The sequence below is a fragment of the Glycine soja genome, chromosome 18 (genome assembly GCF_004193775.1).
Source record: "Glycine soja cultivar W05 chromosome 18, ASM419377v2, whole genome shotgun sequence".
NCBI lineage: Eukaryota > Viridiplantae > Streptophyta > Magnoliopsida > Fabales > Fabaceae > Glycine > Glycine soja.
In genome coordinates, this window is record NC_041019.1 from 12,546,181 (window position 1) to 12,690,359 (window position 144,179).

At 33.6% G+C, this 144,179-nt stretch overlaps 4 protein-coding genes across 5 annotated transcripts; 1 reads left to right on the forward strand and 3 right to left on the reverse strand.

Annotated features, from left to right (window-relative positions):
• Positions 1-3,508: 3,508 nt before the first annotated feature.
• LOC114396942 lies at positions 3,509-3,916 on the reverse strand. The gene has a single exon (XM_028359103.1). It carries the CDS (start codon positions 3,863-3,865, stop codon positions 3,509-3,511), a length of 357 nt encoding a protein of 118 aa, XP_028214904.1. The 5' UTR covers positions 3,866-3,916.
• An 11,487-nt stretch (positions 3,917-15,403) lies between these two features.
• On the forward strand, positions 15,404-98,697 carry LOC114396601 (callose synthase 7-like). 2 transcript variants are annotated; one of them, XM_028358666.1, is made up of 44 exons: positions 15,404-15,728; positions 15,985-16,126; positions 20,947-21,078; positions 25,767-25,867; positions 26,194-26,306; positions 26,389-26,476; positions 26,572-26,682; positions 26,794-26,943; positions 38,193-38,279; positions 38,425-38,516; positions 38,820-38,943; positions 39,980-40,114; positions 40,203-40,279; positions 40,381-40,471; positions 42,580-42,708; positions 42,830-42,947; positions 45,090-45,421; positions 45,557-45,609; positions 47,633-47,693; positions 49,324-49,408; positions 49,488-49,537; positions 49,655-49,741; positions 50,383-50,487; positions 64,210-64,304; positions 64,400-64,481; positions 64,576-64,739; positions 64,834-64,957; positions 65,063-65,157; positions 65,938-66,034; positions 66,119-66,270; positions 66,980-67,089; positions 67,175-67,285; positions 67,375-67,443; positions 67,541-67,712; positions 67,810-67,921; positions 81,219-81,341; positions 81,433-81,551; positions 81,680-81,763; positions 94,712-94,824; positions 94,963-95,192; positions 96,068-96,865; positions 96,960-97,010; positions 97,601-97,795; positions 98,356-98,697. In XM_028358666.1, the coding sequence occupies exons 1-44, from the start codon at positions 15,681-15,683 to the stop codon at positions 98,593-98,595; spliced, it is 5,847 nt and encodes a 1,948-aa protein (XP_028214467.1). In that variant the 5' UTR covers positions 15,404-15,680; the 3' UTR covers positions 98,596-98,697. The 2 variants fall into 2 exon arrangements, with proteins under 2 accessions (XP_028214467.1, XP_028214468.1); XM_028358667.1 differs by lacking the exon at positions 15,404-15,728 and having other exon boundaries at positions 16,000-16,126; positions 26,187-26,306.
• A 4,405-nt stretch (positions 98,698-103,102) lies between these two features.
• LOC114396114 (disease resistance RPP13-like protein 4) lies at positions 103,103-105,147 on the reverse strand. Its single transcript, XM_028358010.1, has one exon. The coding sequence runs from the start codon at positions 104,965-104,967 to the stop codon at positions 103,243-103,245; it is 1,725 nt and encodes a 574-aa protein (XP_028213811.1). The 5' UTR covers positions 104,968-105,147; the 3' UTR covers positions 103,103-103,242.
• A 21,798-nt stretch (positions 105,148-126,945) lies between these two features.
• On the reverse strand, positions 126,946-130,531 carry LOC114395521 (cytochrome b561 domain-containing protein At2g30890-like). The gene is made up of 4 exons (XM_028357319.1): positions 129,742-130,531; positions 129,460-129,621; positions 128,219-128,367; positions 126,946-127,590 (listed from the first exon to the last, which is right to left on the reverse strand). Exons 1-4 carry the CDS (start codon positions 129,940-129,942, stop codon positions 127,284-127,286), a joined length of 819 nt encoding a protein of 272 aa, XP_028213120.1. The 5' UTR covers positions 129,943-130,531; the 3' UTR covers positions 126,946-127,283.
• Between the last annotated feature and the right edge of the window lie 13,648 nt (positions 130,532-144,179).

Genomic DNA, 144,179 nt, shown 5'->3' on the forward strand with positions numbered 1-144,179 from the left:
CAGGTCATGAAAACTAGGGGTGTCAAAATGATCAAATCAAGTAGTGAATCAAACATATAGCACAAACACTAAACAACAATAACATATTATTTTAAAATTCAAGTAGTGAATCAAGTAGAGAATTCAGGCAGACCAAACAAAGGGATAACATAATCAAATTTATAATATTATTTTAAAATTTAACAAAAAACACGATATAACAACAAATAAAAAAGTGAAAAAATTCGTAATTTTAAAATTTAAAATTTTGTAAAATACAAATACTTAAAAAAGATAAGAATGAAATTAAAAATTTTAAAATGATATATTTTTTTATTACTATTCGATTATATAGATACATAGAAAAGAAGAATATATAATAATAGTAGTAGAAATTATTGATAGAAATTAATTAAAAAATGAATTATTAATTAATAGTAATATAAAATATTTTATTTAAAATATACTAATAATTCATAAGTCCAAACTTACACTGGCATAAGGCCATTTAGAATGTGACTGCCACCAAACTTACAGGTAATTTGAAATATTGTATTAAAAACCTTAATTGCAAATTTGTCTTTTCCTTGAGAGCTTTAGGAATTGGACCCGAAAGCTTGTTCCCTATCACCACATGGATACATCCACGACTAGGATCAGAGGTAACAATCTAGCTTAATAGTACTTATTTAACACATGAAATTCTTTAAAATCTAGCTTCATTTGTTATTCAAAGTTGTATACATAATTTTTGTAAAGATTAATAATTCAAATTAAAAAAAAATGTATAAAGATTTGACAGTGAATTGAAAGATTAATAATTGATTATATTATATTTATTAAATATATTATACAATAAATGATTAACTATTTATTGTGGTTGCACCCACCTTTAAACTAACTAACTACAACAGTGGTTAAGCTAAAAAAATTAAAGATCAATACATTCTAATTAAACACTTTTTTTAAAATAATCATAGGAGTACTATATTAAATTTTTCATCTATTTTTCTTGGAAACTGATTAAAATACAAAGAAAGAAAGCATATTTTGGTCAATAAAAATAAAATAGTAGTTTCAAAATCTATGAGAACCCTAGATATCAGGTGTTGGATTGTATAGACATGCATCAAGAGTCAGGACACACCTCTTTTCCTTTCTCTGCTTTAACGTCACTTTTTAGGCCGAAAGCAGTTTGAACAACATTCACACTTCTTCTATCCATACTATCAACCTTAGGTGACCTATTTTATAAGAAAAACTTTATTAAGAAGCATAATATTAGGATTTAGGGATTAGGAGTGTTTTAGCTTGAATAAAAAAGTCTTACAAAACCATATGAAATGGATGAAAAAAAATACATGCTACAGATTCACTCACCAATCATTAGAAAAAAAAACACTAATTTTTAATCATTCAGGTGTATATTGCACTGGCCTAACTACTCAAGCATTAATATACTTAAAACAAAACTAGGCTTGATTTAATTATTCTCTAATCTTCTAAGTAAGCTTTAATTTTCATTAGTTTTATATAGCCTAACCCATGTCTACTTCTTATAACCAATCTCAAATAGAATGTCTAGTGAACGAACCAACACATGACATGCCAATAGTTCTTAAACTCTTTTCAAATTTGAGGCTCAGTTAAACATTGCTCAGTAGCTCAAATATGAGTAGTCAAGTGCTACATATTCACGAGAGCTTCATAACCAACATGATCAAAGAGTAACTACCAAGTCTCTCCAAATACTAAATTATTCTAGTACTAAATTGTGCAGGTAATTTAATTAATCACATACAATTATGCCTAAAAGCTTACTAATATATCATAATCATGTTGCTGTAGACCCTAAAGATCATAAAAAGTAGAGTTGACTTCCTTACAATTTCAGTCAGTGTTTTATATTCTTAAATATATAGGAGTGAGAGTTTTAAATAATTATGTATTAATGATGAATTTTAATTTGATAAATAATATTTTTTCAGACATATGATATTATATTTAAAATGATATTATATATAATAAAATATATTTTTATTTAAGTTTTATGTTATATATTTTTAAATTTGATTATATACAATATTATGATATATTAAAATAATTTTTTTATAGAGTTTAGTCAATAGTGTACAAATTGTCTACACTATCCATGTATTAATTTTTTACTTCTTTTATAAAAATATCATTTTACTGTAACCTTATAAGCTGCCTTGAATAATAAGCTGAATAAGTTACCTTATAAGCTGCCTTGAATAATATTGTAACATGCATTTTTATTCTCAATGCATTCATCATAATCCCACATCTTTTTCCCAATAAATTTCACTCCTCCTAGATTCATTTTTATCATTTCAAACAATGTAATCCAAAAAGCTTAAACCCTTTAACCAACCAAACTTAGAATCATCAATTTCCGAAAGATTATCACACCACATGTGAAGGTAGAACAAACAGAGTAAGTGAACAATAGACTCCAAACTTCAAAAAAACTTAATTTCAAAGAGCCGAAGAAAGGTAGGTGAAATGAAAATTAAAGCTCAAGATACAAAGCGAGATTAGGTATAGACGTACATCTCCTGCTGATTATTATACTGCAGTGGCCAATGGCCATCATGACTTCAATATGCAAACAATTATAATGGTGGTAAGTGTGCATATAGTAAAGGTGTATTCGGATAAACAATTTAATTATGTGCTTATTTAATCATCTCTTGTTACACGAGATATTTTGTCATAAATTTGACAAGTTACACCAAGAAACTTGTTGTAATAAGCTAAAAAGAACTCGTAGGAGTCAGTGTTAAAAGTCATTTTCATAAGTCCAAATAAGCTACCTAAAAACTTCCAAATGCTCCCTAAGATTAGGATTAAAGAAAATATCACTTATTCATCCCACCATTTGAGTTTCAAAAGTTGCCTTAGATACCAGATATCAAGCATGATCTGAATTCACTTCAAATTTCCTAATGATACTTAATATAGATAGATATATAAGCAGGCACAGTTGAAATGTTTAGAACAACAGTGTTCTCCATTTCAATCAAATACACCAAAGATCCAGGATGTTCGATAAGAATTATAAGGCAACATGATAAGAATATCGTCACCTTTTGGTCTTGTTTGCCGCCAGAATGCCAGGCCTATTGGTCTTGTTTGCCGCCAAAATAAGAATATCGTCACCTTTAGGCCCTGGTGCTGGAGCCATTTGTGTGAATTCACTCTTCCATGAACCCAAATTCTCCTCTTCTTCTCTTGCAAAATGGAAACAGTGCAAAAAAAAAAGTACTAATTAACCACATTTGCAAGCAAAGCAAAACAACCCAAATGAAACCAAACCCACCCACAACCCAGTATGCAAACACAAGGCATCCCAAATTTCCATTTCTACAATCTTCACAATAAAAAATTGGGGAACCCAACAAGATGAAATGAAGAAAAAGCTATGACACACAAGTTCATTTCACCCTACTAAACAATGCACTGATTAAATTCCAGTTAATTCTACCACAAACGAATTACAAATAGATCAATATTCAATCATGAGTTTTACTTTTGACAACACTAGGTATATTGGATAAAATCTGCAACAATGAACTTTAGCGAAATCCAGCCACCGAGTGCTTCCCCACACACTGCAGTGAGCCACGGCGGCCTTTGGCGGATTGCTCAACCTCATATTTGCCTTTGATCTTCTCCTTTTGCCATGCTGCACCCCTTCACCATCTTTCTCCTTCTCCTTCTCACCATTCTGAACCTCTACCACCTCACCTTTGCTCCCTAACACTCCATCAACCTTCCTCTTACTCTCACCACTCAAATCCCTCTCCTCCTTCACATAAGAGATTATCCCCTTCGACACTTCCCTGCTAATCACACACCCCATTCCTTAAGTCTAAGCTCCATCCATCCATATTGTATCGGATTCCTAATTACCTAAACAACCATTAACACGTTAATCAATCCAATAAAAAAATGATAATAAGATAAAAGCACCTAAGCTTCACTATACGACAGAGAACGATTTCAATTCGAAATTAAATCTAAAATCAAAATCAGAAGCAAACTTGGTGATGTTCATGATTTTCGAGCACGGCGAGATTCAGTGAGCTATATTATACTAAGAAGGTTCCTTTTTTTTCTCAATCTTTGCCTCAATTATTTGATTCTAAGTTCTATATTATACTTGCAAGAGGTTCAACACAACAGGGGATAATGGTTCATGGTTGATGCATCTTCAATTACTCACCTTTATAAATAAACACTACCTAGTGCAAGTTAATCAACCTTTGTCGCAAGACAAAGGAACCCACGGTTCTAGAAACCCATAGCAAAATGGATGCACAATACTCCTTCCCTAAGTGCGAAGTAGCAGATTGCAAAATCTTAGCCACCAAAGGCAACGCCTCAGCTCGTAAGTGCATAAGCCCTTTCCACACTCTCCGCCAATGCCACCAGAATGACCAAGGAATCAGTTACAAGATTAGCATTACCCAAAGAAGCTAACGTATTAACAAGAACATGAACTGCACCCGCCGATAACACAATCGCGTGGTTTTTCCGACGCAAGAGAAGTCCAAAGATTGCAACCACGGAATTGTTTCTTCCAAAAGTTGTTTCTTCTTTCACCATTTCCACCAACACCAGAATCACATCAGGGTCAACTGAGTGGAAGTATGAAAGAGTATGAGAGTGAGAGTATGAGAGCGTGAGAGTGAGAGGGTTAGCTAAGTGGAGGCCAGCAGGGAGGAAGGTTCAAGAACTAGGGTTCGCAAAAGGAGAAGGTGGGAGGACGCGTTTTGCCTTTTTTTTAATTACAACGATTTTTTATTAAAACCCATAGTAAATTTAATTACATATAACATTCCAAGGCGGTTTTCAATAACCGTCTTAGAATGTGTGTCGTAAAATACATTGCCCCATATAATAATTACAAAAATGCCACCATACCACTTTCTAAGGCGATTCCTGTATAACCGTCATAAAATAGGTGTTGTAAAAAGTTATTTTTGTAGTAGTGTGGATTTCAACATCGATTTTTATAACCGATGTTAAAAATGGTCTACTTTTAATGACAGTCATTTTAACATTGGTTCAAAACCGATGTAAATGTCTAGAAATACCAATTTTAAATACCAATTTTTATAGTAGTTAATTTACTTTTTGCAATAAGATTGAGAGAAAGAGTGGTAGGAATTTTTTGATTTTATGAAAAGCTGATGAATGAAACAATATAAGTTTCTAATAAGATTTAGAGACAAAGTGGTGGGTGATTTTGTGACCTTATGAAAAACTGATGAAGGAAACAATGTTTATATAGCTTTTAAATTATGAAGAAATATGACATTAAATTAAATAATCATTGCATGGAACAAAATGGGAAAAGCTTAACGTCATTCTTTTCTTAACATGGAGTATAATGTAACTTCGTGTTCACTCAATAGATGTTTATAATTAAAGTTGAAAATTTTCAATATGCGGGTATGTGAGAAAATTTCAATTACAAACTTAGAACTCTAATTATATTTAAAAATTATCATTTGCTTACAAACTTAAATCTATAAATTAAAATTAAATATATGTCTATGTAAAAATAATATAAATTTACAAAACTCGTACTTAATTAGCAAGACAATTGTGCATTAGGTGATGTTTTAGTGTGTAGGGCTGTGAAAATAAAAAAAGGTTTGTGATTAAAAACGTATATGCTATATTTAAAATTGAAAATTATTTTTACTTTATGTCTGAAGCTCAATGTTAATTAATGAACTAAAAATTGATGTTTTTCATATAAAGTAAAGAATTTATTAAATTGGAATCACTAAAATCAAGAAGGAAGATACTGATAAGAATATTTTTTGCTTCAGCAAATGATGAATAAAAGGTATCCTATGTTTGTTAACCTTGGAAAGGAATTATTCCAAAACTCAATAACAAGTTTGGCTTCATTCTTTTCTTCCATGAAAAATTGGCAGTGTAGTCTATCCTTAATTTCTTTATCGTATGATTGGAATATTCTAGTAGTAATTTCAGCACTTAATGTTGTAATTTTCAAAGAACCTCCTTAATGGCAAGCAAAGAACCTGATCTAATAAGTTTGACATCATTCTTTTTCACGTGAAAAATTGTCACAGTGATTTCAGCACTTAATGTTGTAATTTTCAATTAATATCAATTTTTTAAAAGTGAATACTCTTGCAACATTCCCTTTTCTTCAATATTTTCAGCACCAATTCCTTAAACTCAATCTTTCCAGGTTTCTGGCCCTAAACCAACGCATGATCTTAATGGGTTAGCCTGGTGTACTTGGTTGGGTGGAGTTGATCCCTTTTTCTTCAACAACACACTTCTTTCCTCATCATAAGCATAATCACTAGAAGTTACTGCTCTGTTAGTAGTTTCAACTAACAAATGGAAAAGTTATGTTTATAATTGAACTCTGCTAATCTTAGTTGTCAGGTTGCATGTCACAATGATATTCTCATTTTAATTCCCAGTATTGTTAAAAGGACTTATTAGGTGATGCCAGTGTTATAATTCTAATTCCCAAATTCATCAAAAACAAGATTTTTTATCCTTTTTTTTTTATCTTTTATGTCCTTTAAAACAACACAAATTAAGAACATCTAGATTAGTACTATTACAGACTTTTAGGTTAAAGACTCAACAAAATTCTTTGTTATCCTGAAAACATTTAAGTCCTTATAGGTTATGTCCAAGCTTTCAGATCATATTGCTTCACTCCACTTCCTTGAAACCAATGTCTTCAAATCATCCAAGAGAGAAATATTATAGTCCTGTTGGCAAACAAATCTTGAAACTCACCAGAAGCTATTTTGTCTATTAAGATTTCCACAGAAGAAGAGATAAGTGCATCTCTCCCACCATACTAAGGCCACTCCTTCTCTAGTTTTCCAAATTGTATCAGAACTCCGACGTTCATCCTAAATGCAACATTAGTACATGAAACAGAGGGAGCACTGTGGTTGTGACTTGTGAGAAATTGAAATATTATAGTTCTTAATTCAGGTCATTCTTGTAATTTCAATTTGTTATAAACATGTGAACCTCTTTTGTTTTGTTCACAAATATTTACTCGCCAAAAATATGGTGATGGTTGTATTAGCCAAAAGAAAGAGAATTATTTTGCATGATATTATAGAAGTTTAACAATCTTGGTCAAGTTGAGAACGTAAAAAAGAGAATTATATTGCAAGATATTATGGAAGTTTCATGTCCATCAATTGTGCAGTCAAGTGAAGAATCTGCTTGTCATCTTATAGGTTTTCTTGTTTCTTTTCTTCCTCTATATGGAAATATTATTACTACTGGTTGGGAGCTCAAGTAGTCATGCATCAACACTACAAAAATTCACCAAGGTCTGGTAGGTTGTGTGGTTTGCATTAATTTCGTATATATGACTTCAAAAAAGCAATGTTGCCTTCACTACTGAGTTTGCAAATGCTGAAAACATGTTGAATATAAGTCATGATCATGGTTAGATGCCAAGGTAAAAGGATTTTCACTTTCATATTATGAATGGTCAATCAATCCAATATACTCTTAATTAAAAGCTATGCAGGAATTATGCAGTTGTATATAAGTTTGGGTATCCCTTGTATCTCTAATTAATATTTTGCTGATGAAAACATCTCTAATATATTTTGTCTTTATTGATTTTTTTTAAAAAAAATTAACGTTCAGAATCGTTACCTAAAAGTTTCCGGAGAGAAGAATCCAACACTATCTTTAATTTACATGCAAAAATGGAAGCTCCTACCAATAGTTATTAGAAAAAGAAGAAGCTCTCAGTTTTTCTTGAGAAAGAGAGAAGAAAAGATTAAAAAAAAAAGGAGCTTATGCATGGAATCAAAATGGAAACTAAAATAAAGTGGATTCAATATGGAAACCGCGCCTATGGAAAGCAAACGGAAAAGAGATGGCTTTACTTTTGCATGTGGTGTTTGAGCTGTGTGGTGGACCAAAAAGACTTGCCCAAATAAGTAAGTGAATTGAGCTAAGGACTAAGGAGGAATTTCTCATTGAAAGGAAAAGAAGGACTTGCCTTGGGACACGCTGTTTGCTGAAGATTTTAATTTGTCTTGTTCCATTTGTGGTGGAACCAGTAGCAACGGTTCTGCTTTATATATATATATATATAAAGTAAAAATAAATTTAGAGAAATTTTTATTTTTAGGTTTATTTTTTAAAATATTTATACACAAGTTATATATGCAAAAATTTAAAGGATTTTTAAAAATAGTTAATGAGTACTCCTACTACTTATTAAGAGAAATCTACAATTTTATTCTTATAATTTCGAAATATTTGGAACGTTGTATTTCATTTTTAAAATAAACAGAATAATTCTTTCATAATTTATTCATCATATATCGTTCATAGCTAATCCATGACAGATTAGGCATTAGCTAATGATTAGGTATGGGAAAATTACTTTATGCAATTTTAGAGTATTGAAATTTAAATACACATTTTTTAATCTTAAAGCTATTTACCATGCCTATCAAATTATTTTATTATGTTTGCAATTAAAAATTAAAACCATTTACATTTTATCAAGAAGTTTATAATTAACTTAGTTATTTTATATATTGTATTTTAACTAATTAATTCAGAACGATCGTTCTATGAAGAAACATAAAGACTTGCCGGACCTTCTCATATATTTTTTTGGTAAAGAGACCTTCGCATATTTTAACCGATTGACATCGTTTTCTTAATTAAAATCACTGAAAAAATATGCCTTATATTTCTTCTGCGTGTGTTTGCAAAGAAAGTTTAGCAGAGTTGAGTGCACCGCAACATTAATTTTTAAGAAAAATGATGTTGTTTTTTATAATTTTTTTAAAATATTTTGTCTGTTTTTTGTAATATTACCAAAATCTACAAATTAAAAAACATACCAATTCAGACATTTTTACAGTACAAATTAAATTTGTATATCACTATTGAATAATTATTATCAATTATAAGAAATAGTTAAAGAAAATAATAATATCAATACTTAAAATCATCTATATCTGAATGTAATTAAACATAATTCTACAATTGTTAAATTCTTTGAACATCTAGTGTTTCATTTTTAACTCTGAGATAACATCTTGCCCAATGTGAATTTCGTTTATCCTCTGTAGTTCCAATGGTCTTGAATTAGTCAAATATTGCATGATATAATAAAAACATAACTTAATTAGTATAAATAATAACAAGAATAACAAATGAATTAGTTTTGAAGTAAACAATTATTATTTCTCAATTATCCTTGAAACCTCTTGGGACTATCATTGACATCCAATGGATCACATAATAGCTGCATTCAATGCTTCCCCTTTGCTTATTACACTAAATTCTATGAGATATTCAAAGTTAACCAAAAAATTAGTGTACACAATAATAAAATGTAATTTTAAGACATCAAGCATTGTTTAAATTACTTACTTTAATCCGAATCCATTTAACAGTAGTCTTGGATTTACTATCTTGACTATCGTTGGATCCTATCAAAGCACTAGTTAAGAGAAACATGCATGCATAATGTACCATTAAAATATTGATGTCAAATACTAATGATAAAATAAATGTATTACAAAATATAACTGACCTGTTAATAATTCTCTTCAAGTAGTTTCGAGTTTATTATGCAAGAAAGAGAATCATTGATCCTCTTAGCACCCATAATCTACTTTGGATAAACAAATAAAATGCAAGCATAGTTCAAGGAGAGGAAGAAACCTACATTGACAAGTGACAACTTTAACACTCCCAATTGTACAGTGTACACATGATCAGCATATATGTAAAATAGTAACTTGGTGCCTTAATGGGGCCACTTGAATTTAGATGAAGCTAGTTGTACATTTGAGCATAATGGTGAATGCAATTGTTGTGTGAATAGTATTATTCCTTTTAGAATAACCACTAACAAATGGAAAATTTCTTTAGGAAAAGGATAATGTATAGTAGCTTGTGCATTTGACCAATTGAAAATGATCATTTGTCTGATGTTTTCAAAGTTGGATTCCACGAAGTAAATTTTGTCAAGCCAACTAAATCTACTAACTGATACATTCACAAACTGACAAAAATCGTTTTCAAAGTTATGCACCATGCTTATCTCACTACAAAAAAAAAAGTATTTCCGATAATCAAAATCCGTCGGTAATTCAAAATTTCAGACGAATAATGGTTATAGAAAATTTTAACTAATGAATTTTTTGCTATCGTTTGGAAATTTCTGACTGATATTTCTGTCAGAAATAATCTTCCAAAAATCCTATTTTATAAAGAATTTATTATTTCAATTGTTTTTCTTTTATATCATTTATCATTGATAATTTAGCAATTATTTTTTGTATTTATATTATTTACCATAAAATATACTAGCATGGTTGAACAATGGCAACAAATCCTCATGGAACTTTAACCTTAAAGCATGTAGCAACTGTAAATATTAGAAAATGATATTTGGCTCTTGGTTATTATGCAAAATCAATATGAGGCTGAGGTTGAAATAGAAGCTGTGAATGTGCATTCATTGAACGGGAATATTTTTGAATTAGATGTTGAAGTTACGATGCATTTGATATCTGATTCAAAAATCACAATAGCAGCCCCTTATTAAGTTGTAAGATGAATAAATGAGTAGATAATGATGGAATGTGATGTTATGTAGATAAATAAGATGCATCTGTTTTTAAAATTATGCAGAAAAAAGTTTGAGAAAATATAATGTTTTAGTTGATTGTAGTCATATTTAGTTGGAAGGAACTTGCATATAATTGAAGAGGTCAAAAAGTAAATGAAAGAGAAAGAGCATTTAACCGTATAACATGTTAGCTCAAAAATCAAATTAATTCTAGTGAATATATATTCCACTATTGTTAATGTGATGGATGAGTACAGTCTAGTGGATTTCAAACTAAAGCCAATATTTTACCGTCCAATCCATTAATCCTATCAAACATAGAAAACCATTTGATGCATCAGAAAATTAACTTAATAAAATCAATATATACATATATATATATATATATATGTACAAATCAATATACTTGAATGCAGTACTATACTCCATTAAAATTAACAATGTAATTTAAATAAATATATAACAAATTATAATAAATTAAGGTATATAAATACACATTTTATAACATGAGAACTCAATTTTCATAAATACAAATCTTTTTTGCGACTACAAACTCAAGAAATAAAATTATAATACGCATCGAAAAAACTGAACCAAAAATGAGAATCAAAAGTATTGCACAACATGAGTAACAAAATGAGTGACAACATAGTCAGAAAGAGTTTTAAGCCTATAAAATGAAACATTTCTGAATCTAACTTTGCAACAAAAGCATAAAAAAAAAACAAAAGCAAGAAGAAAAAAGAAATAAACTTACCAAAGGGGGATTTCAAACCCTAACAATAGATAGAATGGGGATTTCATCTAATAAAAAGCTCTTACCTGTTCTAAGATCAGAAAAAACAACCCTAAAACCCAACTTTTTTAAAAAAAAAAATTCAAAACTGAAAAGAAGTTGCCATAGTATTTAACCAAAATTGCACTCAATGGGTAATGTCGAACCTTAATCTTAGTTGTTGTAGGAATGAAACAAAAATTCTTTGGTCTGTGCTTTCTCCTCAAACAGTAGCACCATTTTTTAGTGTTCTTCAATCTATGCTTTAGGGAAAGGAATAAAAAAGGAAGAAAAAAAACAGGAAGGAAAGAAGAGATGGAGGGAGTGAGAGATGGAAGGAGAACAGAGATGGAGTGAGCGAGAGATGGAAGGAGAAGTGTATAGGGATTTCTGAATTTTGAATTTTGAGTCTTTTCTTCACTAAAAGTCTTTTTCTCCAACCCCAAAACAACCCAAAGTAACAAGGTTTACCTCACTTCTAAATTGCAATGACAATTGAAATGATGTCGGTGGTGTCGGCACGATGGCATGGGCTCAGAGCGAAGGCACGACAATGTCGCTCATAGGACAGCACAACAGAGGCGTGAGAGGTGCACTGATATCAAGTTGAAAACATGAGTGAGAGAGGGCTAGGGTTGGGGCCTTGTTGTTTGGGTATAATTTAAAATTCCGACAGATCTGATTCCTTTGGTAAAATTTGTCAAAAAGATATTAAATATATACTTTGCGAAGGAAAATTTGTAATTGGTAAATACTGTCGAAATTTTTTTAATTTTCGACGGAATCTAATCCTTCGAAAAATTTCGTGGGAAATTCAAATATTTCTGACAGAATCAATTCCATGGGAAATATTCTGTAGGAAATATCTTTTATTTGTAGTATCTAGGAGCTTCTTCCATGCAACTAATATAATATTTATATCAATGATATCTGTCCAAGTAAAATGAAGGGGTAGAAACTAAAAACCTATTAGGTAACATTTATAGTTTGTGAAGCAGTCCAATACCTTCCAAACTAAATTCTTATATGCCTCAAATGGCAAAGTTCCTTGGATACTTCAAGATAGACTTGCCATAACAATATGATACCAATACATTTTTATTGTACAACTGGAACACAGTGGACAATGATATTTGAAAAAGACTTGATGAGCATTCTATCTCTTGAACTTATATCATGAAATTTTTCAATAGATTCATGTATTTGTATTGGACACTGGCTCTACGCACAAGATTTTTTTTTTCTTGGGTGGTCCTTTAAAAACATTGGCATATATTGTTGTAAAAAAATTTACACCCTAACATTCATTAATCAATCTCTTTTCCTCCCAAATCTTCATTCACCAGACAAAATGGGTTGTCACGATAGCAAGGAGAAAAAATCAAAGACAAAATTTACTACTTCCTATGGATTAGCAGCCATTGGTAGTGGTAGTGGCAGTTGCAGTGTTTGTGGTGGTTACAACCAATCTTATCAAACTCGAGAGTTTACGTAAACTCATGAGAGTTCCAAAGACTCGACTTGTAGATTCAACTCGTAGACTCGTAAGTGTCCACTTCATATAAAAATAATTACAAAATATCTATAAATAACATACCAATTAAACATTTCAACAATATAATAAAGCAAAATAGTAAACATAAATTTCACAATACTTAAATAACCAAGTCTAGTAATGCATCATTACTAGATAATAACTTGCAAATGTTATAGTAGTGATAGATCATTCTCATCGAAGGTTTGATGTTATTAGAAAACATGGGTTTGATGTTATTAAAGGTGAGAATTTTTTATTCGAGAACAACACACTAAATGAAGGTATGTTGAACACTAAACAAACATAAAACAACCTAAAATGACTTACATTTTGGTCTAATTTTTTTAACTTGTTGACTCGTTAACTTGTGGTAAACTCGAGAGTCCACCAAGTTTACTTAGAGTTTATAGAGTCTACTAAAAAAAGAAAGTTTACACACGAGTCAACTTGCAAAGGGCAAATGGACTCATAAACTCAAAAGAGTTAGCGAGTTAACTTGAGAGTTTGATAACCATGGTTACAATACTATTCAGCCATCATCACCTACTACTAATCGGGTTTAACAATCAGCACAACCACAATCACAGACTAAAGAAAACCGAAAAACTTCTCTTATAGTGCATAAAGTAGCAACAAAAACTCAACCGTAGAAAGTAGAATAAACAAGAGTAGGTACCTGACAGGAGACGTGATAGAGAGTGAGAGTGAGATTGGGGACTTGAAGTGTTGCCACGTAGAGAGCGAGAGTTAGACTGAGGAGTCGTTGTGCCTTCGTCGAGAGTCATAGTGAGAGCAAGAACGAGAACGAGAGCGAGAGTGAGAGTGAGAGATGAGGGTTGGAATGGTTCAAAGTGAGCACGAAAAGAAGGGGAGACAGATTCAATAAAAGAAAAAACACAATGTTGGTTAACCGACGTTAACATCAGTTCGTTAATATCGATTTTTTCAAAAGTCTATGTTAACGAACTCATGTTATTTACGAATATGCCATCGCATTTTTGTTGACATCGATTTTAACAAATCGATGTTAATGTAGCAATATTAAAACCATTCTTTCTAGTAGTGAACCTTACAACATTGCACCAATTCTATTGGATGTCGGTATTCAAATTAGAGATTTGAATTTTTACCCTTTGAAAATATAAAAGTGGTCCATTATTAAAGTAAGAAAAAATAATTTCTAAAATAAGATAATTCATTTCTTTTACCATTCAATACATGTTTGATTAATATAATTTTTCATTTTTAATAAAATACAAAATAAAACAGTCCAATCAAGCATATTAATTTTGTGGAAACTTAGTACAATCGCAAATGCAGTTATTCTAGGATTATTAGGGAAATAGAGCACATCACCACCGGATGCACACTATTAGCTATGGGGATAATTATCTCCACAAGAATTTTATTTTCTTTTTTAAATATATTTAAGAATTTGTCTGCATAAAAAAAAAAGCCGTGTCCCCATAATATATATATATATATATATATATATATATATATATATATATATATATATATATATATATTATATTTCAATAATGAATAAAGAAAATTATAAGATAAAAAAGAGAATATGTTGATATTAATTTTACCATTTTATTATTTTAAGTTTTGCTATTACCACACCTCTAGTACTAAATACGTAGTAAGTCATTGACTTAAAAATATATCTTGACACGACTCCAAATAGATAAAGAAAAAAAAAATTATCACCACTTGTTGCTATTCCTTGGATCAATTAGGGTCTCTCGTTTTTTAAAAATGGTTGAATATAATTCTTTACTTTTAAAAGGTTTATTTAGATCTTTTATTTTATAAAATGGATTCAATTTAGTCTTATTATTCTTTCATTTGCTCTAAAAGTTTTAATAAGTATAACCTAAATTAGTTTTAAATAAAACCAAATTAAACCCATTTTAAAAAATAAACTACCTAATTGAACATTTTAAAAGTAAAATATGTAATTGAATTGTTAAAAAAAAAATTATCTAATTGAACATGCAAATAATAAAAGTAACAAATTAAACTAGCAAAATAAATTAGAGGAAGAAAATAATTGCCATTTTATTATAAATTATTTTGTTGCCCCCATAAGTAAAATTTCTGGATCCGCCAATGCTCTCCACTAACTTTGATAAACCCATTTTCCATTTGTTATATGTTTTCTGTAGACTCTTTTGAAAACACAATGAATGATAGCAACTCTAAACTCCTAAATCCTTAGTTTCCTTGGCGTGTAAGAATTAACATTTCTTCACATCACAGTTTGAAAGACTCTGTTCGCACAAAAAAAACAAAGAGAAATGCAATCCGATGTGTGAACTTTCATCTCAAGTTTGATCTTTTAGTTTATCACCAAAAGAAAAAGGAACTCAGTAAAAAAAGTAGCAGCACTATATATAAAATAACAAAAGAAGTAGCGGCACTACATCACACTCCGTTCCCTTCTTTTTCTTTATTGCTTGCATTCTCCTTTACCTCTGCTACCAGAGGAATTCCGAAAACCTCTCTGTCAATTAAGGTATCAATCTTTTTGACTCCTTCTTCTATCCCAGTACAAAAAGATGGTAACTTTAGCTTCCTTCACTCTTCACTCAAACCCCAGTGCCTGTGGTGCTTTCTGAGTGGTGAAGGAGAAAAAGAAGAAAATTGAGGAAGAAACCTTAACAAACCTTGTTGCATTGGTTGTGTTTGTGGTGATAGGACCCTGGCCAGCACCAATGGCACAAAGGGTCCTCTTTGAGATTGATAAGCAGCCATCAAAGAGGGTGAGGGCCCCTGCTAGCTAGCAATGTGTTTATGTGTTACATTATTTATCTAATGTTAGTTTATTGCGTGGATTAGCACTAATCAATGATCAGTAATTATTCTTTTAGTTATAAAAAATATTATTTATGGTCAATAGTTATTATTATGACAATTGATGAATATTGTATTGGCCTTGTGTTTTGAATATCTCGTTATGGGTTGGGTAATTTAATTGATGTCCAGCGAGAGGTTGCCGCTGACGAATATTATTTACAGTTAGTGAATGGTGACAAATCACCCGTGAATCAAGGTACACAATCTCTCTCTCATATTCCCGCTGTAATACGACGGTTACTTGATCGTAACCCGAATAGACGGTTAATGAATGCTGACAAATCACCCATACCCGTGGATCAAGGTACACAATCTCTCTCTCTCTCATATTGAGATTTATAAGTTGTGATTTGTATGTACATAATATGTTTTTCGACATTCTAAAATTGCTTTAAATTCTTCAATGTGGACTTGGGAAAGGGGAATTTATTGATAGAGAGCTTTGTGCAGCAAGGAAATCTGTAAAATATTATTGATGATTATTGAATATAAGGTTGCATACACACTATTTTATATCCAGCTTAACAAACTTAGTAACTAACTTCATTCTAACTAATTACCAACTAGTCTAACTACCCTCTAACTGAAGTAACTAACTCCATTTCTTCATACAACTTTAATACCCCCTCAAGTTGGAGAGTAAATGTTAATGAGTCCCAACTTGTGGATAAAGGAAGAGAAAGTTAGAAGCATTAAGGGCTTTGTGAAGACATCAACAACTTAGTGTTGAGATTTCACATGAACAAGCTTAAGGATGTTGGACTGCACTAACTCACGAATGAAGTGATAATCAATATCAATGTGTTTAGATTGCTCATGATTAGCTGGATTGGATGCTAGATCAATTGCAAATTTGCTATCACAGAAAAGCATGGCATATGGGATGGTAATCTCAATGTGTAGTAGCAATCGTCTTAGCCAAATTACTTCACTAGAGACTGAGGAGAGAGCCCGATATTCTGCCTCTGCTGAAGATTTAGACACAGTGGATTGCTTTTTTTATTTCCATGATATTAAAGCATCTCCTAGAAACACACAGGAACCAGATTTCGATCTGCGTGTGTCCAAACATCCTCCCCAATCAGCATCAGCATAGGCAGATAAGTTAAAGGAGTTACTTGCTGGAAAATGGAGACCTTGACCTGGAGTGCCCTTGATATATTGTAGGAGATGATGCACAACATCTAGATGAGGTGTCCTTGGATGCTGAATGTACTGGCTTAGCTTGTTAACAACAAATGTAATATCCGACCTTGAAATAGTTAGGTACATGAGGCGACCAAGTAAATGCCTATACATTGAGGGATCGGGCAGTTAATCACCACTGAGCATGTTGAGCTTTAAATTTGGATCCATTGGAAGGGAGGATGGTTTGCAGCAAAGAAAACCAGTATCCTCTAACAGAGAAAGGGCATATTTTCACTGAGTCAAGACAACGCCCTTTCTAGACTTTGCAACTTCTAGGCCTAGAAAATATTGTAAGGAACCAAGGATCTTTAGTATGAACAAAGCTTGAAGCTTGGCCTGAATAGAATGAACACATGTAGCACTTGGGCCAGCAAGCAAAATGTCATCTACATAGACCAACAGAACAACCAGGGAAGCACCTTTGTCAATGGTAAAAAGAGAATAGTCATTCTTTGATTGAGAGAAACCATTAGCAATTAATGTTGTTGAGAGTTTACAAAACCATTGTCTAGAAGCTTTTCTAAGGCCATAAATGGATTTGTTGAGCCTGCAAACAAGATTTTTATCAACTGAAGTGTACCCTTTTGGAAGTTCCATATAAACTTCCTCAAATAGACCACCATTCAAGAAGGCATTATCCATATCAAGTTGTAAGATTGGCCAGTTTTTAGCAGTTGCAACAGCCAAAAGGACTCTAACTGATGTAAGTTTAGCAACTGGAGAGAAAGTATAAAAAAAATCAATACCAACTTGTTGTGTGTAACCCTTAGCTACCAATCTAGCTTTGTGGCGATCCATAGTGCCATCAGGTTTGAATTTCACTTTGTACACCCACCTGTAGCTAATGCATTGTTTACCAATTGGAAGAGGAACCAAAGTCCATGTGTTATTGGATTCCAAAGCTTTGATCTCAGCTGTCATGGCTTGGCGCCACTCTGGAAAAGGAGCAGCTTGATAATAAAATTATGGCTCATAGATGGTGGAAACCTGAGGAAGTCCTTATAAGGAGAGTTGAGATGAACCAAAGAGCAATGATCTTGTATAGGGTGAGATTTCTGTCAAGGTTGAGGTCTAATGTAATCAAGAAGATAAGGTGGAGGGTTTGATGTTCTAATGGATCTTCTCAAAGAAGGAGAAGGCAAAGCAGATGAGGCATTAATGCTAGTATCGACTGCAGAATCAGATAATTGAATAGACAGGTTATTTGTGGCATGAGAAATATTGGGTTCAATGATTCTAGGTTGAATGGTTGAGGACATAGATTCAAGAATAGGTAGGGAAACAACTAGGTCACTAAGGAAATTATGTTCTTGAGATGTATTTGGTAAAGTTTGAAAAGGGAAAATGTTCTCATGAAAAACTAGATCCCTTGAAACATAAAATTTTCTAGTCTGCAGGTTATACAGCTGTACCCCTTGATTCCTTGTGGATAACCAACAAACACAAAAGGGACTGCTCTTGGGGAGAATTTATTCCTCTCAGAATTCAAAGTAGCTGCAAAGGCAAGGCAACCAAAAGATCTCAAAATTGAATAATCAGGTGCAGAACAATAAAGAACTTGGTATGGAGTATTTTGTTTCAGCAATGGTGAAGGCAATTTGTTGATAAGGAAAGCAACAGTAACCACACACTCTCCCCAAAAGGTTATAGGCACCTTGGACTGAAAAAATAATGCTCTAGCAACATTAAGTAAATGTTGATGCTTCCATTCAACAACAAAATTTTGTTGAGGTCTTTCAACACAAGAAAACTGATGTAAGGTGCCTTGAGATGCTAGGAAATCTGTAAGAGCTAACTCCTGAGCATTATCTGATCTTAGACATTTGATTGAAGCTGCAAATTGAGTCTTGACCATTGCAAAAAACTTCATGATTACAGTTGATGCTTCAGATATATGTTTGAGCAGAAAAATCCATGTAAATCGTGAACAGTCATCCACAATTGTTAAGAAGTATTGATAGTTAGCATAAGTTGAATGCTTATAAGGTCCCCAAATGTCACAATGAATCAAGTCAAAGGGCTGAGCAGAAACATGATTAACAGAAGGTAAAGATAGTCTATGAAACTTAGCAATAGGACACACATAACAACTTTTGGTGGAGAACTCATTAGGTAAGGCAAAAGGAATTTTATTACTCAATATTTTTAAAACATTGTCTGATACATGGCCAAATCGGTTATGCCAATTAATGGCTTGAATACAAGTGCTGGAAACAACATTTATACAGGAATTATGATAAAAAAACATTGCAAGTGGAATGAGTATCCTTGAGGTTCAAGACATAAAGTCCATGAAGGAGATCCCCTCTACCAATCTTCTTGCAATGAGGCATTTCCTGTATGACAAATTGGTTGGAAGAAAAACAAACAGAATAAGATGAATTGGTAAGGAGGGCACTGACTGAAAGGACATTAAATGTAAAGTTGGGAATGAAAGACACATTATGGAGAGTTAGAGAAGGAGATAAATGCACAGTGCCAACTGCAATGACTGGGACAACTGCATTATTAGGTAATTTAACAATTTGATTTGAGACATAGTGATAGGAATCAAAGAGATCAATGGCACAAACAATGTGAGTGCTTGCACCCGAATCAACAATCCAAGAATTTTGAGGAAACTTAGTTAAAGAAGCAGACAAGACCATACTAGTGTTAGAAGATCCAATATCGGGAGTAACAACATTTGAAGTGTGTGCTTGAAGCAAACTCATGAGTTGGCTATATTGCTGAGCAGTGAGATGAAAGTCAGGAACAAAAGTGGATGTTGAGACTTGATTCACTGTTTTGCTTTTAGTATTAGAAGAAGAAGGTTTATTCTTCTTGTAATTGGGAGGAAAACCATGTAACTTGAAACACTTATCTTGAGTATGGCCAAGTCGAACACAATGTGCACAGAGAGGTCGATTTCTGGAAGTAGCACTAACCTTGTGATCAAACTGATATCTAGAATCCTTAACAGCAAAAGCATGAGATCGTGAAGCATCATTTGTGGAGTGGAGAGCAGAAACAGAAGTACCAATCTCTCTCTGTTTTTCTTCTTGAACCACTAGAGAAAAATTTTGATTAATGGAAGGGAAAGGATCCATAGAAAGAATCTGACCCCGAATTGAACTATAGGATTCATTGAGTCCCATAAAGAAATGTATGGCATACTCCATCTGTGCATAGTCATGCCAAGGACGAATGCCATTGCAGGTGCATAAATGTGCAGGCTTTAATTCAGAAATTGATTCCCAAATGGATCGTAGCTTGGAATAATAGGATGAGACAAACATAGAACCGTACTGTAGATTTGCTAGTTCATGTTTCAACTGGAAAATCAAGGGACCATTCCTCTATTCAAATCTCTCCTTAAGATCATTCCAAATAGCTTGACCAGTGGAACAATGAAGGATGCTTACTTGTATCTCCTTTGTAAGAGAGTTGAGAAGCCAAGAAGCAATGATGCTTTCATTTTGCTGCCATAAAGCATTACTGGAGTGCTCTAATGGAGGTTTGAGAATGGAACCATCCACAAAACCGAATTTATTTTTGCCAAGAAGTGCCATCTTGATGGCTTTCTTCCAAGAATTATAATTCTCTCCAGATAAAGGATGAGTGACGAGGCTCAAACCAGGATTATCACTGGTTTGTATGAGGAAGGGATTAGAATCATCCATGGCACCCATGAAACCAAAGAGAAAAAGGAGAAGAAAAGCTAGAAGGAAATCAGAGAAAGTGGAAGAAGTGTATTTCTTCTGATACCATATTGATAGAGAGCTTTGTGCAGCAAGGAAATCTGCAAAATATTATTGATGATTATTGGATACAAGGTTGCATACACAGTGCTTTATATCCAGCTTAACAAACTTAGTAACTAACTCCATTCTAACTAATTGCCAACTAGTCTAACTACCCTCTAACTGAAGTAACTAACTCCATTTCTTCATACAGCTTCAATAGAACTTGGGGTAGAGCCAGGCATGGTAGACTCAGAGGTGGTGCCTTCTTCAATTGCTGTGCTTGTGCCTATTCTCAGAGCAGCAAATGAGATTGAGGAGGAGAATCCTAGAGTTGCGTATCTTTGTGAGTATTTTTAATTTCATCAGGTTTTGATTATTTTTTTTGTTTGCTTGATCATTGTTAGAAATTATGGTTCAAAAGAGAGATTTGAGAAATAAAAAAAGTATAGAACTGCAAAGAAGAATGTGTTGAAAATGATTAACGGAATTTTACAAGGAGTACAATGGGGCTTATATAATAAATAAGAACTAATTTTCTAATTGACCTTACTAATTTGTAAATTACATTTTACATCTCTAATAGCCCCTTGTAAGCTGAAAGTTGAAGTGGATCAGAGAGTCACTAGAATGGAGGTTGACTACTAAGACATTTTCTGCACAAAATAAAAACAGCTTATGATTTTTATGCTCTAGGTGTTTCACACTTTCTCACGTAAGAAGTTGTGAGGAACAAGGAAATGCTTTCTCACGCTTGAATACTGAATAGATAGTACAGTCATAGTTTATTTATGTATTGGGAAGCTAGTTTTCCACAACTGTTTACAACATACTATTTCTAATAATTATTAGAAGCAACTTTTCTGATACAAATTACTAGTACGCTGCTTTTGAAGTCTAAAACTGATTTATATTGATTTGAAAGTTTGACATTCAATTATATAACTTAAATAAAATGTATTTCTAAAACGAAAACTCAATAAATCAGAATATGAGTAGCAAACAATAACAGAGAATATTCCATGTAGGGATTTTTATACTGATTTACCCTCAACCTTGAGATACATCTAGTCCTTGTCTCCTGTAGGATTTTCACTGCAATTTCACAAAAATACATGAGTATTCTTTTCCTATTCATTGAACAAACTCATTTTCTCTCTCTTAAATCACTCATTGTGTGGATCCATAGTGATGTACAGATCTATGCAAACACTCTTTCAGATATTCCAAATGATGGAGACAGACTCTGGAGTGTTTGCAAAAGGAATCTCTGTCCAAAGTAGAATTTTCTAGAAACACAAATTTCTGAAATCATATATGTTATCTTCCTTCCTTACATTAAGCTTTACGAATGAAGGATGCATTTTTAAGTTTTTAGGCAATTATCTATTCATGGCTCTTAAGAGACATTCAAACTCAATCAAATTAAATGGTCATAAGAAGTTGTATGTATATTGTCTTTTCAATTCAATTGTGCATTGAATGATCTATTTATCTCTTTTGCTACTTATGGTGTCCTTTTTCAGTTTTCGAAATCCCAACTGCTATTTGAATTTAAATTCTTGATAACTATTGTGAGTTGGATTTCCATAGGCATATTCTCTAATAGGTTTAGCAATCTGTAAGAATGATGCTTCCGAATATTGTTTCCTACAAGATGCTTCTTTTAGGTGATTCTGAATATTGAAGTGCTTGTGCATCAGTCTTCTAGTTTTCTTTTTGCTTTGTTTGCATTTATATGTAGGTTCTTGCTTCTAAACACATATTAGTTTAGTTCTAAACAAGCTGCTTCTAATATTGCACTTTTATAGCTTCTGAATAATGCTGGTATGCTTGTCTCATTCCTTGTTCAGTTTCCATATTCTAATGGATCTTTTGATCATATGTAGCTTCTGATCTTTCTACCTTTGACAAATTCATCTTTTGAGCATGCTTCTAATCATATGCAACTTCTGATCTTGCTGTACTTTAATATTCTGAAAGTATGTTCAGCCTAGTATGCTTTTGATAAACTTTTCTTGTGATTAAGTTGCTTTTGAAGAGTAGACTTTGTTTCTGGAGGCTATGATCTTTGTGACAGATACGTCTTAAGCTTCATCTATGCTCTTTGTGATGTTATCATCAAGTTCTGTTTTTATAATCACATTTCAAAGCAATCTATTTGTAACTTATGTTCAAACTTCAAAAGGGTTAGAATTTGCTTCTTTTCAGTTTGTTATCATTTAAACTTCATGACATGAGGGGCTTAACCCAGCAGAAGGTGTTCACAACACTTTGGAAAGGACAATTCAAGTGCATATCAAATCAAAGGAAATTCCTTATGACTGCAGAATTGTCAAGCACAAACTCATATTTCTCCTTTTTACAATTTGACCACATTAATTACTTAGAATTTTGTTTAAGGGCTTTCACTCCTTCTAATACATATAGAATTATGTAAAACAACATTAATGTGAGAGTAGTGATAGTTGCTCGGAGCTTTCTTTCAAACTTCTCGGTGGTGTGCAAGTCAGCTTACCTTATTGGGGTATTCTGTTTTTATGTTAATAAGGATTCTTTATTCTCCAAACTCAGTAATTTATATATGAACAACTCCTATTAGGACACTTAATGTGTTAATGCTTTTATTTCCAGCATTCTTACTAAGACAGTTTGTGCATTTCTTGGATGTTGATATTTTATGTATCCTCTGTATAAGACATTATCCAATCTTGTATTGTTTCTTGACTATTATTGGCGGGAATAACATACCTGATATGGCATAGGGGTGTTGATGATCGAATAGCAGTAATTTAAACTTTAGCTGAGATAAAGGAGTAGATAAGAACTGACCTACAAAATATATTGTCCATAAAGGGTGGGACACAGGAGAAAAATACCCTAATGCATGTTTGTTCAACTTATTTTAAAGAAATAGTGACTTATTTTTATCAGATTTCTGAGATAGCTTTTTAAAAATAAGTGATTATTTCCCCACAACAATCTATACCAAATATGCAGAGCAATTTTTGTAAACACCAAAGCCTCCTGTAATTCTTTTGTTTGCCATCTTTCTTGACACGGAGTATTTAGTGAAGACAAAAACTAAAGTTGTCTTTATATGATTCATGTTACTATCATCTATCACCATTTCTAATTCTTTTTACCATTGATTAGAGAAATATTTTCTGTAAATGTACAGATAGATTTTCTGTGACTGAAATATGTTTGTGCTGTCTGATATATACTCAAGTTTTGCATTTGCTCCCTCATAAATTTTTCCTTCATTTTTACTCCCTGATATTTGAAAATTTTTGTTATAGGTTCCTGCCGTTAGCTTCCATCAATATGGTGCTGACGTGTGTTAAGCTGACATGTCACCATGCCACATATGTTGTCACATGTGCTCAAAGGATGAAATTATAGGCAGCAAATGCAGAAACCCCAGAAATTATAGGGAGCTGATGCAAAAACCTTGAAATTCTAGAGAGCAAATGCAAAACACTAACTCCTTCGAGCACATATCGCAGAATACGTGGCATGCTGACATATCAACTTAATGGACACGTCAGCGCCAAATTGACAAAAGCTAACAGTAGGGTCCTATAACAAAAAATTTCAAATATCAAGGAGCAAAACCAAAGGAAAAATTTATCACGGAGTAAATGCAAAACTCGAGTATATATCAAGGAGCATGAACATATTTTAGCCATTTTCTGCTAGAAATTGTTCTCATATGCTTTACTTCAAACTGCATCTGCCTTTTATATGCTATAAAAGTTTATTTATGAAAAATGGTGACTTTAGTTGTCACTTGTCTCAGTTGTCTGAACTTGTTTCACTACTGATTCTACTCCAGTGGGTTCCTATATATTCCTCAAAAAACCAACATGTGGTTTCTCATACATAGACTTCAAATTCTCTGATTTTGCAGAAACTAACCCTTTTCTATCTAGTCCGCATGAGGGAGATGAACCTCCAACTATACTCACTAAATATTATTTTTTCTCAGGGCAGTTTTATTGAACTTAAATTTGGTCTGTTTAACAGAACTCAGAAGAAAAAGCATATAACAAAATAAATATTAGTAAAAATATACCCAAAACAGCCTGTATTGTAAAGTATCACATTGAAGCTAGATTCTGTTTGCAGAATTGTTACTCTGACAGTGAACACAAATTTAAAGTCAACATCTAAAAAATGAAATGAAACAACTAAATATAATTGAAACATTCTTTCAGCTTGTCAAAGATGTTTTTAAGTTATATTTGCAGAAGAGTATATGGTACTGAGGTTTTCTTGTTTAATTAGGTCACTTCCATGCATTTGAGAGTCCCTCTACACTTCATACAATACAGTGGCAAACACCACGCCCCCTTAATTTAAACTTTTCTGTCCCTCTAGACTACATTCTTCTCTCAACTCTATCATAAAGGTTTTGCAAGAGTGGTGGTGGAGAGTCCACATGTTTTAAAAATGAAACGATGTGTAGCCTGAATTTATTGTGCATGGCTAACCCCAAAAGAATATGGTAGTAATCATCATGGGATGTTATAAAGTCTCTTACAGGAGATCTGTAAAAGAATCCCCTCAAGTTACAGGGAAAAAGAAATGAAGAAACAATCAAAATGGACAAATAATCATTCAATAAAAAGCATGTAGTAGGCAAAAAAAACCAAGTTGTTGGTGCTTCATATATTCATGTATTCCTCAAAAGTCAAAAGACCAACACATGGTTTCTCATAGATAGACTTCAAAGTCTGGCAGAAACTAACCCATTTCTATCTGGTCTCCGTGAGGGAGATGAACCTCCAACTATACTCACTTGACAATCCTTTTTTCTAAGGGCAGTTTCAGTAAAACTAAGTTTGCTTTGTTTAACATAATCCAAACAGTACAGAGAAGAAAAAGGATATAACAAAATGAATATTAGTAAAAGGGAAATGAAACAACAAAATGGAACGGAAGCATTCCTTCAGCATCTCAAAGGTGTTTTTACCTTGTATATTTGCGGAAGAGTATATAATATTGATGTTTCTTTGTTTTTCTAATTAGGCCGCTTCCATGCATTTAAGAAGGCCCATTCAATGGATCCAACATCAAGTGGGCCTGGTGTTCGTCAGTTCAAATGTTACCTATTGCACAAACTGGAAAAGGTACACTGGCTTTTATTTTCTTACAGTTCTTATAGTTTTTGAATGTTCTGTTTTGTTATCTTTGGTGTCTATGTGCTAGTAATGATGGGTGTCCTGTTGATTCATCAGTTCTTAAAAATTAATCTCAGCCATATAGGTATTCTCTTTTTCTTTTTAATAAAAATCTTCTTTTTATCAGGAAAATATTAACATTAGACAATGATTATGTTATGGCTATATAGGTTGATCATTTATGAATAGGAACAGCAGTCATTTCTTAATTCCTACCCAAAAATTGAGAAACAAGTAGTTGATTATTAAACATTTTTTAAATTTCAAGATTGCAGGAAGAGGAGCTTACAGCAAGACATGCTCTAAGAACTGATGCTAGGGAGCTGCAGACCTACTACCAACATTTCTATGAAAAGAAAATCCGGGATGGAGAATTTAATCAAAGACCGTGAGGCTTAATCTTAAACTTGTGCTTTCAAGTTTTATGAATTGTGTTATGATGTCTGATTCTTCTGATATTGCTCTTGAAGGGAGGAGATGGCTAAGAATGTTCAGATTGCCACTGTATTGTATGAAGTGCTAAAGACTATGGTATCTCCACAAAATATTGAGGAAAAGGTTTGTTTTGCTTGATTAGGCTACCATGACTAAAATTTGTATAATACTTGTAAACATAGTTCGGACATGGACTAAGGATGTTGTTTTATTGCCAGACAAGAAGGTACGCTGAGGATGTTGAGCATAAGAGGGGACGATATGAACACTATAATATCCTTCCATTATATGCTGTTGGTGTTAAACCAGCAATCATGGAACTTCCCGAGGTTTGTATGTCTGGGACATATACATTGTATGTTTTGCTTCTGCCAATAATATAATTGCTCAGAAATTTTAAATTTTTAATCTGCTTGTTTTCTTTTTCTTGAACATTATAGATCAAAGCAGCAATTGCTGCTTTATGTAACGTGGATAATCTTCCAATGCCCATAATTCATGCAAGACCTGACGATTCTACAGTGCCTATGGAGAGGCTTAAAGAAGTGAATGATATACTTGATTGGATTGCCTTTGTTTTTGGGTTTCAGGTAATGAATATTTTCCCCCTCCCCCTTCTATTTCCTAATCTCACTTTAATATGAAATTATCCTGGTTACAAATGTAGGTGAGAATTAGGTGCCACACCTAGACGGAATCTAACGTGCCACGGTCTAGCATTGCACCGTGCCACACTTTTGTGAGCCGTTAGATATAACAGTTAATAATTGAAGGGTTGTTTTTTTTTAGTTATTTGATTTTGTTAAAGCAAGACAGCATATACCATGAAAACATAAAACAAAACCATAAAACCGTAGAACAAAAAGAGAGGAAGGGAAGAATAGAGTTATTTTTGCTTTTCTTTGCTACATAACCATGTTGTTCTGCATGTTTTCATTCCCTCTATGCCTTTCATGGCCTCCGAAACTCCTTCCACTGAAAATTCTTTGGACCCCACTTCAGCCATGACGTTTACTAACGTCCCATTCATTCCATGTGAAAAATTGACTGGATCCGCCAATTATACTACCTGGGCAGCCATTGTCAAACTTTGGTTTCATGGTCAAGGACATGCTGACCACTTGACAGCTAAGGTTACGGACATTCCCAATAAGGATCTAGCCCTTTGGCGCCAAATAGACACCTCTTTGTGCAACGTCCTTTGGTACTCTATTGCTCTTAATCTTCAAATTTCATACCAGGCATTTGACACAGGTTATGAGGTTTGGAGCAAAGCCAAGAAAGTTGACTCCAACGATGTTCATTGTCTCTACAGTGTGATAACCACTATGTTGTCCACAAAACTTGAGAATATGCATATGTAGACGTATCTTGGTAAGCTCGATCGTTTGATTGCTAATGATTATAACAATTTGATGTCTTTCACTTCTAATTCAGAGACTTTTTATCGGCAACGTAACCAGTACTTCATGCTTCTAACTCTTCCTAGTCTCCCACATGACATTGATTCGGTGCATAACCAGATTTTGTTGGCCCCTACTGTTCCTACTCATGACATAGTTAGTGAACAGTTATTGTGTCTCTCCACTCCTCATGTTTTTGGTCATTCCTTTGCCTTTTCCTCTTTTGTTGATTCCTCCACCGTTGTCTCACACTTATATCATGGAGGAGGTTGTGCTGGCAAGAATCATCGTTCGAATTATTGTAAAAATTATGGCCACATTGAATCGAAGTGCCACACCAAAGTTCAAAACTAGTTGAAATCAACAAATGTTGCCTAGGTCACTAATATCCAGCCCCCACTGAGGATGTCACTTTCTCTGCCAGCGAGTATCATGATTCCTTTAGTTTTGAGCAGTCCAGCAATCTACCTTGTCTGTTACTGTCTTAGCTCGATCTGGTAATCCTGTAGCCTTTGTCTCTTAGTCATCATCTCTTGGACCTTGGATACTTGACTCAAGGTCCTCTGATCATATGATCGGTAACCAATTTTTTTCTCTCAATAGTCATTATTGGACCCTTTGTCTTCTGTTACTCTCGCAGATGATTGTTAGATTAAAGTTGGTGGCATTGGTAAAACCCACCCACTTCCCAACCTCCCTTTGAATTTTGTCTTGTTTGTTCCTTGTTGTCCTTTCAATTTGATTTCCATTAGCAAACTCACTTGCTCCCTTAATTTCTTTATCTTGTTTGTTAATAATTTTGTTCTGGTTCAGGATCGATGAACTAAACAGATGATTGGAGCAGAACATGCATCTAGGGATTGTATCACCTTTTACCATCGATTGCCTGTGAATCCACTGCTTCTGCCGATCTTACCCGTCTCTGCCTTTATCATCCCAGCTTAGAGAAGTTGCGTCTTTTAGTTCTTAGTCCCTCTACACTTACGCTGTTACAGTGTGACTCATGTCAGTTAGAAAAACATGTTTGTAATTCTTATAGTCCTCGAGTAAAAAAAATGTGCTAAATCACCATATTGGATAAAACTAAGTGATAAAGTGTTTGAGAAGCTGAGAAAGTGTTTGAAAAGATGAGAAAATTGAGAGAAAAGACTGATTATTACTAGACTGAAAAGTTAATCTGAGTTGGTTACAAAGAGAGGTATATATAGACCTCTGAACCTTTACACTAGCACTAACAGAATCTAACCAACTAACAGTAAAGGTTAACTGAATTAACTAACAAACTAACTATACTAACTAACAGACTAACTGAATTAACTAGCAAACTAATTGTACTAACTAACTGAACTAACTAATTTTGTTATTAGATATCTAATGCTAGATAAATGTTGTTAGCAAAGGCTAACAGTCCTTACAAGTACACACAATTACAAACTATTTATACAGTTTTACAACACATGCTCTAATATTCTAATATCCTCCCTCAAACTCAAGGGGAAGAGTTTTCAGAAGAAATACTATTCATATTGAGTTTGTCTCTGAGTATCTCAAATCTTGCTGAACAAAGAGGCTTCATCAGCACATCAGCCTGATCTAAGGCTGGAATATGTACAATTGAAAATTGTTTGGCCAGAACTTTTTCTCTAAGAAGAAGACATCAACTTCCATGTGCTTTGTATAACTATGGAACACAAGGTTGTGAGCAATGGACACAACACTTTGGTTGTCACAGAAAAGGACAGGAGTAGTGAATGGCACTTGTAATTTTGTTAAAAGAGCATGAATCCAAGTTAACTCAATGGAAGTTTGAGCTAAACTGCGATATTCAGCTTCAGTGCTAGATCTGGCTGTGAATTTTTGTTCGCGGGACCACCAAGATATTAGGTTTAGACCAAGAAATATTGCAGCCCCTAAGGTGGAACACCTGTCATCCACATTTGATGCCCAATCAGCATCACAGAATGCATGGATAACCAAGGGCCTTGTAGCAAGAGCAGGCTAAAGAAGTAATCCATGAGATAAAGTTCCCTTGAGATACCTTAGTATTCTTTTCACTATTGGCCAATGAGAGTCTAGAGGTGCAGCCATAAATTGACAAACCTTATTGATAGCAAAACTGATTTCAGGCCTTGTGAGAGTAGCATATTGTAAGGCACCAACCACTGATCTATATAAAGTTGGGTCATGAAAAATATCAGCACCATGTCAAGATAGTTTGCAATTAGATACCACTAGAGAAGAAATAGAATGGGCTTCAGCCATGTGAGTTTTGTGAAGTCAGTCTCGAATGTATTTACTCTGAGTCATCAATACAGAATTATTAGGGAGATATTTGATCTCTAGACCCAATAAATAATCCAAATGACCAAGTTGTTTGAGAGAGAATGCAGTGTGAAGTTTGGTTGTGAGCTGTTGACTTAGAGAGGTAGAACTACCTGTGATGATTATATCATCCACATAGACCAAAACATAAACAGTATGAACCTGCTGCTTGTAGACGAAAAGAGAAGTGTCACATTTGCTCCTTTCGAATCCAAACTGAAGTAGAGTGGATTTCAGCCTATCAAACCACTGCCTTGGAGCTTGTTTCAAGCCATAAAGAGCTTTATTTAGCTTGCAAACCGGGGATTTATCTGCAACTTCAAAACATGAAGATTGTGTCATAAATATAGATTCTTTAAGAACCCCATTTAAGAAAGCATTATTTACATCAAGCTGAAATAACTCCCACCCATGTGACAGAGCAAGGGTAAAAACAATACGAATAGTAACAGGTTTGATTAAAGGAGAAAAGGTCTCATGAAAGTCAAAGCCATGAACTTGATGAAACCCTTTTGCTACCAGTCTTACTTTAAACTTGTTGATGGAACCATCAGAATTTTCCTTTACTCTAAAAACTCACTTGCACCCAATAGCCTATCTATTGGAAGGTAAAGAAACTAAGTCCCAAGTTTTATTTTTCAACAAAGCATCATATTCTTGTTGCATGGCAACACGCCAATCTGCATTTTCTAGAGCTTGCTTCATAGTTTTAGGTTTAGAATGAGTAAGAAATAACGAAGGATGTAGTCTAGGATTTTGAATTCCAAATTTGAATCTTGTTTGCATGGGATGTGTGTTAGTTGGTATAGAGCTTGGTGCTGAAGGAGACTTAGAGGAGGATTTATTGATGGTTGTGGACTCTAAAGTTTGAGGATGAACAGATGTGCATTCAGAGGGGGTGAGTGAATGAGATTCAGGAAGAGGAATTGTAGGTGAATGAATGGGATTATTGGAAAAACCAGGAAGAACAAGAGGTGTAGAAGTAGAATGAGAGGGAGATGGTTGAGACAATTTAGGTGTAGTGACTATTGAAGGTGGAGATAGATTAGGATTAATAGTGAAATAAGAGTCAAGATTTTTGACTGAGTTGGAAAAGGAGGGAAAAAGATCAAAATAAGGAAATCTCAATTCATTAAAGAACACATCTTTAGAGATATATATTTTTCCAGGAGATAGGCATCTGTAACCTTTATGAGATGAAGAATACCCTAAAAATAAACATTCTTGAGATCTAAAATCAAGTTTATGTGCATGATAAGGTCTTAACAAGGGAAAACAAACACAACCAAATGTTTTAAGGAATTGAAAATCAGGATCCTTGTTAAAGAGAGTGACAAAGGGTATGGCAAAATTTAGGGAAGCAATCAGAAGTCTGTTGATTAGATAGACAGTAGTGGTAAAAGCATAATCCCAAAACTGCAAGGGTAATGATGCATGATGTAACAATGTAAGGCGCAAATCAACTATGTGCCTATGTTTCCGTTCAACCACACCATTTTGATGATGAGTGTGAGGACAAATAAGTCTATGAGAGATGCCATAAGAATTTAGAAAAGTAGTAAAAGGTCTATATTCACCATCCCAATAAGACTGAACACTTTTGATTTTAGTATTAAGTTGAAGTTCAACCATTGACTTAAAAGCTTGAAAGACATAGAGAGTTTCACCCTTAGATTTGATGAGAAATATCCAAGTGTACCTAGAAAAGGACACATGGTATTTATAACCAGCATATGAAGTTAAATGTGAAGGTCCCTACAAGTCTGTGAAGATAAGTTCCAAAGGAGAATAAACATAAATAAAAGTGTGAGATGGTAATATGTGAGACTTTCCCATACAACATGAAGAACAAAAATATGAGAGGTTTTTATTTGATGGAGAAATATTACAATGTTTGAAAACTAGTTGCATTACATGTCTATTAGGATTACCTAATCTAGTATGCCAAAGACTAGCAGTATTAGCAAAAGAAACAACAGAATTAGGAACCAATATGACCACTACCATGGCCAAAAGATCCTTTAAAACCACCAAAAACACCATATTTATAGGAATTCGGGTGTGAATAACCTAGAGTGTAGTTCTGTGATGGAGAGCTTAACATTTGAGCTTCTTTATTGTAACGAACCAAATGTGTTTCATGGCCATAAAGCAAGGCCTCAATTTCAGCTATTGATGGAGTGTGTTTCTTGCCTTCAATTATAGAGATTATCGGTGCATAATTTGACGAGAGCCCTTCAAGCAGTGCATCAACATATTCCTCATGTTGCACCGAAACAACAACTCCAACAAGTTCATCAACATAACTTTTGATTTTATGCATATATTCATCGATAGATTTGCCTTCAAGTGAAACTGCACGCATCGCGGTTCTCAATTGTCTAGCACGACATTTAGTGTGCAAGCTGAAATACTCATGAATATTGTCCAAAACCTGATACGAATGATTCGAGCCCAGCATGTGTGACGCCCTCTACCTCTCACATATATGTACTAATAATAAAAGAAATAAGAAATCAGAATTAATTAAAAGTTTTTAAAACACATTTAAATACAAGCCTTTCAAAAGGGTAAAAGGCTCACATTCACTTTTCTAACCTCATAATAAAACTTGTCCAAATAAATAATAAATCATCTCGGCTCAAAACAAGGTTGTCCAAAACTTCATGCAGTTAATATAGAAACCTATACCCCAATGTCACATCCTATCAGAGAATTGTGTTCTCGTGTCCTCTAGCATGAGGTTCTTCATAGTCATCCATCTAACCATCTGCTCCCATGAACACAAAGTTCGAGATCATCACAGGATCCAAACACAAATAGCACACGGGGAGTGAGTTATCACATTTCTAATTAATAGAGAGAAACAAGACAACATGTAGGTATAAATATCATATAAACAAAATACAATTTACTTAAGTATAACTCACATTATTTCACCACTTTGTTGCACAACATCACATCACAACACCACACGTCTCATTCATTTTCACAACATTCACGTACTCAATGATCAAAACACAATATCACTAAATCAATCAATATCGATCAATACACAAGCGTTATGCAACAGATACACTAAGACTCAATCCTATATGCAATGTGGTACCATGTCAGTGAAAAACCTTGTCGGGCACCTAGGAGTACATGACAAGACAAACCACACACTAGCAAGTCAGGCCCCTCTCACTAGGTAAAATCATAGGGAGACCAGTCAGGGTCACGCTATTTTGCGAGAATGCTTCAGCCATGTGGGATCGGCACAGACTTAAAGGAGTATTCAAACCGGGTGTATTTACCCCCAAGGCCTACACTCTGAATAGTCCGTCAGGGTCTTTCCCTCCTGATTCAGGTCCAACCTAGAAAATATTTTAGCACATAGACTCTATCTATGAACTGTACAAAACACACGACTCCTCAATTTTTCCCAAAATAGTTTTATCTCATCGCGCTTGTGATTAAATTCGTTGGGTCCCCACAGTGGTTTCCATCACAATACTTATCGTGCATGAACTCGTCGCCCTTAAAGGGTCTTAACATTTACTCGTTCATAACTCAATGTACACAACATCTCAATGCACATATATATTACAAGTAAATACATACTCAATTTATCACATACACTCAGGCTCAATCACAATGGTATAATCTCAATTTAACATGTTATCACATCTCATGAATCATATATACTTTACCTATAAACTATGCAATACACACGACTACTCAATTGTTCTCAAAATAATTTTATCTTGTCGCACTTGTGATTAAACTTGTCGGATCCTCACAGTGGATCTCATCACAATACTCGTCGCACAAAAACTCGTCGCCCTTAAAAGATCCTACAATTGTGACTACACAATTCATAGCTCACAACTCAATACACACATCTCAATACACATCTATTTTGCCATTCATCACAGGTTCAATTTGTCACTCACTCATAATTTGAATCACAATTTCATAATCTCAATATAAAAATTTATACAAAAGGTTTATCACAACATGGGGGGTAAATCCCCTCAAATAATTTCACATAATTATATCAAAATTGTAAGTATAAAAAAACGAAAACACCAAGAGCACTCAATTTTATCAACCAATTTGCATCAGGAAATCAATATTGTATTTATAATCATAAAGGAAAAATTATAATTCAATAAACATCCCAAAATAAACCCCAATTTAAATCTCCACGTGTGTTACGACAGTGATAGTGGCATCTCTAGCAATTTCCTGAGATTCCTTGAGCTATTCCTCTGATTTGCTCACATAGGATTTTCAAGCGTTAGAGTGAAGAAGAAGAGATTAAATCCTTCATTTTATACTGTATTTGTGCGATTCATTTTTCTCTCTCCACGAATATTATGATGAAAATCCCAACGGTGAAAATATCCAGAATTGAATTGCGAACCAGATGTCCAAATTTCACGATGATCCAACGGTTAACGAGTCCAAGATCATAGTTTTATTGGACAAGTTTTGAGTATTTGCGGAAAAAGAGAAAGCTACGATTCAAATGACATTTCTCTTAACTCTAACATTGTTATACAATTTCCAATGGTGAAAACTCTCGGAAATGAGTTGCAAACCTGGTACTTAAATTTCTTGACGATTCAACGGTAAAAGAGTTTGGGATCGTCATTTTACCGAGACAAGTTTGAGTGTATGTGGAAAAAAAAGAGGGTTTTGGGAGTGAGAGAAGGGAAAACGAATTTGAGAGGAAGAAAAAGCGCAGAGATGTATCGTCAGTCTGAAAACTGACCTAAGATGTCTCTATTTATAGCTAAGGTACTCTCACTCTATTTATTTTTTAGTTTGTTTTATATAAAGAACTCTATTTTATTTTCTATCAAATGTATAAATAAAATACCTTTTTTATTTTCTCTCAAACCATTATTTTAATTAATAAAGTTATTTCTCCTTATTTATTTAATTATAAAAATCTCATCATTTTTCTAAAACTCTATTTATTTATAAATAACAATCATTTTTAAATTAGTTTACGAAAAATGGGATGTTACAGCACGCGTGACAAGATTGATTTTGAGAGTGTGGATTGCAGCCAAACAAGAAGTGTTTGGTCCTGAACTTCCTAAGCTTCATACTCAGGATTCACATGATCTGCAACACGATCATCCTCCACGAGATAGCGAGGCGGAATGACAAGATTGACAATGAAATGCTGTAATTTATGCGCTTGATCACTGGTTCTACATGATGTCGCCAGTGAAGTAGTTTGAATCATCGAGCTTCTCGGCAACAGAAATGACTGACTGAGTTACATGATTAGAAGGTGCGGAATACATGGATATACAGATCATGAATGATAACTACAAAGGATAGGCTCTCGATACCATATTGGAAAAAATTGAGTGATAAAGTGTTGAGAAGATAAAAAAAATTGAGAGAAAAGACTGATATTATTACTAGACTGAAAAGTTAATCTAAGATGGTTACAAAGAGAGGTATATATAGACCTTTGAACCTTTACACTAGCAGTAACAGAATCTAACCAACTAACAGTAAAGGCTAACTAAACTAACTGTACTAACTAACAGACTACTTGAATTAACTAACAAACTAACTATACTAACTAATTATGTTATTAGATATCTAATGCTAGAGAAGTGTTGTCAGCAAAGGCTAACAACCCTTACAAGTACACACAATTACAAACTGTTTATACAATCTTACAACACATGCTCTAATATTCTAATACACCATTTGCTTTAGTTCACTCCGTTATATGGAGGCCTAATCAAGTATGTTCAACTTTACATTATTACTATTTTGTTACATTTATTGATGACTTTTCTCATGGTTCTGGGGTCTTCTTAATGAAATTAAAACCGTTCTGATGTCTTTTCTATCTTTTAAAGTTTTTTTGCATGAAATTACTAATCAATTTGGGACACCTATTTAAAATTTACGCACTAATAATGTCAGAGAATATTTGTCTTCCCAATTTTAGTCTTTTGTAGCATCACAGGAAATTCTCCATCAAACTTCTTGTGTTCTCACACCATAACAAAATGGTGTCACTGAACAAAAAAATCGTCACCTGGTTGAAACCACTCCTACCCTTCTCCCTTACTGCATGTTCCATGATCAATTGCATGCCTTCACCTGTCCCCAACAATAAGACCCTATCTCTATCTTGTAACTGCAATAGGAACTCTGCCTTGTTCCTTTCTGTGTCTTTGGCTGTACATGTTTTGTCGATCTTACTCAAAGTAAAGATAAACTCTTTGCCAAGTTTCTTAAGTGTGTTTTTCTCGGTTACTCTTGCCTCCAGAAAGGATATTGTTGCTTTTGTTTGCAACTTTAATGGTATCTTATTCATGCTAATGTCATTTTCTTTGAGTCTACTACATTCTTCTTTGAGACTGTTTTCAATAATGAACCTCTAGCTAATCAACCTATTGTTTCAACTTTGGTGTGTTGTTCCACAACCACTAATGTTTCATTTGCGAAGTTTGTGACATCCACTAGTGGTTCTAGCTAATGATCCCCCAGCATCATCTCCTTTTCCAAATGAACCTCCAACAACGTCTCTTACACCTGATTTTCCCATTGTCCTGCACAAAGGTATTTAGTCCACCTGCAATACTAACCCTTTATATCCTCGTACTCTTCATTGTGACCAATTATCTCCTCTATGGATTCTCTGTCTATTCCTAAGTCTACTGGTCAAGCTATGGCTATTCCTTGTTGGTGACAGGCAATGTTGGATGAATTTGCTACTTTACAGGTTAGAGCCACATGGTAACTAGTACTTTTGACTCTAGAGAAGACTACTATTTATTGTAGCTTGTGTACAGAATGAAGGTTGGACCGAATGGTAGTATTGATCGATTCAAAGCTTGTTTGGTGGCTAAAAGGGGTATATTCAGATCTTTCGCCTCGACCATAAGGATACCTTTTCCCCCTTGGTTAAGATTAATTTTGTTCATTTGTTTCTTTCTATGGTTGTTATTTGTCTTGGCCACTTCACCAATAGGATATCAAAGTGTCTTCTTACATGGTGAGTTGCAAAATGAGGTTTACATGGATCAACCACTAAGTTTTAGCTTCTGGTGGATCTCATCTTGTTTGTCCTTTTCAATAATGCTCCCTCTATGGTTAGAAGTAGTCTCCTTGTGCCTAGTTTGGCCATTTCAGCTCGCCCTCAATTCAATTTGGTATGACTCATTGTAAAGCTAACCATTTTGTTATCTTCATTCACTCTTCATCTAGCCTTTGCATTTATTTGGTGGTCTATGTTGATGACATAGTCACTATTGGTGATGGCTCTAATGGTACTTGCTGATGTGTAAAATATGTAGGGCTCGCACTAGAGCAAGTGTACATCCTATGCAATAGTAACATGTGGACTCAAAAGTTCAGATGTTGAATCCAAATGACCAATTGTATTTTCAATTAGTCAAGTTTATTAAACTAACCATTGAAGTGATTAAAAAGAGAATTTAAATATTTTTATATGGTTTAATTTTTAGAAGAAAAAAAATAAATAAATACAAAGAGAGGTTTTGAGTGATGGTAAGAACGACTAGGAATTATGACTCACTAGATAAAAGACCAAAAATATAATTTGAACTTTTTATTTAGTACGATCATTTATTTTGAGGATGCTCTATGAGGGTTTCTTACTCTTCTTTTAGCAAATTCTCTTTCTATTATTTAATTAATTCCTATTTAAAAATAGTAAAACCTGTCAAAATACATGGTATGGGATACTTGAAATAACAAAAATTTTGCTTAAATTCCTACTGCTCGTAACATTAATGGTATCTAGATAACAGTAGTATGGCATACTTACAGAATTGTGTTGAGAACATAAAAAAATTATTCTAGCATTATTTTATTTTATTTTACATTTGATAAGCATGTATTGTCGGTGTAAAAGTTTTTTTTAGTGTCAATCAATCAGATAATATCCTTGGTAATAATTTTTAAGGTAATTATTATAAATGAAACTCAACAAACTTGTAATGCACATAGTGATTGGCAATGTAAAATGCCTTTACATCTACACTGTCAATCCATATATTATGTCATACTCACTTCTGGTGAATAATCTGATTTAATGTTTCCTTCTACTTCGGGATACAAAGAAAGGAAATGTGGCAAATCAAAGGGAGCACCTTATACTATTACTTGCCAACATGAATATAGGGGACAGGGCTGAATCATCTCATCAGGTGGCTATTATTTCCTGCAAATCTGCAAAAAGCTTTTGTGTTTCTGGATTTTTTTCATATTTCATGGACAGGATAATGCTAAATTTGAACGTTGTAATTACATTTCCACTTATCGTATTAAATGCTAACAAGAATCTTGTTGCAGCTCCACTCAGAAACTGTAGAAAAGTTGAAGGCTACAATTTTAAAAAATTATGAGTCATGGTGTCATTATGTGCATTGTGAAGACAATCTTAGGTAATTGAATGTTTTATTATGAGATAATAAAACCAAAAGTTTTCAATTTGAAATAACATTTTATTTTTAAACATTTTTTAAATTAAAAAGCAAAAAAAATATTACCATGTAACGCTTCAATCATCCCTTACTATTTTCTATAAATGTTTTTACTCAATTTAAAACCGTAAAATTAACCCTCCCTCCCCTTTATCTCCAAACCCGTGCCTCCAAGCACACTCTAAATTGTGCCTCATATAATGTTTATATACCAACAACAGCTCTTTGGTTCATTGTGGTGTATGAATTTTTTTAACATTATAGGTTTCTAGAAGATTACGACATGCAACAGATAGAGCTGATTTATATTGCACTTTATCTTCTAATATGGGGAGAAGCTTCAAATATTCGCTTTATGCCTGAATGTCTTTGCTATATTTTTCATCATGTAAGTTTTCTATTACTGTCTGTCAAACATTAATTATAAATGACATAGCATTCATTCTTCAGCTGTGCCTGCGCTGTGGGTCCATCATCTTAGTCTTATGCTGATCTATTACTTATAACAAACTTATGCTTCATTATGCCAAACAAAATGTTTCTTTGTGATACCTCTTTTAAACTATCATTGTCACCTCTATCAGTGACACTACATTTGTTATAGCTTCCATCTTTAACTATATTTTCTCATTTATATCTTTAATCGCCGGTTTCATTCTTCTGTGATTGAATGAAATCATTGAAATTAAGTGGAAGATATTTCATAAATAGAACAGATTGAGTAGATACTATTTTCAGATTAAACAAATAACATCATTTCTAATTATTTACCAAATTTCATTCTAATTAGGCAAAACCTTCTTCTATACACCCAGAACATTCACTTTTCCTCTTTATATATTAATGTTTTGGTTGAATTATTTTTAAAGGAAAAATATTTCAGTCAATACTTTTTCTCTTTATACAAGCAACAATACTTTTTTTAGTCCCTAATAAATTAACAAATTTTATATTTGTTCTCTAATGAAAAAATTCCTTTGTTATTAGTTCCTTTGAGAAAGACTAATAACAAATGAAAAAATATTTGTCACGAAACAAACACAAAATTTTCTAATTTACTAAGGATAAAAAAAATACCAAAGACCAAAAATAAAATTATTTTTTTATTAAGAACTCAATGTAAAAGAAAATTTATCAAGAAACAAATATAAAATTCAAATATTTATTACAGATCGAAAACACATTTAAGTCTTAATAGTCAACATTCAAACAAAAGGAAAATCAATATCCGACCTATTCTGACCATGTCTCATATTTAGTAGGAACTCTATTGCCTTGTAGCTCTGATTTGGACCTTGTAGTTATTCACATTTTCCATTTCAATTTCATGTTTTAGCATAGTAACATTGCAAGCATGGGCTAGATAGTTAGATACCTTGTTAATAACTCTGCCTCTCTCTCTCTCTTCTTCTTTTATACCAAAGATGTGTCATGAAGTCTATAAGATTTTATGTAAGAATCCCTCTCATGTGACTGGGAGCACAGAGCTAGAAGAAGGACGTGATGATGAATATTTTCTAAGGGAAGTTATAACACCTATATATCAAGTTTTAATGAAGGTCAGTATGATGCAGCAATAATTGGATTAATATTGCTGCTTTTTTTCAAATGTTTGCCTGAAACTTGTTTCTGTATTTGGTTAAAAAGGAAGCAGAGAGAAACAACAGAGGCAGGGCAAGTCATTCCAATTGGAGAAATTATGATGATCTTAACGAATACTTTTGGTAAATGTTTCATTAAACTTTTACTTATCAAATAACAAGAAGCCAAAAGTTATTTTTGTATACATTTGGATAACAAGAAGCTCAAGTCTGTCCTTTTCCAGGTCTAAGAAATGTTTTGATGATCTAAAATGGCCATTGAATCCCAAAGCAGATTTTTTTAGGCATTTAGATGAGACACAGAGATCAATTCGGGTCTGTATCTATTTTCTCTTTTGCTTTAGATTCTGTCTGTGTTATTTTCGACTGTTGAATTCTCTCACAATACATATGTATCCGATATAGTTAGGATAAATGAATATTTGGTTTGTTTTTTCGTGAGCATATCATTTACTTTATATTCTTTTTGTTTAAATAATTTCTCTATTGATCACATGTTAAATGACATATTTTTATTCTTCATGTCATTTATTATTCTATTTTATGCCTTAATTTTATTAGATATTTCAAGGACAGTCTCTCCTAAAATAAAAGTTGCTTGGTGGAGGCATTTTCAATGCTTCTATATTTCCAAATTTAAATCCAAGTAGAATGGTGGTATCATTGAGAAGCTATGTGCATATATTTTTAAAAAATGATTAATATAAGTATCAATTATCACTCAAAACTGACCAAAACAAGATTTTAATGCAAATCAATTCATGGACTATTTTTATCAAAATAAAAAAAATCATGAAAATAAACGTAAGGGTATTTCCTTACGTCTGAATTTGTTAAGGGACAGAATGATTTATGTGTTTTCACTTTAGTTAAGGGACACGAACTTTTTAAGGATATTGTGTTTGATATCAAACGATGACTAGGATTCCCAAGTGAAACAAGTGGGGCACCATGCCAAAATCCATTATAACCATTCATTTTATTCAAAAGGCTCAGATTTTTTTTTCTTCCTTTTTTCCCAATTTGGCCTTGATTATCCCTTCTATGTCAGCAAAAGTACCAGTTTAGGCCACTTTTGCAAACTATTTATCAATAGGGGTCTGTTTTTAAACATTTTTCTGGAGGGGTATGCTTTTATTTGGATTGCGGTATAATATCACAAGATGCAAAATACAAGTCTTCAAGAAACAGATCTGAATAAAAGAAACAAAACTTGAACCACCGTGAAATTCACAATGCAAATCCCATGCTCGTGGAACCACCACAACATGGTCAAAGCCGTTCATCTCCCAACCACAGCCTGTGAAATCCACGGCACAAACATGGTCTGTTCCATTATTCAGATCCACAGAGGTTTATCTTCTAACTCTGTGGACACCTTCAACAACGTCATCGAAGCTGTTATGACGAAGATGGAGGCACAACTCGATCCCCTCCTCGACCGCTTTCATGCGCCGCCGACGTTCATCATCTACATGTTTCTCTTCTGGGCCGTTGCCATACGCAAACAGAGGGGTATTCCGATGAGCGCACTCTGGATGTGGATGACAAACACATCAGAAAAAGATCTTAGGTGAGAGAGAAGATGAGGGTGGGGTTGGGGGTTTGAACTGCGAGAGAGAAGAGAGAATCAGGCTGCAGGGAAATTGGGAAGGAATAAATAAAAAGAGGGAAAAAAGAAGAAGAAAGAATCACCCTAGAAATACTTTGGCATGGTGCCCAAGTTGTTTTGCTTGTGCACCCTAGCTATCGTCTTGATATCAAAGAGACTGGACTTCTCTATTACACTGATTAGTTGAGAGTTTCCTGGTTTTTTTTTTTGTCTGTGTTTTCTCCTTTTGCATTGTCTTTGATGAGGATCCCTTATCCTCCAAACTTTTTCACTTTTACCTCGCTTTCTCTTGTAAATTGTCTTCTTGTATCCAAAACAAAAAAAGAAAGAAGAATAAAAATTGCCAGGAACTGTGGGATCTCACTTCCAATTCCAGTATTAATATTGGTAAAAGTACGAGAATAATGGAGTCTGTATTGTAGAACGACTCCATACGTTAGTACAGTTTATTTTTTTTTGGATAGGATGTGGATGGCCTTTATTGAATTAGATATATATATATATATATATATATATATATATATATATATATATATATATATATATTTATTTATATATACATATATATATGTATATGAAGGAACTTCAGTTCTACTGCTCAGGCTGCAATTGTCTCTAATGTAGAGATGTTTATTTTGTGTTTTCATTTATGTTGTTCTTGTTGTTCTTCTTCTTCCAATTGTATTTTCCTTTCCCACTAATAAAATTGTTGCATTGATTAAGCAGTATTGTATGTAAATGCTCACATGTGTTAGATGAACTTGCATTACTTTGATAGAGACCTTTATTGAAGTACAAATGCCTATGACAGGGCCATAGGCAAACCAGCACTGGAGTTGGTAAGAGGAAGCCCAAAACAAATTTTGTTGAAGTTCGTACGTTTTTGCATCTGTATAGAAGTTTTGATCGAATGTGGATATTCTTTATATTGGCTTTACAGGTAATTTTAGTAGTTGGACCTGTGGAGTTCTTTATGCTGACTTTAATTGAATGTCTAGAACTATGATTAAGTCTTGAAACTTCATGCAAATTTTGTTTCAAATATGGAAGTATTTTTTCAGGCAATGATTATCATAGCATGGAGTTCCTTGAGACCTGTTAGAGTGTTTTTTGATGCAGATGTCTTCAGAAATGTTATGACTATATTCATTACATATGCTTTTCTCAATTTTCTTCAAGGTATTTGATTCCTATATGTCTGAGCTTTTTGTTGTACCTACTTTTATCAAAATATTTTCTTCAAAGAGAGAAAAGAAGGAAGGAGGATAAAATATCCACCATCTCACTACAGAAAAAATTTCACTGATACTTTCTGACCTCTCGAAGAGCAGCAATAAAATTAATGTCAGGATATATTGCTGAATTTTGGCTATGAACTAAAAGATTATTTCCTAAACCTTCCAAAAGGTTTCTGTGGAAAACAAGTCCTGACTATGAGGAGTTTTGTATCAAATAATGATAGAAATGTAATGATGGAGAAATTTCAAAATGGTAGACAAACGTTCTCACCTTGGCCTGTACAGAGAATGTTGAGCAGAAAAGAAAATGAAATAGAAAAAATGGAAACTTGAAAGATTCCGAATAACATTTGGTTGATTAAATTGCTTTATACAAGGCAAGCACTGATATAGGTGCTGCTATTCAATCAATAGTGACAGTTGGTGACAATCAGTTACAAAAAACTCAAACAAACTCTTATAACAAACTGAATAACTAAACTAATTGTGTAATTTCTTAACTAGCTAAACTAGAAAGCATCTCTATAGACTCTAAAGGCCTGCAACTTGCAGAGCATATGCAAGATTATCAAACTCGACTTGTAAACTCAACACACAGACTTGTGAGAGTTTCGTAAACTTGATTTGTAAAACTCGTAAACTTGTAAGAATCTACTTCATATAAAAATAATAATAAAATACCTATAAATAACATATCAATTCAACATTTCAACACCATAATAAATCAAATAGTAAATCATAAATTTTATAATACTAAAGTAACTAAGTCTAGTAGTACAATATTTCTAGATTAGTTCAAACTACACCAAATAATTGGGAAAGAAAAAACATAACAATCATCAGCAACTAATAAAAAAACAAAGCTTCCCTCCAACTGAATGGGAAGGTTCGAAATGTGGAGGATGACGTATGTGAAAGGTGAGAAACTTGAAACCCTAAACTCATAATCATGTGCGTGAAAGAATGGAGATGGAGACTTCAATGATCAACCCCCACCCAGCAGCAATTGATGAGCAGATGAGAAGGAAAGACAGGAAGAATCACATAGAAAGAAGGAAACAAAGGCAAGAAATGAGAAAAGAAAACCCTAATCATCATTTTTCTCGAAAATGAGTGGTTTTCAAAAACAAACTACACAAAAGGACCTTCTTTGTAAACAATTTTACATTTCAGGGGTTGTTTTTGTAACCTTGGATTTATATTTTGTCCTGTAGCGAGAGGCACCACTTGGAATGGTGTCTCTTGTTTTTTGTTGTCATACTTTTTACATCGGTTATACTACAATAGATGTAAAAAAAAGTACTTCTTACATCAATTTTAGTCAAAAAAATATAAGCACCACTCAAAGTGTTAGCTCCTATGTTCCTACAATAAATGTAAACAAAAATACTTTTTACACTGTATTTGTATATTGTTTTTCTAAGTCACTCATTTTAGTCAAAATTCCCCATATCGAGTCTTCTAAAACAGGCAACGCAAGAATGACCTACCCTAGTGTTGTTCATTAAATTATTGGGGCTTCAACTGGACTCGCTGACTCGGCAGTGGACTCACGAGTTTGACTGATAAACTCATTCGAGTTTACCAGTTAACTCGTGAGTTTAATACCTATGGGTATATGGCTTGGAAAGCACAGAAACCCACCCCAACTGGGCCTATATAGTAGGATTTATTTGGGAAGAATAGGTGATATCAAGGCTATCAAATATCTATAGGAAATGAGCTTAATAGTTTCTTGCTGCCCAAGAAGCTGTAGACACCCTAAATCTGCATATTTGGTCCATGCTAACTGTAATAAATAGGTCTGCTCGCTCCCTTATCAGCCTTAGTTCTTTCCGTCTCCATTGCTGTATTTGTAAACCTCTATTGACTTCCATATTTTTTGTTACATACAAATTCAAAATCCATAATTGAAAGATTTGCCAAAATAACCACTCGGTTCTGTTGGAAGTTGTTCAGTTCTTTGGTAGTCATTAAAGAATATTTTCTTAAAAAAAAATGAATGTAGCTTTATTACTTAATTAGTTTCAATAGCAATTACTATTGCCATTTATTAACTTTTTTTTATATCTTCTATTTGCAGCAACTCTTGATATTATTCTCACTTGGAATGCATTGAAGAATATGAAATTTACTCAGTGGCTTCGATATTTTCTGAAATTTTTTGTAGCAGCTGTTTGGATTATTGTTTTGCCAGTCTCTTATTCCAGTTCTTCACAGAATCCATCGGGACTTGTAAAATTTGGCACCAGTTGGGCTGGGCATTGGAGGAACGAGTCACTTTACACCTATGTTGTTGTATTATATATGTTGCCAAACATAGTGGCTGCAATTCTATTTTTCCTTCCTCCTCTGCGGAAAAAATTGGAGCAGTCAAATATGCGAATCATTACCGTTTTGATATGGTGGGCTCAGGTGAGCAACACATGCATTAATTGTTTATTTTTGTGGAAATATCTGTAGAGATGCTTTGTATATTAATCTTTGCTTATCATTCTAATTGAAATAAGTTTTTTCGGTGTACTCTACCTAACATTCACAATTCTGCAGCCAAAATTGTTTGTCGGCAGAGGAATGGATGAGGACATGTTATCAGTGATGAAGTAAGTGAGAATTTTATCAATTTTCTTTTTGCATCGCAGATCTTTTTGTGGTCTGGGAGGTGGGGAAGGGGGATTTGGAAGAGAATTTCAAGGTGGAAACCTAAAACGATTCAAGAAGAAGAAATGAAGAATTCTTTATTGACTAGGGCTGAGTAAATTGAAAAGAGTTGCTTTATATACTGAGCTATAACAGGTTATACCAAACTAACAAGCCTGTAAACGCATAACTAACTAATATTCGTCCTGTGGGCTAACTGGTAAATATCGACCAATCTCAGCTTGGAAACAAACTTCTGAGAATGTTTGGGATGTAAACTATTGGTGAAGAGGTCTGCATTTTGGTCAGTGGTGTGTAAGGGTAGATAGAAGTCGTATCAATCCAGCCATGCGCTTCTCGCGGACAATATTGTCAAGCTGTAATATTATGAACGTTGAAGATGGTTGGTCAATGGGAAAATTAGTGGGTGATGTGGTGTTAAGTTGGGAAGGTTGTTGCTTAATGGAAATAGCACCATTGACATCTAAGTAATGCCAACGTGGTTTAATTGAGAGCTGGACTGGGACACAGGCAAGGCAATATATAATATTCATAAAATTGAGTACATCCCTAGAGATCAAAATTTCTCTACTCTAAATTTCATATGCTAAATTTCCTTTAACTCTTGCCTTGTACCCCCAAAAAGGCACACTTTCGGGCTCTACTATAAAATTTTCCTCTGTGGGAAGTAAGTGTAGAGACATAACAAAGTGAGCCAAAAAACCATTAATGATGAGTCTGGCAGCTTGCCAAACAAAACGTCATATGGTGATTTATTTTCCAGCACTTTACAAGGTAATCTATTCATATAAAAACTACATGACTTATAACATATTTCGGCACTAACTTAGGAATTGAGGACTGAATCATAAGAGCTCAAGAAATGTGAAAAATGGACTGGTGTCTTCTTTCATAACTACCATTTTTGTTGTGGTGTTTTACTATTAATTAATACCTATATCATCATAACAGTCAGATAAAATAAATTTTTGACCATTATATGTCCTAATATATTTTACAGCTCCATTAAATTGCCTTTTGACCTTTGAAACAAAATTTTATTCAATAGTTATTAAGCCTCAAATTTACCCTATAACATCATTATCCAAGTGAATCTACTATAATCATCAAAGCATGGGCAAAATTGACATCTTACTCAAAATTGGGAAGACAAGTTTGGATCCTAAATTGGGGATCGTAAGATCCTACAAAAATTTAGGAGAAGGGATCAAGTTATTTTAGAAGAAAAACAACTTTAAAAGAGTTAACTCTTTATTTTAATTATTGATTTTCTTGAAATCTAATGGTTAAAATTAATTTTACTATAACTATTTGATTTCAAGATAATTTATGATGAGGATGAAAAGTTATTCTTGAAATAAGTTGATTCCTCCTCTTTATATATATAATCATATATGTGTGCATATATAAAGTAACATGCATAAATCTTTATATCATACTTCAAACACTTAATTGAACTTCAATTGAACATGATATGGTCAAATAAATCCCATCCTAGTTACAAAACCGGAAAAAAAAGCATAAGATACTTAATTTAATTATGGGGATCCATCAATTACCTTTTAATGATATCGTTATATTAATTGTGAAACTATTTTGACCCTTAACCATACATTTTAGGAAGCAACATGCCAATTTTAGAATTATTTTTTAATTGAATCAGACTAATTAATAATGTGGTATTGTATTGAATCAAGGCGCCTATATGCCACTTCTATTATTAATTTTATTTATATTTTTTTTTTAATTTAAAATATGATAAATGCTAACTAGTGTCTTAAAGGTATTAGTTAAGAAACTTAAACTTGAAATATTTTTATTGAAAGATAAAAAATTAAGTTGTTCATGGTCTTTTTTATGCTTTCTTATAGTTTAATTAATAAATATTTTAATTTTACTTTTAGTTGTCAATCAATACTCTAACAACGCTGGTTACCAAGATCCTTAAAAGATACTTTATGGCAGGTATACCCTCTTCTGGATCATGCTGCTAATTAGCAAGCTAGCATTCAGCTACTACGTGGAGGTACTATTTATGTAAATGGTTTTGATTTGATTTTTATTTTGAGTTGAGTAACTTGTGGACACTAAAACACATGTGAGTGATAAAGTGGCTATATGTCCATATATACATTCATGAAATTAATGAATGAGTTCATGATATTCTGTAATTCATGTGTGACAAGAAGTTCTGTTACTCTTTGTTTTTGGGAAAAAAGGTTGGAAGGAAATAAAAGGAGACATGAAGGATAAAAATTACATTTTTCCTTTATTTGAGAGAAATATGAAGAGGGATTTTTTTTTTTTTTTTGGAGTCCAGAATGAGAATATCACACCCAAATTTGCAGGGATATGGGGATGAAGAACTCTAGTTTTGGTGTTTTAGTTTCTTAAATATTAAATAATATTTTTTAAATATAATAAATAATTGACTTAAATATATTTTTAATTCATCAAATTTAATACACTTTTCATTTTAGTTTCTCAATTAAAATTTTTTTTTTAGTCTCTCAAATTTACCGTGACAGACTAAAAACAACATTATACAAATTTAAGAGACTAAAACCTTAAAATTTTAATTGGAGGATAAAAAAAATGTATCAAATTTGAGAAACTAAAAATATATTTAAACTTAAATAATTTTAAATTAAGAAAAATCTAATGGAGCAAGAAGTTTGTTTTTTTAATTAGTATAAAAGTATCTTTCGTATAGTTTATTTATTTCTATTCATTATTTTCACATATCCAAACAAGTATAGATTTTTTTTCTAACTTCTTTCTTTCATATATATCTTTATCTATCTGTCCGGACAATGTATTTTTTCTACTTTATTTCTCTTTCTTACTGTTATCCAAGCTATTCAAGGCATGGATGACAAATGAGAGAGATGAAATTATTGAATGAGAAAGACACTTTCTGTGTCAAATATCCATTCATATTATTTAGTGTGTTAGAGTATCCGCAAATATTGAGAAGAATTATGCATATATTAGGATAAATAAGGTTAGGTATTTGGTACTTAATTCCTAGAATAAGTTGGAACGATAGTGCTCTGTATTTTGTATCACATCAAAATATTCAATACTTCAGTTTAATATTCTCTCTCTTTCTCCTTCCTTGCCTAAACCATATAAAATTTTAACTGTATTTATTAAACTCAAATATTTATTAGAGATAAAAAAATATATTTAAATTTATAAAATTCTACATGGATACTACACAATTACTTCAACTATTCAAGCTTAATGCTATCAATACATCGAAGTAGATGAATCAATTCAATTCGTGGTTTAACTAAGTCACGCAAATATGGTAATTAGTAAACTGCCTCACTGCATTAATCGAACCTAGGACCCTCATGCATCTACCCCTATCGCCCCCCCAGCCTCCATCCATCGTGTCTTTGAAGCACATTGTTTCAGCAACTCAATGCCTCTCCTTTTTTTTTTATTTTCTCTCTCATTTGTAAGTTTGTGCAAAAAATAAAAAGATCATGGAATCAATTCCCAATAAATGAACTATTGAATTCATGCAATCATGTTTCATGTATTTTCTTTTTTCCTCCGTGTTATGATTGTATGAAACTGACAAAATATTTTTGAAATTGTACTTCATTGATTTTGATTCTCTTTTCACTAAATTAACCTTTCAATAGATATTGCCCCTTGTTGGTCCCACAAAACTAATCATGGGGATGTCTATAGATAACTACCGGTGGCATGAGTTCTTTCCAGAAAATGGTAACATCCTATGTTTTTTCCACTATCTTTACTATGTGTTCTGTCTGTATATTCAACTCACGTTCCGTAAGTGTTACAGAGACTCACAATATCTGTGTTGTCATTGCAATATGGGCTCCAATTATCCTGGTCAGTTTAGAAGGAAAGGAATTTTGTAGTTACAAACTCTATCTTGTTCCGTTACTTTGGCTTTCACATGTTTGGGGATTATTTCATTCCACTCTTGCGTGTTTTATTAATATATAGGTTTATTTTATGGATACTCAAATTTGGTATGCCATTTACGCCACTCTATTGGGTGTCATTGTTGGAGCCGTCGGCCATCTGGGAGAGGTTAGTGGTATATGTTTATTGCAATATTTTATATTAAACCTTTTTAATCCTCCCCCCGCACCCCAACCCTTTGTAATGTGATTTATTCACAAAAATTAAGTTGCATTATATGATAAGCTATCTCATAAAACCTATCTTTACATGATTTCCCCCCCGAAAGATTTGAATTTTTGCTTGGGATAATGAAAGTACTTAATTTCTATTCGAGGTAAAATACTTTTCTGGCAATGGTGCATGGATAATTCAAAATTGGGGATGTATACATGTCAGATACCGATATGCATGTTATCCAGCTGCCTCGCGGTATCAAAGCACGACTGTTTTGCCTTGTCTTCGTCAAACAATTTAATTTTTCTTTGGATAATGAAGAGATCATTATCATAACTTGAATATAATTTTTTTAAATAAATTTTATTACAGATATGCTTTTCAAGATATTAATGACCAACAATAATACGATGATGATAGCAAACCAATATTAATATCATCTATATCATGAAAAATAACGAAATCAAGAAAAAATAAGAGCATATATACAAATTTTAAATATAATTATATTTAACTACATCCATACATACGCAATTACTCATGCAACATAGTTTTTTTTTGGTGATTTTCTCCTAACATTTTGCATCTCTTAGATAAGGACACTTGAAATGCTCCGCTCTAGATTTCAATCTGTACCGGGAGCTTTCAGTCTGCGCTTTTGGACTGGAAGAGACACAAAAACTAAACAGGTGGAATTGGTATGTATGCAATGAAATTTGTTAAAGATATCATTTGTTCACATGTAAATAGTGACATATTTATCGTTTGAAATTAGGGATCATAGTCATTATTGTTCATTATTATGTTTCCATAATGATTATAATTAAAAGAATCACATGTGTATTATACATATTTTCCAACGATTTCCTCATGCCCGACACTTTTGGAATAGGTGTGTGGATAATATGATGAGTGACTTGTTTAATGAATCTATGATAAACTCTATTATCTTAGTACACTACTAGAAAAAGCGATTTCAACATCGATGGAAAAGCACATTTTACATCGGTGGTCAACCGATGTTGAATAGGATGTTGTTGAAAGTTAAAAGTTTCAACAGCGGTCCTCCAACCACCGTTGTAGAAAGACAACATTTTTCCACATCGGTGCTTACTTAGGAAACGATGTAGAAGTTAAACCTTCTACATCGGTTCTATAATAGAAAACGATGTAAAATAGTATTTTTTTTTCACATCGGTGTTGAGTTAAGAAACGATGTAGAAGTTAGACCTTCTACATCGGAGTTATCATAGAAAACGATGTAAAATAATGCTTTTCCACATCGGTGCTCAGTTAAGAAACGATGTAGAAGTTAGACCTTCTACATCGGTGGTCAGTTAAGAAATGATGTAGAAGTTAGACCTTCTACATCGGTGTAGAAGTTAAACCTTCTATTTCCATCATATCTTTGCAGAAACTAATTAAACACAAAGGCATTGTCGAAGAAGTCCAACAAAAGGAGAGGAGAATGCATAATCACATAAGAAGAAAGTTTTCAAATATAAAACAAAAAAAAAAAACTCCATAATCAATACCCACTTCCCTTTCTCGGTTGCGAATGTTTCCCGATAGAACACAACAAACCGCCATCTCAAATACAAAAGAAGGGAAGTAGCTATTGATATATTAACTTGGGTTTTAAAATTTGAAAAAGAAAATGTTGTGCACTGTCGCACGCATAGTTATAATGATCAATCAACATTCAATGCAATTCCTAAGTCCCATCTCTTCATAGTCAATACAAATGTACAATATAAATATATATAATATTAATACTTAAATATAATAATAATAATTATACAAGGAAATGCACATAAAATATTAATAGAATAAATTACACTCGCACTCCCTATTCTTTGAACTTATTACACTTGCATTCAATTCGTTCATGAACCTATCTAAACCCCCCCTAAGTTTTGCAATTTGCTACACTTGCACCCTTCTACACTAACGGTGTTAGTTCTGTTAAGCCAAACCTATCACATGTGAGGCATGTGCTAATTAAATGGAATTTTTAGGACATAAATACCCTCAATCTTTCTAATTGAATTCAACCTTCACCCCAACAACATTCTCCATTCATCTCTCCTCTGAATTGTTGACAACAACAAAACTCCCAAGTCCCAAGTCTTAACATCAACATTCTCACAGATAATTCATCAAGCGCCTTTGACAATTAGCCTTTGGGTTCAAACTTGTCAAAACATCAGTAATAAGAGCATAGTATATTTATAGAAAAATCAAGTATAAGAAAACATAAAGGTAAGCAACAACATCATTCATTTTTGTTAATCAGTAAAAACATGTATATTGATGAGAGCGGTATAAGAGGTACCATATGAATGTTACAAAACCAAAGCCAAAACATAGTAGCTGGTTACCAAATATTCTGCTACATAGTGATGCGTGAATAATGGATAACCAGAACCCAAAGATTAATGGAAAGATTGAAAAGATCCCCCTGATCCTTCGTTAGCTTTCTTAATTAGGAAAAATCCCCGCTCCTGACACATCCATAATAATACATTACAAAATATCCATTGACCCTTGTAAAATTGCTTCTCGACTGAATTTTCCTAAAACAAAATTTCAACATCCCTTTGCAGTTCCACATGAGAAAATGCTCTTTCAAATTAAGGACCCCCACATATGCTTGCCGTAGCGCTACACACCCACTACAAAAAGGGTGGCTAAAACCAGGGCTGCTATTATACAGCCATGACCAAGAGTAAAATATGATGCCATCTATTATGAAGTTTGGATCAGCTACAACACTCTTCATACTTTCATCATTCATAATATATGACAATAACATCAGCGAAATCAGCAGAACGGAACGACACCGTATCCAGTGAAAGGGTTGGCATTAGTGCGTTTTGCAAACCTACCTTTGATCCTTGGCCTTGTTTCTGCATAAAGAAACACCACGAGATCATTCTTATACTTACACTCTGGCTCATCTGAGACTGACTGTGATAAATTGGAGTTGTACTTGAAACCATAGGCGAACGACTCAAAGTTGCTCTATGACGGAACAACACCATCGGCAGTGGAGGAACTTTTCTAGTCCGCTTTCAAATCCATGGCGGCATATAATCATGCTTTCAGCAGTTATACTTCATTTTTGTCTTTGCTATATGCGCTGGTACCTCAAACGCACTTGCCCAGCCAGATCTGGTGCCGCCATAAGTGTCGTTGCACTCAGCTTGTCTTCTACAATGATGCCATCATCCCCACCGTAGCGTCACACGGCCTTAACGCTATTGTCCTTGCCACAATCCCCATGTTCGCCTACGCTTCTAGTGCCTCGAGGTCCTCGACCTCTATAACAACATTACCAACATGCTCCACCTCGCCATCAAACCCTAGTAGAGCACGTTTGCTCTTTTCTAATTTTAGAAACAATAAAAGAAAGTGTGGGTTATTGGAAGGGTAATTTTGACCTTTCACTTAAAATTAAACAGCATCAGTTAACGGAGACACAAAGGGTTTGCAAAAAAAATACAATTTTACGAAGGGGGTATTGATGTGATAAGTTGATATCTGGGGGTGCCAGTGTAATATGTGCATATTAATAATACTTATACTAACATAATAATAGCATCATTTGCGATATGGTAAAACACTCTATGTTTTAAATATGTTTTTATGACAATTGTATTATATTATATATGAAAAATATGTTAATTACATTTTTTTAAAATTATATATAATATTAGATCGATTCATGCGGGTCAACTCACCACTCATTACATGGACCTACCTCGACTGAATCGATAATCGGGCCTAATTTAATAACATTACTCCAAATACAGAGTGAAATTAATTAAGTAAAAGGTGATGTAACGTGTTTATTGACCCAAGCATTGTTTGTTGGAAGAAGAAGAAGATTTTATTTCATTTGCCACACAAAATACAAGAGTATGATCCCCTGTTTATACTAGAATAGAGTGACCACTCACATAATTTGCTTATTCAAGAATACTGAATGCTCACATAATTGTTTATTCAAGACTTTGTAACTTACAACTTTACAACTTTCATCTTCCACAATTTAAGGCTCATAAAACTTGTTATTATTATTTTTCTAATTAATATCTAACATCCTCCCTTAATTGGAAAATTCTTCTGCACACCAAGTCATGCTCGCAATCTTCGAAAATCTTTAAATTTGAGAGGCTTGGTGAAAATATCCGCAACTTGATCTTGATTTTTCACATGAGTCAATTCTACTTCTTTCTTGATAATGCACTCTCTAATGAAATGATACCTTGTATCTATATGCTTACTTCGTTCATGGAACACCGGATTCTTGGCAAGCTCTTGTGCATATCTATTATCAACATAGATCTTTGTGCTTTCCTTTTGCAACAACTAAAGCTCCTCCAACAATCTTCTTAGCCAAATGGCATGACATGTGCAAGAAGTTGCAACTACATACTCGGCTTCACAAGTAGAAAGTGTCACAATGCCTTGCTTCTTAGAACTCCATGTAAAAACACAATCACCCATAAAAAATACAAATCCGGTAGTACTTTTTCTATCATCAGCATCTCCGGCAAAATCACTATCACAAAATCCCACAAGCTTATAGTTATTGGAAGGAGAATAAAACAATCCAAAATCAATTGTACCCTTCAAGTAACGAAGAATTCTTTTTGCAGCCTTTAGATGAGGAGAGGTAGGAGCCTCTGTAAAGTGACACACAACTCCCACCGCATATAGAATATCGGGCCTTGTATTGGTTAGATACCTTAAACTCCCCATAAGACTCTTGAAGACCGTGGATTCTACCTTCTCTCCTTCATCAAACTTTGATAACTTCAAGCCACCTTCCATAGGTGTGTTCAAGGGATTGCAATCAAGCATATTAAATTTCTTCAACACTTCTTTTGTGTAGCTTCCTTGTGAGACAAAGATACCATTCTCCGTTTGCTTCACTTCCATTCCCAAGTAATATGACATGAGTCCCATATCTGTCATATCAAATTCACGAGACATGGACTCCTTGAAGTCTTCAAACAAATTTGGGTTATTGCCAGTAAAGATAAGGTCATCCACATAAAGACAAATAAATAAGACATCACCATTATTAAAATTTTTAACATAAAGAGCATACTCATTTTGACAATGAACAAACCCATTGTCTTGGAAGTACTTGTCAATGCGAGTATTCCATGCCCTCGGTGCTTGCTTTAGACCATACAACGCCTTGTTCAATTTCAAGACTTTTCCTTCTTGACCTTCGATGACAAAACCCATTGGTTGTTCAACATAGACATCTTCTTCAAGATAGCCATTTAGAAATGCCGATTTTACATCAAGCTGAAAAATTCTCCACTTCATTTGAGCTGCCAAGGAAATAAGAAGACGAATGGTCTCCATGCGGGCAACCGGTGCAAACACTTCATCATAATCAACTCCATATTGTTGCTTGTAGCCTTTAACTACAAGTCTTTCTTTGTGTCTCTCAACCTCTCCTTTTGCATTCTTCTTGATTTTGAACACCCATTTGACTCCAATTGCTTCATGACCTTTAGGAAGGCTTGATAACTCCCAAGTGTTGTTCTTCTCAATGGCTTTGATTTCTTCTTCCATGGCTTGTCTCCAACTTTTGTCTTTCATTGCTTCATCAAAGTTTAAGGGTTCATTGTCTACAAAAAGACAAAACAAATCATTTATAACTTCAGTTTCATCATTAATTCTTGAATATTTCTCATTCTTCTTCGCCATTCACTTGAACTCCCTTCGAAAAATGATGAGGCTTCAGTGGTTGAAGGAGTTGGTGAAAGAGCTGGAGTTGAATCATTTGGAGTCAAGGCTTCTTCATCTATTTCTTCAAAGTACGGGAGAAAATCATAAGTGTCTTCTTTCTCCTCCCAATTCCATGTGCCTTCTTCATAGAACTCGACATCTCGGCTCACAATTGTCTTTCCATTGTTTGGATTGTAGAATTTGTAGCCTTTTGAGCTTGCATCATAGCCAATGAACACATGTTTCTCACTCCGATCATCAAGCTTGAATCTTCCTTGGTCGGGTACATGAGCATATGCAATGGTCCCAAATACTCTCAAGTGATCAACTTTTGGCTTCACTCCACTCTATGCTTCTTGTGGTGTTTGATCTTTGACATTCTTTGTTGGGGAGCGATTGGACAAATAAACGGCACATGCAACAGCTTCGGCCCAAAATTCCTTTGGCATATTTTTAGCCTTCAACATACATCTAGTCATATTAAGAATAGTTCTATTTTTTCTCTGCGCTACCCCATTTTGTTGTGGAGATCTAGGAACCGTTAGAGGGCGACGAATCCCATATTTTTCACAAAATTCATTAAATTCTTTTTATGTGAATTTGCCACCTTTATCGGATCTTAGAGCTTTGATTACATAACCACTCTCCTTTTCCACAAGAGCTTTAAAATTTTTAAAAACTACAAATGCCTCAGATTTTTGCTTTAGAAAATAAACCCAAGTCTCTCTACTATAATCATCAATAAAAAGTAAGAAATATTTATTGTTACCACATGAAGGAGGATTGATTGGGCCACACACATCGGTGTAAACAAGTTGGAGAGGCTCATTTGCTTTTGAATTAAATTCTTTTGGAAAACTCCTTGCATGCTTTCCAAGGAGACATGCTTCACACAATTGATTAGGATGGTTGATGTGAGGCATCCCTTTCACCATCTTCTCCTCTCCTAAGGATTTTAGTGCTCCAAAATTCAAGTGCCCAAATCTCATATGCCAACACCATGATTCATCTTTCATGCTAGCCTTCAAACATTTTGCTTCATTGGTTTTAATGTTCAAAGTGAACATTCTATTTCTTGACATAAACACCTTGGCAATCAAATTAGAATTTTGATCTCGAAGCCATAAACAACAATCTTTCATATGAATTTCATACCCCTTTTTCAACAAGTTGTCCCAAACTCAAAATATTGCTTTTTAGTTTAGGAACATAGTAAACATCCGCGATTAATTTGTGAGCACCATCTTTTAAAGAAATTAAAATGGTACCTTTTCCTTGAATTTTCACCTTGGAAGAATCTCCAAAAGAAACATTTCCTTTAACCTTCTCATCAAGTTCCACAAATTTCTCTTTGCATCCACACATGTGATTGCTTGCTCCATTGTCAAGATACCATAAGCATTTGTCTTCCTTCTCACCATTATTAAGTGATAGTAGTAGTATTGGCTCTTCAACTTCTTTATCTTCTTTATTATCAACAAGATTGACCTTCTCTTCAACATTTGTTCTACACTCCCAAGAGTAATGGCCATATTTATGACAATTAAAACATTCAACATTAGATTTATCATACCTCCTTTCATATGCTTTTTCATAATTGTTTCTACCTCTTCCTCTTCCTCTTCCACGACTTCTAGTGGATTGATGACTCCTCTATTCATTATTGTCAAAATTATCATGATCTCCACTTCCTCCTCTTCCTTGGCCATGACCACGTCCACGACCACGTCCTCTTCCACGTCCACGTGCTTTTTGACTACTTTCTCCTCCATTTTCTTTCAAAGAAGCTTTGGCTTTGAGGACTTGCTCCAATGGCTCATCATGTCTTCTATTGAACCTTTCTTCATAGGCTTGAAGAGAACCCATCAATTGGTCTACGGTCATTGAGTCTAAATCCTTAGAATCTTCAATAGCACAAACCACATAATCAAATTTAGCGATTAAGGAGCGAAAGATCTTTTCCACCACACGAACATCTTCCATATTTTCTCCATAACGCTTCATTTGGTTCACAATAGCCAATACCTTGTTGCCAAAATCTGAGATAGATTCGGATTCCTTCATATGCAATGATTCAAACTCTCTATGTAGAGTTTGTAGGCACACCTTTTTTTACCTTATCAACACCTTCAAGGGAGGTTTTCAAAATCTCCCATGCTTCTTTGGATGTGGTTGCATTTGACACCAACTCGAACATAGCTTCATCCAAACCTTGATGAATGAAAGTAAGTGCTTGTTGATCCTTCTTCTTCGACTTCAACAAAGTCTCCTTCTCATTGGGTGACAAAATAGCCTCATTTTGAGGTTGGGTATAACCTTTCTCTACAATCTCCCATGTATCCTGAGAACCTAACAAGACTTTCATGCGACGACACCAATTATCATAATTCTCTTTGGTAAGACGAGGGAATTGAAACATACTCAAGCCATTGCTTGCCATCTCTCAACTCACAAAGTGTTTCTCTCTCGACACTCTAGAACTCAAGCTCTGATGCCACTTTGTTGGAAGAAGAAGAAGGTTTTATTTCATTTGCCACACAAAATATAAGAGTATGATCCCCTATTTATACTAGAATAGAGTGACCACTCACATAATTTGCTTATTCAAGAATACTGAATGCTCATATAATTGCTTATTCAAGACTTTGTAACTTACAACTTTACAACTTTCATCTTCCACAATTTAAGGCTCATAAAACTTGTTATTATTATTTTTCTAATTAATATCTAACATTGTCAATATAGTGAATATCTTTGCCTAACTGAAACGATTCACTGAAGACACATAATTGTAGAAAGACTAGGAACCAAATTGTGTATTTGTCAGACTAAGGTGGTCTAGGCGCTAATAAGCATGATTTGGGGAGAAATTTGAGGCATAAGTAATCGGTGGTGATATTTGGTACAATCCTTCAAACTCATGTTCTGCTCTAGCCATCCATTCAGTACACAAATATATATAATAAGAACATAATTATAAACAAACAAAATTAAATAGTCAAGTGTGTGGGTGAGTTTCCAAATCAAAATTAAATTAAAATGACAACTAGAGGCAAATAAGATAGAATTTGGGACATGTTAGGAATGACTGTGTTTGTCCGATGCAATGAATTGGGATCCGAGAACCATCAGCAAGAGTATCAAAGAACATAGAGTTCAAAAAAGACAGACAATAGAAATGAGTTTGGTTTCCACTCATATCATCAGTGGTACCAGAATCAAGGATCCAAGGTCAAAGAAAAAGAGAGAGGTCGGTGGGTACACTGTTTGATGTTGAAGAAGATCAGCTTACTCAACAATAATAACATCCCGAATCTGGGTAAAGGGAGGCAGCTTGGTGCCACATTGATTGGCTTTGACTGTTCACTTTTCTTGAAGTGACATTCGACTTCAACATGACTATAGCAGTTGCGATAATTGCAACGAGAATAATATTATAGCCCGTACAACCTCCATTTCATACACCAAGATGAGAAGAGTGGGAGACAAGATTGGAGGAATTGTGAGAGGCCACAAAAAAGTGAGCCAAACAAGCTGGGTAAGGTCGTTGGAGGGAGAGGAACATAACTATTGGAAAAAATCCAAGACCTACATATAAGGCTAGGATAGATTATATAAGCGAAAGATAATCCTCACCCTATGAATTAGTTTTTAAGATTGAGTTAGACCAAAATTCACAAAGCTTTGTGTTTAATTATTTTCTGCAAAGATATGATGGAAATAGGTTTTCGGTTGCTAGAGTTTGGAATGCACTAGAGTTACGTGAGCTGTGTGTAGTCCACCCGATTTTTTGTGAGTCATTGGGTTACCGATTTTAATTAATAACCAATCGAGTCAGCCAAGCCATATTGGGATTCTTACATATCAGATCAAAGTACCCACTTGGATCGACCATATAACTTGTGCTTGGGTTAAGCGGTTTGACCGATCAGTCTGAATCAGGTTTGGTAACACTGATTTGGGATCCTAGTTAAGTCCGTTCAACCTTAGGTTATTTTTATTGTCACTCTTATTAATGATTTTTCCCATTGTACCTGGGTATTTTTAATGATAGATTGTTGTAATGTTTCTCCAAATTTCAAGGTTTCTTAAACGACATTCACAATCATTTTGGTTCTTTAATTAAAATTTTATGTGTTAATCATGCTTGCAAGTATGTCTTTTTGAGATTCAGTGTTTTCTAACCTCACGAGGAATTCTTCATGAAATGTCATGCATCAACACATGACAACAAAATGATGTTGTCGAATAGGAAAACTGTCACTTGGTTGAAATGACTTATACCCTCTTTCTTCACTACAATGTTTCTCTTTGCTACTTGGTGTGCATTTCTTACAAGATGCTATCTGATAAACCACCGCATGCCTTCATCTATTTTGAAAATTAGGTTCCTTACTCCATTTTGTATCCACAAGAGGCTTTATACGTTGTCTTTCTCCATGTCTTTGGTTTCACTTGTTTTGTCCATCATCTCACTCTCGACAAAGACAAACTTTCTACCAAGTTTGTCATGTGTCTCTTCCTTGGCTACTCTTGCCTTAGAAAAGGTTATCATTGTTTCTGTCCTTAACATCAATAGTATATTGTCTCTATTGATGTTACCTGCTTCTTTGAGACCACTCCTTTCTTTACTTGTTCCATCGATGGAGACAAACCTCTAGTTGTTCTTCTCATTGTTCTGCCCATTATTTATGCCTCAACCGTTGTGTTTGCTTCACCCCTTATACCTACCTACCACAAACGAACAAAACTTCAAATAGAGATCCCATCTATTGATCTTACAACATCATCCCCTTCTCCAATGTTGTCTATCCTTAACCTTCCCATTTCCTTTCAAAAAGGTATTTAGTCTCTCACAATCTTTTGGAGTACAAGTGTGAGGTGAAGTCCCACATTGTGTAAAAATGAGAAGATTGAGCACCATATAAATGAAGGCACGACCTATAAACCTGAGTCTTAAGGTTTTAGGTTAAAGTGTAGAACTTATCAGATTCGATCACTTATATTGTTGCTTATGTCCCATTGGTGTCAATCTTCCCGGTGCTTAGCTCCCTCAATTTCCCAACAATTGGTATCAAATCCGATAGTTCAATTTGGTGACCAGCTTGAACAAGTATGATGGGACTTAGGAGTGGATCTATGACATGGGAATCTCTTGTATTGAAAGTCTTCTAGGTGGGTGAGTTCATGCACACATGATAGGTCCAGGTGACGTGTCATGTGGGTGGAGTGGTGGTGCAAGTATCTAGAGCATGTGGACATTAATGGTCATCGTGAAATAGTTATGAATGATAATGGCTTCCACTCGATAGGAAGACTACCATGTCGAAGAGACTCACATTTGAGGGTCATATTGTTGGAGTACAAGTGTGAGACTTCATTTTACATCGTGTAGGAATGGTAAGATTGAGCACCATATAAGTGGAGGCAAGACCCATAAACCTAAGCGTTAAGGTTTTGGGTTAAAGTGTGACGTTAGGTTCACTTATATATATGATTATTCATGACTCATTGGTATAAATCTCCCCGATATTTACCTCCCTGATTTCACAACACAGTTCTAGCCCATTATATGATTTTCCTCTTAATTATGCTTATTTATTTTCCTCTTATTTATCCTTCATCTCTTCTTTCGATCTTGTATCTATTCCTTAGTGTATAGGTGAAGCTATGGCTGATCTGAACTAGCAGTTGACAATGTTGGAGTAAATAGTTGCATTACATGTCAATGATGTACACTTGCAAACTTGTCCCCTGACCTCCCTACAAGGCTATCATGGGTTGTCATTGAGATTATATGATGAAGATCAACTTAGAAGACAACATTGATCGTGTTAAGACTTGATAGCTAAAGGCTACACTTAGATTTTTTTGTCTCAACTATGAAGATACCTTTGCCCTATGGCCAAAATCACCTTTGCTCATCTTTTTCTTGCATAGTGAGTTACAAGTAGAGGTTTATATGTATAAGCCACTAAGTTTTAAAATTTTAAGTGACTTTCGCCTGGTTTTCCAATTTTGTCATTCTCTATATAGATTGAAGTAGTCCCCTAGTGCATTGTTATGGCGTTTTTGCTCTGCCTTGCTTCAGTTTGGCATGACTTGGTGTGTGGATGATCACTTAGTGTTTTCCCTTCACTCTCTGCCTGAACTTTGCATTTACCTAGCTTTCTATGTTGATGACATTATCCTTATTAGTGATGACTCAAATGGTATTCGCCACTTCAAATCTCATGTCAAGAGTCAGTTTTAGACAACAAAAACTTTGGTCCGCTCAAATAATTCTTCGACGTTACAACAACACCAAGAACAATAAAGTTTCTCACTAGGTGAGGTCAGCTACATGGATCACACAAGACCATTTTGCACAGTTAAAAATCAAAGTTTCTAAAATATTTTAAATAATGTCATTTCTTGTCTCCCTCTTCTTCTTTTCGTCGGGCTAAACATCATACAATCTAAGTCTTCTAACTGGTGCCTCTTGTGGCCTTCATTTTATATGCCCAAACCATCTAAATCAATTTTTTCTCACATTTTTCTCAATGGGTGCTACACCAATCTTCTCACACATAAAGCCATTTTGTATTCTACCCTTCCATTTTTCCCTTATCCTATTCTTTTAAAGCCCAACATTCTCTATCATATAGTATAGTTGGATGTATAGTTGTATGATAAAACTTGCCTTTGAGTTTGGTAGGTACTTTGTGATCACATACTCCATTTAATCCATCCCACACTTTTTTCTCCAAAGTCTTTCATAACACTTTTCTAGGTACATGGTCAAAAGCTTTTTTCGAGTCAACAAAAATCATGAGTCTTTTTCGCTAACTACTTATATACTTTTCCATCAACTTTCCTAAAAGATATATGGCTTATATTGCAGACCTCCTTGGCATAAAACCGATTCTCTACAATCCTTGCTCCTACTCTTAATCTATTCTCAATCACCTTTATATATAGCTTCATAGTGTGACTTATAAGTTTTATACATGTGTAGCTGACACAATTTGGGATATCTCCTTTGTTCTTAAAAATTAGGACCAAAGTACCTTTCCTTGACTCATCTGGCATCTTCTTAGATCTTAGAATCTCATTGAAAAACTTAGTGAGCCAAATGAAACCTTGTTCTCCCATGCACTTCCAAACTTCAATAGGGATATCATTTGAATCAACAATTGTACCCTTTTCCATCCTTTTAAGGGTTTGTTTAATCTCTAATTTGAATTCTACGATAATAATCCAAATTCTCATCTGCATTGCCACTTCCCAATGAAAATATGCTTTGGGTATTTTGACTGAGGCTGATAGGCTTAATTGTCGCCCTGGTCAACACTCTATGGATCCCAATGTGACTAGGTTAAGGAAAGCCACTAAAAGACAAGGGAAGATATCATCATTTGTTTGGTAGACTTAATTGCCTCAGTATCACTAGACCTATAATCACATTTGTGATTAGTGTGATAAGTCAGTTTCGAAATGCCCCTTGCGATAGTCATTGGGATGCTGTGATTAATATGTGTTCTTCGAAGCATCAAGAATGCACCAAGTCACAGATTACCATATGAAGACAAAGACAATGCTAAAGTTGTATGTTGATTTTGATGCTAATTAGGCAAAATCACCAGTATATGGGAGGTTCACTTTTGGATATTGTGTTCATATTGAAGGAAATCTGATCTCATGGAGGAGCCAAAAGCAGAACATAGTTGTTGGATCTAGTGCCAAAGATGAGTATGTGCTACAGCAGCAGCTGCATTGAAGATTACATGGTTTAGGCAACTCCTCCAACAACTAAAATTCGAAGACACACAAAATATTGGACAAATATGTGACATTCAAGTTGCTCTCCCCATTTAATTAATTCCAGTTTTTCATGAGTGGACTAAACACCTAAAGATTTTCTGTCACTTTTTGAGAGACAAAGTGACACACATGTTCACTAAATCTCTTAGAGTGTGTTTGGATGGAGAAATTTAAAATTCTGAGAAATTTAAAATTCTAAGAATTTCAAATACTTCAACTGAAATTCTTTTATTTTCAAAATTTTGTGTTTGGATAAAAAAAATTAAAATTATGAGGATGAAAAAAATGAATGAAAAAAAAAGAAAAGATATGGTTGATGTGCTAGTTATACGTGTTCCTCTATGTTCACACCCGATCGATATTTTAAGAGCTTAGACGGTGTTTCTTGAAGAAGACTATAAGAAGAGAATTTCAATTTCTTACTTTTTAGAAGGAAATTGAAATTCCAGATTTTTAGTTGTTTAAAAATCTGTTTTAAAATTCCAAAATTTTAAATTCTTCATAAAAAGCATCCAAACAATGAATTCTAAATTACAGAAATTCAAATTATCTGATAAATTACTTTCCTCAGTTAAAATTTTCTATCCAAACACACTCTTAAGAACTTTCATTATGTTGACAACATTAGTAACAATATATGGCATATGCTCCAGCATGAGGGGGTGCAAAAGATTATTTGATCTTAGGTAAATAGGGAATTATGGGTATATTTATAATGTTTCTTTTTATTGTATTCTTATTGATTATAAATAAAAGGATCACATGTGTGGTCTTACACATTCAGTAATCATTCTTACAAATTAATAGAACTGCATAGAAGCTAAATATCTATCTGGAGTCTTACAATGAAGTTTATGTGGCAGGATGAGACATATGAAAGGAATAATATTTCATACTTTTCTCAGTTTTGGAATGAATTTATAAATTCTATGAGAGAGGAAGACCTCATCAGTGACAGGTCTAAACTGCTGCATTCCTGCCTGACACTTCTTGCATTATTAGATGCCTGGATTTCAAGCTTCTGATTATATCTCTTCACTACTGATTTTCCAGGGATAGAGATTTTCTTTTAATTCCATACAGTTCCACTCATGTTTCTGTCATTCAGTGGCCTCCATTCTTGCTTGCAAGTAAGGTGTGTTATATGACTGGTTCCCAATGGCAAAATGTTTATCATAATTGAATGGACGATTCTTTTTCTTCCTTTCTAAATCGCTTCAATGTGATAGATTCCTATAGCTGTCGACATGGCAAAAGATTATACGAAGAAGACCGATGATGATTTATATAAAAAGATTAGGAGTGATGGATATATGTTTTCAGCAGTTATTGAATGCTATGAGACTCTCAAGGACATCATACTGAAGCTTCTGCTAGATGAAGATGATAGGCTGTAAGAGAGAAAAACTTGTATAGCCTCTGTTTACCCGTTTAATTTTCTTATTGGAATCCTCATGAGTATTGGGTTTCTTCCATGTACGAGATAGGGCTGTAAGTAGCATATGTGCTAAAGTAGAACGGTCCATACGAGAAGAAACATTTGTCAAGGAATTCAAGATGAGTGGCTTGCCTTCACTCATTGACAAGTTTGGGGAATTCGTAACCGAACTGGTAGGTTTTTTCCATCATGCTTCCTATTTTATCAGAGTATATTTCAGTTACTTCTTGTATGACTTATTGTCTTACAAATATCATATCATTTTCCCCCACTGACAGCAATCTGAAGATGGCAAACGACAATCCAAGATAGTCAATGTCCTGCAAGATATTGTAGAAATTATCACACAGGATGTTATGGTCGATGGCCATTTGTATGTTTGAAACACTGAATGGAACTTTGGTTTATGATTTTTTTTAAGATTTAAATACAATTTTGTTTCTCTTATTTTGCAGAATTATATTCGTGATTTTGATATCTCTATTTTAAAATAGAAACATTTGGTCTCCTATTTTATAAATTTCACAATTTAGTCTAATCCTTAATTTTACCTATATTTTATTTTTATCTAATTAAATCTTAGACCTAACAGTCTTTTCAGGTGTCATATGTAAGGAGACGTTGCAGATTTTATTCCAGTCTTTTCTAAAACAGGGACATTTGGTGTCCTATTCTAGAAAATCTTTAATTTTGGTCCAATTCTCATTTTTTTAGGTTTTATTTTTTTTATTATGATGCCATTAAACCCTAGCCTTAACATATTCATTTAATGTAATACACAAATATAGAAAAAATTGAAATTTTGATCAAAATTATTAATTTTTTAAAATAAGAATCAAATGTCTTTATTTTCAAGTAGGGAAACCAAAAAGGTGGATTTTGAAAAATAAGATTAAAATTGTACTTTACATGGGGGAGGGTAGCATATTCATTTAATGTATTAAATAAAAGAAATAAGTATAGGAAAAATTAATGATTTGACCAAAATTAGGAATTTTGTAAAGTAGAGAGACCAAATGTCTTTATTTTTATATTTGGGGCTACAATTGAGGATCCAAAATTGAGAAATAGGAGACCAAAATTATATTTAAATCTTTTTAAAATCTATAATAAGTACTACTTTACAATATTGGCTTGGTTCTTCGTTCTCCAGGTTTCCGCAAACACTTCAAGAATATCATGTAGACAGAAGGCAGAGGTTTGTCAACATTGACACCTCTTTTACAGGCAATGAATCGGTGATGGGGAAGGTTGCCCTGAGAATTATACTCGAGTGAACACATTAGTCATTTTGAATGTGCTGTGGGTAACGAGTTTCTGTTTCTTCTGTGTAGGTTATTAGGCTTCATTTGCTTTTAACAGTTAAGGATTCAGCCATAAATGTACCCCAAAATCTAGAAGCCCGTCGTCGTATTACATTCTTTGCAAACTCCTTATTTATGAACATGCCAAAGGCTCCCAAAGTTCGGAACATGTTGTCCGTCAGGTTAGTCATTGCGATAGACTAATATATTGAAAGGAAGGAAAAACTAGAATGAGTATTTAATAATGTAAAGGACAACTCATATGACTCATGACCTCAAGCAAGAGTCATTTGAGCTTGACAAACACATTGGTCTACTCTATCTTATGTTGAAACTTGAAATTGGAAGAATGAGGGCAACAAGAATCAAACTCATGACCACGGTAAAAAAAAAAACTCTTATACCATGTCAAGGGACAACTTCCATAAACAAGGTCTCCTAGACCATTTTTCTAATCAGTTCAGAAGAAAAGAATGATTAAGATACTAAGCAGATTTGTTTCTTCATTATTATTTCTGTTTGTTGTTGGTAATTAATTAACAATTGCCACCTCATTTACTGTGTGGTTGCATTCACGTATCTATTAATTGTTGACTTTTCCAAATATATGGATAATTGCTTACTTTTGTTGAGAGAGGGTTATAGGGAAAAGTTAGCGTGTAAAGCTAAACACATGTTCTGTTATATTTTGATTGATTTGGCATGAAATAAGGCATAATAATTAGTATCTACCCTAAATATCAGTATTTGATCATTCTAATGTAAGCAACATTAATACTACTTCACTATACATTCTAATTATTAATGCTAATTTTCTCACATAAATGTTAATATCCTAACAATTTGCCGTCATGCTACCATGATATGTAACTTACCTAAGTTTTGCTTCAGTATTCTGACACCTTATTACAAACAAGATGTTCTATATTCTGATGCGGATCTCAATAGTGAAAATGAAGATGGAATATCACTTTTATTCTACCTAACCAAGATGTATCCTGGTGAGTATTTTATATGCTTATAACTGACATTTCTCCCCCTCTTTACATGTGGACTCATGTACTGTTAGGCATTATTTTACTGTAGATGAATGGGCCAATTTCCATGAACGACTAAAAAGTGAAGGTCTTGAAAAAGATACGGACGAGTTAATTTGTCAGTGGGCATCTTACAGAGGACAGACACTCTATCGAACAGGTCTTGATTTTTTTGAACAGTATTTTTTTGCTAGATTTGAATACCTGTTCCAATTTAAATGTTATTTTTCAACCTTTTGTTCTTGCTAGTGAGAGGAATGATGTACTATTGGCAAGCTTTGATCCTTCAGTGCTTCATCGAATCTGCGGGGGACATTGGTTATTTCTCTATTTACATACTATGTTCAAGTTCAAATTCTAAGATATGGCATAAGCCTTTCGTATGTGAATGAACTATACATCGTTTTTCTTGCAGCTCTCACTGAAGGCTATTCCGACAAAAATAAGAACCTTTACGAAGATGCACAAGCTATGGCCGATTTAAAGTTCACCTATGTTATATCTTCTCAATTGTATGGTTCTCTGAAATCGTCGAAATATGCTAGAGACAGAAACTGCTATCATAACATTCTGAGTCTGATGTTAAAGTGGGTCAATATATCCATTTTCTGAACTTTATAAGTTCCTTGTATTTTGTAAAATAACAATGGAATTGACAATGGAAAAATGGAACATTCCATGCAGGCATTCATCCCTTCGTGTTGCTTACATAGATGAAACAGAAGAGACAAAGGATGGAAAATCTCATAAAGTTTATTCCTCTGTTCTTGTCAAGGGAGGGATCAGATTCGATGAGGTATGGATAGAAGCTCGTTTGATATTTTATAGTGACACCTCTTGTGGTTTCATCAAAATTCTTTCTGTATCCCACTTTTGTTATCCCAAAACTAATTCTCTAATTGTTTGAAAAACATTATACCGACATCCCATAAATATTACACTAATCCCTTAATTGCTTGACAAACATTACACGTGTACCATAGTAAGGAAGATGCCCACTAGTTAGAACCCCAGCAAGACACTTTGAGCTTCAGTGGACCCAAAAAAAAGACCATGATAAAAAATTTAATAATAACAATAGAAAGAAATGCTAGCAACACTTTCTCCCACACACTTTGAAACACATCCTTTTTTATTTGTTGAAATTTCTTGAAAATTATAAAAAATTGAGTCTCACAATGACACTTTATATATCATGATTTTATAATTTTCTATACATTTCAATCATAATAATATCTTTGTTAGGATGAGTGTATTGCTAGTACTCCGAACATTAATCAGTAATTAAAATATCATTTAAAATTATTAATTGAAAGTTATGGATTCTATTAATTTCTACGTAGTTGTGGAATACAAGGTGGGTTTTTGTATTAAGAGTGACCTTGTTAGGTTGGGCTACTTATTGTTAGGTTTAGTCCCTACCTACGGCTAATAGTTATAAATTTATCACCTCATTAAGCAATTTTATGATGAACCAAAACTCTTTAGAAGGTAACCATAATCACTCTCAACTCACACTCTTGTTTTTTTCCTCAATAGAGGGGCTAAAATACAATTGAATTCATGCAAAAAATTATCTCTCTCAGTTATATATTATTAACTTAACATGCTATAATCTGTATTTATACATATAAGATGAGTTTGTGTTAAAATTATAATAGTGAACATGACAAGAACAAGACAAAGATACAAGTTACAGAACAATTTTTTATCTTGCATATTCTTTGACAAGTAGTAATGGACAACTCAAGTAAAATAGTATAAAATTTATTAAAATACTTAATATTAATTATCTTAATATAATTTGTCAAATTTAATGTGTTTACTGAAATAAAAGTGAGACAGATTAGAATTAAAAAAAATATGGTGCTTCCTTTTCAAAATGATTATGTTGTTTAGTTATTGTTGTTTTTGTTACTAAGAGATAGAAATACGGGTATATGTATCTTTTTAATATTTTGTACCCGAGACAAAAAGTTGTCATCATTTTTCAAGTAACAAAAATTTGAGAATTTTTCATCTCTTCATCTACTTGATTTATGTTGTCTCTTGATTCTTTTTCAAATCAAACATGAAACAAAAATATTTATCTTGTCCAATATTATAACATTTTACAAATCAAACGGACCGATAATATTTTATTATAATTTTTATTTTTTCATTAGACTCGGCCTCAATGGCTAAAAAAATTAGCAGTTATTACTTGGATTCCTTTTATTACCACTAGCTAGTTCAAATAGCAGGAATTAATATTATTGATATATATTCTGTAAAGGGATTCCTCTCTATATAGAAAACTACACTAAGTGATTGACCAAAAATAAGGAAATTGGTCATCCCAAAAAAGGGAAATTAAGATTATACAAGCATAATTCAAAATTTATGGAAGATTATATGATAATAAGAAACTATCTAAAATAGACTAATCTAAAAACCAACGCCAATAACTATACAATCAGACTTATTTACAAAAAATATCTTAAGTATAAAATAGAGATTGAATACTCTTTTGACACTATCAACACTAGTGGCGTGTGAGTAGACTAGACTGGATACATGTGCACTATGATTATTGATTTTGGATGGAGGACATAATTATGTGGTCCCTGTTACCTAGCCAAAAAGATCATTAGCTTCAAGGAGATGAGTCATTTGCTGGTACCACGTATGATAATTGACTGATGCTTAAAAAAAAAATGAATAGATTGAAAGTGATAGTGAGTGCCCATGAGAAAAAAAAAAAGAGAAAAAAAAATTGATTTGCTTGTTAAGCTCCTAATTCTATGATACCATATTAAAAGATAAAATAACATATTTATTCACATTTAATTATGAAAGTACTATATATAGAGAGAGAGAGAATACATACTAATAACAAACTGAAAATTATCTACTAAATGATTCATAACTTGTAACTAACTGCTCTATCATATGAATAGTCTAACATGTTTCGGATTCTAGCCAAAAAGAACAAAGAAAAATATTTCCAACACCAATGACTTCTCTTTTTTTTTTTTTTTTTTTAAACTGTCTTCCACGTGAAACAGGGCATAACAGGGAATTTCGGGGTCTTCAACAAAAGTCTCTAAACACTACAGTTCGAATTAAATTCAAACATTCAGCTACTTGCCTCGTTACTCTTTGAAGATTTAGGAGGAAAAATATTTAACCACTTTAATTCTATAGAGACATAGAAAGGGTGTGATAATTAATGAGAGAAAGGCCTATGATCGTAAATTGTAATTGGATGCTCTAAAATGTGTAGCTACCTTCATATTTATAATACTAGGTTAAGTATATATAACTCTAACACTCCCCGTCAAGCTAGAGAATAACTGTTAATCATGCTCAATTTGTCACAAATACAAACACTATGCCCCCGATTCAAAGTTTTGGTAAACACATCTGCTAGTTTTTTGTTTGTCTTGACATAAGAAGTAAATATATGGTTTTGTTTCACCTTCATGGATGAAGGGACAATCTGTCTCAATGTGTTTCGTTCTTCCATAAAAAACTAGATTGATGTTATTTTATGGCAGCTTGATTGTAGCACCATATATAATTTCACAGGGCAGGTATTAGAAAATCCTATCTCTTTCAAAATCTGCCCACCCATATCAACTCACAAGTTGTTTGAGTTATATCCTTGTATTTTGTCTCTACACTGGATCTAGCCACCACATTATACTTCTTACTTTTCCAAGAAATCAGATTACCTATCCCAGACCATTCTTCCATTGTGATAGGAAGATCCCCTTCTTCAAGAACATAACCTCAATACCCAATAAATAATTCAAAACACCCAAATCTTTCGTTTGAAGAAAACTCTCCAAGTCATCAATGCCTTTGCTATCACTTTTTTGTAATCACAATATCATCAACATACACCACAAGTGAAATGTTGCCAATGTTAGTTTTTTTTATAAAAAACTATATGATCACTCTGTCTCTGTTTCATTCCAAATGCAAGGACCATATCACTAAATCTCCTAAACCAAGTTCTAGGCAATTGCTTCTAGCCATATAACAACTTCCTTAAGTGGCAAACCCTGCCAAACTCTACCTGAGAAACAAAGTAGGTGGTTGCTCCATTATCACCTCCTCTTTTGTAAGTCACTTTGCAAGAAATAATTATTTAATTACATCCAATTAAAACAACGGCCAATGATGTATAGAAGCAAGAGAAATAAGAATGAGTAGAGGAAAGCTTTGCAGCAGGCAAAAAAGCATCAACATAATCAATTTCATAAGTTTGATCATACCCGTTGGCAATGAGGCAAGCCTTTAAATGAGTCCTAGACTCAACAAGACTCATATTGGTTGTATAAACCCACTTGTATTGAATAGCCCTTCTTCCTTGCAGGGAGAGAAATAAAATCCCAAGTTTCCTTATTCTTTCCTTCTCCATCGCTTGTCACCAGCAACCATGACTAAGGAGATCTGAAAGAGACTTAGGGATAAAACAAAATCTAGGCCAACAACAAAGGAATTAGAAGTGGATGACAAATGAGCAAAAGGCGTGTAAGGAAATATAATTATGAGGGTAGCTACACATTATTGTATGTACATATGTGAGCAAAAGACTTTTTCTCTTTATCACTCTCTCCCTATCTTTTTGTATATGGTATCTGTTATGACTAAGGGGCAGTACAGAAAAGAAAAGAATATTCCTGAGTTAATTAGCCAAAAGGGACACGTGCCTTCCAATCCTACAATTCAGGAAGTCAGGCGTAGCAACAGGGCAAAAAGGGATAACAAGAAATATGATAACTACATGATATAAGTAGTAAGGGAATTACGGGAAAAGGGGGAGGGGGATGTATGCACCTTCGATCTCTCTCTCTTGGCCCTTCCGTGGGATTTTTTCTCAATTCTAATGATGATAGTATTCAATAGATGGTCTTCTTAATTGTACTAGCTCAATAGATAGATACTTGCATAGTCTACTATTGTATTGCTATTGCTGATATAAATAACAGAAGGCTTAAATTTCTAGTATTGTTCATATTTTAAGCTGTCGAAATGCAGTTTTGGGCTCACCAAGGTGGACTATTTGGGTCACACAGTCTCTAACCGACGGGTAGAGATGGATGAACCAAAGGTTCTGTCTGTTTTGGCTTGGCCAGTTCCTGAATCCATTAATCAGCTCCGTGAATTTCTTGGTCTGACAGGTTACTATAGGTGTTTTATAAAGGGGTATGCAACTCTTGCATTCCCTTTAACTTCATTACTTAAAAAAGATGCTTTTAAGTGGACCCCTGAAGTTATTGATGCTTTTGTTAAGTTAAAGCATGCTATTACTACGGCGCCAATTCTGGCCCTTCCAAATTTTTCATGACCTTTTGTTCTTGAGACTGATGCATCAGGTACTGGGATTGGGGTTGTACTAACTCAAGGCCATCACCTGATTGCTTATTTCTCAAAGCAATTATTGCCTAGAATGCAGAAGCAGTCTGCTTATAGCCGTGAACTATATGCAATCACGGAGGCTCTAGCAAAGTTTTGCCATTATCTGTTGGGGCACAGGTTTATCATTAGGATCGATCAACAAAGTCTTAAGTCTCAATGTGATCAGACCATTCAAACCCCAGAGCAACAGGTATGGCTTCACAAATTTTTGAGGTATGACTTTACCATTGAGTGCAATCCCGGCAAGGAAAATGTTGTAGCGGATGCCCTTTCCAGGCCCATTTTCATGGCCTTATCCGAGCCACAGGCCTCCTTATTGTTTCAGATTGTGCAAGCCATGCATATCGACCCTTCCTTGTTTGTTATTCACATCAAGTGTGTGCAAGGGAATGCCCTTGGCCCTCACTTTCATGTTGCAAATAATTTTTTGTACTGGAAACAGAAGATAGCGATTCCAAACCAACTCGAAATGGTTGCATCAATTCTCAAAGAATTCCATTCATCACAAATTGGAGGGCATTTTGGGGTAACCCACACCAAGGCTCGGATTGTGAGCCTCTTTTATTAGCCTAATATGGCGAAAGACATTAAGTTGTTTGTGTCCCAATGCTTGGTGTTCCAACAAGCTAAATCTTCCGATGCCTTACCTGCTGGCCTCTTGCAACCATTGTCGATACCGACATAAATTTGGGAAGATGTGGCCATGGATTTTATCGTTGGCCTGCCAGCAGTGCATGGGTTCACTGTTATTATGGTCGTGGTGGACCGTCTCTCAAAACATGGTCATTTTGCCCCTCTAAGAACTGATTACAGTAGCCTCACGGTCACAGAAACCTTTATTCAGATTGTGGTCAAACTGCATGGTTTTCTGAAAACTATAGTATCTGATAGGGACAAGGTTTTTACAAGCAAATTTTGGCGACATTTGTTTCGACTAAGCGGTACAACCCTTGCCATGAGCTCAGCCTACCATTCCAATCCAATAGGAAATCAGAGGCCTTAAATAAATGCTTGGAGTTGCTGCCTTGGGCGCTGAGTTTTGGTACAAAACTTCTCATGACAGCAGCATTGGCATGATACCTGTCATGGTTGTTTATGGTCGTGATCCTCCAGCTTTGATCCACTATCAGGTGACTACAACAGACCCACCAAACTTGCAAGAAATGCTACAGTTGTGGGTCACAGTGCTGGTCCAGCTCAAGGCCAATTTGAACAGGACCCAACAGTTTATGAAAAAGTATTCAGGCCAGAATAGGCGACAACTGGAATTTCAAATTGGAGACATGGTATTAGTGAAATTTCAACCTTACCGCCAACATTCGGTGGCTTTGCGTAAAAACCAGAAACCTGGTCTCCGTTACTTTGGCCCTTTTCCGGTGTTAGAAAGAATTGGTACAGTAGCGTATAAACTCTCGTTACCTCCTGCTGCGAAAATACATCCGGTGTTTCACATTTCATTACTGAAACCTTGCAAGGGCGATCATACAACCCAGTTTGTTCCATTACCACTGCTGTCAGCTGAACAGGGTCCTATTCCTATAACTCTCTCAGTTTTAGACTCTCGCATGATCCTCAAAAGTGATATTCCTGTTAAGCAAGCCTTGGTACAGTGGGAAGGTTTTCCACAAATGGCTCACATTTTTTTGGGGAGCGGGGCTAGGGGGAAAGTAGGGCATTTTAGAGGTGTGCATAAAGCCCAATGAGTTCAGTGGTTGTTTGTCGTGTTTTGGGGGTGTTATGAGGTGTTGCAGTGTGACACAATGTGTTTTTGGGCCAAAATAGTGTGTGTCATTGTGTAAGGATGTCTAACAGTGAAGGAAGTGCTAAGGGACTTGTTACGGTGTTGGTAGTTGTTTAGATGATAGTTTTAGAGAATTGTTTTAGAAAGAAGGCTATGTCATTGATTTCTTGGATTATCAATTACAATATACCAATTGCCTATTTATAGGCTCAAGTCACCAACCTCTCAATGGTGGTGAATGTTTCTACATTACTTTAGGTCTTTCTAGAGTTTTCATGATAGATTAGTATCATGATAGCTCTAGATTCTTCTATCTTATACATACACTTATAGTTCTAGATTGTTCTACCATATTCATACACATTATAGTTCTAGATTGTTTTACCATATTCATACACACTATAGTTCTAGGATATTCTACTATTTTCATACATATTATATTTAAGAATATTCTAGAAATTTGTAGCAATTTTAACACTCCTCCTTGATGCAAATTTCTGTGACTCTGAGCATATCTCGTAATTCTTCAAATCTTGGTCTCGGCAGAGCCTTCGTGAATATGTCTGCAATTTGATCTTCTATTTTGCAGTAGTCGAGTTTGATCTCTTTAGTTGCTTCAGCTTCTCTGATAAAGTGATACTTGATTGCTATGTGTTTTGTTCTGCTGTGATGAACTGGATTCTTCGCCATTGCGATTGCTAATTTGTTGTCACAGTTGATTTTAGTAGGCTCATCTTGTTTTTCTCCCATGTCTTCAAGTATCCTACGAAACCATATAGCTTGACTCGTTGCTTCAGCAGCTGCCACGTACTCTGCTTCTGCTGTTGATTGTGCTACTGTATCTTGCTTCTTCGACGCCCAAGAGAACATTCCTGATCCTAGTGAGAAAGCATAGCCAGAGGTACTCTTCATGTCATATGCCGAAGCTGCCCAATCACTGTCGGTGTAGCCAAGTAATTCTGAGTTGGTTTCGGTAGTATACCATATACCGAACTCTTTTGTTCCTTGTAGATACCTCAAAATTCTTTTTCCTGCTCCAAAGTGTATTTGACTTGGGCTTTGCATGAATCTTGATAGAAGACTTGTAGCATACATTATGTCAGGCCGTGTAGCTATCAAATATAGGAGGCTTCCAATTAGACTTCGGTATTTGGATGCATCAGCATCTGGTGCTCCATCATTCTTCTGTAGTTTCTCATTTGTTATGAGTGGAGTAGCAATAGGTTTGCAACCATACATCTTGAATTTCTTAAGTAAGCCTTTTGTGTATTTCTTTTGCGAGATGAATATCCCTTCATTTCTCTGACTTACCTCTATGCCGAGGAAGTAACTCATCAAACCAAGGTCGGTCATCTCAAAGGTCTTCATCATGTCTTCTTTAAACTCCATCATCATCTTAGTATTGTTTCTCGTGTAGATAAGATCATCTACATATTGAGAGAGTAAGAGAGTGTACTGCCCTTGAGACTTGATGTAATGTGTAGGCTCACTCTTGCTCCTCCTGAATCCTCGATCCATGAAATACTGATCGATTCTGCTATACCATGCTCGAGATGCTTGCTTTAAACCGTAGAGTGTTTTTCTTAGTCTTAACACTTTGTTTTCTTTGCCTTCAGACACGAATCCTTGTGGCTACTCCACATAGATCTCTTCTTCAAGTATGTTGTTAAGGAAGGCGGATTTGACATCTAGTTGATGGATACTCTATCCTTTTTGTGTCTCATTGTAGTCAATTCCGGGTTGCTGTGAGTAACCCTTAGCTACTAGCCTTGCCTTGTGTTTCTGTATGGTTCCATCAGGGTTGAGCTTTGTCTTATAGACCCACTTAACCCCAATGATATCTTTTCCATGGGGACGATTTACTAACTCCCATGTGTTGTTTTTCTCGATCATCTGTATCTCTTCTTCCATTGCCTTGACCCATACTTCCTGCTTTGACGCTTCTTCAAAGCTTCCAGGTTCAAGTATGGCCAAGTTACAGGTTTCATATATGTCCACCAAAGATCTTACTCGTCTTGGAGTAGACTCTGGTGATGATAGTTTTTGATCTTGTTGTTGTGGTGGAGGTGAAGGTGGTTCACCTGGGTCTTCTTCCTCAACTTCTTCTTGAGGTAGTTGAGCGGGTATAAGAACATTCTTTTCCACTTTTTCTTCATCCCAATTCCAAGAAGTGTACTCATCAACTTCAACATCTCGACTAATGACGAGTTTCTTAGTTTGCAAGTTGTAGACACGGTAGCCCTTAGAGATATTGCTATACCCAAGGAAGATACCTCGTATAGTCTTGTCTTCAAGCTTGTGCCTCTTCACGTTTGGAATATGAATGTAGCATATAGATCCAAAGACCCTTAGGTGCTTTGCTGATGGCTTCTTCCCGTTCCAAGCTTCAATTGGAGTCTTGTCTTTTACAGACTTAGTTGGACATCTGTTGAGTATGTAAACAACAGTGTAGACTGCCTCAGCCCAGAATGTGTTAGATAGTCCCTTCTCCTTGAGCATCGATCTAACCATCTCCATAACTGTGCGATTCTTTCTCTCGGACACTCCATTTTGTTGAGGAGAATATGCGACTGTAAGTTGTCGCTCAATGCCTTCATCCTCACAAAATCTTTCAAACTCGCAAGAGGTGTACTCTTTGCCGCGATCACTTCTTAGTACTTTTATTCGTTTTCCACTTTGATTTTCAGCAAGGGCCTTGAACTTTTTGAATACTCCAAAGACTTCTGATTTTTCTTTTAGAAAATATACCTATGTAATTCTAGAGAAGTCATCAATGAAGAGTATGAAGTACCTGCTGTTCCCATGTGATGGCGTCCTCATTGGTCCACAAACGTCCGTATGTATCAGCTCCAATAGATCTTTCGCTCTCCATGCTCCGCTTGTTGAGAAAGGAAATCGGTGTTGCTTACCAAGGAGACATCCTTCACGCACTTCATTGTTCTCCTTTATGCTTGGAAGATCTCTCATCATGTTCTTCTCATGTAACAACTTCAAGGCATGTGTGTTGAAGTGACCAAATCTTTGATGCCATATCCATGAATCATCAACTTGTACCTTCATGGCAATGTTTGTTGCATATTTTAATTTTAGAGGAAAGCTTCTATTGCTCTTATTCATCTTTACTTGGGCTATCTCAGACCTTTTATTTTTGTTGTCTAAGATTTTGCATACACCTCCTTCAAAGTGAAGTGTGTAGCCTCTCTCCATCATTTGGCCAATGCTTAGAAGATTTTCTTGTAGGCTGGGAACTAGTAAGACATCATGGATGAGTCGCGTACCTTTATCTGTCTCCACCATGACAGTGCCTTTGCCTTTTGATTCAACCACACTTCCATTTCCCAGTCGAACTTTGACTTTGACAGAATCATCAATACTTTTGAAAATAGTCTCATCCTTGGCCATGTGATTACTACATCCACTATCCAAGTACCAGTTTCCTCCCTTTTCTTTTATTGAGTCTTGAGTGGCGTAGAACGTACATTGTTCTTGATCATGCTCCTCTGCGATATTGGCTTGATGCCTATTTTTGTTGCGACAATTTTTCTCTACGTGCCCGAACTTCTTGCAATGGTTGCATTGTGGCATATTACGGAACCAACAATTTTTCTCTGCGTGGCCTTGCCTTTTGCATATATTGCATGGAGGATTTTTATCTATTTTGTTCTTAAGGAAATTCCTAAAACCTTCTATTCTTTTGGAAGTTTCTTCGTAATTTTTCTTTCCTCCATTTTCTTTGTTTTGGGGCTGAAATTTAAACTTTGACTGGAAGGCATTTTCAATTGTATCTTCTTTATGCCTATACAGTCTTTGCTTATATGCTTCAAGAGAGCCCACAAGTTCTGTCTCTGATAGAGTGGACAGATCTTTGGTTTCCTCAATCATTGTCACGAATGGGTCAAACTTTTGGGGCATAGTAATTAGAATTTTCTCAACAATTTTCTTGTCAAGAATATTTTCCCCAAAAGCTCTCATTTGATTAACTATTCCTTTAACTTTAGAATAGTAATCTTTAACTGTCTCAGACTCCTTCATCTTCAATAGTTCAAAATCTCTTCTTAGAGATTGAAGTTTAACAGCACGTACCTTAACACTTCCTTGAAACTCCTCCTGCAATGTGTTCCACGCTTCTTTGGCAGTCTTAGCTCCCATAATTCTTGGGAAAATTGGATCAGTCACCGCTTGTTGCAAGGTGAATAACGCCTTTGAATTTTTCTGTTTATTTTTCTTCAACTCTTTTTCTTGAGATGCATTAAGAGCTGAAGTATCCGCGGGAATGGTGAAGCCTTCTTCTACTATGTCCCATAAATCTTGAGATAAAAAATATGTTTCCATTTTAACACGCCAAAAATCATAATTTTCACCATTAAAGATAGGGACAGAAATAGTTGACGATTGAGTAGTGTTATCCATAGCTTAGAAAAAATATTATTAGAGTGGGTTAATAGTACAAAGGAAATTTTTGAAGTAGTTGGGAGGATTTTGGAATGGTAGGTAGGTAATATAACTACGCTCAATGTATGACCGAACGTAGCTCTGATGCCACTGTTGGTAGTTGTTTAGATGATAGTTGATAGTTGATAGTTTTAGAGAATTGTTTTAGAAAGAAGGCTATGTCATTAATTTCTTGGATTATCAATTACAATATACCAATTGCCTATTTATAGGCTCAAGTCACCAACCTCTCAATGGTGGTGAATGTTTTTACATTACTTTAGGTCTTTCTAGAGTTTTCATGATAGATTAGTATCATGATAATTCTAGATTCTTCTATCTTATACATACACTTATAGTTCTAGATTGTTCTACTATATTCATACACATTATAGTTCTAGATTGTTCTACCATATTCATACACACTATAATTCTAGGATATTCTACTATTTTCATACATATTATATTTAAGAATATTCTAGAAATTTGTAGCAATTTTAACATACGGAGATCATTACCACTTCCTCCAAATTCACTATTATTAAGTTTGATGGGGATGGTGAGAACTATGTGGAATGGGAGTATTTGGCTGGAGTTAGTCTCGACAAGATAGGTAATAAAGATCATCTAACAGAAACATGTATGGATGAGTTGAAGGTAGCAATGTGGAATACGGAAGACATACAGATCATATCCTTGCTTATCAATTATGTTGATGGATGGACTCAGTCTATTATTACCCACTATAAAATGGTGAAGGAATTGTGGGATATTCTGAAATTCATCTATAGGAAATGTCATAATTTGAATCAGATTTATGCTCATTTGCAAGAATTTTTATGTCCCAAGCAGAATAAGAAGTGGTTGCTTGATTTTTTCAAAGAGTTCATGAAGTACACTAAAGAATTGACTTCATTCCTCACTTGCAAATTTGTAGAGGACATGGTGACCCAACAGAATAAGCTTATAGCCTTGAGTTGGCTTTCTGGTCTTCATTCGGAGTTTTAGTTGGTTTGATCTCGAATATTATCTATTCAACATGTGGATAATCTTACTAATGTCTTTTTTCGAGTTATGCAACCATCTTTTGAGAGCTCCTGCTCTGAAAACGGTGTCCTCATTCCTCACAAAACTAGTAGTACTCTCAATCACAGGCTCATGCAGTGTCCTAGCCTGACACTGTCAATCAGAGAAGGGTGTAAGGTGGTTATGACTGATGACAGGTTTTAGAGGTACACCCAATTTCAGATTACGCAACAGTCATTTATACCTTCTTTTTTATCCAATTTTCTCCAAACTGGTAATCCTATTACGTGTCCCTCCTCTACTTCTTGGCATTGGGTCATTGATTCTGACACCACAGATCATATGCCAGGGGATTCAGTTATATTTTCTTATTTCAGACCTTCTAGTATCCATTCTTCTATTACCCTTGCTGATGGGTCTAGCCTTCATGTTAAGGGGGAGATGCAGTCCTTATTGCTTCATATTTAATTAACCACATTCAATTTTTTATATTAAATTAAATGGTGCAATTCCTCCCTCTAAAACCATGTAGAGAAAGATAGAGCAAGAGTGATAAAGAGAGATAGGCATTTGTGTAAATTGTAATTGAGTGCTCGACAATGTGTAACTAGCCTCGTATTTATATTATTAGGTTAAGTATATACGTACAAGCATGTCACTCTACAATGGGCATAGTTGGTGTAACTCTCTAGGATTGTCTCTTCCAACAATTGAAGTATATTAACAAAGACAAAGAGATATGGTAGAATTATATGAAAATATCCAAAAATATCTTAGATAATAGTTTTAAAACTTTGGTTTTTAGCTATGTCGAATGACGAACAATGTCGTGTGATTCATGTAACCAACCTCACCCAGTGGGATAGGGATTTGTTATTGTTGTATTCTTTTTTATCTATCTTCATCTCTCTATACTTAAAACTACATAATTTCATACACTTTCTCAATCACTGCCAATTTTTTCATATCTACTTCTATTATTGAAAAGAAAAGATTAATGGTAAACAAAAATCTAACTAAAAAGAGCAAGTTACAACTTATTAATCCAACAATAAATAACCACTTCTTTTAACAGTCTTACCAATAGGGACCAGATGAAGTTGGCTAACTAATTCAAGGTAAAAATGGTGTTAAACAACCTAATCGTAGATGATTGGTGCAATTTTCTTACGTACTTAAAAATGATTGATTGCAGGTATTAATTGCACTAATCATTTATGATGGGGTTGTTTAACCCCATTTTTACATGGATTAAGTTAGACAATCCCAAGTAAAAAATTATCGGGGTGACAAACTAAAGGATGCTCTATGCAGCTATTTGTATGATATAAACTCAAGCAGTTTTCTATTCTGAATTACTGGTGGGCCTAACTATATAATGAAATAGTTTGATATCATGCAAGGCTTGCTGAATTCAAGTTGCGTTGGTTTGGGTTTTTAAACAGCCTTAAATTTTAATTCAAATGATTCTATATTGGAATACTAGGAAATATATCGCATCAAGCTACCTGGTCCTCCAACACTAATCGGTGAGGGGATACCTGAAAATCAAAATCATGCCATTATATTTACTCGTGGAGAAGCCTTACAGACTAGAGACATGAATCAGGTAACTTTTCCTTGAACTTCAGTTTAATATGACTTAAGTAGTACTTTCTATATAAATCAGTGCTCCTAACTTTTTTTTTTTTTTTGTTAAGGATAACTATTATGAAGAATCTTTCAAAATGAGAAATGTATTGGAAGAATTTCGAAAAGAACACAATGGGCAAAGAAAACCCACCATTTTGGGTATAAGGGAGCATATATTTACTGGAAGGTCTGCCTTTCGAGAATATCTAGCATTAAATTTTGTTTGAATAAATTATTTGACAACCAAGAAAATAAATACTTCTATCATCAAACTTGAATTGGCACAAGCTTGCTTATGTGTTTCTTAGTTTGCAGTGTTTCTTCACTTGCTTGTTTTATGTCAAACGAGAAGACCAGCTTGGTGACCATCGGCCACCGAATTTTGGCAAATCCTTTAAGGTTAGTCCCAATTTGCTTGTCATGTGATACTACATTTAAAATAATGTTATAATTCCCTTGGAATTTTCATCCCTTAGAATATACACCAAGCTTGTTACAAAGACAGCTAATCCATGGACCCCTCAATGATTTGTTGAAATCAGTCGATTGGTCACAAGAGTTAACGAATCTAGTGCAATGTCTCAGGACTCAATCTTCTCCTTGATGAAGTGTGACAATCCACTTCATTGTATTTGGTTTTCTCATAAAAAACAGGATTAGAAGCAATATGCAAATCTGCTTGATTACCATAAATCAGGCTCGTTGTGTAGCCTCTTTAGACTAAAGCTCCCTAGTATGCTACTTCAACCAAATAAGTTCACATGTAACCAAAGCCAGGGTCCTATATTTAGCTTCAGCAAAGGATCTTGTCACTACATTTTTCTTTTTACTCTTTCAAGATGAGGTTTCTTCCAAACATTAGCCAATACTCAGAGGTGGGTTGCCTATATATCACTAGGTGAACCAGCCCAATCAAAATCTGAATACCTAACAACTTGAGCATGTCCTCTATCCGCATTGATAAGTTCTTTTCTAGGAGCACCTTTGATATACTTCAAGATTTGTATCACTACATCCAGGGATGCAGCTATGCTTCAGTTTTAGGGGGCGCCAACTAAAAAAAATCATATAATCATCAAATTTATACTATAAAATATTCATATGTTCCTAAAAATATATAATTATATTAGTAATTTATCGAAATATTAAAACAGAAGACGAATTAAGCATTTTTTAAGAGCCAACATTAATTTTCCATTCCAGTCATCAGTTTTACATGTCAGAGAAATTCCATGATCAATATATATTAAAAATGGTCAAATGACCTATTTGATTTTTTATCTTATTTTTTTTGTTCATTTTGATCTTTTATCTTTTAAAAAAGTTTATTTTGATCATTTATCTTTTTAAAAAGATTCAAAATGGCCCTTCTATTAGTTTGAGGTTAACGTTGTTAACGATAATCAAATACTAGCGGCTAAAACTACCACAAAATGAAAAATAAGGAAGAAACAACAGTGAATCAACAATTTCATCATTCACAAACCATAATTCTCTTTTTCCCAAATCAAAAATCACAAACCTAACACAATTTAATTAACGATTCAATTTCAATATAACATCATTCACATATAATTTGATGTGCAACCTACCTTTCCTATAATCACTTGCACAACATCCTCTTTGTTTTCTCATCTCAACTCACAACGTTGTTGATCGGCCCACAACCTTTTTTGCACCCAAATCTAAGGAGATCACTAAATTCAACCAGAACCTCGATTCTCCAATGAGATCATCCACAAGACACCCTAATGCGATTCTCCCTCATCCTTTCAAAAAGAACATGGACACCCACCCAAATAAATCTTTTTATTCCTCTCTTCGCTTTGAATCTAGAATGTCTAGTGATTTTTCAAGTTGAATTGGTTGTGTGATTTTGAAGATTTCAATTTGGTGAGGTTTGTGATTTTCAATTTGAGAAAAAGGGGACTAGGGTTTGTGAAGGATGAAACTATTGGTATTCTGCTAATTCTTTCTCATTTTTCATTTTGTAACTCCTTTTAGCTACCAATATTTGATTATCGTTAATGGCGTTAACTTCATACTAAGGAAAATATCATTTTGAACCTTTTTAAAAAGATAAAGGACCAAAACAAACTTTTTAAAAGATAAAGACCCAAAATGAATCCTAGAAAATAAGATAAACTGCAAAATAGATTATTTGGCCAATAAAAATCAGTACTCTCCCTAGAGTCTCACAAATAACAAGAGGGAAACAAATAATACATGATGAAATGATTGGAAAGAGAAAATATTTGTTAATATATCTCAATCTCAAACCTCAAATTATCAATCCCTTATATAGTGTTCGTAGTTAAACTTATTCCATTGAGAAATGTCAATAAAGATTTTTAATTTTTAAATTTTAAATTATTTATAATCAATTCAAAGTATTAGTGGATGGTTAAGAAAGACTTGCAAATCTAATTATTTATAGCCTTTGAAATAGGTAGTGAAAGAAGCACACCGTTGAAAATTAAATAATATTTAAATATTTTATTTAAAAAGAGAAATAAATATATTATCTCTACAATAAATACAATAAGAAAATAACATATTTATCTGAAAATATATATATAATTATCTTAATACAAAAAATTATAAAAGGAGAATAAAATATTTATAAAAGAATACACCTAATTATTATTTTTTGGCACTAAAGTACAAATAATTAGTTATATATATATATATATATATATATATATATATATATATATATATATATAATTATCATATGTACAAAAAAATAAAAGTCAGGGGGCCTTAGCCCACATCACCTAATGTTCCTTCATCCTTACTACATCTTTCATATACCTATGTCAGCTAGATCTTGACGGATATTCAGACCAGTACGGAAGATCAAAGAAAATGGACCTCTTCTTCCATATGCAAGTCTTATATTTTTCCTTCTTTTGGGTCTTTTCAAAAACAGTGTTCAGGTGTTGAATCCACTGGAATACCTGCTCACCAGTCAACGATACCAGTGCAGTTTCGTGCTCTCGACCTTCATTAAATGTTATTTTCAATCCCTGTGGGGGTGATGAGGTTTTAGAAAATGGTGATGCCTAGTGTACACTATTTTTCTATCATGTTTCAGTTGTATGTAGCTTATGTTTTCTTCACAGATGTGGCATGCATGATGATCCTTAACACTGTAACCGCTCAGATTCCCATATGCTGGAAAGTCATTAATGGTACAAAAAAGCATTGCACGCATTTAAAAAGTCTCCTTGCGAAACCCATCAGACACTAAAACTCCCTCGTCCCATAACTTTGTCAGGTCTTCAATCAACGGACTTAGATAAACATCAATGTCATTTCCTGGCTGTCTTGGGCTCGCTATCATCATAGACAACATCATGTATTTTTGCTTCATGCACAACCAAGGGGGCAAGTTGTAAATTACAAGTATAACTGGCCATGAACTGTGTTGAGTGCTTAAATTGCCATATGGATTCATTCCATCAATGGCTAGTTCAAGCCTAAGATTTTTTGCCTCTTTGGTGAAATCTAGATACAAACCATCAATCTTCTTCCACTAGGAGCAATCAGCCGGATGACGGACCATTCCATCAGAGTTTCTCCCATTTGCATGCTAGGTAAGGTCTTTTGCGTCGTCTCTATTAGCAAAAAGATGCTTAAACCTTGGAATAATGGGAAGATACCACAACATTCTTTGAGTTTTCATTAGAATTGCAGTCCTCATCATCCTTCACTTTGTAACGTAATGCCCCACACCTAGGGCATTTGGACATTTCTTCGAATTCACGCTTGTACACTATACAATCATTGAGGCAAGCATGAATCTTCTGATACTCCATACCCATCGAACACAGTATCTTCTTGGCCTGATAGTAACTTTCAGGCAACGTGTTTTCCTATGGAAGCAGATCATGCACTACTTGAAGCAGTGAATTAAAGCTTTTGTCATTCCACCCATATCTGGCCTTGACATTAACCAAACTTAACACCGCCAACAACAACGTCAAGGAATTCTTGCACCCCGTATATAAAGGCTTCTTTGAATCACTTTGCAATCCTTCATACATAGGGGCATGTGCTTGCTGAAAAGACTCTTGTCCAAGGTCACGAATCATATCCTCCAAGCGATCTCCCATTTCTACATCAAACGGTTCAGATTGGGACCCACTCTGCATGTCTGTCAATTCACCATGGCATATCCACATCGTGTGATTCTTCTTTATCCCATTACACAATAGATGCTCCTGTATGTCGTCTAGTATTTGTCATCTTCCGTTCAAACAATTAATGCAAGGACAATAATATTTTCCATCTTCATTCGATCGACTTCTTTATGAAGCAAATTACAAGAACTGCTCGACGTCGTCCTCATATTCTGGGCTCATGCGACTTTCATTCAGCCAACTTCGATCCATCTAAGTAATAACTCCGTGATAGTCACAAAGTTATTCGATGCTTGAAAATTTCACTTTTTTATTATAGGTGTGGCCTTATCCCATTTAGGAAAACCATTTTTTATAGTAGCTTCGTACGTCAGGGTTAATTCTATTTTGTTAAATTTGACAAAATTTCGGCAGCATTTCGCATTGGTCTCCAAGTATACGACATGAAATTGGTGAAATTAATTTCCTGATAATCAAGTATGCACTTAGAGAACAACTAGAAATGCAGTGTACCAAAATTTCATCAAATTCAACAAAATAATGTTAACCTTAACGCATGAATCTACCATAAAAATATCAGTCTCCCCAAACTATCCAAACCGACAATTCAAGATTGAATATAATGATTAATGCAAACTGTCCAAAAGAATCATTGCATTCAGTCTCAAACGGGAATCTAAGGTTCGCTCATTATGAAAAAAAGTTGTATATATCTAAAGCAAAGTACATTAATGACATACAACAACATACAAAAACAACCATAACAAAATTAAGCATCAAAATTGATTGCAAACTTTCGTACGTGTGATGATGATCAATATAGTGTCCAGGAACGAATGTGGTGATCGCGATGCAAAGAACTAGGTAAATAGTGCCTATAATTTAAATATTTAATTGGTAAGTAGGTATATCATGAAGTAACACCAATGGACTTGCTGCAAGCTACTCAAAGTTATGTAGTTTCTGAGCAACTTGCTTAAGGTAATGTATTTGTCATGATTTTCAGTCCTTAAAGTTTTAGGGTGAGGATACGCTAATGCCTTTGTGCATATTAAGATATAGATAATAATGCATATATATATATATAGGGGGGTAGTTGTTCATGGCTATTACTTTTGGTTTAACAAAGCTTGTACATCATTATAGATAGCTATCCTGCATTATATATATGTTGATATCACTATCCTAGATTATAGACAACTACGCTGGACTTGGAGTAGCTACATTTGGTTGGACTTGGACTTCCTTTTTTTGGTTACCTAATTATAGCTACTCAGATTCAAACAAATTGAAGCTGGAGTTGTGTGCCAGTGTTTGATTTTATCATGGGATCAACAACATTGTTGGTGTATGCTGCAGAAAATCTTAAATCAAGGGTAGCAGTCTAGAAGCAACTATCTAGATGGATTTTATCAGTATTTGAGGTAGCTGTCTTGCAGGGGATAATATTGACTGCAATCTTAGGTGTGCATCTTAATTGTCATTTGGCTCTTACACTGATACCATCAACTTCTTTTGCCAAATGGTTTGGAAGGACGTTTTGGCTGATAACTATGCAGTCACTGCGGTGTTGAAAGCATGCATGCTTCAACTTGCTTTGGGAAGTGGAAAATAGGTTCATGGGCTTTTTTGAAATCTGGGTTGGTTTTTGGATAGGTGCATTGTGTTCAAGTTGGTTGACTTGTATGGGAAGTGTTTAATGAGATGGGAACTCGGGATACAGTGTGTTGGACAATGGTCAATATGTATTCAAGGTGTGGTGACATTGATGAGGCACAAGCATTGTTTGATGGGGTGAGGGTCAAAGATGTGTCTACTTATAATTCCATGATTGGAGGATTGGCTTTGCATAGGAAGAGCATTGAAGCAGTTGAGTTGTTTAGTGAAATGCTTAAGGAGAGGGTTAGGCCAAATGGTATAACATTTGTTGGGGTTTTGAATGGTTGCAGATGGAGGGTTGGTGGATCTGGGTGGTGAAATATTTGAATCAATGGAAATGATTCATGGGATTGAACCAGAGGTAGAACACTATGGCTGCATTGTTGACATTCTCAGTAGGGTAGGTAGGCTTGTGTGGTGTTGAGGTTAACCTACAGCTAAAGCTACACCCTACAACTTCCCCTCTATGTGCATCAAAACCTAGGGCTAAATAAATAAAATAAAAAGGAAGCATCAAAACCACAAACTACATTTTTCATGTTAACTACAAATAATGTTCTGTGAGTATCAATAGTCTAGTATCTTAAGGTTCATTTGGATTGGACAGTAAAAAAATAAATTTTGAATTTGCCTACATATTATATAGTAGAACTACTTTTTTAATTATAATTGTTGGGATACATTTGCAAAACTACAGGGTCCAACTTGGCAATTTATTTTTGAGTATTGCTGACCTTGTTTGAAAAACCAGTAGGTCCTATAGTTCTTACTCAAAATCAATACGTAGTGGTTTCTTCATTCAAGTTCATAAGACTATAAGTCATATCTAAATTGGACTCCTGCATGATTAGATAGTAGCTCATTTAAGAATAAAATACTAACCCTCTCCACATATCAATACCCAAGATTACATTCTACAAACAAATTTCACTAATGAGCATGTTGTCATGTCCAATCATGATTAACAAGCCTTAAAAGGTGATATTGGCATAAATAGGAGATAAAAGAAATTTGAGTATTTCCAAATTCTATAGAACAACATTAATTAAACATGATTGTTGAGGTGGATAAATTACCTGAGGAACCTCCACGGAACCTGAACTTCCTGAGTTTGAGGAACCTCCACGGAGCTTTGGGGGATTGGATGATATAGTCAACTGGGCAAAGCAGCATAAAAATAATTAGATGTAGATATAGTATATGTTAATACTGTGCTTTTTTTTTCAATAACCATGCAAGTGAAGGGTGGCTATAGAAGGCAATCGTTTACTATTTTTCTTTTCAACAGCCATGTTTTTACTTTTTGAACAAATATAATACAGCCTTGCTCGTGCTATTTTGTATCAGGATTTAACTGTATAAAATACATCTTATGTATGATTTCAAACCACCATATCATTTGATGCAATTGTTGATTAGGGAGAACCAAGATGTGAGAAGCCACTACATGTGAAAAAAGGGTCTATACTCTATACCAAGTTTGAATTCCATGTAAAAGGGTGCTTCCAAGTGGTTGGGATCAATGCACCAGAAAACTAATTCATGATTGGATAAGCAAAGGTTGAGGTTGCTGTTAAACAATTGGAGCATCTAGAAAACCAATATACTTGATACATGTCTGGACCATCACACACTTTCTGTTCTTATTGCACTTTGTAATCTTGAGTCAATCCCCAAGCACTTGCTTGCTGCCGTTGTCAAGGAACTAAGAAAAGAGAGGCCCTCATGTATAAGAATTGAGTAGTTTTCGTATTTCACTTTTATGGGCATTTAACAATTACATTACCATTGTACATCGCATGATGCTAGAAAAGCATTATAAGGATGTGGAAATATACATTCAGAAATCTGATTCAGCAAAGCCTAAGCTAAATCTAGTTGTAGTGATTTGCTGTCACTGATTATAGGTGTTGCTAGAGCTGAATCATATGGTATCAAATTCTTCTGCTGCATTTCTTTACCAAAATTGACAATGTTAAGTGCTAGACTATAATTTCAATAATGCAAAAGAGACAATTATTCTCACCTTCCAATAAAGACAATAATCCTTTGTTGCTGCTTCTAATTCTGCCGATGCTTAAGCGCCAATGTGCTACCTGAATACCAACAACTACTTCTTCTCACCACCTATTTTTAATCCTAACATAGGAAAAATAAATCAACTAATACATCAACAAAAGAATCCAACTATCAAATAACATGCCAGAATAATATCTTGCATGCCTGTTGCGTTTATGGCTCAACATTTACATAAATAAGTCTCATGAAACACCAGTTGCAAATATAGGCACCCCTATTGCACAGAAATTACACACAGCATCCTATAACAAATTCAATTTTATCCGATTTGTGCATGTAAACTTGAAATTTGAAAACTTGATCTGCCTTTGCTTTGTTATTTCATTAACAACATCCCTTTGGGCCATATATTGGTTACCTCTACTGATTTTTTGTTCATCTTTTCAGAATTATTGTAAAGTTCCCGTTTTTGTGCTATCTTTTCATTCTTTTATCAAAGTGAATTCTTGGGATTTTTTTGTTTTCAATTGAGGGCACTAAAAATGATGCACTGACTGGAATTTCCATTTGTCTTGCTGGGTGGTCCCTGAGATTCGAAGTGTGTTGTTTTCCTTTTGGTGGGTGGATCCTAAGTTCATGAATTCCCTCTCTTCTCCAACCAATTTGTTTTGTTGCTGAATAAATTAGTGTTCATTTCTTCTTTTAATTAGTTTTGATATTCAAAAAAGGGATAATTATCAAAACCTCTATTTTTTCTGTTAGTGTTCATCTTTCTTTTACTATATGTATGACCTAGCTCAGAATGCACAACAATAAAAGCAAAAGCAGAATATTGTTACATTTGTAATGGTGCTATACGCATTACAACACACACCTAGCTACCTAGTCATTAAGCATTCAAAGGACACAAAACATTTTGAATTACCTCACTCAAAATGACACCTTGCCAGCACGAGTGACCACCCCGAATGGTTTGCAAAGTCAGCACCCCAAACAGCCCTAGCAATCACCACGAGTTCCACACACCAAATCCTTGCAGCGAGCACGAGTTCCACAAACCAACTCCTTGCAACACAAACAAACAAACATTGTTGCAATGAGCACGACTTCCCCAAACAAACAAAAAATACAAAGACCATTGTAGTTAAAAACAACAAAGAGTCGTGAAACCTGTACCTAGGTAAGGTGGCAAGGTATCACTGTCGCGAAGAAGAAGAAGACCAAGATCATTGTAGTTACAAAGAAGAAGAACAAGCTTAATGGACAAGAACAGAGTGCGAGCAAAGTAGGACTCGCGTTCTGATATTTTAAAATATAAGTTTAACATCGGTTTTTAATATAAAACCGATGTTAACACAACAATGTTAAAGTTAACATTGGTTTTCTAAGAGAAACCGATGTTAACATATCATAGGTTAACATTGATTTTATAAAGAACTGATGTTCATTAAAAGACTTTAATATCGGTTCTTCAAAAACCGATGTTAACTAATGTATGTTAACATCGGTTGTTAAATAACCAATGTTGATGTCAGTAAATTAACATCGGTTTTTCAGGAAATCGATGTTAAGGAATACACATTATTTACAATTATACCACCGCGTTTAGCTTAACATCAGTTTTGTTAAAAACCGATGTTAATTTGACGATGTTAAATCTACATTTTGTAGTAGTGCAACCCCTCTATGGATCAAGTTTCAACATCTCACACATGATTTTTTTAGCTATTTTTCAAGAAAATAAGTATGGAAATTAAATGGGAAAAATATGGATTGAGGTAACAAATGATAGAACAATGCCGTCATCCTAAAATTGATAAGGAGAGGAAGGCTCGTTGCTTTGAATTAAGAAATTCAAATATAAGAACCAAGAGTGTTCCTAAGAACCAAGACAGAGTCTCTCTCACAAAGCTAAAGCTTCATTAAAAAATAAGTCAAAGCTAATTACAAGGTCAACAATTTTCCTATTATGCTATACACCTAAAGGCTACCAAGGCCCATTACTAATGGCTCAAACATAACCTAAAAATGACAAGGCCCAACAAAATTTCAAATACAAAATATGTCTAATATATTCTCTTCCAAGTGAAACTCCTTAGTTAGGTCTCCATTAGGAGAGTTCAAGAATTGGCTCACCACACTGATTGCAAAAGAAATGTTTGGATGAGTGATAGTGAGGTAATTTACTTTCCCAACCAACCTCTAATATCTCCCTGCATTTGATAACGGATCCCCCTGATTGGGTAGTAGTTTGACTTTAGGGTCTAAAGGAGTGTCCTCAGGCTTACAATTCAATAGGCAAGTCTGCTCCTCAAAATTGTGAAAATCATTTTACCTTTGAGAAGTCACCAGGCTATCCTTGAAATGATTTACCTCAATCACTAAGAAATATCAAACTAGTGTAAAAGGTATGGCTTTAGTTGGACTATCCAAATATGATTGCTTCATGTGATAACTTTTTCATTTACATACACAATGAGGTATTTACATCCTTGTTGCAAATGGCTATATAAAATTGAATGGTCGACTTCATTGTGAATATATAATGCCAAATTGTTGCATAACAGTACTGGCAAACTAGCCCGAGGAGTAATTCCAACAACACCCCACAATGGATTTCTTGGGAGCATGAGGATCCAGATCCTAAGTACCACTGCTTTGGAGAGCACACATTCCATCAATCATTCCTTGTCATTCTGGGTGAAATAATTAATGCTTGACTTGGAGAGTGAGGAATAAACACGGAGGACAACTATGAAAGACAAGAAGAAAGGGGAAAGACAATGATAACTTAATGTAACATAACGAGGAAATGAGTTATGCGTGGAGTGATTACCTTTCCATAGCGCAACAGGTAGGTTGAGGTCAAATGATAAGCCTAGTTCCGGTAAAGGAGTTGACACTTGGGAAAAGTCAACCATGGCCTTGTCTTAAGTAAGAAGAGTCACAGGTACCACCTTAGGGCATTGGAGGTCTCGACATGTTTGAAAAGGTTGCATTGCCAGAGAATGCTCAGATGGATCTTCCTATGAGATAGAGGGAAAAGGTATAAGGGAAGGTGTCCTAAGTGTGATAGTAGACTCAATGTCAAGGAAAGAAGAAGCAGACTTAAAGTAAGGGATAGACTCAAAGAAAGAAACATCTGTAGAGATGAGATAACAACTAAGAGGAAGGGAGAAACACTTATACGTTTTATGTGACTGATGGTATCCCAAGAAGGCGAACTTGATGGAGTGTGAAAACAACTTATCAAGTTCAGGTGAGAAGTTGTGAAAGTAGGTGCAACCCAAGACATTGGTAGGAATTAGATGCAATGGTTCATAAAGAAAAAGTACAAAGTGAGAAACTTGATCATTAAGGACAAATGTTCGCATGTGATTGATAAGATAACAAGCAATTAAAAAGGATCACCCCTGAAGCATGAGGATACATTGTCGTGGAGAAGAAGCATTTGGGTAGTGTCAAGAAGGTGCCAATTTTTGTGTTTAGCAATTGCATTTTACTACGGGGTGTGAGCACCGTAAGTTTTTATTTCATTATAAAATTTGTTAAAGAGAGAAAATAATTCAAACCTGTGTTTCATTAGGCATAACCAAGTACAATGAGTAAAATAATCAATAATGTAACAAAATACCTAAAACCAGATGGAGTTACAACCTTAGAGGGACCTCAGACATCATAAAGTACTAAAGTGGAATGAAATGTAGCTCGTTTATTGACACGACCTGGAAACGAGTGACATGTGTGTTTCCCTACTTACATTGTAAAGTGGATAACTTGGATAGACTGGGCATAAACTTCTGAAATTTTGAAAGACCAAGATGTCCCAACTAAACATGTGTGGTAACTGAAGATGCAGTGATAGAACAAGATTCAGATGGGGCAGACAGATAATAGAGACCATGAGAATCACGTCCAATGCTAATCGTCTATTGCAAACACCGGTTATTGGAAGGTAACAATATCTCTAGTGAATGTTATTAAAAAATCATGGGATTGGGTGAGGATATGGACAAAAAGTAAATTAAAGGGACAAACAATTACAATAGAACATACTCAACTATTAGTAAGAAAGGGGATGTGTAGTGCCTATCCCTTAAGATTGGGTTTGGGAATCGTTGGCAGACGTAATACTTGGTAAATAGCAAGAGGTAGATAGTGAAGAGAAAAGGGAACGGTTACCATATTCGTGGTCAAGTGCACAAGAGTCAAGTATCCAGGTGCCTAGAGATGGAGACTATGAGACAAGCAAAACAATTACCAATATGTGCAACCAAATCAATGGTGTCAGAGGTCTAATGACTCTTATAAAGATGGAGGAAATCCTCATAAGTAGCAAGTGTGGCCCAAGGTTGATCAGTAGTTGGGTTGGATCATTTAGAGATCATTGGGCCAAATTAGTAGGGCGGGGAGACTTGCCATGCAGTCTTCAACCAACAATCAATTGTATGTCTGATATGGCAATCTTCACCCTTAAGGTGGTTCTTCAAGTGGGATATTTCACCTGAAGAGCATGTTGAGTTTCTTTACAGGACTTTGTGGTATTTAAAAGGTGCTCTAGATAGAGGATTGCTTTTTAAAAAACTAGATAGCAAGGCATTGTGGTATTTATTGTCTGGGTTAGATCCACTATAGACTGCAAGTCAACATCTGCCTATTGTACTTTTGTTTGAGCATATTTGGTTACCTAGAGAAGCAAAAAAAAATGTTGTGGGTAGAAGTAGTGTAGAGGCTGAATATAAGGCAATTGCACAAGTAGTTTGTGAAATTTTATGGCTTTAAAGAATTCTTGGAGTTACAAGTTCCTGACTCACCCATGAAGTTGAATTTTGATAGCAATTTTGCATTTAGCATTTCCAATAAACCTGTTCAACATGACCAGACAAGCACGTAGAAATTGACAGACTTATAGAGGTGCACTACAATTTGCATACCATTTGTTCTTACTTCACAACTAGTTAATTTGCTAAAGGAGTATTCATACCTAATTTTGAATTCCTAATTATAAGCAAGTTGAACATGTTAGACATCTATGCACCAACTTAAAGGGTAGTTAAGACCAAGTTCAGATTATTCAAATCTGATTTGATTTTATTACCCTTTAGTTTCTCCTTATCTTTACATTTATTTTGTATCATGGTGGTTGGGATCTCTACTAGCCATCTCTGCATACATGTGGCTGGATAACAAATAAATATAAAGATAAGGAAAAAATAAAAAAAGAATAAGATCAAATTAGTTTTAAAATAATTTGATCCTGATCTTAGCACGAAGTTTTTTTGTTTTTTCTTTTCATAAACTAAATCTTCTTGAATAAAGGAGAATAAAATCAAATCAAATTAGAATAATATGGTCCTAATCTTGGCTATCTAAATTTGAAATAAAAATACATACAACTGTTCGTCAACAATTCTCTATGCACTAAACATTTTTCTTTACTTCAGTTAAGTAATCCATTTCTGAACAAAAAAAAAAAAATAACCAAAAATAAAAAGTTAAGTCATCCATTTTCCTGAATTTGCAGGGTTCGGTTTCATTATGGTCATTCTGATATATTTGACAGAATCTTCCACATAACAAGAGGTGGCATAAGCAAAGCATCAAAAGTTATAAACTTAAATCAGGATATATTTGCAGGTACTATATTGTTGGACAGAAAATGTATTCGACGGATTTTAATTTTCTACCATTTGTGCTTAACATGCATAGAGTTCAATTCAAATCTATATTGCTGATTATGTGTGAGGGAATTTTTTACTCTATATATGTACATAGGGTTCAACTCAACTCTGCGTCAAGGATTTATCACACATCATGAATATATACAAGTAGGTAAGGGACATGATACGGGCATGAATCAGATATCACTCTATGAGGCTAAGGATGCCATTGGAAATGGAGAACAAACACTTAGCCGTGATGTTTATCGACTTGGACAACGATTTGACTTCTACAGAATGTTGTCATTCTACTTCACAACAGTTGGTTTCTACTTCAGTAGCATGGTAATTAATCAAATCTCATTTTGGGGACCTTATCTTGATAGTTTTAAGCCTATTAAGAATAGCACATTATTAGAATGTACTTTGTCTAATTAAAGTAAAGTATAAAATAAAAATGAACAGAAATCAATTTAACATATGCCTGTAAATGGATTCTATTGTGATCTGAGCTTTGATAATCTTAAATTACTGTTGAAGATAGATCTACTACACAATTTATTTTTAAATGAAACAGGATATGGGAAAGATATGTGGATAGAAATCTATCTGCAATTTTGAATGAAATGGCTGTTTTCGTAAGACTGGATTTAAGCACTTCTCTATGTTGTCTAGACACTTCACTTCACTACGCCAGAATTGCACATATATATAGCGCTTATTTAAAGAAGTGCTGTATTTTCTGATGCAGCACATTAATATAGCGCTTGTTTAAATAAAGAATACAGTGCTCTTCCTAATTTCACAGGTTTTATCTTTATTTTTAAAAAATAATATACAGCACTCTTCCTAATAAGAGCTCTAAATTTAGATAAAAGCACTATATATCATGTACAAAACGCTATCTTAACGGGGAAGCGCTATCTATTTGCAATTCTGGTGCAGTGCTTCAACTGCACAGTGTACATAAAATTAGGAGGGTAGACAATGCTTAATAAATATGTATGATTCGTTTAGTTTTGAGAAAACCCTCGATTTGGTCCTTCAAAGTTATATGCACCACATTAATTAGTCCTTTAATTAAAAAAATTGTTATTGTCAAATAGTGACATTTTAGATCTTCAAGGAACTAATTTAATTGGTGGCATAATCTTTGAAGGACAAATATGGTGGGTATATAAGTCTTTGAAACATTAATTTGGACGTTATGAATTTTTCAGATAACTGTGTTGACCGTGTATGTGTTCTTATATGGACGTATATATGTGGTTTTGAGTGGAGTTGAGAGAGAAATTCTTCAAAATCGAAACATACATCAGAGCAAAACCCTTGAAGAGGCCTTGGCTACTCAGTCTATTGTTCAGTTGGGCTTACTGCTTGTGCTGCCCATGGTTATGGAAATCGGCTTGGAGAAGGGATTTCGCACTGCCTTGGGTGATTTTATCATCATGCAACTTCAGCTAGCCTCTGTGTTCTTTACTTTCCAGCTTGGAACAAAAGCTCATTATTATGGAAGAACACTCTTACATGGGGGATCTAAATATAGACCAACTGGTCGTGGATTTGTTGTCTTCCATGCGACGTTTGCTGATAACTACAGAAGATACTCACGAAGTCATTTTGTGAAGGGCCTAGAGATACTCATACTATTGATTGTTTATGAAGTCTATGGGAGCTCATATCGCAGCTCACATCTTTATTTATTCATCACAATCTCAATGTGGTTTTTGGCCACTTCCTGGCTGTTTGCTCCTTTCTTGTTTAATCCTTATGGCTTTGATTGGCAAAAAACAGTGGATGATTGGACAGATTGGAAGCGGTGGATGGGAAATCGTGGTGGTATTGGTATTTCACCTCATAAAAGCTGGGAATTTTGGTGGGATGAAGAAAATGATCACCTGAAATACTCAAATCTCAGGGGGAAAATACTTGAGATAATTCTTGCATTTCGCTTCTTTGTGTACCAATATGGAATTGTCTACCACATGGATATTACTCATCATAACAAAGATTTGCTGGTAGAGTAACTCATCTTCTGTATTCTCCAATCCTATTAATGGTTGCAAGTTTTATTGGCAGCATCTAACTACCACCTTTGATTTTTCCATGTAGGTATTTGGACTTTCTTGGGCAGCTTTAATAATAATCTTTATTTTATTGAAGGTATGTAAACTATTATCGCTTCAGGGGTGACTTAGTATAAACTATTATCGCTTCAATTTAAGCATAATCTATTACATGATACAAAACTATTGTAAACTGAAGACGAACTCGAATTTTGCTTCTAGATTAAATTTTTTTACTAAAATATATTTTTGATCTTTAAATAATATTTAGATTTTGTGTTTGTTTTCTGATAAAAAAAATTTGCATTGAATCTCCAATGTAATAATAATTTTATTTTTAATCCTCCATATTTTTTTTAATTCCTGATAAATTAGAGAATTTTATATTTGTTTCGTGAATAATTTTTTTTATTTGTCATTAGTCTTTTACACAGAAACAAATCACGAATGAAAAAAATTATCAACGAATAAACAAAACAATCAAAAACAAAACTTTTGTTTTATTAAAGAATAAAAACAAAAATAATTTATTAGGAAAGAAACAGAAAAAAAAAATTCTTTTCATTCAAGCATATTTTAAACAAAGGAAACTTTTAGACCATTATAGCCATTGTACAGTTAAAATTAGTTCACATTTCTGCAATATTAATGCATTTGTCTTCTGCTGATTGTAAGAATTTCTTATAGGCAAGTCAGATGGTATCCTTGAAAAGACAAAGAATTGGGACCGACTTTAACCTCATGTTTCGTATTCTCAAGGCACTTCGCTTTCTTGGCTTCTTGGCCGTCATGACTGTATTATTTGTGGTATATGGACTTACCATATCAGATTTGCTTGCTGCCATTATCTCCTTCATGCCCTCCGGATGGGCCATTATACTGGTAAGTTAGAACTTCTGCATCCTAGAAAAACACAAGTTAAGAACAATTTTTACTCTTTCTGTCAAACTTTCTATTGTACGTCATGTCTTGGCAGATTGAATAAATATTGTTATACATTCTTGTTCCGACCTCATGTCTTGTCTGCTTTGATGTTCATGGTCTATCATGATTTTGTTCTTAAAACATGCCTCAGTGGGTTAAGGGAGAAGATTATTTATAAACTCTTCTTGATCTCGACTCCTATGCAATAGGGGACATTTTGGTATACCAGAAAAAAAAAAACCCCAAGAGATCAGAGTGGTGGCCTTGGGGCCCAGTCGAACTCAATATTTTAACCTTAATCCTCAAACATCGTTAAAGTCACATCATCTAATATTTTATCTGCTTTAGTGCACAATAGTCTGTTACAATTTTGTCCTTAAAATGTACCTCGCTGGGTTAAGATGCATGAAGATTTGAGATTGGAACAATTCTAATTGCACACCAATCTAGACAATTTTCTATTTAAGTGCTTCATTCATCCAAAAATACTAATGTTCCTTCTTTCGTTCTCATTCAAGATTGCACAAACATTCAAGGTGTGCTTGAAAGGATCTCAACTATGGGACTCGGTGAAAGAGCTATCCAGAGCTTATGAATATGTAATGGGATTAATAATCTTCTTGCCAATAGTCATTTTGTCATGGGTCCCACATGCGTCAGAGTGCCAAACCCGCTTGCTATTCAATGAAGCATTTAGTAGAGGGCTCCAAATTTCAATGATTCTTGCTGGAAAGTGGGCCGCTTATAAATCTGATTGAAATATTATTGAATTGATAAGGTAATATTTGGCATGTATCATACATCGAATTTATTTTTGTACCATACATTAAAGAAATTGATGCTTTTTTATTTTGCTCGCTGATTTCATATCTTTCTGAATATTCAAAAGAATTTGAAGTTTTCGGTATAAAGTGAATTTGATCTCCGACATACCTGAATATTTTGGGAGCTCATATATTCCAATTTCCTTTTCATACTAAATTTTACTGTGAATAGGAATGAAAAAAATATTCAAAATGAAGGCAATGACAAGTAATGCAGGACTCTCAAAGTTTTGAAATTTCATAACTGTAATAGCAATGTACATGTATGAGCTAACAAGAGTGCTTTATTTAGTTTTATGATACCACGTTCAATTCGAACCCATGCCCTTACGGTTTCAGATGATATCTGCAAACCACAAAGCCATGACGGGAAAGTGAGTGAACTTTATTTATTTGTTTCAATATAAAGGGAATTCAGAAGTCGAAATCATCATTACTCATTATAATTAAATTATGTATGAATATTTTTAAATATTTATATGTTAAGTTTGAAGTTAGTTTACATTTAGTTTAGGATATGAATGCCGTATCTTAAATAAAGTTAATTTTTTTCTTCTGGTGTGTATCTTCGAGGACCCTGAACTAAAAGAAACATTCATGCATTGCATCAAGATAACTGTAACACTTAATTTTTTAAAAAAAAAAAAAAAAAAATTATTTAAAAATAAATAGAGTTTTAGAAAAAAATAATAGTATTTTTGTAATTAAACAAATGATGGGAAAATAATTTTATTAATTAAAATAATAAGTTTTAAAATAAATAAAATAAATATATGTTTTAGAAAATAAAGAGGTTTTAATGGATTATTTATCTATTTAAAATGAGTTAAATAGAGTTCAATTTTTATAAAATAAGAAAATAAAGAAAAATAGAGTAAATAACAGACTCAAAATATCTTAGCTATAAATAGAGACATATTGGTTCAATTTTTACAATTATAATACGCATTTGTGCTCTTTCTTCCTTCCAAATTCGTTATCTCTTTTTCCTTTCCCAAAACCTTCTCTTTTATTCACATACATCCAAACTTGTCATAGCAAAACTACGCTCCCGGGCTCTTTAAGCGTTTGATATCTTGAAATTTGGACACCATCGAAACTCATGTTCACACATTGCCACAGTTGAGATTTTCGAACTAATGTCTATAGAGAGAGAAATTTCCCTCATACAGAGATAGTAAAATTAAGGTTTCAATCCCTTCTCCTTCTCTCTAACGTACGCTTGAAAACCCTAGCAGAGAAATCAGAGGGAAAACTTGAGAAATTTTAGGGAACCCCTAGAAATGCCGCTATCATTACTGGACTACACACGTGAACCCACTTAGAAGTAAGGGATAAATTTATTGCAATTGAGATTAGAATGAACACATATAGGAATCCTTAGAGGATCAAATTGGGATTTATTTTGGGATGTTTACTATATTATAATTCTTCATTTATGATTATAATCACGAGATTCTCATGTTTGACGAGCCAATTCATGCTCTGATGTGAATTGGTTGATAAAATTAAGTGCTCTTGTTTTTTTCGTATTTTTTAACCTATGATTTTGATTCTTTTGATTTTGATATGATTATGTGAAATTGTTTGAGAAATTTAATTGTATGAACATAACATATTAATATTACTACTGTGTGTAACATGTATATGATGCATGAGGCATGATAACATGTTGTCTTGGGATTATGGAAGTGTGATGAACTTTATATAACTGACAAGTTGAATATGTGTTAAATTATAAGATCACACGTGTATTGAGATGTTTTGTGCATTGAGTTATGATCTATGAACTATACAATCACACAACTATAAGACCTTTTAAGAGCGATGAGTTAATGCACGGCAAGTATGGTGAGGGGATTCATTGTGGCAACCCGGCAAGTTTAATCGCTTTGAGGCGCAACAGTTAAAATTATTTTGAGAATAATTGAGGAGTTGTGTGTTTTGTATATTTCATAGATAGAGTCTACGTGTTAAAATATCTTTTAGGTTGGACCTGAATCAGAAGGGAGAGGCCTTGATAGACTCTTCGGAGTCTAGGCCTTGGAGGTAAATACACTCGGTTAGAATATTCCTTCAAGCCTATCCTGATCCCATATGGTTGGAGTGCTTTGGCAAAATAGAGTGACCCTGACTGGTCTCCCTATGATTTCACCTAGTGAGAGTGACATGACTTCCAGTGTATGGTCCGTCTTATCATGTAGTCTTAGATACCCGAATAGGTTTTTCACTGACATAATACGACATTTCATATAGAATCGAGTTTTAGTGTATCTGTTGCATAATGTTTGTGTAATGATCATTGTGACTTGTTATGTGATGGCGTGTAAAGAATTGTGTGAGTGTGAGATGTTGTGTTATACTTGAGATGTATTGTGTGTGTGTGTGTGTGTTTTCATTTATCTCTACCTATTTAGGACTGTGATAACTCACTCTCTGTGTTATTTGTGTTTGAATCATGTGATGATCTCAAACCTTGTGTTCGTGAAAACAAATGGTTAGATGGATGACTTTAAAGAACCTTGTGTTAGGGAATGTTAAAACATAACTAATAGGATGTGGCATTGGAGCATAAGTTTATATATTATTTGCATAATATTTTGAACATGTTATTTTACATTGTTCTGTTGCTTGGAACAAAGATGTTTTCATACCCTTATTTGATAAGTTTTTAATTTGATGATTAACATGGATGTGAACCTTTTACCCAGATAAATTCTTTTATACTTAGAAAATAAAATCTCTTTATGTAATTTAATATTTTCATGTATTTTATTATATAAATATATATATGTTGGGGTAGATCACAATAACAAAATTTAACAAGTAAAAGGAAAATTTTAAAACTATTGAGCTAACCAAATTATTTTAAATACAGTCACAGATGTATAAAATCTTGTCACTTATTTAAAAAAAAAAAAAAACAAATATATCTAGAAGATATGCTTGTGAATGTTAGATAGCTATAGTTAATCTCACACACTACTACAAAATACACAATTATCGATGTTGTTTTTACATCAGTCGAAGAAGAACCAATTTAAAAAACTATGGTGGCACTTTTGTATCTTCCAACTTTTTTCCATAAAAATCCTAATCCCTTGTCACACAGTGCCTAAATCTTGTGCTGCCCCTCTTCTCTCTCAAATTGTCTCACACACAAGAAGGCCTTTATTTTCTCTTTTTAGATTTTCTCACACACATTATACCAAAACGGCCATGAAGAAGGTTTTGTGGATTTCAGTGTAGGGGTGTGGAGAAAAATAGGGGTGTTAAAAAGTCTCATATCATCTATTCCAATTCTTGGGGTGTAACTTATATATTTGTTGGACAACTTTACTTAATATCAATTAGTTTGAATATGAAATCTAAATAAGAGATGTTATCCATCATTAAATCTGGGATTTTCTTGGTTGTGTTGAGGGTGTACGTGGCGATGCCCACATCAAAGGAGTGTGTGCACTAGCCCTCATCGGCAAAGATGCTGCCCTACTCGTGGTGTGGGGGCTGTGATTTCAAAGAGAGAGGCTTGAGTGAGAAACCTAATTTGATGCTCAAGGGGCCGCCATCCTTTGCCCCAAAGGCTTCAGCAGCTTTGGTTTGGTATCTCATTATCAGAAATTGAATTGAGTTTTTCCAACAGTGATGGAGCTTTCAAAATTTACACATGATATGAGCCCTGCTCATTTCTTCTTAATTCCACTATCTTCATCAACGTAACCCTCTATTTTCTTTAATTTAATTAACTTTATCAAGTTTTGTTCAATCTTGTAGTTTTTATTTATATATTTGTAGTTTTCTGCACTGACTGTGTTTCTATGAGGAAACACTTGGGTTTTGTTTTCCCTTTACAATCAAGCTTGTGGTTGGCGGGCAGAGCTTCATCGTAATGGTGGAACTAACCTGGTTCCTGATCCAAAATGAAATACATTGAAGCCCAAAACGATATCAGAGTTCCATTGTTCATTTTCGAATTTCAAATCTGAGATTTCTCTTTCCTTTTGTTTTTAGATCTGAGAGTACATTAGGACCACAACCTATTGTTGTTGACAAATAAGGAATGCTCCAGATCTGAGGGTTCATTTCTTGGTGTTTGATTCAGTCGCAAAACTAACATGGAAGCCTCATTTTAACCAATAAAACGTACACCTTCCTTATAGTAGTGTCACAAACTAGTTGTGTTTCTTAGACACATGGAAGCATAGGTTGATCAATTTGTTTTTTTTAGCCAAAATTGATTACTTAGTTACTCAATGGAACACTATCATAATCTAAAAGTAACCGATTTTGCAAACACTAAAATCACAAAGAAGTATTTGCTGGTATTTAAAACATACTGAAGCATAAATTTTATAATATAGAAACTAAAAACTTATTAAATTTTTTAAAGAGACAAACAAAAATTTTGAGAGGACAAATAAAAACATATTTTACTCATTAAGATATCGTACAAGGATGGAAAATACAAATTCAATTCACATAAGTTGACAGAAACTGTGCCATAACTTGAGATTGTTTGCTGGATTGCACCACATGCATTTGGATAGCTCTATGACATGTATGTACTTTCACCTCTCTTCATCATTTAATCCATTCAAGGTGTTGAAGGTTTTGTACATCTTTTACTTCTACGTACCTCAATGAAGGAAACAATGCCTGCAATTTTTCTGGGTCAACATTCAAATCTTTTAGGTACTTGAGACGAACAATCTCCAACTTGCAGGAGTCCGAGTGATCTAATTTTCCATGATCCATACTTTCTAGTTTCCCTCCGGTTAAATTTAGCTCTTTCAAACTCTTCGGTAGGTTGCTAGGCTCCAACCAACTTGGAATACTTTCTCCAGGAAAGCCTTCAAGATGCAACTTTTTCAAATTTGAAAGCAAACTGATCTGGATACCATCAGTGTACCTTTTGCCAGACACACCCCATGATATTTTGAGATGCTCAAGTTTTGACAACTCTTCCAAGCTTTCAAACTCCTTTTCATCGATCACAGCCCCACTTTCTATATGTATGCTGAGTCGCTCCAGATTTTTCAAATCTGCAAGATCTGATATCTGGTAGCTACTCTTGCTAGAACTACCAATTACAAATCCCTTGAGTACTTCAAGATTGATCAGCTTCTCAATCCCTTTTGGCATTCTCTCCAACAAGTAGCATTGAGACAAATCCAACTGTCTGAGATTTTTCAATGATGAAATATCATTTGGTAGGGTTTCTAGATTGTGACAGGCCTTGAGATCTAGAATTGCTAGTCTCTCAAGTTGAAAAATGGAGGGTGGCAGCTCAAATATTCTTGATATCCCTCGAAGGCTAAGATACTTCAAATGCTTTTGATCCCTTAACTCCTTCAAGAATTCCTCACTGTCCACTTCAATATGATGCTTTGGTGAATCATGCAGCCAACGACCAAGTTGAAGGACCTCCAACTGCTTCATTTTGGCCATCCATTGGGGCCCGAAATTTAGATAACTAGCACCAACATTAAAAACAGCTCTCCAATGGGTAGATTTCAAACCCAACCTATCACTTAGTTTAACTTTGTGTTGGTCAAGCACCAAACTACGATGCGAAGTATTCGGGTTATGAGATGATGCTACTAGTTCTGAATAAATTCCACAAAGTTGTTCTTTATCATTTTGTAACGATGGCAACACCGACTTATGACGGACGCAAGGATTAATTTTAAATTTATTCACAACAACAAGAGACTTGTCATTACCATGCGGTACAAGAAGTTTACGACTATAAAGATAATCAAACACAAATTCAAATTGCCCTATCATGATGTAACCCACTACAGACGACCACCAGAAATGTATAGTACTTTTCTTTATAACAGCATTTTCAGGGAAAAGTAGGAGAGACAAGAAGAAACGTTTATGAACACGATCAAGTTCATTATAATGTACCTTAAACTTTTCTGGAGAGAGTGCTTCCTGCACTTCTTCTCTCTTCTTATCCTTTTCATCCTGAAATGTTTTTCCTAGTGACTGAGTAGCTTCTATATTACTACCTTGATCCGTAGAACCATCTGGCAGCAGCTTCTGAGTTGAATTCCTTATTCTCTTGCAAATATCTTCCTTCACTTCCATCAACTTAGGTATGTTTTTGTTGCGAAGATAGCCATCCACGACTGCTAACGTGTCAAGGAGTTCTTCTTCATTTTTCTTCACTATTTTAAACAGGTCCTTTATCTTATTCAACTCAGACTTCAAATCCTTCAAATCTTCTCGTTTTTCTACAATCACCAGGCGCTTCAACAATGTAGGCACTGCTTTCATGGGATTTGTTCGAATAGACATTATTTTTTTTTTTTTTGCAATAAGATTGAGGGACACAGTAGTGGGAGATTTTGTGACTTAATGAAAAATTGATGAAAGAAACAATATATTTTTTCTAGTAAGAAGGAACTAAGCAGCGGCAGATTGTGTGATTTTATGAAATGCTAATGAAAGAAACAATGTATACATAACTTTAATTGACTATTTATTAATCGTAGCATGGAATAAAAGGGCAAAAGTTTGACGTGATTCTTTTCTTAACATGGAGTTAAATGTAACTCCATATTCACTCAATAGATGTTTCAAAATAAAATTGAAATTTCTTCAATATGCTGATTGATATATATATATATATATATATATGATAAAATTTCAATCACAACTTATAATTTCAATTATATTTCAAAATTTGTGTAGAAAATAGAAACTTAAATTTATTAATAAAAATTAAATATGAGTTTGTCAGTGTCAACAATATACAAATTTAAAAAATTCGTACATAGCAGGAAAATTACTTCAGGTGATTCTTTATGATTAAAAAATATATATACTATTATTTAAAATTATAAAATACTTTTTGTCATATGTCCGAATTTCATAATTTAATGATCTAATTTTCTTTTCGTAGAAAATAAAGAATTTATTAAATTAGAATCACAAAAATCATGATAGATAATTATGATAAGAATATTTTTTGTTTCAGAAAATGATGAAAGAAAGGTATCTTTGGTTTGGTTTAACTTTGCAAAGAATTATTCTAGAACCCAATAACAAATTCTACATCTTTCTCCCATATGAAAAATTTCCTCATGTCTATCCTTGCTTTCAGAAATGGAATTATTCCCCGCCTAGTAAAAAAAGAAATAAGAAATGGAATTATTCCAGCAGATAATGACAAGCAAAGAATCTGATAGACTAATTAAACCTAGTTCACAAATGGAATTATTCCATGTTGGATTTCTAAAACCAGATGCAAATGGGTACCTGCTGCTAGATTAAGCCTAGTACCACAGCATCAGAACAAACATTTAACTTAATTTAATACATTGGTCAAGAAGAAAACACGTCATTAACCAGCAAACGAGAGGTGAAAATATTTAATGATATGTTGAGATAGAAAGTATGTAAAAACAATTCAATGTGTTAGAAACAAGAGAAGAAGAAAGAAATCGCTGCAACATCAAGCTCTTCTTTAAAAATTCCGTGCACAATGTAGCTCATACCAATCATTATATAGGTTAACTTCCAAAAGGCATGACTATCAGTTAAATCGACTACTCTCTGTTCAGGAGCTTCACTATCCAGTAGAATACTAAGGGTTGCAGAAGTGTTAGATGTACAATATAAATTGTATGAATACGAATACAATATCAATCATAGATATGGGTTCCGGATATGAGATTTTTAAAAAAATTTAAGGAGCTAAGTTAATATACTTTTTAAGAAAATATACAAATATAATTTATATGAACATTACTAAATTATACATAAATGATAAAAACAAACGTAAATAGATAGTAGTACAATTTATAGCATAAAAGGAGATTAAATTCTTCAGCTTGACCAAAAATTAAAATATCTCATAATAAAAAACTATAATACATAAGTATTCAACAAGCAATTTGTTACTATTAATGTGAAAGGGAACACTGCGGCGGAAGGGAAAAAAAGAAAAAAGAATCCTAAAAGAAAATCTAATACCATATAAAATGGGTTTCTATAATTGTGTGTTGTATCCCACAAATGATCCTTTACTTATAGTGAAATTGATTACAATATATGAAAACATAATATTCACTGATAATGATTATAATCCTTAGTAATCGATATAAGATATGATTTGTAAATAGGAAATATCTTATATCGATTACTAAGGATTATAATCATTATCAGTGAATATTATGTTTTCATATATTGTAATCAATTTCACTATAAATAAAGGATCATTTGTGGGATACAACACACAATTATAGAAACCCATTTTATATGGTATTAGATTTTCTTTTAGGATTTTTTTTCTTTTTTTCCCTTCCGCCGCAGTGTTCCCTTTCGCATTAATTGTAACAAGCACATGCTGGGACTGACCTTACACTGCCACTGTGCTGCCATCACACCAGTGTGACCCTCCCAAGAGCATCTTTCTCTAGCAAATCCAATGCCGCTGATCGCGACCCAGTCCACCACCACACACGCCGTCATGCGCCACCCCTCACTACTAGAAAGAATGCTTTCAACATTGCTACTTTAACATCAATTTTTGATAAAATTGATGTTAACATTGCGATGTTAACATCGATTATTTAAAAGTCGATGTTAGCCACCACGTTAACATTGGTTTTTTAATAACCGATGCTAAGAAATATACATAACATCGGCTATTAAAAAATTGATGTTATCACTTTTTCTAAAACAGTCTCTTACCCACTTGTGTGTTGCCTTATTCTTTTATAAAATCCTATCTCCCAAAGGCTCTCAAGCTCCCCTCCCAATGTCTCCCCTTTCCCTTCCCACCACTTTCTTCATCTCACACGTCTCCACTGCCCCTCTCTCCTCCTACGGACCCTCTCTCCTCTCCCATGGGCAATTGTTGCAAATCCCCAGCCATCGTGGCTCGCAAGGACGTGAAATCGAGCTTCTCCAATGCCGATCATGTTGTAATGCAGCTTACAACATCAATTTTGATCAAAACCAATATTGTAAGATGCAATACAACATCGGTTTCTCCCAACACCGATGTTGGTTTTGAAGTTTTTGCTTTTTTGGTATGTTTCTTACTATATGACATCGGTTTTCGTAAAAATTGATGTTGTGTAGTGTATGTTAACATCGGTTTTCAAACCAATGTTAACATTGATAATGTTAACGTCGCTAGTTTCAACGTCAATCAAAAATCGATGTTGAAAGTAAAAAATTGATGTTAAAAACCTATTTTCTAGTAGTGCCTCTTTGGCACATGAAGCTCAGACGTCAGCAACTTCTCACGCGTGACACGCCTTTTCTAGCGTGCCTTCTTCCAGCGACCCTCCTATACCATGACCCTCCACTTTTGATGACCTCGTTTGAGCATTGTTTGGCTCCATTTGGCTACTGTTTGGCCACATTTGGTTGTTTTGACTGTGGTTTGGAACTTTTCTCATGGCTACCGCATTCGCCTTGAGTTTCATTGTGACTTTTACCATTATTCAATTGATCCTGTGCAAAAAACTCACTGGGACAGCCAACTATAGCACTTGGGCCATCGTCGTTCAGTTCCAATTTCAAGGCCAAGGCCGTGTCGATCCCTTGAGAACAAAATTAACAGATGTTCCAACCAACAACAAAGCTTGTTTGAAGCAAATTGACACCTCTTTATGCAATGTCCTATGGTTCTCTCTTGGCCCTAACCTTCAAACATGATATCAAGCTTTTACAATATGTTATGATGTATGGACCAAGGCCAAGAAAGTTTATTCCAACAATGTCTGCCGCTTCTATAGTGTACTCACCAACAAAATGAACATTAAGATAGAGAACATGGACATCCAGGCATACCTCTTGGTAAGCTAGATCATTTAATTGCATAATATTCCACTCTTATGCCCTTTACTATTGATGCAAAAAAATTTTACTAACAACATGGGCAGTTCTTCATAGTGGTTGCTCTTGTCAGACTCACACCAGACCTTGAGGCAATTCGTAATCCAATTTTATTGAGTCCCATGGTTCCTACATATGACTTAGTTCAGGAGTAGTTGTTGTGTTTCTCCATTCCATATACCTTTGGACCCTTTTCCACATCTACCAAGGATTCCTCTACTCTTGTCTCTCACTCCTCTCATCATGGAGGATGTGGTGGTGGTGGTGGACGTGGTATAAATTGTAACTACCACAAGAACTAAGGTCATGTTGAAGTAGACTATCACATCAAAGCTAGAGAGTTGTCCAAGTCAGTTAATGTGGTCCAAGTCACCACCTCAACTTCAAATGTTACTAATTTTGCTACTGAATGTAATGAGCTTCTCCTGCTTTTAGCAACCAACGAACCTGCATCACCAATTACTGTTGTGACTCAACCTGGTAATCCTGTAGCCTTTGTTTCTCAATCCTCCTCCCTTAGACCTTGGATTTTAGATTATAGTGTCTCTGATCATATGACTAGTAACCAATCTCTTTTCCCTTCCTTGACTTTTTGGACACCTTGCCTTCTGTTACTCTCGCAAATGGCTCTCAGATTAAAGTCTGGGGCATCAAACAAACCCATCCTCTTCTTCAACTCTCATTAAATTTTGTCTTATATGTTCCTGGTTATCCTTTTAATATAATCTTTATTAGCAAACTCACCCGCACTTTTTATTTTTCTGTCATATATGTTAATAATTTTGTTCTTATACTGGATCAATGCACTAGACAAACAATTGGAGCAGGACATGAGTTTGGAGGATTATATCAACTTACACCTCCAATTGCCTATGTCTCATATGCATCTCCAACTTTCACACATGAACGCCTTGGGCACCCAAGTCTAGAGAAATTACATCTATCAGTTCCCATTTTTTCTAATGTTAAGTCCTTTCAGTGCAAGTTGTGTCAGCTAGATAAACACACTTGTACCAATTATGGTCCTCGTGTCAATAAGCGTGTTGCCTTAGAGTTCATTAGGATATTTTTATTTTGTCACTTTTATTGATGACTTTTTTTCGTTGTACTTAGGCCTTTTAATGAATAATTGTTCTAATGTTTTTCTAATTTTCCAAGTTTTTCAGCTAAAATTCAAAATCAGTTTGGCTTCTCAATAAAAAATTTACAAACTGATAATGCAAAACAATATTTGTCGTCCCAGTTTCAGTCCTTTCTAAACTCACAGAGGAATCTTCATCAAACATCATGTACCCACACACTACAACAAAATAGTGTTGCTAAATGAAAAAACTACTACTTGGTAGAAATAGCACACTCTCTTCTTCACTATAATGTCCCAATTCATTTTTGGGGGCATGCCCTTCTTAATGCCTCTCATCTGATTAACTGCATGCCTTCATTGGTTCTCAACAATCAAATTCCTTATTCTATATTGAATCCTCAACAACACCTCCATCATGTTCCTCTTCATGTCTTTGAGAGTACATGCTTTGTCCATGATCTCACTCCAGCTAAAAATAAAATCTTTATACCAAGTCCCTAAAATGTATTTTTCTTGGTTACTCTCACCTTCAAAAAGGTTATTGATGTTTCTTTCCTTAACTTCAACAATATTTTGTCTCTGCTAATGTTACATTGTTTAAGACTACTCATTTCTTTTCTTCCACCATTGACGATGTCCCTCTGGAGGTTCCACCTATTGTTCCAGCGCCATTGGTTGCTCCTGCTCCACCCCCACTTCTTATGTACCACCAACGGACACAAGCACAACCGACCATGCTGCTAATTAATCCTCCAGCATCATCTCTTGCTCTAAATGCTCTTCCACCACCATCACCTGCACTTGAATTTCCCATTGTGTTAGGCAAAGATATTCAGTCCACTCATAATCTCGATTCTAAATATGTTTTTGCTCTTAATTGTGACTATTTATCTCCCTCCTAAAACTCTTTTATCTCTTCTTTGGATTTTGTGCCTATCCCTAAGTCTATAGGTGAAGTCATGATTGATCACAATTTGCAACACATGGGAGCTTTTTCTGTTGCCTCCCAACAAATCCACTGTTAGGTATCATTGGGTATATACGGTGAATATCACACCCAATGGCATAATTGATCGCTACAAAGATCGCTTGGTGGCTAAGGGCTATACTTAGCTTTTTGTCTTGATTATGGCGACACATTTTCTCCTGTGGCCAAAATCAACTTTGTTTGTCTTTTTCTTGCTATGGCTCAATCTGACATTGGCCCCTTCACCAGTTGGACATCAAAAATGCCTTCCTACATAGTTACTTGAAATAAGAGGTTCAAATGGATCATCCCCCTGGTTTTACAGTATCAGGCGACTGACATCTTGTCTATAGACTTCGACATTCTCTTTATGGCTTGAAGCAATCTTCTTGTTCCTGGTTTAGTCATTTCATCTGCACTCTGATTGAGTTTGGTATGACTCATTGTGAAGCTGATCACTCAGTATTTTCCCTCCATTCATCGTTTGGCTTGTGCATCAGTCTAGTTGTACATGTTGATGACATCGTCATCACTAGTGATCACTTTAATGGCATTCTCTGTCTCAAGTCCCACCTCCACAATCATTTTTAGACTAAGAACTTGGGTCTACTCAAGTACTTCCTTGGCATCAAAGTTGCCCAATCCTTATTTGGCATAGTCATTTCCCAATGGAAGTATGCTCTAGATATTCTGATCGAGACTGGTATGCTTGATTGTCACCTAGGTGACACTCCTATGGATCCTAATGTGAAGCTTCTTCCGGATCAAGGGGAGCCATTGAAAGACCCCAAAAGATATCTTCATTTAGTCGGCAAACTTAATTACCTCATTGTCACTATACCATATATCACATTTGCCATCAATGTGGTTACCCAATTCTTCAAAGAACCATGTGATATTCATTGGAATGTTGTCATATGTATCCTTCAATATCTCAAGAATGCACCAAGTCAGATTAATATATGATGATAAAGGCAATGCCAAAATTGTTTGTTATTTTGATGTTGATTAAGCATGATCACCATCAGATAGGAGGTCCACTTCTAGATAGTGTTCTCATTGGAGGAAACTTGATCTCCTGGAGGAGCAAGAAGTAAAAAACAATTACTAGATCTAGTGTTGAAGTTGAGTACCATGTTATGGCAGTAGTTACATGGCTTAGGCAACTTCTCCAACAACTACAATTTGGAAACATTCAAGATACTAAAATGATATGTGCAATCAAGTTGTTATTCACATTGCGCCAAATCCGATCTTCCATGAACAGACTAAACACATAGATATATTGACTGTGACTTTGTGAGAGAGAAGGTGCTTTCAAGAGAAATCATCACCGACTTTGTCAGCTTTAGTGACCAACTTACAAACATGTTCACTAAATTCCTCAAGGGCTCTCGTGTTGATAACATTTGTAACAAGCTTGGATCATATGACACATATGCCCTAGATTGAGGGAGAGTATCACTACTAGAATTAATAGATTTAACATCATACAGTTAACATCGGTTATTGGAACAACTGATGTTAACAAACACAAGGTGGCATTTTCATAAATAAGTTTGGGTAACTAACAGCGGTTTTTAAAAAAAGACCGATGTTAACCGTACGCTTTCTTTATAAAACCCAAAGGCCAAAAACCCTTTTTCCCCCGCGCGCTCTGTTGACTGACAAACAAAAGCTTTCTCTTCTCCCTCTGCGTCTGTGAGCATCAACCCAAGGTACGTGTTAACTGCGTGTTTTCCACGACCATGCTTGCGATGACAATGTTGTTCTTGTTGAAGTTTCAGGCTAAGTTCGTGTTTTCCATGCACCACGCACTAGATCTCTAATTGTGAAACACCCGACAGTACGTCGCACGAGTAACTCACACAGGTTCTTTTGTCAATGCCTTTTTTTGGGAATAATAGTAAAGCACTTGCATTCAGTTTGTGTATATTGACGATTTAACTGTGTTAATAGTGCCACGACTTGAATGAGATAGTTAGATAACCTAGTTTCTGCAAGCTCTAGAACCACGCCTCTTGCTTTCTCTTTATTAATGTTGAGATCCAACGAGATTCTTTCATATACTTCCTCCTCATAGTATTTAGAAACAAGTCAAAATGAGTGCAATATCGCTAGCTATTTGTGGTTGTTGATCCTTAGTGACTTCCCCATTAGCTTCTTTTCCAGAAACATTTGAATTCTTTTCAACCAATTCTGTAAATAACAAATAGTGCAGGTTTTGTGTCCAAAAGTTTCATGCTTTACAGGTGAATCCAGAGAATCTGGACTAATAAAACTGTTGTGAAGAACCAAAGACTTAGACTCTTCTATTAGAACATAGTTAGATGGGGATGCCAACTTTTGATGCTCTAGTACTGCATGTGATTCAAGATTTGGTTCTGGGGTGCTCTAGTACAACATGAATATAGTGAATTAGCTTCTACCTTCATCCAAGCTTCTACCTTCATCCAAGGTTACGAGGATACCACTTCAAATGTTTTGGTTCTTCTAGGATAGCAATGTCAGCATCCAAGCTTACTAGGATAGCAATGTCAGCATCCAAGCTTACTAGGATACCACTTCTTGAGTCATGTGGATTAAATAAAATGATTAAGTTTTGTAAAAAACTATTAACTATATATGTTGGTTCTCTCCCCTGGTCGTGGCAATAGGGGTACACTATTAGAGTTATAGATAGTATTACTGAGAGTGAAATATCACGTTTTCAGTGGGATATACTCATTTTATGTAGAGATGTAAGCAATGGTACCACATGGACAGTGTCATAAATATGCATCAATTGCAGACCTTAGCAGCAGTATAATAAATTTGTCTCCATCTCCATGCATGCCATTACCAAGCTTTCTTTTCCGACACTCCTTAGGAACTAGTAGACAATTTCACTTACTACTATTTTATGTTGCACACTCATCCTATGCACGCATCTCTTTGAAGTTCTCACCTTGTCAACTAAATAAACAACACAGCTCCTAAGACCCTCCTGTTATGTCAGAGAAAAGAGGGTCACAAAACTCAAGCCAATTGCCTTAGAGATTTTGGGTTTTGCTAGGAAGGCACCATGCATTTTGATGATTAAATTAGATATTATGTAAGTCAACCATGGAATCTAGCTTGTTCATTTGCAAGGAAGGAGTAGTGTTTAAAGAAGTGAAACAAATATTAATGAGGCGCCATTATGAATATAATTTTGTTTTTTTAATTTTGTCACTGAATGAATTTTAATGATTTAGTAGATCTTATATATCTTAATCTTATCAATTAGGATTTGAAGCTGTAATTATAAAATTATCATCCTCATGGTTTTCTTATATAAGCTCTAACAATGCATGATTTTTAACTCTTTTCCACCAGTCAAGTTTGTCTTTGACAAACTTAGACCAAACCAAGAGTTTTACTGATGAAAAATGTCAAATATGCATTAAATTGAAATGAAAACTCACTCAAAAGTCAAAAATACTATTAAATCTTGGTTTATCAACCACATGGAAGTGGAAGAGGTAACCTGGTACACAGGATCAGCTACAACGGTAATATAAATTTAAAAAAATTAAAGGCTCTTGCACAAGCATAACAATTGCATCTGGTTCCCAAGTGATAAATTTGTTATAGGGTATAGCAGGATTTTCATATTTACATTCAAGGTGGACAAACAATTAAATGCTAATCAAACGTTAGAATATGTTGGACAAACAATTAAATGTTAATTTCAAATTTCTTCTCTTGTTGCTTTGTGGGTAGGATACCCCTTTAATGAGTATTTTAACCTAATATTACTTGTGTACAGAAATCACTGCTTTCAGCAACTTTTATGCAGAGTTTAAGGGACTAAATACAGAGATATTGGGTGTTGCAGTGGACAGTGTGGTGAGTTTGTTTCAATCCTTTTTAAAAGCACAAAGCAAGTCTCTAGAATGAGCAGTCACTTAATTGTACTTGTGTGTGTTGGCAAATGGGTTATGATGAATACTCAGTGCGATGGAGCATAATAATTTCATTTCTAGTGTGCTCAATATTGAACTGTATTTCATTTGTAGTGTGCTAAATATTGAACTGTATTTCTAGGGTGAAAAGTTTGACTGTATGCTTTGTTAAACTCTAATATATTCCTTTGTTAAGCATTGATGAAGGAGTTGCTATTGTCATCAATGTCAAGGTCAAGATAGTAGGTTATGTGGTGATCATGATAGTTGGCTATTGTGTTTTCTGCCACCAATGTTCCAAACACCCTTTCTTTTATCTCACTTTTCTCTGTATAGGGTACTGCTTCTATATAGGGTTCTAAACCTTAGTGGTCATCTGCAAAAAGCATACTTATCTAGAATTACTTTTTTTTGGGTGGTTGAGATTTTGTGTGTTTGCTAGGTAGGAGAGGGAGATAGGTATGCCAGTGGATGTGATTATTTGGCTTGAGGGTAGTAGGCTTTTGAGTTGAGATTGGTTTGTAGAAGCTGGTAACCAATGCGGTTAATGTGGTCAAGTTGGATAGGGATTCAGTTCCAAATGTTGGAAACACCTTATTGTTAGAATTGAGAAGAGTTCAGTTTTTTAGATCCTAGTATTTGAAAGCTACTTCAGGTTGGATTGGGTAGATTCGGTTGTGGAGGGAAAAGCTCTTGTTGGTTGATTTTTATTTTTTTTTCTATTTATAAGACTTGAACTTGATACATTGCTTGAGGGGACAAAACACTTTGAACCAGCAAACATTCAAAAATAAGTATTAGTAGCACATCTTGGTTTTTTGGAACTATTTGTGCATGGACAATATACTTGTTGTTAGTGTATTACTGTACAACACTGTGAGATGTTCAACAGAAAACCCTTGTCTCTATTTTATGTTTCATTTAATGATATATTCTTCCTTCATTGACTTTCTATATACCTGCGATTCAGTGAATTTTGAGATTTTTTGCTGTTTGTTTATTTTTATAGCAGTTGTACCTAACATTAGTTCACTTTATCAAGGGTATTCATGTAGAATACTAATGGTGGTTGCATCGCTAATTTACTTTGAAAGACTGATAAAATCGAAAAAGAGAAGGAAAGATTAGTTTAAATTAGTAAAGAGACAAAGGAATTTAAATTAAGAGATAAAAGAGAGAGAAGAGAGTTTATGAGAGAAATGTTTTAATAAAATGAATATTTGTATAGAAGAATTGTAGTTCATCTTTGTTTAATAAAAGAGAATTTAAATAAAATCAAATATAAAAAAAAGTGAAACATCACAATTAATCAACTAGATAACTATTAACTATTCTAATTTAACACAAAGCACAACTATTACCGGAATACATCCAATTTGATCAGAAAGTAATAGATGCTGAACATCAAACTTTATATGTATATTTTCTATAAGAAAATAAAAAAATATAATAAGAACAAAAGAAAAGAAAAGTGCATGATACGTCCATCCTTCAAACAGAGAAATTGTATTGAAATGATAAGTGGTGTGAGCTATGCAAGTAGAAGGTAGCTTCCAAGTAGCTTCCTTTCTCTTGTCTCTGGCAAAAATGTTCACTTCAACTTTACTCCACTGTCCCATTGGACCCCCTACACTGGCCAACCAAACATGGGCTTCAATCAACCCAACCTCTACGTCACGGTTTGCTCTCGTTTCACGTTTGACACTGTACCCATTAGATTAAGATTTTCATTAATTTTGACACATCTTTAGTTTTTTTATATTATTAATTAATTAAAAATTTTAAGTGATAATTGTATGATTTAAATTTTTGTATATTATTTGCACATATATTTTTATACTATTTTTCAATTTAAAATAAAAATACACAAGATAAAAAATGTTTCTTTTTATAGAAGAAAAGTCATTTCATTTCACTATTAATGGAAAATTGAATACAAGTTGAAGGATTATAATATATTGCGAAACTAGTTAGAGAAGTAGTCACTCTTGCAAGTATGTATATGGGCAATTATATATGTTTGTGTCCTAACAAACCCCACAACAAAATTTATATTTTCGTGTAATAGATGTCTACAACCTCAAATTATAGTCAAACTCAGAAGTGTCTTTTTCAGGTTGTTATTGCTGTGAATTACTGTTTGAAACTTAGCTCATATACTACCTCTGAAAATTGTAGATATCTCTCCACCTTAAGGCTTCCCACAAAATATAATAAGAAATGTTTTATTCTTTTTTATATTATAAATTTAAATATTAATTTTGAACATAGTATTTTTAAGAAGTATTTTCATTATAATTAATTCACATTATATTTTGAGCATCGAGAATTTGATTTTTTATTTTGATTTTTACAGCCACTGTAATTAAGCCCTCTAGAATATTTCTGCAAATTAACTTCAATCTTTTAGGTCCATTATATGTAATGATTAGTCTCAACTTTATTTTATCGAAATTTAATTTAGATATCAAATAAGATGTCTTTTATTTTCAGATAAAGTGGCTTTTATCTTGCTATCTTAATATATCATGTTTTGAATTGTTTTAAAAAATTTCAAATTTTAACCTCAGAGGACAGGCAGTATTTTAATTTTAATAATTCATCATTGTCACTATCATTAATATTATTATTATTATTATTGTCACAACTAATATTACTAATTTTGTTATCATTATCTTCATTGTCATTATTATCAATATCATTTTTATTATTGTTAAAATTATCATTATCATCATCATCAATAACCATATTTTAGTCATACTTGATGTGTAATAAACATTTGATAAGATTAAACTTATTCTATTGTCATCATATCATTTTTTTATCTCACTTTTATATCTTATCTCGTGCTATCATATGTTAACTATCAAATGAATCCTTAATGTTTTATTATAAAAGTCAATAAATTTATCTTATATAACAATTCATAATTATATAATAGTATAAAAATCTCTTAACATTATTATAAGTACATTCTAAAATTCTAATTATATATAAAGGCACATCAAGTATTAGCAAATAAGTGGATATAGAGTTTAAGTTTTAGGTAGGATTTTGGGTTAAATAAATATTATCATGTGAAGTATATTTCTAATAAAAAAAGACACACCAAGTAAAAACTCTCAATATTTATTACAGTAAAAAATAAAAATTATAGTAATTTTTTTTAACCAAGAGAGTGGAAACATTTAAGATTTTTTGTTTGACACCTAATTAATCATCCTCTCACCCGATCCATTTCATGTGTAATTTTACATTAAAGTCGAAAATCAAATCCTAAATATTAGTTGAAGGAGTTAATTGTGAAATCATTTGTGACAACTTTGGTAAATTAGAAGCATTGTCCTCATTTTGGGTTTGCAACGTGTTAAATGCATCTCCCATACCAAATTTCTTTTCGTACGACATCTTTGATGATATGATTCCCAAAACTACCATAGTAGGAAAATAATTTAAAAAGAACAGGACTAATTTGCATCGTTTGTGTTTGTATGTGTGTGGGTGGGTGGTACTTAGCCAATTGTTATTGTGATTTGTGAGCAAATAACGAACGAGTGGCTTTCCCTTGTTATTGTGATTTGTCTGCCCTTCATGAAACCCTCTTGTAGCATACTGCAAAATCAATTAGGAGACATTAGTCCTATCCATTTCTTAATTATTGGATTACATAATATGCTTCAATGCCAGTGAGGTTATGTCCACAACAATAATTGTTTGTGCAATTATTAATTTTGTTCATTAAATTTCTATTCAAGTTTTTCCCTATTTTGTTCAGTACATAATATGCTGAATACTGTTTCATTTCATTGATTCAGTGTTGCTTGAAGAAACAAAAGGATAGCTTAGCACCTGAACGAGAAGAAAATATCCCTCCGGTTTAAGTGATTGGTTGGAGTTTTGGTGTTATCTTTCGGAAAGGAGAGGTAAGATAGAAGTTTGGTTTTTCTGAGCATTGTTTATGTATTTATTAAAATCTAAATTGTGATCAATGTTGCTTGATTCTAAGTTGTGATATGTACAATATGTATGTAACTGAAACAAAGTTGTCAAATGAACTTGTTGGAAAGCAATTGGATGAAGATAGTGGTTGCCGGCTGAGGTGCAAATGGCCAACATGCCCTTACTGCCAAAGCACGCATGATTTTTTATAGAAGATGGTTAAGAAATCAAACTTAGACAAATATGATACTTAAGAAACATAACTAAAAATAAACAACACACCAAAAGGGATATGGCCATCCACCCTTACATTAGAAGAGTCACCGTAGTGAAAGAAAAAGCCAGTTTTTGTTAGAAGAGTGTAGAAGTAACCCACCCTTAAATGATTATGGCAGAACCAAGATCTGAAAACAACAAAGGAAAGAGGAGGGTGCTCAGCAAATTTAACCAAATTCCTTTTCTGATCTCTAAGCTATAGGAGACAAAATAACAACTATAACCACAAGAGGTCAAATTCCACATCCCCACCTAAAAAAAAACCATGGGAGTACATATCCCATAGGACTGAGGATGAAATAACTAGTTCCTCGAAAATAGAAATAGAGAAAACATGACACATTAAGTTGCTTGAAATTGTTTGACTTATTCACATTGTATGACTGTTTGACTACTGTGTATGACTTATTCACATTATTAATTTATCTTATATTTGATCATGCAATATTTTCATGATGTTAAACCATTGGAAGCAGAGAGATTGAAGGCGTTTCACATCCAGTGGGCACAGTATTATCTAAAAGTTAGAAATCAAACATTGGATATTAGGGAACTATGTAACTTTAGGTTACTTAATTAGTTTACCATAGCTTGCGTTACATTTTTAAATATTGTTGTTTAATTTTAACATTGAATAATCTTTATTAATAGTTATTCATAGTTATCAATTGATTTTTTACAATTAATAGTTTAGTAGCTAGCTTTCTGGTAAACCTATTTGAAAGCAAATGATATATGTGTTGTGTGGTCTGATTTTAAATTTACAGGTTAAATTTTGGTTTTTTTGTAAAACAAAGAGAGTATTTTAAAAAAATTCATAAAACCAACATCGGTTTTTCGTAAAAAACCGATGTTAAATCCATAACGTTAATATCGGTTTTTTGTGACGTTAACATCGGTTTTTAACAGAAACTGATGTTAATATATGTTAGGATCGATTTTTTTGTAAATAACCGATGTTAACATCGATTTTTTTATAACATCGATTTTTTTACAGAAAATCGATGTTAACTGTTAACATTAATACATTTTTTGGTGTAATTCTTATTATATAATATCGGTTATTTAAATAACTGATGTTGTAAATTTTACGTTAACATCGGTTTTTTGTAAATAACCAATGTTAACTATTAACATTAATACATTTTTTTGGTGTAATTCTTATTATATAACATCGGTTATTTAAATAACCGATGTTGTAAATTTTACGTTAACATCGATTTTTTTTAAAATCGATCTTAACGATAATACTTTCAACATCGATTAAAAACCGATGTAGAAAGTCATAAATAATCGACGTAGAAAGCATATTTTCTAATAGTGTATTAAATACATGATTTGTAAATAGGAAATATCTTCAGCTGATTATTAGGGATTATAATCATTATTTGGGAATATTGGGTTTCCATATATTGTAATGAATTTCACTACAAATAAAGGATCATTTGTGTGATACAATATGGTTACAAAAACTGATTTTATAGTATTACAAGCTCAACAAAGGAAACAAAAGTCAACTAATCTTGAGGAACTCAAGCTCTATTATGAGGGAAATCCATGAAAAGAAGAAGATAAGAGAGAAGGAAGGGAGGTGGACGAAGCTCAAAGGAGAGGAAGGAGGAGAAGTGATAAATGAGAGAAAGAAGAGGAAGTTACCACATTTTAAAGCTTGAGAGGAATTGTTTTAAGAAAGTTATGGACTTTTCCCACCCTTTTTCCTAAGAATACCTCCTTCTACCTCACTAAAAACTGGCCCTCTAAGCCCAACACTCAAATGGGTCAACTATCAACACCAAAACAAATATAAATTCATTATATTTTATCAGTTATTATATCAAACATAAACTTAAATTTATTTTTTATCCTATCCTAAATTAAACACTTAATCATACATTATAAAACTTCCTAGTGTTACAGCTTAAAACGGTCACTATGTTAACAAATTTTTTTATAGTTTTTATTATATTTAAAAAAAATAATAGCAGTTATAAACTATTGTTGTGCAAATCAAAATTGTTGGAATTTTTTAAACTAAGATTATTTTTTTAAGACTTTTAAAATAACATTGCTACTTCAATTGGATGATTGGAAAATGGCTAAATTGGAATATTTTTAAAAATGAGAAACTTAATTGAAGTTTTTAATAAGAGGGGGACCTAATAGAACATTTAAAATAAAGTAAAAGGAACAAATGAGTTATTAAGAAAGAAAACAATAACTTAAAAAAAAACACCAAGACAAAATGAAGCTAATGAGCTAATTCAATTTTCTGAGATAGCAACAGGAAACGAAAATGATCTTGCATAACTCGAGGGAATAGGATGAAGAAAGTAATGGAACTCACCGCAGCAGGAAAACACTAGGTTGACAAGACAAAGAATAAAAGGAAGGGGAGGTGGAGAAGTGTTGGGTAATCCATGCTCCCACAAACAAAATTACTCACATCCACAAAATATCGAGAGAACACAACAAAGATTACACTGTAGAAAAAATAATAACAAACACAAAAATTTAATGTGGTTACGTCCATAAAACTGTCTCAAAAGTATTTTTCTATCACAAAAATGATTACAAGATTGTAATCCACCCTAAATAGTGTATCACTCTACAAACCCGAGTATCCCACTCAATGGTTATGTTAACGATAATAGTTTCAACATCGATTAAAAACCGATGTAGAAAGTCATAAATAACCGACGTAGAAAGCATATTTTCTAATAGTGTATTAAATACATGATTTGTAAATAGGAAATATCTTCAGCTGATTATTAGGGATTATAATCATTATTTGGGAATATTGGGTTTCCATATATTGTAATGAATTTCACTACAAATAAAGGATCATTTGTGTGATACAATACGGTTACAAAAACTCATTTTATAGTATTACAGGCTCAACAAAGGAAACAAAAGTCAACTAATCTTGAGGAACTCAAGCTCTATTATGAGGGAAATCCATGAAAAGAAGAAGATAAGAGAGAAGGAAGGGAGGTGGACGAAGCTCAAAGGAGAGGAAGGAGGAGAAGTGATAAATGAGAGAAAGAAGAGGAAGTTACCACATTTTAAAGCTTGAGAGGAATTGTTTTAAGAAAGTTATGGACTTTTCCCACCCTTTTTCCTAAGAATACCTCCTTCTACCTCACTAAAAACTGACCCCCTAAGCCCAACACTCAAATGGGTCAACGATCAACACCAAAACAAATATAAATTCATTATATTTTATCAGTTATTATATCAAACATAAACTTAAATCTATTTTTTATCCTATCCTAAATTAAACACTTAATCATACATTATAAAACTTCATAGTGATACAGCTTAAAACGGTCACTATGTTAACAATTTTATTTTTTATAGTTTTTATTATACTTTAAAAAAATAATAGTAGTTATAAACTATCGTTATGCAAATCAAAATTGTTGGAATTTTTTAAACTAAGATTTTTTTTTAAGACTTTTAAAATAACATTGCTACTTCAATTGGATGATTGGAAATGGCTAAATTGGAATATTTTTTAAAAATGAGAAACTTAATTGAAGTTTTTAATAAGAGGGGGACCTAATATAACATTTAAAATAAAGTAAAAGGAACAAATGAGTTATTAAGAAAGAAAACAATAACTTACAAAAAAAACACCAAGACAAAATGAAGCTAATGAGCTAATTCAATTTTCTGAAATAGCAAGAGGAAACGAAAATGATCTTGCATAACTCGAGGGAATAGGATGAAGAAAGTAATGGAACTCACCGTAGCAGGAAAATACTAGGTTGACAAGACAAAGAATAAAAGGAAGGGGAGGTGGAGAAGTGTTGGGTTATCCATGCTCCCACAAACAAAATTACTCACATCCACAAAAAATCGAGAAAACACAACAAAGATTACACTGTAGAAAAAATAATAACAAACACAAGAATTTAATGTGGTTACGTCCATAAAACTGTCTCAAAAGTATTTTTCTATCACAAAAATGATTACAAGATATTAATCCACCCTAAATAGTGTATCACTCTACAAACCCGAGTATCCCACTCAATGGTTATGTTAACGATAATACTTTCAACATCAATTAAAAACAGATGTAGAAAGTCATAAATAACCGACGTAGAAAGCATATTTTCTAATAGTGTATTAAATACATGATTTATAAATAGGAAATATCTTCAGCTGATTATTAGGGATTATAATCATTATTTGGGAATATTGGGTTTCCATATATTGTAATGAATTTCACTACAAATAAAGGATCATTTGTGTGATACAATACGGTTACAAAAACTCATTTTATAGTATTACAGGCTCAACAAAGGAAACAAAAGTCAACTAATCTTGAGGAACTCAAGCTCTATTATGAGGGAAATCCATGAAAAGAAGAAGATAAGAGAGAAGGAAGGGAGGTGGACGAAGCTCAAAGGAGAGGAAGGAGGAGAAGTGATAAATGAGAGAAAGAAGAGGAAGTTACCACATTTTAAAGCTTGAGAGGAATTGTTTTAAGAAAGTTATGGACTTTTCCCACCCTTTTTCCTAAGAATACCTCCTTCTACCTCACTAAAAACTGACCCTCTAAGCCCAACACTCAAATGGGTCAACTATCAACACCAAAACACATACAAATTCATTATATTTTATCAGTTATTATATCAAACATAAACTTAAATTTATTTTTTATCCTATCCTAAATTAAACACTTAATCATACATTATAAAACTTCCTAGTGTTACAGCTTAAAACAATCACTATGTTAACAATTTGTTTTTTATAGTTTTTATTATATTTTAAAAAAATAATAATAGTTATAAACTATCGTTGTGCAAATCAAAATTGTTGGAATTTTTTAAACTAAGATTTTTTTTAAGACTTTTAAAATAACATTGCTACTTCAATTGGATGATTGGAAATGGCTAAATTGGAATATTTTTTAAAAATGAGAAACTTAATTGAAGTTTTTAATAAGAGGGGGACCTAATAGAACATTTAAAATAAAGTAAAAGGAACAAATGAGTTATTAAGAAAGAAAAAAATAACTTAAAAAAAAAAACACCAAGACAAAATGAAGCTAATGAGCTAATTCAATTTTCTGAAATAGCAACAGGAAACGAAAATGATCTTGCATAACTCGAGGGAATAGGATGAAGAAAGTAATGGAACTCACTGTAGCAGGAAAATACTAGGTTGACAAGACAAAGAATAAAAGGAAGGGGAGGTGGAGAAGTGTTGGGTAATCCATGCTCCCACAAGCAAAATTACTCACACCCACAAAAGATCGAGAGAACACAACAAAGATTACACTGTAGAAAAAATAATAACAAATACAAGAATTTAATGTGGTTACGTCCATAAAACTGTCTCAAAAGTATTTTTCTATCACAAAAATGATTACAAGATTGTAATCCACCCTAAATAGTGTATCACTCTACAAACCCGAGTATCCCACTCAGTGGTTACAAGAAATGACAACACTCTCACACAAAGACACTTTTCTCTCAACAAAGTGATTTTGTTTCACAATCTCTCTTCTCACACACTCTATCTTCATGTATATCTTCTCCACTAATTCTCTTCTCTACTTATAGTGAAGATTGTCACCAATTATAATAAATAAGATCTCTTGAAAGTTGAAATAAAAACAACTTCCAATGCATCCATTCAAATAAGCTTCATCTAGTAAAATGTAATCTTCCACTTTGCATTTAAACCACCTAAACCTTAGTGATAAAAATTCAATTCCTATTATACACTAAATGCACCTTACCTTTTGACTTGGAACTCTACAATTGTCTCCCTTAAGTCAAAAGAGAAATATCTTTAAATTAATTTGATAGTGAACAAACTCCCCCTCCAATGAAAGTATCTCCCAACACATCTACAATATTAGAAAAATTCACTTCCTTCTTTATTTTGCTATCATGGTTCCTCTTCAAGGCTTGTCCATCCAAATAACAAAAGTTACTGTTATTTTTTTGTTCTCGCAACACCAAGTGTCTCCCTTTGTACACCTTGCATCCCCACTTTGAACCAACATACTTGTATCCTTGTGATATCATCTCCCACATAGAAATGATATTGACAATAGCAAAAGGTACAAACCTCACATTTGATAAAGTTGGAATAACACCATCATGGAGTTTCATCCTCACACTCCCTATGCCTTCAACCTTTATTTTTCCACCACTCCCTAACTTGAAATGACCGAATTCTCCATCGATTTTCAAAGTGTCAAACATCTCTCAATCTTTACAAATATGCTTTGAGGCAGCAGAATCCATCACCCATTTTGTTTTAGCTACCTCTTCGTTTGTTGCCAAAAACACATAATCTTCATCACTTTTTACTACATTAGTTTGGGAGTTAGCATCATCCTTTTTCATATATCTTAGTTTCTTCAAGTCCTCCTTCATTTGTTTGCACCTCACTTGCACATGACCATTCTCCCCATAATAGTAACATTGTATGTTACTCATATCTCGTTGTGGGCGCAATTGTGATTTTGATCTTTCTCTTGGCCCATCATGTCTCCTTGAATGATTCCTCCCTCGCTCAAACTCCACCATAGCTATTGCATGGTGTTCATCATCAACATTTTTAGTACTCATCATTCTCTCATTTTCTCTAAGAGCGACGATCACCTAATCTGAATTCAAAGTTGATCTTTCCAAAAGCAACATTTGAACCAAGGCTTTGAAGGACCTTGGTGGTGAGGCCAACAACAACAGTGTTTACTCCTCATCAGAGAGTTTATCATCTGCATTCAACAGTTGACTTACTAGCTAATTGAACTTGTTGATATGGTCTTGGAGATCTCCTTCCATCTCCATTTTGAGTTGATACAATTCCATCTTCAAACAAAGGCGATTGGTTAGCGACTTTGACGCATAGATATTCTCGAGCTTCCCTCACAAGGTTTTTGGTGTTGTCTCCTTCAACATGTTGTGTTTTATCTTGGGAACAAGGGCTACCAAATCGTGCTCACAGCCCTCCTTTGGATCTTAGTCCACTCAGTTTAATTTATAGAAGTCGGCCTTTCATCTTCTAACGCTTGATCAAGACCTTGTTGCACCAAAAAGTCTTCAATAGTACTCTGCCAAATCATAAAATTTATTTTTCCATCAAACAATGGTATCTCGAACCTTTGTGTTCCCCCGGCCATAGCTCTGATACCACTGTTGGGTAATCAATGCTCCCACAAACAAAATTTCTTACACCCACAAAGGATTGTGAGAACACAACAAAGATTACACCATAAGAAAAATAATAACAAACACAAGAATTTAACATGGTTCGACATCTCTTGTCTCAAAAGTATTTACCTATCACAAAAATGATTACAAGATTGTAACTCATCCTAAATAGTGTATTACTCTACAAACTCGAGTACCCCACTCAATGGTTACAAGAAATGATAACACTCTCACACAAAGACACTTTTCTCTCAACAAAGTGACTTTGTTTCATAATCTCTTTTGTCACACACTCTCTCTTCATGTGTATGTTCTCCACTAATTTTCTTTTCTATTTACAGTGAAGATTGTCACCAAATATAATAAATAAGATCTCTTTAAAGTTGAAACAAAAACAACTTCCAATGCATTCATTCAAATAAACTTCATCTAATAAAATATAATCTTCTACTTTGCATTTAAATCACCTAAACCTTAGTGATAAAAATTATATTTCCTTTATGCATTAGATCCACCTTATCTTTTGGCTTGGAACTCTACCAAAAGAATAGGTATTAATCAATGTTGCTGAAGAGGACCAACCAATAGAGAGAAACATTATTGGTGAATTTTTGTTTTTTTATAATTAGTCGACCCAACATTAAATTTCAATAACTACTAAAAGGAAGTTGAGTTGTTCACCAAAAACCATCTGGTGTGTCTGGTTTAAAGCAATTAGTATGCGATAATTAAAGCCAAAATCTTGATGTCAAATAACAAGTTTCGAATCCACTTTTCATCCACTTCTTTTTAGTGCAATCTTAACTAATGTTGGTAGTTCTCAGGGCTTAGACTGAAATAGTTAAATTTTCAAATGAATTTGATTCTTAAAATTCAATATCAAACACAACCAATTTGGTTAAAAAAATGGTGTTCCATTACCATTTCTACTACAATTTCTAGGTTGTTAAAATGTCTACTACTACAACGTAACCGCAATTATCACCGCAGGTGCATTTATCCGCAATTATCTACGATATCAAAAAATGTAACAAAATCACGACTGCAACCACAATGTAAAACCTTGGATGCTCGTTTATTTACTTTTTGTTCCATACTACATCCTTATGGACCTAAAAAAAGAGATATATATATCAACATATTGGATACTTAATTTTCTTGGATCTCCATGAAATAATATTTTAAGTTCTTGAATTTGCATCTTAACCAAACAAAAAACATATAAGCCACCAAATATGTAACTTACCATCTTTGAATGGCTTTGCCATTTCTGACAAAAACAATAGAAATTATTTCTTATCTATAAAAATTCACCACTACTCTGTATTCTTTGAACACTTGTATCCTATGTAGAAGTCAGGGTCAATTATGGTGAGGCATTGGTTTCATCTTCCTCAACACGTGTCACCCTTCAATACCTTCTCCTTTTCATCTGGACGACTTTCTTGACAAATGGGAGCCTTTATTTCTTTGCCCAAAACCACTCCTTGGTTTTGTATATACACCCATTTTTCTTGGAAAAGGTAGAAAAACACAATCAAAGATATCTGAACAGTGAAAAGTATGTTCCAAATTTTTATGCCTTTGGATGTTTTTTGGTGGTAGGCTCCTAAACCAAGATATACATTCAGGACACCAAGGAATGTGACCGCAGTTCCAAGTATCCAGTGTGCAAAGAACCACACACTTCTTTTGGATCCCCTGTGAAGAACAAGAAAATATCCTATTCATCATGTTCTATTAACAAAATATTAAAATTATCGCTAAAAATTAGAATTGAAAAGAAATTGTAAAGTGTTTAAATAAATGTGCTTGCTACCTTAAATGAACATGGAACACGGAAAATCCATTAATTTTTTTACTCCTTTGTGGGGAGGGGGTAATGAAATCCCATATAAGCTTAAATGAGAATAATGTTTAAAATAGCCTAAAAATATCTGGGGATTGAAAATGATTTAAATTTTCGAAATTTTTGTTATGTTTCAAAATTTTAGGATGTTGTTTAAATAAAGATAAGGATATTATTCTCTACATCTAAACTTAAGAAAGTTATTGGGTTGATTTTAAGATTAGAATGTGGTTAGTATTTAATTGTGTTACACTTCAACTCTGTATATAGGGTCCAGGAATAAAGGTTTAACAAACCCCTCTGGACAATATATCTCTTCTTTTTAAAAGTAAAGTATTTTTTTACAAAAATCCCAATAAATAAAACATTCAATGGTCTAAGTTTGCGATATCAGGTCAACATGGATAGATTTCGTTACCAATAAAATCATGTAGACAAATACACAATTCTCTCAATAAAAGGGGAATTCAGTAGTTTTACCTTTGTGGTCGAAAAATGCCAAGTAAAACTTGCAGCCAGATAACACCATATAGTGCAACTCCTAATCTTTGATGACTATTGTTGAAGAGGTTGTTGAAATTTTTTATGGACATGATTGCTCCAGCTGTGGCAAGTAGCACCGCAATCATCTGTTGAACAGAAATTCAAAAGTATATATCATGTTAAAAAGAAAAAGATCATCAATGAAAGAAATACTTTAGACAAGTTAGCTATTTCTGTTAATGATTAACTTCTGGCCTTCATTATAGCTGTGACTTAGTAACAGGGCCAACAGCATAATTTTGTTGTCCTCTTCACAGGCAGTGTTTCACAAGTGAGATGGAGAAAGCTTGAAATCTCTAATGACAAAAAAGATTATTTAATAAAATGTCTGTCTTGTCCTCAAAGTATCCATTATAGTCTTTGACAAGAAATCTATAGGAGGCAATCACCCTTACATAATCTCATTAGCTACTAATAAGCTTTAGACTAAATAAAATAACTAAAAAGCTGAATCTTACAAATTTTAGCTTCATTTCATCATCATTAAAAGTTAATCAGTGGTGCAACTAGCTACCCCCTATTAAAATAATTGAAAACCATTGGCGGATCCAAAAGGGGGCCAGGACATCCCTCTTCCAAAATTTTAACTAGTTAAAGTAGTCTCAAAGGCTCTTAAGTGAAAAATATCTTGCTAAATACATCCTAATCTAAAACACTTAAGCTTATTTTGTACTAACTCGTATTTATTCTCAAAATTATGTACTAACTTTAATCATTCACTAATTAACATAATGCTTTAACTTTAGGTTTGAATTATATATAAATTTAGAGTTTTAAAAAGTACAAATAAGTTTTGAATTCCTTTTTTCCCCTTCAAGTCACATAGACATACAGAACTACATGTGTATCTAACTGGTGCATTAATACCGAGCCTGACCTGTAATAAAAATGAAAAGAAAAATCTTGAAACTTTTGCCATTAAATGTGTTCTAGAATTATGCATTCAATTGAGCAAGGTGAAGACAAAACTAGATACAACCATTTTAAAAATATTATTATTTACCACTTATTTTTTACCCTTTTCATAGCACATATTTTCTAGACTCGTTCTATTTACTACCATAAATACTAGTTATTTTCCTGTGTAGATCATTGGTTTTCAAGTAAAAGTAAAAGAACTAAACAGTATGCACAATCAATCCAGAATTATGATGTAATATGGACTAAGATATAGTTGCCTGCAAAATTGAATGACCATAGAACAAAATTCTATGCCTTTTTGGACTCTCCTCTCTGTTTGACAATCTAATTGCAAGTATACCAACAGGCATCAAGAACCCCATTGAAGCCCACAGGAGAAAGCCATGTAATGTAATCTGAAACTGAAGTCCAGGACTCATCTTCACATATAAACCAATCACAAAAGAAGGTTAGCTTCACAGAAAAAACTCGCATTCATTAAACAAAGGATTAAACTTGTAAGATTGGAAAAGGCAAGGGAAGTATAATGAACAGGTTACCTTAATGTGGTTGCTATCTTTGGTTTTTGAAGGGCTGCTTGTAATTTGGTGGTGCTCTTGTGATGAGCTTACAAGGGAAAACATAATGAAAACAAGACAAGTATGAAAGAGGAAAGAAATGAGCTTTTGCTGAACTCCCATTCTTCCTAGTTCTTTCTTTTGGTAATGTAAAGTGAAAAACTGGACAAACTCAATCTTCATTGCTAGTGAAGATTTTAAGGAAGCAGAAAACTATAACATTCTAAAAATAAAAACTGAATATGATTTCTCAAGGACTGAAGAAGCTTATCCTTTTTTTTGGTGTCTTTTTGCTATGTGTGTGTGTGAGGATTCTGAGCGGTGAGGACTCTTGTCTAGATAGTACAACAAAAAAAGTTGTCACCAATTCAGTAAAAATATGAGATCAATATGAGGTCAGAGAAAGCTCATCAGAAGGCTCAGGATAGAGAGAGAGTTTAAACCTTAATCTTCCTAAGTATATACATTTGATTTCAGCTTAAATATAATTGACATTTTCTGAAGGGTGTTGCATGGAAACAAATTGATTGTTAGTACTTAGTCCAGAAGATCTTACATAAATAATAAATGGAAGTGCAAATGTGGTATTAAATGAGATTTCAAACTTGTGGGGTTCACTTTGGCAGGCTTTTTGTGTTTATGGAGGAGAGAATATGGACATGCAGAGCTAAAGTGTGTCAGATTTCAATGTGAGGGGTTAAAATTTATACATCTATGTAATGTAGAGAGATAGAGAGAGACAAAGAGGGTCATGCTAGATTTACATGGTAGTGAACATTATCTTTTGCTTCCCACTATTGAATACACATCATTATAACATGCTAGAATAGACTTGTCCACCAACCAAATACCGAGCCAATATACAGATTTTGATTATTAAAAGTGGGTCAAAAAAATCAGATTCTAGAAAGATTTTCAACTTCTGAATAAAAGGATATCTGCTGTCATACCCTCATGTTACCGAGTTTAGATCTTCAACAGTTAATGGGAAAGACACCGGTAATAAGAGAGAGAAAGACACATGTAATTTGTGAGACCCACCAATACTCGGAGAGGAGTATTTTTCCATGTTATCTGTTTGATTGGAGAGCAAAGATTTTAATTACATAGTTTAAAAATAAACAAATAAAAATAAATGCCCTCATCTTACATAATACTAGTTCATCTCAAATCATATTATACTTTTATACTACAATTTTGAACCAAATCTTCTAAGCGATTAAGCGGACTAATTATATAATCTGTTTTCTTCTTTTTCGTATATTTCATGTAATGGCACTGGCAGTTGACTTAAAAATATGTCATAGGATATGAAAAATCAAAATATGTAGCAGACACCCATAACTCATACGTATCATTTTGAGTTCCTAAAATTAGATAAATCCCCACTTTAATAATAGCAAAATATTTTAATGCCACGCCAGTCGGTGATTCAGTGGGCTTGTGTGTTGTTCATTATATTAATCATATAGAGATTCAAGACGCTAAAAGACAAATCATTTGTCTACCACGTGAGAGTATATTATTTGAATGTATACTTATTGAAATCTCTAACTATTATTTTATATATATACTATTTTCTGCATCTCACTATAATTATTATATAGGAGGAAGAAAATTGTTCTAAAATAATTATTATTTAAATTTTTCAATAATATTAATTATCTTTTTTATTTATATTTTTTATAATATTAACTGTGGACAAAAAAATTATCAATAAATTAATGATGATATAAGATTAATTTTATAAAATTATTATTCTCTTTTATCTATTTATTATTTTTCTTAATATATGTAAAACATCCTAGGACAAGGATGCAGGAGTACAAATTACTTTAAACATAAATTTGTTATTTACTCGTATAATTTTAGTAGTACAATTAAGGACAACTGTGTGATAATTTTCCTATATAGTTTATTAATTTTTATATATTTAATTAACTAAATTTTAATTTAGTTCTTATATAAAAAAATCTAATGTACAATTTTTTTTTCATGTGATGTATCCCATATGATATTATTGTAACACTGAAATTGATATCAAACTACTATGAAGTAAAAAAAATCAATTGAAAACTAAAAAGATAATATTTCTAGTATATGTAGACTTCATTGTGCGTTAACTGAAAACAACATTAGTATAATAACAACAGTGATGACCAAATTGAAAATAGTTATATGCACACGGGTTAAATTTAATATAAAGACTAAAATAAAGAAATTGAATATAACGTCGAAGGGGCTAAAAATATGTTTCAACTAGCCAAAAGAGTTGTCTAATAACCAAACCTAAATTCTTCAGGGAATTATTTGATCTTCTAAGGCGGAATTTCACTCTAAATGTTTTTCTCCATTTTATGTTATTCTTCATTTTTCCACACGAGAACTTAAATCTCGTTTTCTTTTGCCCCCAATCATTAAAATTAGAAGTTTAAATATAATTTAATTGTTTAATATAAAAATTTGTTATTTAATAGTATAAAATAAAATATCAATACACTCATCGTCATCGGAGCCACCTGGTATATTTAACTATTTGTGCATGTGAGAAATAATGAATGTGTGGTTCTACGTACATACAACATATTGCGGTAATTTTTATGAGATTAAATTTCTTTTTTTCTTTATCTTTTTTCTGGCATTGTTTTTTCCTCCCCGTGAACTTTATGTGGAATTTTTTATTTCAGAATTGTCACAATTCAGAACATGTGACATTGTTTTCTTCCTAGCTACTTTCCTGTGTTCGCTGAGAAAGTGAGAATAGAACAAATCAAAGGATATGGCATTACGATACAAGGTATAATTAGTGGACCACAACAGAATAACCAATGCATGAATTGATGCTATTTTTTTATGAGTGAATCCAAGAGTGCCTTGCGGAAAGCAACGTGGTCCTTTATGAAATAATATCATATACACAATGTGATAAATTGGAAGCTATGCCTATACGTGAGGATATATTCATTTGCTAAATTTGAGTGATAGTGAAGTCTACAGCTATGTTTTGCAGTTCATTCAACATTAATTTCTTATTGTTAACTATCGTTCATTACACTTTTGAACACGACCTTCTTCAATTATTGCTTATCCTTATACATCAAATGTTTATTTAAATTCCCTTACTAGGCACGGTATAGTGATTTTTAATATGAAATGGATTGAAGCAGAGCATAATGGAATAAAATAAAGTTATTATTCCAGTATTTGAATATTTTTATTGGAGAACTATAAAGTCCCACTCCAGATGTATAAAATAAGTTGCGGTGTATATAAACATGCAAGAATTAATTTAAGCCTAAGTGGTCCAATTCACGATATTCTTTTATCCGTGCGAATCGATAACATTAATTGTTAAGAAATTTAATTGGTCCAATCCACACTATGTTCGCACTACAGAAATAAATTAGATAGAAAATGATGCAATTTATCCAGTTTTATTTTATTTTAAGCATTAACAATAAAACTTAATATTAACTATTGTATTTCCATTGTTTAATGATTTTGTTGATGGACAATCACTAATTATTTCTACAAGTGTTTAGTGAATCCAACATATCCGATAAATTTTCGAAATCCAACTCATTTAAATTTTTAATTCGTAACCAAAAAAAAAATCCATTTCTTTACATTCCATATATGCACACCACAAGTGTGGTTAAAAAGTTACCCATATAAGTTTATTTTCATTAGAAAAGGAGTTAAAACCAGCTAGCAAAAAAATAATTCTGATTAAGATGTAATGAATAGCGTCTTACTATGTTTGAAGTGTGCACATAGTTAAAATGAAATTACAATGTCTTTGGTTTGAACAATGCTGAGGGATGACTGGATGAGTATGCAAGTATTATTGCCCTTTAAAATATGGACCATCCGGATTGCATTAGTTAAACTAATCTGGAATGTTGGTTATATAATAGCTTGTCGTTGTATATACACAAGAATTATATCACAACCACCATTCGATCATCACAAAACCAAATGGGTCCATGACACCAAGGCTCAACACATAAACCCATCATACATATATTTCTTTCTAAAAATAAAAAAAGAATTCTATCAGCATATGAGGTTGTTGGGATGTCATACGTGCTTCAAAACAAACATTGCCCACTAACAATCATTCCCTTGAAATAAATGTCATCAAATTAAAATTCCCTATTATCATACGAGGGCCAGTGATTAATTAGTAAGATAGTAGTGTGTCAACTGTCAAAGATAATGATTTCTTCTATTGGTTTCAATGTTTGGTAATTTGGTTATATATCAAAAACAAAAGTCAAGTACACAAGATTATTACCTTTTTCAACAAATTGCTTTCCTCATGTCAAGGGGTATCTCAAGAAAAGTCTAAATTGATTGGAGCCTTGCAACAACTTTTCTTTCAAAAACTTGATTAGGGTTGCTTTTTATCTTATCATTTTCTAGTCTTTATATGTCCAGGGTTGAAAATAAGCTCATCGGAATAGGGAAAGGGTTTTCTTAATGAAACTTCCCTGCAATTGAAGTCACAATATTAATCATTTGTGCAAGAAAATTGTAGCTGAGAAACTTCTTACTCTGCTGTAAATAACGCTCCATTTTCTTTATTCTTAATATTCGCTTTCTTCCATCTGTTTTTTTATAGAGTTTTGTTTTTTCCCCTTCCCCTTTCTTGATGAGACCAATTGTGACTCATGTAGATGAATATTTTTCTCTTTCAACCTGTAATTGTATAACTATATGAGAATTGAAAATTAAATCTTGTATCTTTGGTAATTTACACTTACTTTGAATTCCCTCATACCACTACTAGAAAAACATAAATCATTGTAGGTCATGAGTCAATACTATTCATCAAAATTGACACTAATCACTATTTTTTAGTCAATCAAGCGAGAACCTCAAAGTTGTCACAAAGAAAATTGACTCAAATGTGTTTATGTCAATCAAAAGAAGTCGTCATTTTTAGTTTGACCAACTTTATGCTAATACTAAAAAAAAACACAACACAAAATAAAGTTCTACCATTGTTGCTACCCCTGTTCTTCCTCTTGATCCCATTTTTTCCCTTTCTCTTCTTGTCAAATCCTCATCCACTTGCAACACAAAAAAATAGAGGAAATTTTCATGTCACTGATAACCATTCTAGATGTTTGAAAATACTGAATGTACACATTAACACATCTCTCGCTTTCTTATTGGAGCTTTCAATCCCTCATGTCGCCATTCTCCCTAGTTGCATCAAAGTCATCAAACGTTGCCATCGACAGGTGCTCTTGAATCAGCACTGCCAACACAAAGAAGACCCCATCATGTTGGAGGTTTGGGCGTCGTATGCTAGGTCACACCACCACGCCATTATTGAAAAAATGTATGTTGGAGAGTTTGGGGTCTTTAGAGAAAGCGAGAAAGAAAGTGAAAGGGAGGGCAACAACGTGAGGGAAGAGGAATATATGGGGGAGAAGAAATTGGGAACTTTAGAATTTTCAAATTGATGATGAAGATGAGGGAGATGATTCATTTTCACTTTAGATGAAAAACTAGAGTAAGTCAGGTTGACACTAATGTTGCTACAAATAAGCGTCAACCTAATAAACTCTAATAGTAAAATATATATATTTTTTAAATTATTAATTAATGTATGGTCCATGCTAATAAATATTTTAAAATATTAGTACTGTCAGTCCTGGATAACGCAAACTAAAAAAAAGATTAAAATTAGTTGGTTGGTTAACACTAACCAGCTAACACTAATTTGTATGTATCACTAATAAATTTTATTTTTGTTTTTTAAGATTAGTGTCAGTTTAGTGTCAATTGGACAACACTGTAGTTCTCTCATAATGATAAATACATATATTGTGTAACTTTAGTAGGAGTGTTCACGAGTTTAGGTCACCTATCAACTGTTGACTCATGAAATTGACTCATTGACCCATTGATTATTATTATTATTTTGGATTTGTCATATGTAAGGTTAAAAAAGATTTTTAAGATAAGAATATAAGATCAAAGCTCATGCCAAAAATGTTTTTCCAGAAAAAAGGGTATGTGTGGGTGGTTGTGCATGTGCAATTGTGTGTGATGGTAGATTTGTATGCAGTTGGATTAGGGAGAAGGATGGTGGTGCTATAGAGTTTGAGTGGTTCGTGGGTGGCGGATCTAGTCGTGTTCCTGGTTAGGTGGTGGTGCTGGCTATATGGAAGATGTTGGGTGACAGAGGTTTGCTGAAGGCAAGGAAGGGAAGGAAATATTTGTCAATTCAAGTTTCCTATATGGTGCAGGAAGTATAAAATGGGATGCAAGAAGTAAAAGCATGTTCAACAATGAAATCACATTTTCAAGAAAGGGGTGCGATGACTAATGAATTGGCCAAGTATGACTTATAATATTTCTTTGAAATTCAAGCTTTCAAGTGCTTTGATTTACTTCTTCTTTTGTTTCCAATCAGCTTCTTTCGAACAGCTCAATGTGTGTGTTTGGCTTCTAGAAATTAGTTTCCAAAATTTTTAACACATTTCAAAAACTAATTCTGGAAAGAGGTACATTAATAAAGAATGGAAAGTGAAAATATCAATTACCTTTAGAGCATGTTTGGATGAAAAAATTTAAAATTTTGAGAAATTTTAAATTCTAAGAATTTCAAATACTTCAATTGAAATTCCTTTATTTTCAAAATTTTGTGTTTGGATAAAAAAATTAAAATTATGAGGATAAAAAAAAATGGATAAAAAAAAGAGAAGATATGGTTGGTGTGCTACTTATACGTGTTCTTCTATGTTCACACTCGATCGATATTTTAGGAGTTGGGACGGTGTTTCTTGAAGAATAATGTAAGAAGAGAATTTCAATTTCTCACTTTTTAGAAGGAAATTGAAATTCCAGATTTTTAGTTATTTAAAATTTTGTTTTAAAATTTTAAAATTTTAAATTCTTCATAAAAAGCATCCAAACAATGAATTCTAAATTACAGAAATTTAAATTCTCTGATAAATTACTTTCCTTAATTAAAATTCTCTATCCAAACACACTTTTAAAGTTTTAGACTTGTTGACCCGATCAAATCCAAACCAATTGGATAAGTTATAAATGCATTAATTTGGATTGAATTTTTTTTTAAAAAAAAAAAACACAAACCCAACCGAACGCAACTTGTAGAATTTTGATTGACCCAATCCAGCCTTTAAACACCCCTAGCTTTTAAGAATATTTAGAAAACAATGTGTAGTTTTTTTGTAGTGATACTACATAAATATATTATGTAACATCCAGTTTTCTTTCTTTCTTTTTTTCACTCTTCGTCCGATTCAAATTTTAATTTTTTTTTTCACTTTCTGTTCACCCTACCAAACATATCATTAATTAGAGATAGTATGGATTTTTTTTAACAAAGATATATGGAATCATTTTTTTGGAGAGATAGTATGGAATCTTAAACACTAGAATAACATGTAATAAACTAGTGTTTGAAAGCGCAATTATTTTATTTGTCTTATCATACACAGATAAAAAAAGTGCATCGAAACAATTATTTTATTTAATGTTATTTATTAATTAATGAAAAAAAATAATTGTTTAATTTTATTCAATGTTATTTTATTTAATTACTTAATGTTATTTTATTTGAAGGCCAAAGTATTTATGGATAATTATTGACATCATACAATTATATGAAATAAGGAGAACAGAACATTCTTTTCCTAAAAGTAACATATTTTAATAGTTGTAAATTATGAGACTAATCTCTAAAGATATAGAGAATATTGTCTTGAGTTTTATTTCTTCCCAACAAAGTCAACCTAAAGGGTTGAAATTTGTAAAAATATCTTGAAGTCCTAGTATAGAATTAAAAACCTTAATTATGATGGTTACTTTAAAAATAAATATGCTTGCCCTACTACAACTACAACCAGTTTTATCCGTAATGATGTTTGGTGTGTGATTTTTTTTCAACCCAACAAATAATATTGCTTCCTAGAAATCATATAGTTTTTGGCAATTATGCTTCTTAACTAAGAATGCCATATAAATGTTTAGTAGCTCTAAAATATTCAAAACACAATAATTAATTTAGATTTACTACTAAAAAAACACTTTTTACGGTGATTTTTAAACCGTTTTAAAAGGTCCAATTTCTAAGACAGTTTTATCAAGAACCGTCTTAAAAATTGTTTTCTTTTTAAAAAAATGAAAGTTTCTAAGATGATTTCGAAGAAAAATCGTATTAAAAAGTGGAGCTTCTATGACGTAAAACCGTCTTAAAATATCTTTTTCTTAACAAAAATGTTTTTTAAACTATAGATTTTCTAATAAGGTTTTTCAAAGAATCATTTTAGAATGTCTTTTTAAAGAAAATTAAAAAAAAATTGACTATAAATTAATTTTTAATTGATGGAAATGAGCTTATTCAATATGAATTGAATACACAGCTAAGGTGTTTTATTGTCAAGTTAGCTCTGAGATCCTAGTTCAAGCAATATGTATTTTACTGCCAAAAATGTTTATTTTCATTTAAGTTATGATTACAGGCCTAATTGTAATATTCAAAATATTGTTTATATCATTAATTGGGTTTCATTTTATTCATAAACCCCATCAAGCCAAAAATCGTAATTCGGAAGGCCCAGATCAAGGCCAAGTAGCTAACTCTCATACCACTCCTGTCATTGCCTATCCTATCCACCATAACCCATAGGCCATAATTAACAAAGCTTTACCCTTAATTTACCCAGGAAAATTCTAAAATTAACAAACACACTGACTTCAATATTCCTTAAGCCATAATAATATTGACTAATCTAAGCACATGTTTGTTGCTAGTATAGAATTGATGTAGATCTAATAATGACAGAAGAATATAGTTAAAGATAATTACTATAGTGAAGAATAATGGGATCAACATGAAAAACACGTTCAACTCCATGCCAACAAACTGTCGGAAAACACCATAACGATATTTATTTACATGATCACTGCAAGGAAAAGAGAAGACGTTAATTATGAATCATTATATAATCAACAATCAAAATTTATTTGAATTTCAGTCATCAACTACTAGCTCATATTAATATGAATGAGGTAATTGCTTAGTTTGCTTGACACCTTTTTTCTTTGAATTCCATCCTTATTATGTTAATATATTTCCTTTTTTACCCTTTTCAATCATTTTTATGATACCTTTTTTTACCTTTGTTCTAACTGGACTTGCTTACTATTCTTATTTTTAATTAAAAAAAATATCTATAAAAAATAAAATTAATAAAAAAAAATCTAATTAGAGTGGGAAAAAATTAATAAAACTAATTTACCTAAATTCATTATAGGAACTAAAAACCTTCAAGAGTGGGAAAAAATGGTTCTTTGGCGACTACTAACAGGTTAAAATGTGAAAATTGAGTCTAAAGCAATGCAATAATTTTTTTTACTACACCTCATCTTATTGCCCGAGGGTTTCTGGCTTTCTGCAGTATAGGGAAAATGAGGAAACAGGAGAGAGAACAAATGAGGAAGGGGGACATCTTACTGAATTCTTTTGCCAATTTTCTTGAACTTCACTCCTGGTGCACATATTGATATTGCTTTATCTAGGCATTCTTTAGTTACCTGTATTAATATATAAACACACTCCTATTAAGCACAAAACAAATGACGAAGACAATGTCTCAATTCTCAACAACAACAAAAAAAAAAAAAAACACTTCACAAAACCAAAGCCACATAAAAGAGTTCTAGAATAGTACTTCAGCTAGAAGCATAACAAAAATAAGTGGTAAAATCAAAGTATATATAAATAATATTCATGACAAAAGGTTAAATAATATTCGGAAAATGTGAGTGTTGGTGCGAAGTAGCGGTGAACAATGCCCTCTTGAGTAGATAAAGAGCCGCAGGAGCACCAATGTTGGATATGATGTCTTGACTAGTATTTTGCAAAATTATCTATCTGTGCGTCGAAGTTCAGTCGACCACCCTATCAATCCCATCACACATATTTGCATGCATATTGTTATTATTCTACTAGAGAAATAACCAAAGAAATTATTATATAGTCGGAAATTAATAAAGATTATTTGGAATAATGAATGGGTGATGATCTAGGACTAACTAATAGTTTCTAGATAATTATCACATCTTAAATAATTGCAACTGAAGCAAAAACTCGTAAAGACTTTTCCAGTGAAATTGAGAATTCCACCTCCGCCAGAGGCATAGTTTACACCCTTCAAAACTATTGTTCCAATTGTGGAGGGTGCCAAATAAGGTGGGATGAAACCGGTACCCAATTTCTGACCTGGTGGAGCAAGAAAAACTCATCAAACAAAACAAATAATAGTATATTAATAATAAATTAAGTAGCACGGGAAAAAAATGTATAAGCATATCCTATGAGACTAATACAATTGAGACCAATTAATCTCTTTATCTATGTTTCTCTTTCTTAATTCTTATGGTCAAGACCTCATCAACTAACTCTGAGTGTGACATCAGACTTCTCAGATTTACTCTTCAAGAATTGATTCTCCTTCTTGAGTTCCTTGATTGATTTTGCCATCTGATTGTTAACCACAAGAAAGAAAAAGGCAGAGGACTTTAGAGTTCACCCAAGATATGATTCAGCAAAAATGACCGAGTCTTGAACAAATAAAAGATATAAGATAAATTATGTTTACCTTCTCAATCTCTTGTTTGAATGTTTAAAAAATCTCATTGCTCTTAGACAATGCTTCCTGAAATTCATTGCACGTTTATGAAAGTGCAGTCAAATTAATGTGTAAATGGGGAGAGATCACACTTAGACCATTCTAAATGAGGCCTTGAGCAAGAAGCTAAATCAAAGCAGAATATAGAGTTTGGAGGCTCAACTTAATGATGCATTGTCCGATAGAAGTAAGGCAACTGAATCCATTTCTTCACCTAAAACGTAGGGGTAAGCAGGCTGGTCCACCCCGCGTAATGCCCGCCCGCATAAGCCCGCATTGGTAGCGGATCGGTCCAATCCGCCCCGTTTCTTACACGGATCAAATAAATTGGTTTGCCCCCGTCCCGCGGGTCAAACGGGCCGGTCCGCGGGCCTAGTTTTAAAAGAATTTTAATTTTAATAAAAATATAATACAATCAAATTAAGTTCAATACAAATGTAAATAAAATCTCAATAATTAGTCAATTACATCAATAAAATAAATAATGTCTTAACAAAAGAAAATCCAAGCAATAAATCTAAAATATGAAATTTAAACATCTCCAACAACAAATGATTTCATATTTGAAGTAGCTTGAGTCTTCTCCATCTCCATATCTTCATCTTCTTTTCCTAAAACTCGAAATAATAATAAATATTAGAATAAAATCAAGTTAAGTGATTAAAAGACAATAATGATTACATATTATTTACCCTGCATATTAAATACTAGTAACCAATTTTTAGTATATATTGTCAACAAGAAGCCTAGTTCGATATTTGTTAAGCACACGTGAAGAGAAAAAATGTTCTTAGCCTGCTACAACTACTAAATATGATATGAACTATTTTTTATAATAAAAATATATTGAAATATCTTTAAAAATATTTATTTAACAATTACTTTTGGCTTAAATGATAAGAATTGATATTTTTATTATTTATGACTTTTAGATATGAAAATGATAGATTAAAAGAGAAAAAGATCGAGAAAATATCAAAAAAGAAGATTTTTAGCAGGTTATCACTTATCTTTTATTTTTGTTATCTTTTATTTTTCTTAACTTATCCTTTTTTATCTTTATCATCTTTTAATTTAAATCTTTTATTTTTATCTTTATATCTTTATCTTATCTAATATATTTCTTTATCTGTTATTTAAAAAAAAAGTTTAAAGTGAAAAAGAGAAAATCAAACCTAATATAATTGAGTCAGAATCACACAAATTAAACCTAATGCGGGCTGCGGGCAACCCGCGGATCCCGCGGGCCAAACCCGCATAGCCCGCGGGTTAAATGGGGCGGGCCAAAAAATATGACATAACTATGGACCGTTTAAAAAAATTGATCCGTAACCCCCGCACGGACCGCGAGTCCCCGGGTCAGTCCATGAACCTGGACCCGTTTACCCACCCCTACTAAAACGTAAGCTCTTGGGATTGGGATAACTTGCTAACATATCTTTTATCACAAAAAGTTTACATTATCATTTAATTATAAATCATTATTAATGTAATTTTTAAGTTTGTGTAATCCAAAGAACTAAAAATGAACGCAACTCTATTTAAGAACTTGCCAGGATGTCGAAGAGGGCAATCCCATAAGCTAGCTAAAGGGGTGAGGGTTGTCCCTCATTTATATATTCTAATTTGACTTTATTTTTAACCAATGTGGGACTTGAATTTTTCCCAACACACACCCAAAGAGTCATAATAAAATTAATAATTGTTCCAAATATCTAAACACAACTACATTCAGAGTGCCTAGATACCCCATGTCAACCTCTCCCCCAATGGCTTCTATTGTCATGATCTTCATGACTGTTGGTCCCTTAATATCAACAAAGTTTCCATAGGACCATAATATATTAGTGTCAGCATAAAATCTCTGCATTGCAACTGGATGTCCAATTGTGCTACGATCTTCCATATATTCACTAAAATAATATAATCCAACAGGCAAGTGTTCTAGTTATTTAATCTTTAAAACAGTGGTGTAGTAGTCATTTATCTCTACTTTGCTGAACAAATCCTTTTCAAGGTCACTTGCATCCATTACTTATGTTTCACACTTTGCCACAAGACTTATTTAATCAAGTTTCAAGCTGGATAAAAGAAATACCTTGCATAAATATGAAGTAGTAAGAATTCTACATACCTATGCAAATTGAAGTCAGCGATATGTAAGTTCTTCTACATTTTAATGGAAATGAACCAGAGATTATGATCTTATCAAATTCCAAAGTTTCAAATTGATTTAAGCTCTTGATATTAATGGTAACACCATCAGACTTCTGTCGGATTGCCAATACTTCAGTGTTGCAGTGAAGTTTAAGTCAAAATGTTGATGTATATAGATAATCCATAACAATGGAGGAATCATGTACAACACGAAGTTAAAGTCAATAGCTGCAAACTGATGCAATCCACCAAGATAGATTAGTAAATACTTTCAAACATAAAAACTCAAGTGTAAGTTTCCCTGCATAAGCAAAGCTTTTCACATAGAATTTTGCAGGCAAGCCACTAGGTCTGGCAAAAGCCACTAGGTCAATATATTGACTAGGTGCTCACTGGAATTGTAAACTACCGAGTAAAATAAATAAATGTAAAGAGGATTGGAGCAAAGTAATCTGCCTCCACGTGAAATTTGAATCATGTTAAGCTTAAGCAAACCCATATTCAGATAGAGTTTATACCTCTCCCACTTGGGTGGAAGACCAAAGTTTCCCACAGAACCAGTTTATGTTATCTCTCACTCTCATTCAGATATTATTTAAGTCAACAGATGCTATACATTGATCATCAAGACCCTCACAGTTGATGGATGAAGGAAACATGGGTAATGATTGATGTTTGGAATGTTAGTAATTAAGATAAATGTTCGCCTCAACAACTTCACTTCCACCATTTTGTATGCGATCAATCAGGTACTCAATTTCTTTTGGGGTGAAAGAGCAAGGAGGTTTAATTTGATAATTGGGGGATTTTGAATGTTTACAATTTCATTGCTTCTGCTTCTTTGGGGTAGCTTCTTTAATTTCAAAGTCAGGCCTCAGTCTTGATATCAACCCTAGGTCTTTTTCTCTATTTTTATCTACATTCCAACTTTCACCAATATAATTTCAATGATGTTTCTATCTCACGTAGCTTCTTCAAAGAAAATGACTTACTCAATTTAATTCATAAAGAAATTGTTAAAACTCAATGTTTGTAAATTTTAACAAGGTTGTTACCCAGAGTACAGAAGTCTACCAAATTCAAGATATGCAAGACTACAATAATATATCCATTTGAACTCCATAAAGATTTCAGAATATCTTCTCAAAATTCTTTATCATTGAGGATTTTAGAGTAGATAAAGTTTGGTTCTCTACTGTGGTGTGTGACTCAAAATCACAAATGACACAAGTGTGAAGGTGTTAAGTGGTGTTGTCATAACTGTTTTCAGTTATTATAACTGAATTGGTTTTGGCACCAAAGTATAGCCTTTGTTCCTAGGACTAGCATCTAGAGTGTATATATATTCTTGATCATGTAATGCAGACATAGTTTTAGAGAGGCTGAAATCAGAGTAGTTGCAGAAAAACAGAGAGTTCAATAAAGAAAGAGAGTTAAGAGATTGAAAGAGGTTTTGGAAAGAGAAACCAAGAGAGATCAAAGCTAGCTGCTGCTTGTATTGAACTTGAAATTGTTCATGATCAATGTGATAATGAAGAGCTGCATTTCCCGTGGATGTAGGCACATTTTCGAACCACGTAAACT

Excerpts from the sequence above, each read along its gene's own strand:
- LOC114396942 (XM_028359103.1), bottom strand. The coding sequence starts at position 3,865 with ATGGGGTGTGTGATTAGCAGGGAAGTGTCGAAGGGGATAATCTCTTAT.
- LOC114396601 (XM_028358666.1), top strand. The coding sequence starts at position 15,681 with ATGGCACAAAGGGTCCTCTTTGAGATTGATAAGCAGCCATCAAAGAGG. Across the intron at positions 50,488-64,209 it reads AAACTAAACAGGTGGAATTG|GATGAGACATATGAAAGGAA; the intron begins GTATGTATGCAA and ends TTTATGTGGCAG. Across the intron at positions 67,922-81,218 it reads GAGGGATCAGATTCGATGAG|GAAATATATCGCATCAAGCT; the intron begins GTATGGATAGAA and ends TTGGAATACTAG.
- LOC114396114 (XM_028358010.1), bottom strand. The coding sequence starts at position 104,967 with ATGTCTATTCGAACAAATCCCATGAAAGCAGTGCCTACATTGTTGAAG.
- LOC114395521 (XM_028357319.1), bottom strand. The coding sequence starts at position 129,942 with ATGAAGATTGAGTTTGTCCAGTTTTTCACTTTACATTACCAAAAGAAA. Across the intron at positions 129,622-129,741 it reads AAGATAGCAACCACATTAAG|ATGAGTCCTGGACTTCAGTT; the intron begins GTAACCTGTTCA and ends TTATATGTGAAG. Across the intron at positions 128,368-129,459 it reads ATGGTCATTCAATTTTGCAG|ATGATTGCGGTGCTACTTGC; the intron begins GCAACTATATCT and ends TCTGTTCAACAG.